The sequence below is a fragment of the Nelumbo nucifera genome, chromosome 8 (assembly GCF_055504915.1).
Source record: "Nelumbo nucifera cultivar China Antique chromosome 8, China Antique-T2T, whole genome shotgun sequence".
Lineage (NCBI taxonomy): Eukaryota > Viridiplantae > Streptophyta > Magnoliopsida > Proteales > Nelumbonaceae > Nelumbo > Nelumbo nucifera.
In genome coordinates, this window is record NC_142656.1 from 2,221,218 (window position 1) to 2,349,002 (window position 127,785).

Genomic DNA, 127,785 nt, shown 5'->3' on the forward strand with positions numbered 1-127,785 from the left:
ATTCGGAGAGAGACACCTGTTAAAATACACGATCACTATTTTCCCCCGTGCGAAAATAGAATCCAGTCTGGCAGTCTCCAATCTCCATAGTTCGAGTGCACTCTACCTCTACTCTACTACGAATCTCCACTGTCATCAGAAATTCAGAATTCCTTTTTCTTCTTAAGGTTGTATCCACCTCGACTCGACGCGAAATCCTTTCCTCCTTGGGTTGTCTCTCTCCACCGCCATTCTCACCTGATGCGGTGATACCCGTTCCGTTTTTCGGTGGTTTTTATTTATTAGACTGTGTTTGGTTAATCAAACCAAATATTCGGTGTTTCTTTTGTTTTCTTGGGTGTGATTTAAGGGCTCCAAATATTCAATAGCTTTGATTTGATTATTTTTACCCAAAAATTTTGAATTTTTTCCCCAGTTTATAGAGTTTTAACTGGTGTATTTGGTTTGGTTATTGAAGAGAAAAAAAAAAAAAAAAAAAGTGCCACTTCAAAAAATTACATTGTTTTCACTAATGTGGCATTTGTTTCTTGTTTTCAAAAACACAACAATACACATGGTAAATGCCCCTTTAAATTCTCATTAATTTATTTGATTTTCACCAATATGCATACTTTTCTTTTTTGTATTGAAGCAACAACCGATTTGTTTTGGGACAATTGCTTGTGTTTTTAAAAAACTAAAACTTGCGCACTGGTGAACACCTCACGATTAAGGTGGTGTTTGGAATCAATGTTATTTTTTTAGAGTTGATTTTTGATAAAAAATAGTGCTACATTGGCGTATTGTTTTCTTATAAAACGTGTTTTTCCTTTTTTTTTAATTTTTTGTGCCATTTGTTGTTGTTGTCAATAGACATTTTTCAATGCCATACCACCATACCATTGCTAGTAATAGTAAAAAACAATAAACACCAAACCCGATTTCTGTATAACAATGAACATACGAGTAAATTTTATAATCCTAACAGTGCTTGACCGTTTTCTATGTAGTTTTTGCGGTATTGATAAATAGACTATATCATTTTAGTGAAGATTACTACTCCTTTGGTTGATGCAAGAAAGCCAACTGGTAATTGTCTTGATTACTACTCCTTTGGTTTATGGTTTTTAAAACTGAACCGGTCAGGGGTCCAGTTACTGGTGACAGCCCGGCCCATTCTGACAAAAAAGAAATTTAAAAAAAAAATGAAAAACAGTTAAAACGGTTCGAATGGTTAATTGGCCGGTTCAGCGGTTTGCTAATCAAAATCAACGGTTTTGGAGAAAAACATAACTGGTTAGGTGACCAGTTCCCGGTTTTTTCGGTCCGATCCGGTTTTGAGAACCATGATATAAATGGGTTGTTGAGCTTATTTGTTTCCGTCTCTTCCATGTGGGTGACTCAGAGATGAACAATACAAATTGTTAGATAATTTCATAAATTAAAGAAAAATAAATTAGTAAAGAATAATTTGGGTATTTAAAAAATTTTAAACAATTAGATGATTTTTTTATCACAAAGTACAAGAGGTTTTTATCACAAAAAAAAGAGAAAATCTATGATGCGGAAAAAATATGGTATGGGAAGAGCTTTGACCAATCAAAACCTATTCATGAATTTTGATAAATAACACCTGATTGACTACCATGTTTATAATTTTACTTGATTGGTCAAAAGTTTTTCAGATATCATATCTTTTTAGTATCATAGTCGAAATAAAGGGAATCTTTGCCACTAACCCCATGGTACGAAAGACGAAAAGATAAGAAGACCCGTGCGGCCCGAGAATCTCCCAAAAGCTCAAATGGGCCAAAATCAGAAAGCTTCTTTTCTTTTCGCTAGAGGGCCTTGATCTTCTGTCATTCGTATGCAAGACGAGATCACAAGATCACAAGAGCCCTAACCGCAAGTGAGAACTCTAGCCACACTCGTGTCACGGTTTGACACAGGCTTAGCCTTTCCTACGCTTGGCAGGCTTACGTTAAGGGACACCATCGTCATTTTTGCTTGTAAGATTTTTGGAAGAAGTGATGTTATCTTCAGGTAGACCTCCAAAAGCTTAACGTACTCTTTGATGAGGGGTGGTCAACCTCCTTGGGTGCCTAACCTTGGCACTCTTAGACCAACATCCCTTGCGGGGCGACCCTAGTTAAGGCTAGCATAGCTACTAGGGTTCCTCATGGGGGCACACATCCTCATGGGGACAGTGCATGGACCGGCACTGTACTGCCAATACTCATTGGCATGTGGGCCTGGCTCAAGCATGACCCTTCACCCCGCCAGCCCCTTGCCCAAGTTGAGTGAGCTACCCCGTTGCCCATAGCGCACGGGTGTGTTCCGGCCCAGCGGTTGCCTTTCATCATGGCACACAGGTGCCCACATCATCGGCACACAGAAGACCCATCACATCGGCGCCCAGTTGCCTCACATCATGGCCTTTCCCCTTTAGCCTGTGTTCGTCATGGCACACAGGTGCCCCGGCCATGCGACTTGAGGTCATGATCCAATGCTACTGACCTTGGTGGAGCCATCTCATCGGGAAACTCCTAGCCTCCAAGCACACATAAGGCTTGTCCTGGCCTACCTTGGCCAGTTGAAGCGGTCATCACGACAAGTAGCACATCGTAGGGTGTGGTCCCTAGGCACTTCCACTCAGGTACAAGCAAGCAAACATACACATCAGGCCCGGTAAGATGCCATTCATCGTATCCCCATTCCAATGACCCCAAAGTAGCGCCCTTGCGGGGGCAGATGCATTGGTCGCTGTGCTCATGCGGGGACAGATGCATGAGCCATTACATGGAAGGCATATTGTGGCATTTTGAGTGGGGGAGTGCCATGCTTCCTCATGGACATCAGTTGCTGTTCATTTTAGTGAGTTGTGGGCGGTGTGCCTACATCTTGGTTTCATGACGGACGAGCCATTGTTCCGTACCTTGTCAGAGGCACTACTGAGGCATGGACAACAATCTGAATTGGTTTGTGTCGACGATTGGTCAAGGAATATCATTGAAGTGGCAGTTTTGCACAGAATGGGTCCTTGGTTGAAGCCACAATATTGAAATGATAGGAATGTGGGTACACTAGCCGTTGGAGCATGGCGACCCTATACCGGAAAAGCATCGGATGACATGCTCAGTTCAACAAATAGGCGGAACATTCGCAACAATCACATCACAAGGCAAGTTCATGTTCGGCAACATCATGGGTAAAAGTTGTCACACTCGCGCACATTGCGGTCAGATCTCCTTGAGGCAGCAGCACATTGGGGCCCCCTCGAAGCGAAGATGTAGCCCGAACCGGCAAGGTGAAGTGTAGTTTTGAGGGCCAACAAAGCATAAGCCATGACTAGGTTTGAGTAACCCACACACAGCGAGGTGAAATCTACAGGCCTGCATGGTGAAAGGGTACACCCAGGACACACGCCAACAACAGGAGTAGACCTATCACATCGTGTTCGGTAGCACCATCGAAAAGCTACCAAGAAGACGGTTGGCCTTTGAGGTAAAGATGATACATGGGGTGGACCTCCGCGAAGCAACACACACAATTTCTTCGAGGCCCTTCTTTCACACTTTCAACAGCATAGCTATCCCGCGGTTTGAGTAACCTCAACACTGGGGGTGAAGTCTAGGTAGATCGGCATGGTGAAATGGTTATGTTCCCATAAATGGACACCAACATAGGTGAGACCCGGGTTGGCCAGGCGAGCCTAGGAACTAGCACGGAAGTGAATGGCACGGGACACAGACACCCATTCACAAGAAGAACCATTATCGATGATGACAATGGATTGAGTGGGGGAGCCTGTCACGGTCTGATACAAGCTTAGTCTTACCTAAGCTAAGCAGGCTTACGTTAAGGGACACAGGCTTCGGACAAGGTTAGTTCTTAGCTTAGTGACTTTACGCATCTGGGTAACATCTATTTACAAATGTTTTGTAACATTTTTAAACAGAACCTGAGATTCCAACTTTTACAGTGGAAAATTTTGTCGACAATTAAGGTCAAACAGATAATGATTTCAACCAGACGGCGGAACAGGTCTGAGATTAAATGAGGTTGGTTCTGGCATTTTGCAGTGTCTAGGATTAATATCCTGACCATAAAATAAGGTTGGTTCTGTTATGCTCAATTTTTAGGAATACAAAAGAAACTGTCAGCTTTTCACTGTAAACTGAGATTTTGAACCTTCTCCTCCTTGTTCGGACCAAAAGACCCACTGCAAGCTGGTGTTTTAATTTGTCTGAGAAGGTTGTTGCCGCATATTTGGGTTTGATTTTTGTGTCCCTGGGGCCATATTGGTGGGCTTTATTTAATGTGCGTTGATCTAAGTACCCTGTTCTCTTTTCTAGGTCATTTTGCAGTCTAGAACATACAAGTAAACTCAAAATTGCTCCTACTAATTCAGTGAACCCAACCCACTTTATTAAATTTCAATTAATCAACCCTACTAATTGAGGTGGTTCGGAAAAAAAATTGAATGAGGTAATCCATGTGTTGCTTTTCTGCATATGTTACAGTTTTCATAGAATTTCTATTTTGTTCATGGCTACCTAAGCCCATTTATGGTTGTGTTATTATTTTATTAATATAGGATACGGCAAAGAAGATTGGAATTAGGCTAAAGTAATTTGTTCAAATCATTTAGGAAAACGTAGGATATGAGAGATGAAGATCACAAATTTGCATTCTTCATTTTGATTAATGACTTTGTTCAAATAGGTTGCTTGGCTAGGGAGATGCTCTTTCATTTCATGTTTAATAACTTTGTTCAAATAAGTTACCTTGCATGGTGACTTTTCCACATTGAAATGATAGACAAACTTCATGTTAAGAAAGCAATCAAGAAGCCATGACTATAGTTGCTAATCTTATAGTACGTACGATGTGCAATTTGTATTTTTTTTTTCTTTTTTATTGATCTGTGCAGTGTGCAATGTATATTGTGGTCGTATGCCAGTCATTGTTGTTTCCTTCTCACCAGTAATGGAAATTCATATGGCTTCTTTTATGAACATATGCCAATTATTAAAAAGTAAATATCACTCCCCACATTCTATACTATTGAAGGGAACACAACACAAAAAATGCCAATGGATGCCTTCCAACATCAACGAGATTGAAACAAGTTTGCAAATTAATTTCTTAGGCCTGGTCACCCCCATTCAAGCTTGGCCTTTGTGACACCTCCCCTGGCTAAGGAATCAGCATCTTCATTTGCTGACCTTGGGATCCATCTGAACAAGCAGTTTAAGTTGGAACCAGACCAGGCACCTCACTTCACAAATGGGATGCCTTTCAATGTTGTTTCTTCGGGGGGATGGTGGTGGAATTCCTTTTGGTGCCTTGCTTCAGGAGGCCTGAGGGCCATATGTAGTAGATAAATGTAGATTTTGTTTTTGCTTTCAATTTCTGATTATCAATTAAAAAAAAAAGTCAATCAACACTTGATACCTTGCACTTCTATTGTACTGAGAAGCTACTTGGGATCTGTAACATGTCCTGTAATCTGAGCAGTTACTTGTGGCTTTCTCTTCTATTGCATTGAGTTCTTTCTGATTCAATAAATTTATTACTTTACCTTTCAAAAAGAAAAAAAAAAATTGATTCCTTGCACCAATAGTAAATTCCAACCTGAGGAGTAGTTTGTTCAGCCCTCAAAGATGTTCCTTCTACTGGGCTACAGTGGCTGAGCCATTTTTGTAGTTCTGTCCAAGGTGTAATAGCCTGCTGTCTTCCTGGGGCAAATCTACCAACTGTTTTCTAACCTATTAACATTGAATCCATTGTGGGTTTGTTGAATTCCTCGTTAGCTAACATCTGATGAGATTAATTATAATCTTAGTCTCTTGGTCCTTATTATCAAATATTCATGAGTTCCTTTCTCACCAGACATTCCATAGAAGATCAGCCTCGTAATGCTACATATTCCTAATTTATGTGAATTTAGGAAGTAGCTTATATTGAAAGATCTAAAACATCCAAAGGAAGAATCTAATAGGCACCAAAAAGATGCAAAGCATCCAAAGTAGTTCTATACCTTAGATATGATGGAGCAGGAGAGAACTGAGTAGTTAACATTATCATCACTCTCCTAGTAGACACACATGGGGAGACAAGCACTGGTGTTTTCTTTTTCATTGGAGAATTTCAGTTCTGGAGCAGGACCATGTCAAAGAGATTTCACCGGGAAAAGTATAGGACTAAAAGTGTAATTCTAGGGCTTTCAAAAATGAAGTACAAGCAAAAGAACCCAAAGGATCTTAGACTGGGGGTAGCCCATCCCCCAATCCAGGTGCAGGCGGGATTTGATCTGAAGTCTCCACTACGACCAGCAGGAGACCTTACCAACCAACTGATTGGCACCTTGCCTATTAGTTATATGCAGTTCAGTAATGCACTAGGCCATATGGATAACCTTTGACTACAAAGCATTCATATTCCATAGACTATGTGTGCCAACAATATGATTTGGATTAAATTTACATTCTGAAAGCTGTTGATTGTTGGAATATCTGTAGAGAACTGCGAACCTATTATTTTGAAAGGTATTTGAGGTGTATCCCTTGAGGCATAGCTGGTAGAGTTAAAGCATTGCCTAGGAGTTTTAGATGCCCATTGCCCAGACAACCAACTAAGTGGCCACTAGGGATGTTAGTGGGTTGGCTTAAGTGGCCTGTGCTGACGTGATCCTATTGGGTTAGGATCGGGTCAGCCTTAATTGGCTTTTGGGTTGGGTTTGTGTTTGTTTAGGTGGGCTTGTGCAAAACCTGACCCATTGACATTGCAGCATTGAAATGTTTGTATTATATAAGCTTGGTTGAGTATAAGTATACTATACATGGGATGTTCAGGTCTGGTTCGGCACCTCTCTTTAGTTAGCCAGGTGAATTTGAATTGGAGTTAGCTTTGGGTCAGGTTGAGGTAAACCCGTACTGAACCCTAAACTTTGACATCTCTAGTGGGCAGCACTCATATAAATGTTTTAATTGGGGGAATAACTAATTATGCCTCTATTATATGTGCTCATTATTTATTAATTTGAGTATGCGTAATGCATTTTCACTTGATAAGAATCTATGTGAGTTAGAGCTCTTAATCATCTTGTGTGTATGTGTTTCTTTAACCCATGTCAGCCATTAAAAAAATAATGTGATTATTTCTGAAAATCTAGTGCAAGTCATCATTTCATCATTTACTGATTTAAATATTGGTTTAGTGGTATATTATTAACACAAGATTCTATATACTTACTATGATCATATACATACATTATAAAGTATGCATACATTTATATTTATAAAAAAACAGTATGTATACATTTGTATTTATCAAAAAAAAAATAGTATGTATACATTTATCACTCATTCTTACCATTTGTGCATTGACTTGCCCTGCCAGGCCAAAATGCATGTATGTCACCTAGTCGTTTTAACTATAGTTAAGGCACCTTATGGTGTAACCAAGGTGTATCCCACACATAATGCAATCTTTTCATGCCTTTAGGTTAAATTTATAAAACTAGAGATGTCTACTGATAATACATGTATTTTTTTTTTTTCCGGGGAGGGGCTGATGGAATTATGTTTATTATTAACAGGAATTCCTTCACCACCCCATTGCCTCACCAAAAGTTAAAGAAAGAAAGAAAGAGAAATGGAGTTCTTAAACTGAATTTTATTTGGTATTTCCTGTGGTGGCTAAGCTGTAAAGGAGTTTGTAGTTTCTTCAGAGTTCATGGGGATACCTGATTGCTCTTGGTGGCTCCTTCATTCAGGGTAGAGAATATAGTGCTATTTCAAGGGATCAAATTATGCATTATTTGGGCAATAAAATGTGAAGAAGGATTCTTAGGTTGCCATTGGCTTATTATGAGATGATTCTGATGTTGCATGGATTTTGAGAAACAGGTAGAGTTGTATTGGGGAATTTCCATCTCTGGGTAGTCTATTTTTTCATTGGCTCCTTTCTGGTTTTGAGTTGTTGCTGATAGGAGAGCAAGAGAGAAGAATCAAATTCAATTCTGTTTTAGGGACAATGAATTCATTATATTCACAATAGCGATTTTAAAAAGCTTGTTCAGTGATTCTATTATGGTAGTGTCAACTAGGTGATTGCCATGTATATGGTCAGGATGGCATCTGATAATGCTTTGCCATTGAAGCTAATCATGGTGGTGGGTTTTTGCTATTTCCGTCCTTTTGGATTTTGCTGTAATATCTGAACATTGTTTGACTCGGTCTAGTTAATTGGTATGATATGTTTTCTTTCAGGTCATCAGGGGAAACAATGTGCTGATGATTCAAGCTCTTGAGCCAATTGACAAAACACAGTAGTTGTTATTGATGATGCACGATCTGGCCAGTCTTAGCTGTCGATGATCTTGCCTCTGAACTGAGTAACAGGGACCTGAAACGGGAGGAGAAGAGAAGCTCCGGGGAGAACCCGGCGTAAGGGCTCCGAAGCTCAAGTTAGAATCCTTCAAAGGCAAGAATAACTAGATAGCGCGAGAGTTAGCATACCTCGTCCCTGGGGGGTAGAAGCCTTTTATAACCACCTCGCGCACTCACTTCCAGGCCTCCGTCAGGTCGGGCATGATTACTTCTGAACTCCTGCCAGTTCGGGTGTCATTTCCTCTGGTCGGACAGAACCGCCACTGTTCCTTTTGTCGGAGCCGCCTCTGCGGCTAGTGACGATGGTCGCAGGTGGCGGTGGCAGGAAGCCGTTTGAAATGCGGCTGTCAGGCGTCAGATCTCAAATCAGTCAGGTACGTCGCCCTTGGATACAGACGCCCTTGGTGTCGGGTATGTTTGGCTGGCCTGGTGCTTTGGAAGTGAAGTGTTGGAGTGGCGAGCGAGGTGCCTTGAGTTCGGTTTGGAGCGTTCCGAGCTGTCACGGGTCAGCCCGGGTCAGCTTTGTGAGGCTTGGGGCCTAGTATAGTTCGTGTTCCTTGCAGGGAGCTCGGGCTCTCAGTAGGGAGCTTGCTCTTAACAGGGAGCTCGGGCTCCTAGTAGGGAGCTCGGATTTAGGGAACTCGGGTTCTTAGGGAGCTCGGGCTCCTAGTATCGAGCTCGGACTTGGGGAGCTCAGGTTTTAGGGAGCTCGGACCTTTGACAGGGAGCTCGCTCTTAATCAGGGAGCTCGGGCTCCTAGTAGGGAGCTCGGATTTAGGGAGCTCGCTCTTAATCAGGGAGCTCGGGCTCCTAGTAGGGAGCTCGGATTTAGGGAGCTCGGGTTCTTAGGGAGCTCGGACCTTTGACAGGGAGCTCGCTCTTAATCAGGGAGCTCGGGCTCCTAGTAGGGAGCTCGGATTTAGGGAGCTCGGGTTCTTAGGGAGCTCGGGCTCCTAGTACCGAGCTCGGACTTGGGGAGCTCGGACCTTTGACAGGGAGCTCGCTCTTAACAAGGAGCTCGGACTAAGTACAGCGGTCTGGAGTTCGGGCTCGGTAGTGAGTTTGGACTTGCTTCCGATGTTCGCTTTGGGTGCTCTACTGTCCTGAGCTGTTTGCCTTTGCCACGTGTCGGGCGATCGCGAGGTCGGGCCAAATTTCCCTTCATCAATTGCCCCCCACTCCTTGCGACGATGGTTCCGTCTTGGCGCGGGGAGTTTGCAAGGTAGCAGGAGGGTTTTTGGTCCGTGCTGAGCGCGCTTGCTCTAATTTGATTTTCAAAAAGGGGCGCGCGTTCGGAAGTCGTGATGTCAGTTATTCGAGAGTTACGCTGCAGACGCTTTTATTGCGAGGGGACGTGCGCCGTTGCTCCGTCAGTTTCGGGAAGACGCGTGCCGACACCTGTCCTCTGACAAGATGTGCGCGACGTTCCGTCAGTCTCTAAAAGACGTGCGCCGATTGGTTTTTGGAAGACGTGCGTCCTAGCGCGGTTGTGGGCCGTTGGATTGGCTTTGATCTGGGCCGTCGCTTTCCGTACACTGTGGATATAAATAGTGCGCAGGGGGGGCCCGTCCTTGCTATTGTCGTATATCTTGAGCTCGAGCCTTAAGTTTCAGCTTGTGCCTTAAGTTTCAGCTCGTGTCCAGGCTTTTCAGCTCGCGTCTCAGGTCTTGCTTGTCTTCTTCCCGGGTGAGTATTTTTTTTGGAGTCCCGTTCCGTTTCACGATGTCTGGTTTGGATGGTTCAGACTTTTCAAGCGGGTCTGATGTGGGTTCCACGAACCAGTTTGCGTCCCATGGTAGTTCGAGCGAGCCCGATGTAGGTCCTGAGGGAGGGGTCGGGCCTACCACCCGAGGTGCTTCGGGTAGGTCGGCATCCACCTCCCGCTGTGGCCGGGTTGTAGATCAGTTCGGCCCTTCGACCATGACGCTTGACGAACTTCAAACCCTCGTAGACTACTATAATTTGCCCAGTGAGTACGGTTATTTTATCCCAACGGGGAGCTTTCCTTGGGAACATGGCCCCGATGAGATGGTGATTTTCCGGGAACAGCTTGCCGCGGGGCTGCGACTGCCCTTCCACCCTCTTGTTGTCGAGGTCCTAAACCACTTCGGTGTGACGGTTGGCCAGCTTCACCCGAACTCTATTAGGAACTTAGTGGGAACGATCTCTTTATTTTGCGACGAGAACTTCCCTCTGGATCTGGAGATTTTTTCTTCCATCTTGATGTTGAAAAAGCAAGTGGGTCCCCTCCCTGGGTGTAGGCGGGCATACTACCTGTCCCCTCGCCCGGGCTTCAAGCTCTTACACGGACTCCCCAATAAGGTCCCGGCGTGGAAGCGGGACTATTTCGGGGTGCGAAGTGCGATGGGGTGGCCGTTTCAGACCGGCTGGGGGGTGGCCGCTCCTGATTCCGGCGTCACACTTGATGAGGAGACAGCGGAGGGCCTTCGGCAATGGGCGCGGCTTGGGCTGGATTGCCAATGGTATCTGACGGAGGCCAAGCTTATTACTGCGGACCTGAGTTCGGGTAGGTTCTTTCCCTAGTGATCTTGTCTTGTTCTTCGCTTACGTCTTGCTGATGCCGAACTCCTTTTCGCAGGTACAATGGATTCACGAGGTTCACGAGGCGCGCACTTATTCGAGGGGATGAAGAGGAGAAAGCGGGTGGCCAAGCGAGCTCGCACTGAGCCATCCCGGGCTGCGGAGCCCGAGGTGCCGGACTGTCCGGCAGAGGAGCCCGAGATGGTTCCTCCCATGCAGGGGCTGGCGGGGGCTCCTTATGCTGAAACCACACACACGGGGGCTCCCGCTTATTCCGAGTCCGCTCATATGCGAGCTGGGCCGTCGGGTTCAGAGGCCCCGGAGGACTTCAGGAGCGTGCTGTCGCCCGTGCATGCTCTTCAACGGAGTAGGGAGGCGACGTTTCCTGAGGAAGTCGCGGCGTGGACCGAGCTCCCTCTGCACCAAGTGGCCTGCTGTGCCGTTACTCATGCCATGGTGGTAAGTGGCCTGCCTCCGAGCTTAGCTTCTATTTTTTCATTCGTCTCGGATCTCCTTTTCCTTTGATAGGTGAACTCTTCCATTCACGCCTTGGCGAACCAGGTGGAGAAATGCTCGCGGCAGGCGCGAGTTGCCGAGGAGGCTGCTCGGGCTGCCGAGGAGAATGCCCGGACTGCCGAGGAAAATGCTCGTGCTGCTGATGCTGCTGCTCGTCGTGCACGGTCTAGGCAGGCGAGGTCTCAGAGGGACGCCGAGGCCATGGGGGTGGTGGTGCAGCGTATGGCGGAAATGAAGCTGGACTTGAAGCACCAGGTCGAATATCTTCAGGAGGATATCAGGGAGAGGACTCAGATCTTCTCTCAGGGCATCGAAGACGCGAAGAAGAAGGCTGTCAGCGATTACATTGCTTCGCCGGATTTCGACGACCTGATGGTAGACTCCTACAGGAGGGGTTTCAAGCTAAGTCGGTGGATGATCCGGAATACGTACCCCGACCTCGATACCAGCGCCATATCCACTTCGCGCATCACTCCGGAGATGGCTAATGCCGCGGATGCCGAACCAGACTTCGAGGGGGAGGCAGGTCCTTCGGGCGTTGTCGGAGAGGCTTCTGATAACGATGAAGTAGCCCCGGGCTTGTAAAATGAAACGAAATGTACACCTGTTTTGAAATGAAACGTCTTTTTGTTCTACTGGTGTCTTCGAGCTTATATTTTTTGCCGAACTGACCATTTTGGTCCGTCAGTTTGTTTAATGAAATGACTTCGGTGTACTTGCTTTGGTGGCCTATAGATAGTACCTTCTCAAGTTGACGACGTTCCATGCTCGGGGTACTTGTTTCCCTTCTAGGGTTCCGAGCTCGTACGCTCCCCCACCGAGTGTTTTCATTACTCTGTAGGGTCATTCCCAGTTCGGTCCCAGTTTCCCTATGCCGGGTTCGGGCACCATGACCTTACGGAGAACCAGGTCGCCAACGCGGAAGTTCCTCTTTTTTACTCGCGCGTTGTAGTACCGAGCTACCTTTTGTTGGTAAGCCGCAGTTTGGATGTGCGCGAGGTCTCTCACTTCGTCCAGTAGGTCGAGGTTGGTGCGCAACTCGCCCTCGTTTGTCCGTTCGTCGTACGCTTCCAGTCATGACATAGGCACATCGATTTCCGCCGGGATCACTGCTTCGGTGCCATAGGTGAGGTTAAAGGGGGTCTCACCCATGGCGGTCTTTTCCGTGGTTCGGTGTGCCCATAAAACACTTGGTAGTTCGTCTGCCCATAAACCTTTGGCTCGGTCCAATCGCGTTTTTAGTCCGCGGAGGATGGCTCTGTTCATTACTTCTGTTTGGCCATTTGCCTGCGGGTGTGTGACCGATGTGAAGTTCTAACTAATTCCCATACTTTGGCACCATTCTTGGAACTTGATGTCTTCGAACTGTTTGCCATTGTCGGAGATCAGTACTCGAGGTAGTCCGAAGCGACATACGATGTTCTTCCAAAATAAGTTTTGTATGTTTCGGGCTGTAACTATTGCCAGGGGTTCGGCTTCTATCCACTTTGTGAAATAATCTACTGCCACCACTAGGAATTTCCTCCCGCCTGTCGCTGGTGGGAATGGCCCCAGGAGGTCGATGCCCCATTGGGCGAAGGGCCATGGACTGGTGAGGTATTTGAGGTCGGCAGCGGGCTGATGGTGGATGCTGGCGTGCTTCTGACACTTGCCGCATTTTCTGATGAGCTTGATTGCCTCTGCCTTCATCGTTGGCCAGTAGTATCCTTGTCGAAGTGCCTTTTGGGCGAGGGCTCTGCCCCCCAGGTGTCCGCCACACAAGCCTTCGTGGATGTCGCGGAGTACCAGCTCGGCTTCGGCTGGACGCAAGCATCGCAGATAGGGGAGCGTGTAGGATCGTCGGTACAACCGTTCGTCTATCATGACGTATTTGGCTGCCTGGCGCTGCACCCTCTTGGCTGTGTTGCGGTCCGCGGGGAGTGTTCCGTCTAACAGGAAGCTCGCGAGTGGGTCGATCCAGCTCGGCTCCGCTTCGGTGACGGGAGCGACCTCTTCTGCCCCACCGAGAATGCTGGGCCGAGGCAAGTCTTCTATGTACACGGTTCTCCTGGCGTTGTGGCTTGTGCTAGCCAGTCGGGACAGGGCGTCGGCCTCAGCGTTCTCTGACCTCGGGATTTGCTTGATGAAGTGTGATTGGAAATTGAGCAGAGCTTCCTTTACTTTTGCCGAGTACGCAATCATAGTGAGTTCACGTGCTTCGTACTCGCCTGTAACTTGGTTGACCACGAGCTGGGAATCACTGTAGATAACCACGTGCTTTGCCCCGACCTCGCGCGCTAGGTTTAGCCCGGCTATCAGTGCCTCGTACTCTGCCTCATTGTTGGATGCCGCGAACTCAAAGCGTTGTGCGTATTCCAGTTTTGTTCCGCCCGGGCCGCGTAGCACTATTCCAGCCCCGCTGCCTTGTTGGTTCGAGGAGCCATCTACGTGAAGGATCCAGGGCTCCTCCTCCCAGTTCGCGCTTGGTCTAACCAGGAGGGATGCCATACTGGCTGCTACTTCGCGGGGTTCGGACTCGTTTGGCTCGGGAGCTCCGAGTTCGCCCGAACTGGGGATCTCGGACTCTACCGGCTCAGGGGCTTCGAGGCTAAACGTGCATTCTGCGATAAAATCTGCCAAGGCTTGGGCCTTGATGGCAGTTCTTGGCTTGTACTGGAGATCGTACTCGCTGAGCTCGATGGACCACTTCGTCAGCCGGCCGGAAACCTCGGGTTTGAGTAAGACTTGCCTCAGAGGTTTGCTGGTCAGGACGATGACGGTGTGGGCCTGGAAGTACGGGCGGAGTTTCCGTGCTGCTATCACCAGAGCATACGCTAGTTTTTCTATCTGCGGGTACCTTGTTTCTGCTCCCTGCAAGATTTTACTAACGTAATATATGGGTCGTTGGACCCGGTCTGCCTCCTTTACTAGTACCGAACTGACCACCTCGTTGCTGGCTGAGAGGTATAGCTCCAAGACTTCGCCTTCCTCAGGCCGAGCTAAGGTTGGTACTTTGGCGAGGTAGCCTTTTAGCTCGTCAAACGCGAGCTGACAGTCTTGGGTCCACTCGAACCCTTGGCCTTTGATCGCTTTGAAGAAGGGTAGGCAGCGGTCTGCCGATTTGGACATGAAGCGGCTCAGGACGGCTATGCGGCCATTCAGCCTTTGGACTTCTTTTATTTTCCGGGGTGGTCTCATATCTAGGATGGCTTGTACTTTGTCTGGGTTGGCCTCGATGCCACGTCGATTGACAACGTAGCCCAGGAACTTGCCCGAGGTGACGCCGAAGACGCATTTGTTGGGGTTTAATTTCATGTTATACCGACGCAGGATTTGGAAGACAGAATCTAAGTCTTGTATTAATTCTTGTGAAAACTGTGTTTTGACGACCATGTCGTCTACATAGCACTCTATCTTTGTGCCAATCAGGGACCGAAACAGCTTATTTACAAGTCTTTGGAAGGTCGCCTCGGCGTTTTTTAACCCGAAGGGCATGACCTTGTAACAGTATATACCGAATTCGGTTATGAAGCTGGTTTTTTCTTCGTCAGACTGGTCCATCCGGATTTGGTTGTAGCCTGAGTAGGCATCCAGGAAACTTAGCAATTCGTGTCCCGAGGTCGCGTCCACTAGACGGTCGATCCTAGGAAGGGGGAAGCAGTCTTTCGTGCAAGCTCGGTTCAGGTCGGTGTAGTCGACGCACATGCGCCACTTGCCGTTCGCCTTTTTCACTAGCACAGGGTTGGCCACCCAGCTCGGGTAGTGGACTTCCCTTATGAAGTCTGCCGCGAGGAGCTTTTCGACTTCCTCGTCGACCGCTCTCCAGCGCTCCGGGGCTAAGTTCTGTTTCTTCTGTTTAACGGGTCTAACTAAAGGGTCAGTGTTCAGTTTGTGAGTTATAAGACTAGGGTCAATACCGGGCATTTTGGCCGCGGACCACGCAAAAATATCTAAATTTTGGAGTAAAAAACTTACCAGTTCGGCCCGTAGGGGTTCCTTGACAGAAGCACCAATCTGGAGTGCGCGAGATGGGTCCGTAGGTAAGGTCAGGATCGCGACTGTCTCTTCTGTCGGCGAGGCTCATTCTTCGCCTTGCTCCGTAGGCCGCTCCAGGTCAAGGTCGCCGGCCGGCTTGGACTTGCCCTTTAGGGCGGCGACGTAGCACTTGCGGGACTTGAGCTGGTCGCCCCGCACTACCCCCACACCGAAGTCCATAGGGAACTTCATTGCCAAGTAATAGGTAGAGACCACCACCCGCAGGATATGCGTGATTGGCCGTCCTATTATGGCGTTGTATGGGGAGGGGGTCGCGACCACCAGAAAATCGTGGCTGAGTCTGACCGCACAAGGCCATGTGCCGACTTCCACGGACACCGTTATCTTCCCAAGGGGCCTGACTTCCTCCCCGTTGAAGCCCACCAGGGGAGTGCTCGCAGGTTTTAGTTCGCTCCTTGGCAGCTGTAGCTGATCAAATGCCGACTTGAATAGGATGTCCGCCGAGCTGCCTGAATCTACGAGTACGTGCCTAACTTCGAAGTCGCTGATCCTGAGTTTAACGACGAGTGCGTCGTCATGAGGGTAGCGAACTCCCCGCGCGTCGTCTTCTGTGAAAAGGATCGGCTCTTCGGTCTTCGGCCTCTTCGGGGGGTTCCGCTCCTCGAGGACCGCTTCGCGAACTGAGGTCCGAGCTGCCGCTGATGTGCACCCCGCCACCACTGAACCTCCCACAATTACGTGGATGGTTCCCCGCACTGGCCTTTCTGCCGGAGGCTGTCGCTGCATCGGTTCGGCAGGCCTGCTGCTAGTCTCCGGGGCGTCTTTTAAGTGCTCGCCCGGCTGATCCGCTTTATTGCTATTATTGTTGTGCTGTACAAAGTTCCTTAAGTATCTGCGACGGATGAGCCCCTCTATCTCGTCTCGGAGGTTACTCCACTGCTCGGTACTGTGACCGTGGTCCCTATGGAAACTACAATACAAGTTCTTGTTTCTTTCGTTCGGATTTCCCTTTAGGCGAGGTGGCCATTTCACGAAGGGGGCGTCCTTGATCGTCATTAGGATCTCGGTCCGCCTTGTGTTCAGTGGCGTGTAATCCGTCTGAGCTGGCGGGGGAGCTCGAAACGACTGGTTCGGTTTCGGGTCCCGGGCCGCGTTTTTCCGGTCGGCCAAGCTAGAGGGCTCGCCGTCCCTCTTTCTTTTCTCGTTTCCGCCCTCGGTTCTTTGGTTGATTTCCTCCTCCGTCCACATTAACTTGTCCGCGAGCTTGAGGAACTCGGCCACGGTCGCGGGCTGATTAGCTACCATGTGCCACTTGAATTCCTTGTGCGTCACCCCTCTTTTCGCTGCGGCGAGCTGTACCGCGGGGTCCAACCGAGGTATCTGTAAGCATGCCTCGTTGAATCGTTTGATGTAGCCCTGTATGGGTTCTCCTTCCCTTTGGACTACTCCGAAGATGCTCTCCTCTGCTCTGGGGCACCGTTTGCTGGTAACAAAGTGTGCAGTGAAGACCTGCACGAATTGAGTCCAACACTTTATCGATCCGGGGGCCAGGTTCCTGTACCAAGTGCGGGCTACCCCCTTGAGAGTGGTGGTAAAGGCCACGCACATGCATGATTCGCTGGCCCTGGCGAGGTGCATTTGGGACTGGAAAGCGTCCATGTGGTCGTTGGGGTCGAAGGATCCGTCGTACTTGTCTAGGGGTGGGAGCTTGAAATCTTTAGGCAAGGGGACTGCCAGGAGTTCTGAGGCGAGGGGGGAAGGAACTGAGAGAATCGGGGCGATTCCTACCTCGTCCGAGCTCGCCTTGCCTTTGCCTCTGAGCTCGGATAGGACGCGGGTGGCAGTTCGTCGACTACGACGGCGTCTTCGCTGCTGAGTGGGTCTTGTGCTGGCGCTGCTGGCCTCCGTGTTGCCGAGCTCGATGGGCTCGGAATTCTAGTAGTCTGCTGCTGCCAGTGCGCCGAATCGGTTTTCCACCAGTGGGGACTCCGGTTTTGAGACCCGAGGTGCTGACCTCACGGGCGAGGTTCCTGATCCGCCTGCGAGCCGCGAGGCGGGGATGACTTTTCTTTCTCTCCGGCCCGGGGACGAGGCCTGGCTGTTCGGGGGATTCTGGGGCCTGGAGGCCTTTCCTTGGTGAAGGCGCCCATCCTGCGGAGAGGCCTTTACTGGCTTCGGGGCAGGGTGGCGAGGTGGAAGCGGTGGTTGGTTTGGTGTTAGTTGGGGAAACTGCTGCTGATAGTGGTACTGGGAGAGGTTGTGCAACACTTGGTGTTGGTGAAGCTGGTGTTGCTGGAACTGCTGCATCTAGGCTTGCATTGCCCGCATGCATTGCATTAAGTCGTCCAACCGATTCTGGCTAGCTGTCAGGGGGACGGCGGTTGGTTCTGTGAAGGTGGTCTCGATGGGAAGAGGGAAGGAGATGTTTGCGGAGGGCAAGCTTACAGGTGCCACTGCTTATGGCGTAGTTAGATTGGGGATTCCATCCACCGTGAGGGGGATGGTGAACTGCCCTACACACACCACGGGAACTTGGAGCTGTTCCCCGGTGGTGTTTGTCTCTGTGCCGCGTCCGGCGTTGCTGGATGAGGCCATAAGTAATGAGTTTTTCAGGGAAGAGGGAAAGGATACGAAAGTTTGGAGGGAGGCTTTTTGAAGCGTTCCCACAGACGGCGCCAATTGATGATGCACGATCTGGCCGGTCTTAGCTGTCGATGATCTTGCCTCTGAACTGAGTAACAGGGACCTGAAACGGGAGGAGAAGAGAAGCTCCGGGGAGAACCCAGCGTAAGGGCTCCGAAGCTCAAGTTAAAATCTTTCAAAGGCAAGAATAACCAGATAGCGCGAGAGTTAGCATACCTCGTCCCTGGGGGGTAGAAGCCTTTTATAACCACCTCGCGCACTCACTTCCAGGCCTCCGTCAGGTCGGGCATGATTACTTCTGAACTCCTGCCAGTTCGGGTGTCATTTCCTCTAGTTGGACAGAACCGCCACTGTTCATTTTGTCGGAGCCGCCTCTGCGGCTAGTGATGACGGTCGCAGGTGGCGGTGGCAGGAAGCCATTTGAAATGCGGCTGTTAGGCGTCAGATCTCAAATCAATCAGGTACGTCGCCCTTGGATACAGACGCCCTTGGTGTCGGGTACGTTTGGCTGGCCTGGTGCTTTGGAAGTGAAGTGTTGGAGTGGCGAGCGAGGTGCCTTGAGTTCGGTTTGGAGCGTTCCGAGTTGTCACGGGTCAGCCCGGGTCAGCTTTGTGAGGCTTGGGGCCCAGTATAGTTCGTGCTCCTTGCAGGGAGCTAGGGCTCTCAGTAGGGAGCTTGCTCTTAACAGGGAGCTCGGGCTCCTAGCAGGGAGCTCGGATTTAGGGAACTCGGGTTCTTAGGGAGCTCGAGCTCCTAGTACCGAGCTCGGACTTGGGGAGCTCGGACCTTTGACAGGGAGCTCGCTCTTAATCAGGGAGCTCGGGCTCCTAGTAGGGAGCTCGGATTTAGGGAGCTCGGGTTCTTAGGGAGCTCGGACCTTTGACAGGGAGCTCGCTCTTAATCAGGGAGCTCGGGCTCCTAGTAGGGAGCTCGGATTTAGGGAGCTCGGGTTCTTAGGGAGCTCGGGCTCCTAGTACCGAGCTTGGACTTGGGGAGCTCGGGTTTTAGGGAGCTCGGACCTTTGACAGGGAGCTCGCTCTTAACAAGGAGCTCGGACTAAGTACAGCGGTCTGGAGTTCGGGCTCGGTAGTGAGTTTGGACTTGCTTCCGATGTTCGCTTTGGGTGCTCTACTGTCCCGAGCTGTTTGCCTTTGCCACGTGTCGGGCGATCGCGAGGTCGGGCCAAATTTCCCTTCATCAGTTATTAATGGTATTGGTGCCTCAGCAAGAGCAGGAGCTACATTAGATTTTGGTGCCTTAGATGGTCTAGGGCATGGTTTAAAGTTTTGATGCTTATCGTCTCTCTTTCGTCGTGTGCTCACTCCCTTGTTTTCTGTTTCTTCAATGGCGGAAGCTCCACAAGGCCTTCGAATTCTTCTACACCAACATCAGAAAGAGCGAGTACCTGTTTACATTTCCAGCCATGCTGAGAGGGACCAAGTTCTTGAAATATTCAGAAGTGCAATACTGCAACCTGGACCACCTGCAAATTTTGCTCTCCAAACAGTGCAAGATGCTATAAAAACTCAGAGGCAAACAGTGTTAGTCCAAGAAGAGAATCAATCATTGGAAAATGCGATTCGAACTCTACTTCAAGAACTGGTGTCTTCTGCAGTTCAGTCAGGGGAACGAATAATGCAGTATGGGCAGTCAATGGATATGGAGGAGACCCAGGGTCACATACCAAGGCTTCTTGACATTGTGTTGTATCTTTGTGAGAGAGGCCATGTTGAAGGTGGTATGATATTCCAGCTGTTAGAAGATTTGACAGAGATGTCAACAATGAGAGATTGCAAAGAAGTATTTGGTTATATAGAGAGTAAACAAGACATCTTGGGGAAGCAAGAGCTATTCGGGCGGGGGAAGCTTGTGATGCTGAGGACATGCAATCAGCTTCTTCGTCGTCTTTCAAAGGCAAATGATGTGGTGTTTTGTGGACGAATTCTTATGTTTTTGGCTCATTTCTTCCCATTGTCAGAACGTTCAGCTGTTAATATAAAGGGAGTTTTTAATACTTCCAATGAAACCAGATATGAAAAGGATGCTCCTGATGGCACTTCCGTTGATTTCAATTTCTACACGATCTTTTGGAGTTTACAGGAGCATTTTTGTAACCCAGCTGCCACAACTCTAGCTCCTACTAAGTGGCAGAAATTTGTGTCCAACTTAATGGTTGTATTGGATACATTTGAGGCTCAGCCTTTGAGTGATGATGATGGAAACACAAACAATCTTGAAGAACAAGAAGCATCAACTTTCAGCATAAAGTATCTTACAAGCAGTAAATTGATGGGTTTAGAGTTGAAAGATCCAAGTTTCCGATGCCACATTCTCCTTCAGTGCCTCATATTATTTGACTACTTAAAGGCCCCTGGGAAAAATGATAAGGGTGTGCCATCTGAAAGCATGAAAGAGGAGATCAAGTCTTATGAGGAGTGTGTTAAGAAGCTTCTTGAATCGATTCCTCCTAAAGGGAAGGAGTTTCTACACTGCATTGAACATATATTAGAACGAGAAAAGAATTGGGTTTGGTGGAAACGTGATGGTTGTCCCCCATTTGAAAAGCAACCAGCAGAAAAGAAAATGGGCCAAGATGGATTGAGAAAACGTAGGCCACGGTGGAGGCTGGGAAATAAAGAACTCCATCACTTGTGGAAGTGGGCAGAAGCGAACCCAGATGCTCTGACTGATTCTCAACGTGTTCGGATCCCATCAGTTATGGAATATTGGAAAGCTTTGGCTGAAGATATGGATATATCTGCTGGTATTGAAGCTGAATATCACCACAAAAACAACCGGGTCTATTGCTGGAAAGGCCTCCGTTTTTCTGCTCGACAAGACCTTGAAGGATTTTCCCGATTTACTGAATATGGCATTGAAGGGGTTGTGCCCCCAGAACTTTTTCCACTGGAAGTTCGCTCTAAGTATCACACAAAACCTAATGAAAGGTCTAAAAAAGCTAAAAAGGAAGAAGAGATGAAGGGTACTGCTCAACAAGTGGAAGATAATCAGATCACAACCCCTGCAACTGATATTGATGGTGGAGTTGGAACTGAATTTGAGGACGCAGCAGCAGTGCCAATGGAAACTGATGCGACTGTTATTAGTATCCCTAACAGCGGAGTGGCGACACCGGATGAGAATCAGAAGCAGAGCCCTGACACAGATGTAGTTCCAGAGGCAGGGCATTTAGAAATAGAAGTGGAAGCAGAGGCTGAGACAGGGATTGTAGATGGAGAGACTGATGCAGAGGCTGATTGACATGTTTTTTCTTATTCTCTGTTCCTTCTATTTGGGCTTTACCTTATTCCGACGATTGACTTGTTTTACTTTCATCATCTAATGGAACACTAGAACAGGTACACGGAAAAGAAGCTTCGTTGTAAGTTTTTGATTTTAAGTCAACCTGTGTTTGTACTCTTATCAACCATTTTGTTGTTCCTTTTCTTTGAAATATGTAAAGTCAAAGATTTTAGATACGTTAGTTGTCCAGGCTGTGTTAAGCTGAAATTTCTTTTCTAGAGCTTTAGGCCATGATTGGTTCACTACCAGTGGCCTCATTCTTTTAATTCTTGTCGATTCTGAAAAAGAATGGGCAAGAATGAATGAGATGCAAGTGTTTGGATATTCACTTCTTGCCGCAGGACGCATTCTTCCCAGAATAAAATTTGGGTCGCAGCAAAAATTTAACATATTTTGTGATATGAAAATTTTTCGTGCCCCATCCTACCAATTCTTTTTTTTTTCCGTTCATGAACCCTTGTCCCCCTCTCTCTCTCTCTGTACCAGGTAAAGCTGAGATCGATTTTGACCTCGACTGAAGTCACTGAACCCTCGTCCCTCCATCTCTCTCTGTACAAGGTAAAGCTGAGGTATCTCGATCTGTTGAAGTCCTAAAGTTAAGATTGACTCTCTCTCTCTCTTTGTACAAGGTAAAATTAATCGTCTCTCTCTCCCTCTCTCCCTCTATATAAGAAAATAATTATTTTATTTATTAATTTTTTGTTTGTTTGATAATTAGGGTTAGAATGCGTTGCTGGAGTTTGCGAGGATTATGAAGGTGAAGGAGCAGGTGGTTGCTGGTACTTTGCACCATCTGACTCTGGAGGTGATTGAGGCTGGTAGGAAGAAAATTTATGAAGCCAAGGTGTGGGTGAAGCCATGGTTGAACTTCAAGAAGCTGTAGGAATTCAAGCCGGTTGGAGATGCCCCACGTTCACTTCGTCGGTGCCAGGCGAGGTAAATGATCTTGGAATCTTTCTTTACCCTTGAATTTTGAAGCAATATTGAGTCTTGATTTTAAGGGGATCATTGACTGTAGAATTGTATATACATATTTTACTATTATGGTCACACCATCCGGCAGCGCACTGCGGCACAGTCATAGGCAGCAGCACGCACAACAGTACGCATCGCCAGTCAGCAGTGTGCACCGCACGGCAGCACGCACCGTGCACACGCCCGGCACCGCACGGCAGTGGCACCATGGCGCGCAGCACGCACTGCGCACACGCCCGGCACCACATGGCACCGACACCATGAGCCGCGCGCACGCACTGCGCGGCAGCAGCACTGCGCGCATGCACCGCGCGGCAGCGGCACCATGAGCCGCGCGCACGCACCCAGCAGCAGCAGCAGAGCGGGGCCCACACGACAGCTCATAGGAGTGGACCCACCCTTATCTGGACACGTCAAGCCAACTCGCCGCCAGCTTATCTTATCCCTTATCCCTTGTCTTATCTTATCTTAAATAAGAGTGTGTTACCAATAGGAGTAGGTAATTAGGAGTTTGAGTTCAAGTTGGAGTTTGAGTTTAATTAGGAATTTCTTTCTGTAATCTCCTATTTAAGGAACTACGAATTGAAATAAAGTATTCAGTTTTTCACAGTCAAGAAAGAGAGTAAGGAGAGTTCGGGTGATCTCTTGGACAAATCACCCACGCGATTGCTGCAATAGGGTCTGCACGCAAGGGAAGGCGCAAGGGAAAGCAGTGCCTTCACACCGTGGGCCGACCCGTAACAGGATCCTACGCGCGGGACCATAACATTTACATATAGCTTGTTAGGGATTATCGGAATTAATTCTAGGTTTGGATGCGATTGAGAATGCATGCCTTCTGCAATGATGGTTTCTTGGATTTTCAATCCATTAAATATATAGGGCAGGGAATAGATTGTGTTGATTGGGAAGAAATGATATCTTTGTTATTGTGCTTGAGTGGGTCTTCTTCAGAGATTTTGTAGGGTTCAAGTATCTGGTGGATCTCCGTTATTGAAGGGTGATTGGTATTTTGCTATTTGTACATAAAAGCTCCACCCATGGGAACTTCTATCATGTGGGATTTGGAAATACAAGATATCCAGATTGTGTTATGTGCCTAAACCTGAAAACATAATTAAGTTTCTTTCTTCTTTTACTTGTTTTGTAATTGCATGTTCAGATTCTTCAGGAGGACAAGAATATGACATATTTCACATTCTTTAAGAATCATGCTTGACCTAGACTAACCTCTTCTCATTAAGCACTTTACCCTTCAACATCCAAAGCCTTCCCAAGCCATAAGAGCCGATAATGTACATGTAACAGGCCATGCTAGGGGGTCGTGTTTAAGTAAATTTGGGCCAAATATTTCCTAGTAGTAATTATTGGCCAGTCATGTAAATCTAGATGGCCATGGACCAGGATGGAGAGCAATGCCAACACATGATCCTATTGTCCAAGATGTAGCAAATCATGCTGTGAAGACTATTCAGCAGAGGTCAAACTTGTTGGCCCCTTACAAACTGCTGGAGGTCCTTCATGCAAAGACAGAGGTCGGCATCTTCTGCTTTCTTTGGTTCTTTTTCCCTATTATTTCTTTAGTAGCAGTTTTACCCTTTTGTTATTAGCTATTTAGCTCTTGGCATGGGAATTGCATGCATATTTTCAACTTACATAGTTCGGGAAGATAGATAAATGATCTTATTGTTTGTGATTCATGCAGGTAATTGAAGAAGTGGCAAAGCTCAATTTGCTTCTCAAAGTCAAGAGGGGGAAATAAGGAAGGAAAATTTAAGGTTGAAGTACATAAGAATGTTGAAGGCATCTTTTATTTGAATCTGATGGAGCAAGATCACTCACGAGTCATGACTTTGGGGACTATCCTAACATGTTAATATGTGTGGATTTATATAGACATCTACTTTAGTGCTTTGTGAAACTTTAATCAATTCTGCCTACAAATGAAAGAACTGTGTACTGCTTGAATAATGTTTACATGTTACATAGATAAGAAATATAGCCTATTATAGATGTTGTCTTGGATGCTTCTTTTCTCTTGTTTTCAAATTTGAATATGTTGGGCATACATTTGGGCCTTATCTCTCTGTAGCACCTTGATGAGAGAGAATTGCAACTGCAACTAACCTATATGATTATGATCCCAATTTTGTCATTCAACAATTGTGGTTCCTCTATGGTGCTTTGGTGCATACATGGGGGAACAACTTGGGCTTGGGGTTTTAGGTCCGCGGGCTGGCACGATCCAGATATATTGTTTATATATATTTTATATATATCTCTATATATAATATTTATACATTTATATATTTATATATATAATATATTTATAAATTATAATTATATAATAATAAAGTATATAATATATTAATAAAATTATAAAATAAATAATTGTTTTCAATTTTATTATACTAATTTATTTAATTATTGCATATGTAAGCAATTGTATACATCAAAATTCATCTAAAATTAAAATTTTAAGTTTTTTTTATTTTTTTTAAATAAATAACTTTGGCCCGGCCTGGCCCACAGCATGGTACGGGCCCACACGGGCTTGGGCCGTGGGACGTGCCGAGCTGAGCCCCCAAGTTATCCCAGGGGAGGGCAGCACAACACAACCTGCACTTTACGTGGACCCAACATGGCACGTTTTACACCTTTAACCCTTATATTATTATTTTGATTAATAAAAAAAATGAATGAGAATGAAATTTGCAACAAAACAGGTTAACAATTTTACTCTCATTCTTGCCATAAAAAAAAATCATTTTTTGGGAAAAAAGCATTTGGTTTATAATAATATTTTCTCATTCTTCCCATTTTTACTCATTTTTTTCTATTTTGAATTTTATCTTGAATAAGAACTAGAAAGAATGAGAATTGAACCAAACATGCCCTTAGTTGCTATCTGGTTTTTTTTTCTATGCTTACTCAATCCTGTCCATCCTTGAATGAACGAGTAAGTTACTGCCAGTCCAGTCATTACTAATTTGAGGGAGAGTGTACCACTCCGGCATTTTGGTTCATAGTTGAGCCGTGTCAGTCCCAATTCTGGGCACAATCCAGACATCATGCATTAAAGTTAAACACCTGAAGTCCAACTACACCACATAAGTTCCGACCGACCATCCAAAAGTCTGCAGAGTCTGATTCCTTGTCTGTATTTTCTGAGGCTTTGCTAGTCTGACGAGTCAATTGATTTTGGCTAAACATGAAGTTATGTCCATCCGGCTATGTATTGTCTAGCTAATATTGGGGACTGCCAGCCATGGAAGAGCAACCTTTTAATTATAATACGCAATGAGAACGTGGCCAAATCAGTCGGTGCTGGGCCGAATTGGTCCACATGTTTTAGCTTATTCTGGACATAATACATTTCTTTTATCACAGGGAATTTTCTCATGTTGCAGTTTTGTTTTGTGACACCAGGAAATTTGCAATCAAAATTCTAAACCACAAGTCCTGAGAAGTCTTGGAGTATAAGCATCTTGTGAAGAAGCCACTGCTACGAAGAGACGTATAAGAGAAACATTTCAGGATGCACGGACTTCGGTAAAAGAAATTGAAGTCTGGAGGAGCTTTGTGATATTCCCAATTGGGTGGAGGTGGAGCCAGATTAAGTCCAATCCAAGCATTATTTTGGGCTTAATATACTGTTAAATAAATTGCAATGACATCGCCGTCTCCGATCAAGAGGAGAAGAGTTACTTTTCCAGTGGGTAGGAGGGGCTCTCTCGAGAATCCCATCAAGGGAGTGTTGACTAGCGTGAGCCACTCTCTATCGATGCCAAGCTTTTTGAGTGCATCTTCGAACAGTATGTCGGTAGAGCTCCCTGTGTCGATTAGGATCTGTCACACCTTAAAGTCAGCCACCTCGGCCGTGATGACCAAGGCGTCATCGTGCGGTGTCTAGACCCCTCGGAGGTCGTCGTCGGCGAAGGTGATAGTTGGGTTGCGCTTCTTCCTGTGACCCCGGTCGTCGATCTCGCACAGTCGAGCATATCTCTTCCAACCCGAGTTGTTTTCCCCTCCGACGGCGGTTCCTATTGATATGACGTGGATAACGCCAGTTGGGGGGCCTCGGGGTGGCGGTTGTCGATCTTCATCCGTTCTCCGCTCTTCTTGAGCTGGCTTCTCACTTTTGTCGATGAAGCCGCTGAGGTTACCACGCCTTATCAGATCTTCAATATGGTTGCGTAGGTCGAAACAGTTCTCCGTGTCATGGACGTGGTCCTTGTGGAACTTGCAGTATTTGTCTCGGTTCCTCTTGTTACTCTGCGTCTTCATCTTCTCGAGCCACCTGACGTAGTTGTGGTCACGGATTTGCATCAAAATTTCAGACCACGGAATCTTGAGCGGCGTGAAATTCCAATATGTTGGTGGAGGGGTCCGAGGTCTATGGTCTGGTCGGCGATCCTATCTCTTGTGATCTCTATTCGACCTCTCGGACTTCTGCTTGCTGGTATCTCTCCTCTTCTTGTCAGGCTTCTCATCTTCGTCTCTGAGCTGCGCCTGAGCCTCTTTAGCATTGATATACTTCTGCGTGTGGCTTATTAGCACGGCTAGCGTTTGAGGAGGATTTTTGGGGATGAAGTTGAACGGGGAAGGGCGGAACCCATGTTGTATGGCCGTAATTGCGATTGATTGGTTTAAGTCCCTGACTTGGAGTGCTTCCTGATTGAACCTCGCCAGGTAATCTCTAAGGGTCTCTGCCTTCCACTGTCGGATTTGCATGAGGCTGGCCGAAGTTTTCCAATGCTTCTGGCTAGCGGTGAACTGCGCCAGAAACTGGGACTCTAGCTAGTCCCATGATGTTATGGAGTGTGGCGATAGAGATGAGTACCATGCCAAAGTTGGACCTTGCAGGGTGGCTACAAGGGCTTTGCACATTAGCCCTTCTGATGCGCTGTGCAACATCATCTGAGCTTTGAGTGCCGCAACATGGTTGAAAGGGTTGGTGTTCCCGTCGTATTTGTTGAACTGGGGGCTCACCATCCAGGGGGACATCTTGTCCATGATTTCCTGGACGAAGGGCGGCTCATTGACAGAATGTGCGGCAGCCCGCGCTGGCTGGTCCATGGCGGGTGTCACGCTCTTATGGGTTTAAGTGCGTTTTAGTTCTTCTAAACGTTGTCGGAGTTCTATGATCTCGGCGTCTCTGTCGTCTGGGGCCGTAGTGTGGGTTCTCTTTCTTAGGTCACGTAGGGCGGTCCTTCACTGAACTTGACTTGACAACGGAGACCACGAAGGGCGGCGTCCTCTTGCCGAGCCTCTCTTTGGCGGGGATCCAAGCTGACTGGCGTGTCTGGCTATAGTGATCCTGCTCGCGGGAGCGGGCGGTAGAGGCGGGCCTTCGGGTCGTGTCCTACTTCTCTTGCTCGGACCGTGCTCCCCTCACATATGACCGATGTACTTTGGATTCCTCGTTCTGAGGGTCGTCCTTCGTGCGCGTCGTGCGTGAGGGGGGACGACCCAATTGGGCGGCACGACAGACTCCACCGCGGCCGAGGGCTACAGGGCTTCCTGATGCGAGGAGCTGTGATGTCGGGGCTCCTGAGATGGGGACCGGCCTGCTGATTCTTTAGACTGGTTTTTAGGCATCTTGATCGATTTTGAGGCTGCGCGGCGAAGGATTTGTTTTTTTAGGAAGGCTTCTTGTGCGCTCCCATAGACGACGCCAATCTATTGCTACTCAATCCGAGGTGGTGCACAAACTGAGGAGAGCAACTAGATAATCGTTGCTGACTGGGCAGTGTCGAGCTTACAAGGACGGTGCCGCACTATGTATCCTACAGTCAAGAGAAGTCAGAGGCCCGAGGAGTTGTCCCCAGGTAGACACTCTAACGCTCAAGTTAGTGAGAGGGCGGTGAATGGTCAGGCTGAGCAATGAGGGTGATGGTCTGAGCAAAGTAACATTATGGGTGCTAGAAGTTGGAATCCCTTACCTTGAGCATGGAGCACCTTTTTATAGCCAGGGTTTCGTCTCCTAGTCGGATTAGGCTTCTGGGGAGATTGGGATGGAGCTCTCCGCTGAGGTTACCGGGGTAGAGTCCTACTCCTCGGCAGAGTTGTCTTCCCACCCCCTTGTCCGAGGTTGAGCTTATCTGTGGGGCGTGTAGCTGACGTGGTTGGAGGGATGAGATGGGGGGATCACGATAATAACATAGCTCGGCCGAGCCAAGCTGACCTGGCTGTGGTATGCCAACGTGACCAAGCTATGCTGATATGGCCGGGCTATGCTGACGTGGCTGGGTGATGATTGGGCGGCCACATGTCTCTTAGGGCCAGCTCAACCATGACCCCAATAGAAGGGAATTGGAAATTAATTAGAAGTTCCTATATGTTAATAGTGTAAATCAAGGTTTTTAAAATCGAACCGAACAATAGACCGATTAGGGGTCCAATTTTCGGGTCGAACCATTCGAATCGAACAAACGACTCGTTTTGACAAAAAAAAATAAAAAAATTTAAAAACCACCAAACCATTGAATGGTTCAAACAATTCGACCATCCGAATCAGCGATTTGCTGACTAAATCAATGTTTTTTAGGGAAGTAACGGTTCTCGGGTAAAACAGAACCAGTCTCCCTGACTGGTTCCTAATTTTTCCGGTCTGACCATCCGATCTGATCCGATTTTGAAAACCATAATGTAAATGGGTATATATAAGAGGAATTTTACTAGTCTCATTTTAGGTTAGGGGCAGATAAAATTACATTCAGAGGTGGGTTTTCATTGGGACCGGATGAACTACACCCTACATGGGCAAAGAGTTCCCCTAAAGGCTCTAATATTAAGAGGAAAAGTAAGAACGTTCCATTGATTTAATCAATAACGAATCCTCATCTATCCATAAATGAAATGAGCTTTTCTGGGGTCGCCAGCCAGCTCATATTTGAATCAAATAGAGAATTGGGTACATTATACTCAGAATCAAACATATCTGATAATATCAGAGCAATTCACCGCAGAGTTTGTCTTAACAGCTTAGGTTATTTATATAATAACAAGAGGCGAAAGGGACATTGCTAATGAAATTTTGATACGATGAATGACCTCACCATTCACCACAGCACTGCATCTGCATGCCAACAAGAGAAAAGACGGACAGATGAGCTGAGACAACGGTTGTACCAAAACTTACAACTTAATTTGATATAAAGATGAGACTTTCAATTCTTTCTTGCTTCAATCATTCTACTTGCCTTGGCATTTCTCTTGTTTTTTTGCTTTCTGTATTCTTTCCAACCATGGGCCATGGCCCAATTTTTCGTTTAATATTGATTATATTATTTATTGATTACTAATAGTAGGATTCAATTCCGGATCTCCTGCACTCCCTAATCCCTATATATTAACAACCTCTACATTTTTTTTACTGCACTCTCTACAAATCAAACACCTTAATTTCTTCAACAATCCATCTTTGTATGAATTTTTTCTCTAGAAACCTAGCAGTGGGAGTCCTCAAAGAGCACTCCAATAAACCAAAATCAATCAAAGGTCTTTGATAGCAACCCAAAGAAAGGAATTTTCCGCCGGTGAGTTGAAGGCCAAAACTTCTGCTCTTGAATCGTTCTTTGGAGTCTGAGAAGGGAGAGAGCAGTGGAGGAGGACAAGGAGGTCTGGTTGCCTTCATTCATGTTCTAACATTTTTTTTCTTTTATTTATTTATTATTTTGGATATAATTTAAATTTTACAAAATTAACACTTATTCGGATTAAGCCATATTCTTTTAATTTCCAAATAAATTAATCATATGGGAGATGAATATCAATTACCCAACCAAAAAATTAACTTTATCACAGGACCCATAATTTATCGAAAAAATACAATAAAATTCTATTTCTTAAAAAAACGAAAGCCTCTGACTGTAAAAACACCACTCATTTCAATACAATATCATTTGGCCACGTGCAATGCACAAGTCTCATGGTCTAGAGTGTGGTGGAGACCCATGTAGAAAAGATGCCATATCCAAAAACATGTTGCTGAAAATGCCATAATAATATTAAAAAAATGAAATGAGGTTAGGATAATTTTGTCAGCATAAAGGTGGATTTGTGGACTTATCTTACATGTGGGATCATGCATCATGGGATAAGTCATGCATACATAAGCAACATCATCCAAAATTTGCCCAACTCTCTCAACCACTTAATTAATATTTGGCAGTTGCTACAATTGCAAGCTTCTATTCTACCCATGTCACAACCATTCCAATATTATTATTATTAATCTATTTTTTATATATAAGGAAAATTTATGATGCAAAAAAGATATGGTGTGGTAAGAGTTTTCATCAATTAAAATTCACCCATGAATTTTGATAAATAACACCTGATTGGCTATTATATTTATAATTCCAGTTGAATTTTAGTTAAAGGCGGTTATCGACCTCAACTCATTCTCTTTTCTCAAATTGTATTTCAATTTCCTTGGAAATTTATGTTTTTTTTTTTACTTTTTCTAAATTTAAGAAACGAAATGTGGGGCTATTTAATTTCTTCTACAATCAATTCGATTTATTTTTTATTAGGAAATTAAATGTGATCATTTCTTATAAAACATGGTCATCTATTTAATACCAGTACAGGTTTATTCTAGATTTATAGTATTATTATACTTACAATACATTGAGCATGTGATGGCCTATTACTAATAGGTTATATATGTTATGTATAAATTGTTTTTTTATTGGATTCTACTATGATACTAGAAAGATATGATATCCAAAAACTTATAACCAGTCGATATCATAAAAGAGGTGATAATATTCACGGGAGTGTGTTTTAATTACTCGCTCTTCGGGTATCATGTCGTTTCTGTATCATAGATTTGAGAGAGAGAATACGCTCCCTAGGATGTGTAAGAATTAAGAAAGGTAGTTATAACGGACTGAGACGCTCGGCGGAGTGCTTGTTTTAAGCAGGTGGTCCCTGGTCCGACCGTCCGGGCCAGGCATTTAGAATATTTTAAGTAGTGAATCAGTGATGTATTATATTTTACCCCACCCCACCCAACTCAATACTACACTTCATCTTAAAAGCATCACCACCGTTCATAACTTTGAATAATTAAAACATGTGTCCCACTTGCTGATCTCAAAGAAAATAGAACTGATGCCCTTTGATTGCATGTTGTCGATCTGACTCTTATCTGCCAGCCTTGGGCCCCACGCCTAGCAAAATATTCTCTCTCTTCCCCTTTATTATTTGGTCAACTTTAACCCCTTTCCATAGCACAGGCCAGAAATCTCTCTCCCTGAATCTCATGGCTTACGACGATGAGATCCACCCTTACAATGTGACCCACAACCACCGGAATACAATCTTCCGGTTGCCGAGACGCCGGAAGATCTTGACGACACGGCGACGGAAAGTGCAAACGATCCATCTGGGAGGGAAGAAACGCCGTGGAGGGTTGTTCCTCGTGAAGGTTTTCCGGAAGATCCGGCTGCGGTGGCTGAAGCTGCAGTACTCATGCATGTTGAAGAAGTTGAAAGACTGGTATTACTCGGTAGTGAAGGACCTCATAGAAGCCGGCGCTACACTGGAGGCCGTGCAGCAAAGGCTCATCATGGAAACTTATTTCACTGTCCCCATCATGGGCGTCCCTGCCACCACCATTCCGTCCTCCTTCGGTCCTAATCGGCCTCGCCCCATCAATTATTTTTAACATAGTACAGACGTAGAGCAACTCAGTCGGTTTTTCTCTCCTTTCTTTCCTTTTTGTTTGCGTTTAGTTATTTTTCTAGTAATCTCCGTTTTTGTTTTGAATTTCATCGTGTTGTTTTATTGGCTGAAAATGTAAAAAAACTCCATGATCATTTAGTAGACTGCTTACATTAATAGGATCTCGAACAGGGAGGAATATAATCTATGAAAGGGGCGGTGATATTAGCGATGAAGCAGAACCAGAGCGAAGGGATCGAAACTTAATTGTTTATATTCATGCCATATTCTCTCTCTCTCTCTCTCTCTCTCTCTCTCTATATATATATATATATTCTGTTGTGCAAACTAACAATTGCCCGAAATGAATCTCTATTCTTTTGGCTAAAAAAGACGGGACTGGTCATTTGTTGAGCTTGATTCAACGTTTCAGCCGCTTCTCTAGATCTGCGTTGTGCTTTTAATTTGTTCTTGTAACAGTCGCAACGCATGTGGCCGCTGGCCGGCGCCATGAATTCCTGGTTCTCTTCCTATTCACGTACACAGTTTAGTTTTTTGTACTTTTTTGTTTATGTATTTCATGGATAACTAAATGCCGGCTTACCGACATTACATGTGATTTTATCAATAATGAGTTTTATTTTAGATAAAATACTGAAACTTGCTGTTAGTTATCCGATATTACTGTCTAAAATCTCCTCTGGGTTCTTCACTTCTGCTCCCTTTCTATGACGAAAGACGATGACGTAGGGCTTTCAATTTTTTGGAAAACCCCATTTTTGCCCATGCCAAACATTGTTGAGTTGAACGTTCATTGAATTACACCGAGAAGCTCATCAGGCAAACATTTAAAATTACTTTAGATGTAATTATAATTTGATGTAAATATAAATTAAGTTTCATTTTTAATATCGTAGATATAATTATTATATCAAATTTGGTCCTTTGCAGTTTAAACCAAATATTAATTTAACAAATGGGCGGAGGAAAGGGGTGGTGGTGGCGATGTTGGAGGCCGGAAAAGGAGGCGGTGGAGGCCGGGGCTCGTAGTTCTAGGGGTACTTCAACAAACAGCATAAGAACGCAAAGTAGCACAGTACTAGTACTTCTCATGAACAAATCCTCTTTTATTTACCTGTTGTTGGTTGAAGTTTCTTGTCTTTGATGGGTATGAAGATTATTATATAAATTGCATTGACATTCGATGGATGATGGATCTTTCCAACTATATTTCTATTTAAAAGTTTTTATATAAAACCTTACCTTAACCGCTGCCCGTTCTTATAGTATTAATTCAATTTTTATATTTCAGTCGACTATGTTGTTTTTGCTCGATCGGAAGCGATTTCTCATGAACACTAATGAAAATCGTTTCAGAAATATCATAATAAATAAATGAAATAAAATTAAAATAAATTAGTTCAAAGTTCAATCCATCCCTGATATGATGCCAGTACATCTTTACTGCAACAGACTGATGGGATACACTCTTCATTCTCGTGTTCTCAATCGTTCTCTCTCGAATGGAATACAATTGTGACCGACAGTGCTTGACCGTCAAGGGATTTCACAACAAGTATTAAGAGAATTAATTAAAATTCATTCAGAACCTGACCTAACATTTCAAGCTTTTAATATGGTATCAGTCTATCAGAGCTTTTAATATGGATCATAGTCGTCCCCATTCTGAACCTGAACTGAAAGTCTTATTGTTTTGTCTTTTAAGTTATCAAAATAATTAAATAGTAAAATTTTCAAGAAAATTATTAATGGTCTACCCAACTTCAGTTTCATTTAATTTCATTAAATAAAGAACCCACAACCACCTTAAAATTTTATTCAGTAAGGAAAGTAGTGCGATTGGCTAAGGGAGAATTATTTATATTTCTAAGGTCAGTATATTTGTAGAATTTGATTTATCAAAATCATTGGCTGATCACACATTAACAAATCTGTCTTGTGTGGCTTCATGCATCATGAATACCAAACCCAGGGGAACCCCCATTTAATTGTGTTTAAATCTCTTTTAACAAAGTGTATAAGAGTGGGTGGGTGATGGGCATAGGGAGGAGTGATGGGTTTGGTATGTTGGCTGATGGAGTTAGAATGCCCACCTCCACCTCGCAAAGCCCAAACCAAAGCTGCCACGACACTCATACATACATTGTCCTGATAGCTGCCTCACTCCTACTTATATGTCGGTTCTAGACCTGTTCATTGGTTGGGCTTCGAGTCTGACTTCACACTCTATCGGATTCAGGTTTTAAATCGAACTCATTAAAATTTAGCAAAATTCAAGTCTAAATCTGGCCCATGAATAAGCCTAATTGGAACGTAGAAAAATCTTCAGACAGACCGCAGACAATTACAAATAAGAGAATTAAGAAGAAAAAAAAAACAGAATTACAATTACAGTTATTATTATTGTTATTTGAGTCACTGATAGCTTCAAATGTGGGGACGTGCTATCCCCTGTCTTGTATAGCCCCTTTTATTTATTATCAAAAAAAAGAAAAAGAAAAGAAAGAAAAATCATTCAACCTGGAGATATTGATAACAAAAGGGTTCACTATTTTGGATCTCATTCTTTTAATTTTTTTTTATTCTAGGCAAGAATGGTCAAGAATGAATGACATTAGAGTATTTGGCTACAAAATTCTTGTCATGGGCCACATTCTTTTTAGAATAAAAAATCAGCTCCATAGCACAAAAACTGAGTAGCCATCAACATGAAAAATAATCATGCCCCATCTTGCTTGTTTTCATTCTTTGAGGAAACTCTTCCTATAGAACTGATGCCATAAATGTTTACTTTTGCAAAAATATTTTTACCAAAGTACTTTTATGAAAGTATTTTTATAAAAGTACTTTTACATGAAAGTACTTTACTAAAGCACATTGCCTACAAAACTGTTGCCATAGGTGTTTACTTTTGCAAAAGCACTTCTACGAAGCACTTTTGCAAAAGTACCTTTTCGAAAGCACTTTTGTAAAAGTATTTTACTAAAGCACATTTACAAAAGTACTTTTATGAAAACACTTTTACGAAAGTACTTTTATAAAAGCACTTTTGTGGAAGTACTTTTGCGAAAGTTCTTTTATAATAGCACTTTTATGAAATTACTTTTATAAAAGCACTTTTACAAAAGTACTTTGACAAAACATCCATGCCAACTGTTAAACATTAACTATTTTAGACCTAGGCTAGCAGTTTATGAATACCGACAATTTTTTTTAAGAATGAAAATGAGCAACATAGGACACTTGTCAATCTGAAAAGAAATCATTTTTAGGAAAAAAATGTTTGGTTCATAGCAATATTTTCTCATTTTGCCTATTTTTACCAATTCTTGTCCATTTTAGAATTTCATCTTGGGTAAGAAAGAGAATTGAACCAAACATGGCCTTAGAGACCCCTGTGAACCCGCATATACGTAACAGAAAACAACATCCCACCCACGGCCCACACTGAATCTTCTGCTCCAGAGTGCTTAAGGCTTTAACTAGAACCTGACAGTCCATCTCAATAACTAATGGGGACAAGCCACCATTGTTTAACACCTTTAGGCTATGTTTGGTTTAAAGGAAAAGGTAGGGAAACCTATACAAGGTTTATAAACGTTTTCCTACCTTTCTCTAATTTTTCCCTCATACCAAACACAGCATTAAGGGCTGCATCCACCTCAATTTGAATTGATGATCTGGCTTGAGATCGACTGAAGCCTGCTGCTACTACTTTCCCATGAAGTATAAAGGTGGAATTCGGATATACTCCTCACAGGGTGTACCTCACATCAACCTTACAGCATGTTGTAGCAGTGCATTAGGAATATCTCCCACGAATGACAATATACAAGTAGGAGAGATATTCCTGATGTGCGGTTGCAAATGCTGTGAGGTTGGTGTGAGGTACACTCTTGTGAGGAGCAAATTTGGTCTCATAATGATAAAGGTGTGGTTCTGACTTCTTACTCAATAAAATAGAATAAATAGACTGATGTCTAGGTTTGTGCTTGTAATTGGGCAGACTACAGGCCTGAGGTCCGGCCCACTATAAATTGGGGCAATGAATGGGCCCTAAAATAGGCCTAAATTAGAGTTTGGTCTAGGTTTGGGTTGACCTGGGCCCGGACCAAGGTACACAATGCAAAATGGGCCTAAGTCTCCCTTGGGCCTTGGCACAATCCATCCAGACTCCCCTTAGTACAAGCAATGAAAAGTTGGGAAGAGAATATAAAGAATTGAATGGAAAGCTGTGGTGCCCATAAAGCTTCTGGAACCGTCATCAGAGTAAAAGCCCAATGACCTCAAGTATTAGGTCATCAATGTATTGCTTGATTGATGGACGGAAATGGATGGAGGGGTGTGGAGAGTTGACCAAGCAACAAATTGAAGTAATGAAACCATCGGGTTGACAGGCTTATGACCGTTCAAATTCAAAAGAATGGGGTGGTCGTGGCCTCGTGGGTTTAGCACTTTAACCCAACCATCAGGGGAGATGGGCAATATTCGTGGACCATGGACCCTCAGTTGGTGCACCGCCCCATGGATTTAGGTTTATCTGCGGGTGGGTTGGAGTATTATGTGTGAAGCTGGCCTGCCGTTTCTTTTCTTCTCATTATTATATTATGGTTTGCCAATCGGTGAGGTGAGACAAAAAAGGCACAAAGGCAATTCAGTCAAACCGTCACGCTTTCACACGATTTCAAAATCCATGGATTGGAAGGTGACTCCTCTGACTCACCCCTTGGTTTTCAGCACACATCGGTTATCGTACACACTACACACGGATGAATGAAATGGTTGATCAGCTGTCCCTTCACTGAAATCTGGACCCAAAATGATCGGTGGGAGCCTAGTATTTAGAATCGTTGATTTGGCCCTAGTTGACCCTCATATGTGTTAATAGATTACAGATGTTACTACATATGCTTAGATATCGATCATATACAACTATCTAATTTTATTTTAACTCATAACCTTTTTTTTTTCTGAAGCAAATCAATTAAAGATGTCGACACCGGATGATAGGACCATTTTCTCTGGCAGTACTGTACTAATGTGCTAGTTGGAAAAAGAAAAGGTTGGGAGTGTGTTGATCTTTTTGACGAGTTGAATCTAAAAATGGAACCACCAAAAGAATAAAAGAATATTATATTTAGAGCACGTTTGGACTACAGGAATAGGGTTTGGAATTGAAATCAGAGTTCTGATTTCAACTGTTTGATTGGACGAGAATCAGAATGACCCGGTCTGATTTCAGCTGTTAGATTGGACAGAATTAGTGGATTGCCCCAATTTGAGGGAATGACTATTCTCCCCCACCCCCTTTTTTGGGAATTCCATCCCAATTGATTCTAAATTCCAATTCCATTTTTTATCTGAAACAAATAAATTATAAGAATAGACCATTCTAATTCTGATTCTCAGAGAAATTTTGATTCTGATTCTAACTAAAATGGACCCGTACTAACTCTTTCTTTTTGACAGTAGTATTGATTAATTAGAGGGCATGACCTAATAAAATAGGTTTCCTAATTTTTATTTTATGGATCTTGTTTGAACTTGCATGGAGTTGGGATTACTGACCACTGTAAGAAAAGATGCTAGTCACATCTTCTCCAGGAGACCCGGACTGGACTTGGGATCCCATCATGGGCATATGATTGCTAATTTACTAAAAGAAGGCCTTTTCCATGCGAGTTCACATCTCCGTCCCACAAGGCACATCCTATAATTGGAATTTAAATAAAATTCCTTATAAATGGAAATTGGAATGATATATTCTCATAGTATATTTGATTCAGGCAAGACTCTGAATAAGCTGCAATTGGGGAATAGACATTTCCTCTCATTTCTTGGAAAATATAAATTGGATTTCATTTCCAAGACCCCTTATTCCCATAAATCAAATGGGCACTTACATTTAGGGCTATTAACGGGATAGTTCTAGGTCAGAATCAGGTAGAACCGGTCCTGTAATCAATCCAAATTCTATAAGGTCTGTAATTCTGAATCCAGAACCGAACCAATCAGTTATTGGGACAATGGGTCTAACCCGACCCATTGACAGCCCTACTTGCATTCTTTTGCTTTGTTTATGAAATCTGGATCACCTGCCGATACAATATATTCCCACACCCTATTAACATCATTTGACACCATACATCTCATGTATAGTAGATTGGTAGGAGCCAGTTTTATAGTGGGTCTCAATTTCATAGTGAGATGTGTAGTGTAAGATCTAGCTGGTAGGGTGTAGAAACCTGTTTTGTGAACTCCAAACGAAAATTAATACCCTTATTACATTCGCTTTTTTTAAGAGAATGACTGTTGAGTCCACTTCAAAATTCAAAATTCTTAGCCCCATGTGGATCGATGCCAAATCCATGGGCAGGATGCAGTTTCTGTAGTGTATTTCTCTGTTTTTTTTTTTTTTTTTTATTTATTTTTTTATTTTGGAAAACGTGAAGACTATTAGCAGAAAGAGCCTCCTCTCTCGCCTCGCTCAAAGTCTTTAAATAATGCCCCGCTCAGCAATCCTAGCGTAAGCCATCTGTGTGTGTTTTTTGTCTTATTTGTTGCTCTTCTCTACAACCAAAGAACCAAGAATTCATAGATCCAAGCAGAGATTAAACACATCAAAGAACTTCAGATTGGTGGGTTTTGAGAATCATGGCAGGGGTAAATGAAACCTTGGGTTTGTCTTTGGTGGAGAGAAGTTGTTTACTTCCTTCTTCCGGATCTCTTCTCAATCATCGTTTAAATTGGCAACCGAACAAGCTCCGCTTTACCCCCGTTTTACTTTCTCCGGAGCAGAGAAGAGTGCATTTGAGGAGGGTTTCAAGGATCCCAATTGCGGCTATTAGTGAGAATTTCGTCATTGTTGCGGTGGAGGAACAGCCTGTGAAATTTAAGGTGAGAGCTGTGGTAACCGTCCGGAAGAAGCACAAGGAAGATTTGAAGGAAACGATCGTAAAGCACTTAGATGCTTTGACAGATAAGATCGGGAGGAATGTTGTTTTACAGCTTGTAAGCACGGAAGTTGACTCAAGTAAGTCCTTTTGTCCTATCGATTTTTGTTGACTATTTGTCTTCTACTTTGAACGAATTCATTTCTGAGAGTCTCTGTTATTTCCTGACAGAGTTGCAAGCCACCTTCATTTTCAGATTCCTACTAATTTATATAATTCTGATCCAAATAGGCCGATTCCCTTTCTTCTTCTGAATTGTAAATTTCGTTCTTGTTCTCCTTGTTCTTTAACTGATGTGTTTTAACCACTTTCCCTAATAATTTTGATTGATCTCGTTCTTTAATTTTCTACTTATATTCTGAAGAAACAAAGGCACCGAAGAAGAGTAGCGAAGCCGTGCTCAACTGGTCGAAGAAATGGAACGTCCGGTCGGAACGGGTGAATTACACAGCAGAATTCACGGTGGACTCAAGCTTTGGGATACCCGGAGCCATCACGGTGAGTAACAAGCACCAGAAAGAGTTCTTCTTGGAGAACATCACCATCGAAGGCTTCGCATGCGGTCCTGTCCACTTTGCTTGTAACTCGTGGGTTCAATCCACGAAAGATCACCCGGGTTCCAGGATTTTCTTTTCCAACAAGGTAAAGTAAATTAAATGCTCTTCCCTTGGATTCTTGGATTCATGAACACCAATTTTGAAGCCAGATTTTTTCTTTACTTAACCACCTCTCAACTCAACTCTCAAGGTTGAACCGTTGAAAAAGATTGGGCTATGGTTAGCTGAGAACGTATGACAAAAGTGGTAAGGGTGGTAGTCCAAACGAGTGTCAATATCTCATTAGCTGAACCTTGAAAAAGATTGGTCGAATGGATAATATTAAATTCGGATATCTCATTAATATTGTTTAATTAATCGAATCAAATTTGGATGTGATCCAAGTTAATTTGATAAATATTTGAAATCGACATTTATTAAATATATATATATATATATATATATAATATTTAAATATTTAAATATTTTTAATAATATATATGTAATAATTAAATTATATAAATAAAATATATATTAATTACTTAAAATAATTAATTGGTCGAATTTAAATTCAGATATTTTCTGATTCGGTTCAAATTGGATATTAAACTTCTAATAGTGTTAATAGTGTTAGTATATATAGTCATTTAGTTTAACTTTTGTGTATACACAAGAAGCCAAAAGGGTGATTTCATTGGCTTAGACATTTTTTGGTTGGCTTGAGCTGAATTTGTTGGAATTCTCAATCGACAGCCATATTTGCCGTGGGAGACACCGGATGGGCTGAAAGAGCTGAGGGAGAAGGAACTGAGAGGGCTGAGAGGTGATGGCAAGGGAGCGAGGAAATTGTCTGATAGAATCTACGACTACGATACTTACAAGGATTTGGGAAACCCTGATAAGGGAGTGGAGTTTTCGAGGGCAACTCTGGGGGGTGAAGACATCCCTTATCCAAGACGATGCCGTACTGGCCGACCTCCAACTGAAACCGGTTAGTTGATTAATTTGCATCTCATCTCTACGTCTATGTACTTTTGCAATTATATATATAAACAATATTTAACTTTTATTACCAAACTACACAGGTACCAGAAGAATAAAGTCAATAAACCACGGATGTCAAATTCTTTCACCAATTAAATTATTAATCTGTGGGCATTTATTCAAAAGTGGATTTTGGTTTACTGTTTTGGGAAGATAATTTTTAAAAGTTTTTTCATTATTATGTAAAATCTAGTGATGACTAATTATCATAAACAGTTGTAATTATTAATTTTTTCGATTTTGCAAACAAATAAAGTATAAGCTTTGAATTAAAAAATATAAGATGAAAACTAGAAAATAATACATATATCATGGTTTTAATATTTTCCTTATCATTCAAGGGGAGATATTCCTAATACATACACAGCAGTATTGATAGTGATGTAGGAACAATTTGTGGGTAGTAAATCTAGAGTGTTTAAAACCATCCTTGACCTAACCTAAGCGACCTAATTCAACCAATCACCTGTCCAATTCTGTTTTTCATTTTCACCTGACCTAACCTGGATTTTTCCAAAAAAAATTGTGGTATTGATTAGTAAACCACTGACTTAGATGGTTGAACCATTGAATTATTTGATGGGGGCAACAATTTCTAGATCATCTTTATTTTCTATTTATTTTATTTTTAAAAAAATCTCATCTTTGTTTTAATTTTAAAAACATCATAGGATGTTCTTTCCAAGAATAATTGAACAGTTCCACCCGAAAACCAGTGGCGGCCAGAGCGTTAATTTTGAAAAACTTAACATAAATTAAATGCAGGTGTTTGTCAAGATTAATGAAGAAAGAAATATTATTAATGTAATTAGTACGTAATAATAGTCTGGTGACTGGTCCATTGAAAGCATTTGAAGGAAGAGGACTGAAATGCCCTTAACTTAATTATGCGTGTTGGTTAATGGTTCCGTTTCAAATTTGCACAGACATGAACGCAGAGAGCCGTGCGGAGAAGCCAGTGCCCATCTACGTGCCACGGGACGAAGCCTTCGAGGAGTCGAAACAGAAGACATTCTCAGTGGGAAGGCTGAAGGCCGTGCTCCACAACTTAATACCTTCCCTGTTCGCCAGCCTCTCTGCCGACGACAACCACGACTTCAAGGACTTCTGCGACGTCGACAGCCTTTACAAAGAAGGTTTACTCCTTAAATTGGGGTTACAGGATGAGCTTATGAAGAAGCTTCCCTTGCCCAATATCGTAAGCAAACTCCAGGAGTCCAGTCAGAGCCTTCTTAGATACGACACTCCCACTATCGTTTCCAGTGAGCACGCCCATCACCCAACCCAACCCATTTCATTCATTTATTATTGTATCAGTCATCAAAATATTAGTTACACAGTGCTAGCTGATGATTTGAATTTTAAATTTATTGGAGCAGTTAAAATCACAAGGCCATCTCCTTGTGCTATCGCTCAAAGCCTAACATCTACATCTCTCTCTCCCTCGTACTTGTAGGGGACAAGTTTGCTTGGTTAAGAGACGACGAATTCGCCCGTCAAACACTTGCAGGCATTAACCCCGTCAGCATCCGGCGGCTTGAGGTTAGTAATTAATTCTTTTTCTTTCTATCCTAGCCTCCTAGGGAGTAGGGATAATTTTGCTGGAGGAGCTATAGGCTGCTTGTATGACTATTGTTAATTCCTTATATATCCAAATCCAATAATAAAGAAAATAAAATCATCAGGTTTTCCCGCCAGTAAGCCAGTTGGATCCTGAGGTTTACGGCCCACAAGAATCGGCACTCAAAGAAGAACACATCGTGGGCTATCTGGGAGGCTTGTCTGTACAACAGGTATCTAATTACATCTCTGTATCGGCCGCCCGGTAATTAGCTGTTTTTACTTTTGGTTTGTTTGATCAATATTTATTAATTATAAACAGGTGTTTTAATTTCAGGCTATGGAGGAGAATAAGCTGTTTACACTGGACTACCATGACATTTACCTCCCGTTTCTAGAGCGGATAAACGCTCTCGAAGGCCGGAAAGCTTATGCCACTCGTACCATCTTCTTCTTGACCCCGCTTGGCACACTTAAGCCTATAGCCATTGAGCTCAGTCTCCCGTATACAGGTTCCCATTCTCAATCCACCCGGGTTCTCACTCCTCCTGTGGATGCCACCACCTCCTGGCTCTGGCAGCTAGCCAGAGCCCATGTTTGCTCAAACGACGCTGGCGTTCATCAACTCGTCAACCATTGGTAAGCACTAAACAGCAGCGGCACGGCAGAGCCACACTTTTTCACTCGCAAAATATTAATGGCTTTGACTGTGAGCAGGTTGCGGACTCACGCCAGCATAGAACCTTTCGTAATAGCGGCGCACAGGCAATTGAGTGCAATGCACCCGATCTTCAAGCTTCTGGATCCACATATGCGATACACCTTAGATATAAACGCCCTGGCACGCCAGACCCTCATCAGCGCCGAGGGTGTCATTGAGTCCTGCTTCACTCCTGGTCCATACTGCATGGAGATCAGCGCTGCTGCCTACCGTAGCCTCTGGCGCTTCGACCTTGAGGGTCTCCCCGCAGACCTCATTCGCAGGTACTTCTCTCGTCTCATCTTCAAGTTTTTTTCTTCTTAATCCTTGTACAGTGGCTTAATTATTAATTTCGCGCGCAACCGATGCAGGGGTATGGCGGTTCTTGACCTAACACAACCTCATGGCCTAAAGCTCCTCATTGAAGACTACCCTTACGCCAACGATGGTCTCCTCATCTGGGACGCTATCGAATCGTGGGTCCGAACCTACGTAAACCACTATTATGGTGATTCGAGTTCTTCGATTCGTACCGACACCGAACTCCAGGCCTGGTACTCCGAGTCCATAAACCAAGGCCACGCTGATCTTCGGCACCAAAGCTGGTGGCCCAGTCTCTCCACTGTGGATGATCTCGTCTCTATCCTCACCACCCTCATTTGGCTTGCGTCTGCTCAGCATGCTGCCCTCAATTTCGGGCAGTACCCTTACGGTGGCTACGTTCCAAACCGTCCGCCGCTCATGAGGCGGTTGCTACCGCAGGAAGACGACCCCGAGTATGCAAATTTCCGGGCCGATCCGCACCGGTTCTTCCTCTCTTCGCTGCCGACGTTGCTCCAGGCCACACAATTCATGGCAGTTGTGGACACTCTGTCAACGCACTCACCCGACGAAGAGTATCTTGGAGAGAGACAGCAGCCCTCTACCTGGTCCGGAGATGCTGAGATTATTGAGGCACTTTATGGGTTCTCAGCGGAGATCAGAGGGATAGAGAAGGAAATCCAGAAGAGGAACCATGATCCAAACCTCAGGAACCGATGCGGGGCCGGGGTTTTACCGTATGAACTACTCGTTCCAAGCTCTGAACCTGGTGTCACCTGTAGAGGGGTGCCCAACAGCGTTTCCATTTAGTTCCAATGGCACCTAGCTAGACTAGCCGAATAATTAAGGAAGCATTCCTTGAGGAGTTGTTATTAGTGAAATTGCAATGGAGATCATCATCTGTGTTTGGAAATTCTTAGTGAAATTGTCATTCCTCGAGGAGTTGTTCAAAGTGAAATTGCAATGTATATAGAATACCATCCACGGAATGATGGAAGAGTAGTTGCTCATCTACATGAAAATAATATTAATTAGGTTGCATGTGGAAACTAAATGGGAATGAAATAAATCTTTTCATTTGGTTTCCAAGCATTTTTTTTTTAAACCACTGTATTACCACTTAGAAGGGAACTGGAGCATCTCATGTCTTCCATTTTTTTATTAATGTAGCAGACGAGAAATCCGATCTATATTCACTGTACCTTGGATATTTGTTAACTTCCCATTTTCTTAATTGCCAAGACATCTGATTTTCGAGGTGGGTTAAGAATGACCCGATTTCCTCTTCGCTGTTTGGACCATTCATCTGTGAGAAAGATCACATATACTTTTAATTGGTTCCATCTCAGTGATACATTTCTTCCAGACATACTACTTGATCCATGCCTTTCTTGGCAAATGGTTCATAAAAAATTTGGGTACTCCTTGTACCGGGGGAGAAGATACAAAAATATTCAGATTCATGCCATCATTTGGGTACTCCTTGTACAGTTGAGGAACAATGTATTCCCAGTCAGCAGTGTTTAAAAGATACTGGTCTGGCACTTTGTCCATAATCTAGTGTACAAAATCTGCCTGATGAAAAAAAAAAGGAATTATTAACATAATGCTTCCAGTTCCAGTGCTGGTTTAATAAATTACAGATACATCTTATCTGATTGGCAAGGTTATTTCCTATAGGTTGGCCTAGACCTTGAATGGTGCACCCAAACAATTCATTGGGATTAGAGTTCACCACCTGAGACTGATTCCACAGGGAACTTGAAGCCTCAAAGACTGCAGTCTCCAAAGACAACTGTCTTGATCCCATTCAACTTGAGCTTTCACCTTCAGAGTTTCTCAATTAAATCATGGAGGTTGCTTTAGAAGGCAGTCAGGCATAACAAAGTCAGTTACAATAACTAGCTTTAAATACATGGCAAATACCAGCCATAACACTATAATGGCCTTCCCCTCAGACCCAGAGATAGATACTAAAGAGTTATGTTGACCACAATCAAATATAAAAGATAAATTCATACTAATAAATGGAAAAACTTAAAAAATCAAAGTTCTCTCAATATGTATGCTTTCCAGAAAGAGAGAAACATAAAATACCCATTGTGAGATGAAGATCCAGACTGCCTAAACTCAACCATTGTTCTGTGATAGATGGTTTGGGTAGGCAAGGTAAGGTTGATGATGCTTACAAATTGTTTGAGAGAATGGTTACCGGCTTCTGGAGGAATTGAAGACAAAGGATTACCAACCCATAGTGGTTACATATGGATCAGTCATTCATGGGCTTTCCAAGATTGATAGGCTTGATGAAGCATACATGCTCTTTGAAGAAGCAAAATAAAGAGTAGGCATAAATGTAGTAAGGTATAGCAGTCTTATTGATGGCTTTGGAAAGGTTGGTAGAATAGATGAGGCATATCTTATCATGGAAGAGTTGATCCACAAGGGATTGACACCTAATGTGTACACATGGAACTGCATTCTTGATGCGCTAGTGAAGACAGAGGAAATTAATGAAGCCCTTGTCTACTTTCAGTCCATGAAAGACCTTAAATGCACCCAAAATGCCATCACTTACAACATTATCATAAATGTCCGCACAGAAAGCCAAACCTCAATTGCTTTTTAACTGATATGTCGTCTGTGTCAAATACAATTACAGACATTATGAATAATTTTATTTTAGGTGTGTCAAATACAATCCAAGAACAAGCTTTTGCTTTTTAGGTACTTATGGATGTAAAGAGAAAAGTGATGCAAGAAGAAAAAGGTAGCTACTGTAGTACGTTTTTTTGCAAGTTACAAGTTGCCTTTTAAAAGAACTTTAGGTGTTTAGGAATGAATAGGGAGTTCTATTTTTATCTGTTTTAGTTTATTAAAAGTTCTATAGGTTGTCAAGTGGGTGTTGATTTGTTTCTGTTTTTCTAATTTATCTAAATACCTTAGGTATATTATGAATAATTTTCATTTGCTTGCAGTCTATTATTGGGCTGACTGCTAGATATATCTTAGAGTTGGGCTTGTCTTGAATCAATCAATATATCTAAATACCTTAAAATTAAAAATTGTTTGCAGCTCAATATGTAAGATTATTGAGCTAGCTTGTCTTGAATTTCAAGAAATAGAAGGGTGAGATAATGACAAATTCTGTTGGTCAGCAAGACAGCAAGACATTGGACTGAAACTCATCCCACGAAAAGAAAAAAGAAAAGAGAAATGTGTGGACTCATTTGAGCCACATCTCAGCTGCTACTGTTAAATATGAATAAACATAACACAGAACCTATTAACCAATCTAGATAGAAATCGGGATAAAGTGGTTGCTTGCTTGTAACTCTAAAATCCCTTAATTAATTGTCACTATTCATGTTTAATCAGACTGCTATCTAATTTGAAATTAGATTAGAATGTTATTGTACTCTTATGAACTTGATAGAGATCTTTCAGACTTATTAGCTACAAAGATAGAGCTGAATCAGGTAAACAATAAAATAAACATGGAAAAATTCAACCACCATACAGAACTAATGACCAAATAACTCTACTCACATAAGGATGCATTGCAAACTGAAATTGGGGAAAAAATTAAAACACGTTTAATATTTGAAAGAAGAGCTGCTAAATTTAACATTCATTTCGAGGTCAAGTATAAACAACTAAATTTAGCATGCATTTCAGACCTTATACTAAAGATCTATATAACAAATACTTTGCTAGAAAGGAAAATCGAAGATAACATACCTTCCTGTGGTTTGGTCCGGTCTACAGCGGAAAAACTGGGGAGGACTGAAAAAAATAGTGAGAGAGAGGAGAGGAAGAAGAATAGGAAAGAGGAGAGAAAAAAAATTGATGGTGATTTACCTCATCGTCACCGTTGTCGGAGTTTAAGTTCAGATGAATACTTGGAACATCAACTGCCGAAGGAGGGAGTGACGAAAGAGAAAGGGGAATGAGGGTTAGAAAGTTGGAATCGGGTAGGGAGAGGTTTGAGGAGTTTCTTTTGTCATTTTGGTTTTTTTCTATATTAAATAGCGGGAATGGGATTCCGATTCCGGGGGGGTCAGGAATGGCCATTCCCTCAAATGGGGGATTGCCAATTTGCCATTCCGCCCGGAATGGAAATCGGATTCCGTTTCCACCCAACCAAACGGGCAAACGTCAGGAGATTCCGATTCTGGACTTACATTGAAGTATACGTGTGATGTAGAATTAAATACTGCTTCATCCAATGAAATCTCAAGCATCTTAGGGGGATATTTGCAGGAAGCTGAAGTTTTTGAATTCTTATTATGGTAATAGCTGGGATTTACAACCTCGACTGCTGCCATGAACACTCCATCAATCTCAAATTCAATGGATGAATTACTCAACAAAGGATCATTAGCAAATGTGACATTCAAAGCAGCGATCTCATCCACTTGTATTTCTTTGGGAAGAGTATTCAATAAAGCTTCAAAATCCCTTCTTTAATTTTTTTGGTAATAGTGTTCTGCACTGCAGAACTTATTTGTTCTTCAAAGGCATCTACAGTTCTGGAAAATAAGAGGATTATATAAGACAGTCTCACAATGCATTATGCTTCAACAAGGAAAAGGATTTAAAGACCATAGGCAGAAAAAAAAAAAAAAAAAACATAATGCGGAAAAAATGCCTCCCATTCCATCCAAATAATCACAGAGAAGAAAGTACAAGATCATATAATTGGATGGAAATAACACATGCTGATCTAATGCTTTCTCAGCTCATGTATATAGATCATATAACTGGAGAGGTTAATCAAGAAATCATGTTTACCTCTATATTCATGACTGACTTCAACTCCATCAAATATGCAAACTTTAGAATCTGCTGATATTATATCATAACTCTTTGAGAACCATCCCTAGAAATCTGTGAAGATAGGAAAATAATAAGATTCAGAAAAATACTGGAAAATAATACTAACATGACGCAAATTACAAATTATTAAGAAAGAAAATACTAAGGAAGTATAACATAGATTCCAGTAATCCTGTTGCAAGAGGACTTCTTCCTACCTTGTATGCAAATGTGCATCTAGCTTTTACTGATTATCTATATAACAAAAATAAAGGATGTTAGCCTTGAAATGTAACAACTAATAATTCAGGTTTGATGCTTAAAACTTGTGAAGTTATCAACTAAAAATATAAACAATGAATCTGATATAGGAGCATATGGCAGCTTACTGGGTGGCGCCACATGGCATCGGCCGAATGAGATCCTGGCCATCCACCTCTAACCGCCTCCACTCACTCCATCGCAGGGTCAGGTATAAAGGGGGTGCTTAGTTTCAAGGTAAATCTATCTTCTTCATTCTTGTTCTTTAGCTTTTCTACTCTTGAGTGACCTCGCTTGATTCCTTGTCTCAATCTTAATCTGACCCTTCTCAAGGTGCTTTGCCTAACTTGACCATCAAAATTACCACCCTTGAATTACACCCGGGACCTCTAACATATGTTCTCTTCTTGCTCTTTAGCAAAATTACCTTTTCACCCTTGGCCTTATCCTACGCAGCAACAGAATCCCTGTATAATGGAAGTAATAAATCAGTTACAATAATATAGCAAAAGAAACAATTTCGTGGTTAAACCTTAGTGGCAAGTTCCAATTCAATTCTGTTGAGTTGTTGTTGGTCCTGATGTTTCATCAAGTCCTCGGCGGTAGCCTTAACCGTTTGAACGTTCTGGCCTTGAATTTCATTTTTAGCGGGGGGTAAAAATGGTAAAAAAAATTTAAGAACTCCGATGACGGTAATCAGTAATCGAATGGAATAGATTTTCTTTCGTTGTGATTTGCTATTTTCCCTCCTTCAATCTTCGGTTAGGAACGGCTCCTCTCCTCAACTTCTCTAGTCCTCCATTGAAGACTTGTTGAAGATTGAGGTTTGAGTCTCTTGACAGGCGACCAAGGTGAGTTTTTTCCTCTTTCCTGTGCAAAGATACTTAGCCGTCCAGTCCATGTGACCTACCAGTGCCATTACGCCTCCCAAGTCCCAAAGACCTTACTGCTAGCCTGCTAAGATTATGTTTGTCTTGTATTTTTTTCAGCATACGTCTCTCTTTATTAAGTGTTCAACGCCATTTTTGGTATTGCATCCATCATTACTTATTGATTTCTTATCTTTCTATTGTTGGGTTGTATGCATCCATATGCATGGTTCATGTTACTAATTAATTTCTTCTGTTCTTCATTCTATTTTTTTTTTTCTTTTCAGGTGAGAAGTGAGATCTCAAAACAGAGTACCCACCGTAACATAAAGTGAAGAAGAAAAAAGAAGCGGACACTATTGATTCAAGCCATTTTCAGGTAAACATAAAATAAGAAACAAAGGAGAAAGGGTTAGGGTGTGTTGGGGCGTTGGGTTAAGGCCTTGAGGGTAGCAAACCGGAGGCTTGAGAGTCGGGCCAGAGGATCGTGACCTGTGACTCGTGAGGGTTAGGTTCGAAATTGAAGCTCGAAAGAGTAGTAGGGAGTAGACGACGACTGGAGTTCGATTGTTCCATCTATTGATTGTACAGGTTTCTCTCTGCTCCCTTCTTCTTTGCAAATGTTAAATCTCTGTCTCTCTTCCACATTTCCTATACATGTCCGATTTTGTTCTTTTCTTAGCCTCCTGTCCCACCGAAGACGTCTGTGGAGTTGATCGAGTTCTTTCTCGACTAAAGCTTAGGAATTTGAGTTCGAGGTTGCAAAGTTGAGGTAGATTTTTGTATTTATTCCACCTTAATTTTCCTGAATATAGCTCAAGAAGGAAAAAGGACATGCTAAGAGAATCACAGTCTCAAATTGCCGAACTGATTAGAGTAAGTTTGCCTTGATTTCTCCTTTTCTTTTCCTTAATGTTTTCTGAAATCTGGGGATATTTGGTCTTTTACATTAGAAAACTATGTATGCAATTTCTGATCTATATACAACAAATAGACTCGAGAATTCTCATCCCAGGTTCAATTGGGCATTTCAACTTGAATTAAATTGGACCAGATGCACTCATTAAATGCCAGATGTTAGTAACTTGGCATCAACTTGACCCAAATTTCACCGCAATACTGCATGCACTCAGTAGAAATCACTAATTGCAGATTTAGTCGAGTTTCTTGTGAAAGGAAAGAGGGGGAAGATGAAGATTTCAGCAGTAGAGAAGAAAGGAGAAGAAGAAAAGAGTAGGAAGTCAACCAGGATTGTAAAATTAACCCTAGCCGCCTACCTCTCATTATATTTTTACTTAACTTAAATGATGAGATATTACAAGGATGCCCTTAGTAGGGCGGCTACTAATATAGCTGAACAGTCACAAATTAAAAAAGCATAAACTAATGGGCCTAAAGCCCAACAACTTCCTAACTAAATAAAAAACAACTCGGACCAACTCAACACACTCATTCAATGTCTGATGCCAGTTTTATGTTCATTTCTTAGAGATGTAGTTCATTTGGGAATTCCATGGTCCATGAAAAATACGAAGGATTTTGTATGATGACTTAGACAGATTTGAGCTTCAGGTAGGTTGAATAGAAACAGATGTTACAACATTTTAATGGAAACATATGTTACAACATTTTAATTTACCAAGAAAATGCATTCCAAGAGGTAAATTTGTAATATAGATTATTTTCAGAGGTATTAACATTAAGATATACAATCTATCAAAAAAATTCAGATATTCAAAGCCCAATTGCATTCACAGGTCTTTTTTTGCTTTTCAGAGATCGGGCTTTAGACTTACCAAACTCCATGCAAATCAGTTGCAAGTTGGTGATCAACCGTTTCCAGCATCTACAAAATATCTTCCTGTGCCCCACAGTTCAATGCCGAGTTCTTCTTTCATTCCGTTGCTGTGTTGCCGTTACATGCCATTGGTTTCAACTTCTGTTATTTTTCCTCTTCGTTGGCCATTCTCACCTTCTTCCAATTTTAGATGCTTCTCGGGTAATGCCACTGAGTCAACCAGGAAGCAAACATTCATCCAAGGCTGTGATTATGAGCATTGGCTTGTTGTTATGGAGCCTCCCAAGGGGAACCCACTTCGAGATGACATCATTGACATATACATCAAAACTCTATCCATGGCCTTGGGAAGGTAAGGAGGAGGAAGTAGAATTGTTATTGTTATTTATTATTGAACTACTGTATTAGACCAACCTGACTCACTAGGTCCAACATATCGAGTCTTCTCTTGTGTAGGTAGTTTCTCCTCTTCTTGATGCTTAAATTTTCTGTTTGGAGTTTTATCCCGTGTTTTTGTAAATAGTCTTAATTTTTCTTCTTTTTGTTCTTCATCTTTGCACTATGCTGATCTTTTTTTGATTTCTATTGCAGTACAGAGGAAGCAAAGAAGTCTATTTATTCAGTTTCGACCAAGTATTACTATGCCTTTGGGTGCAAACTTTCCCAGAAATTTATTAACAAGCTCAACTGTAAGATGCCATCCATTTATCATCGTTTTCCTGCTCTTTTCATTCGCATTTTGTACTTACACCTTGATTTTCACAGCCTTGCCAAATGTGAGGTGGGTTCTACCTGATTCTTATTTATATGCCAGTGAGAATGATTATGGAGGTGCTTTTTCAACTCTCACTTTCATTCAGTGTCCTTGGTAATTGTTTTGTTTTTATTTACTTGTATATATTATATTCTTTTTGTTCTTCACCAATTACATTGATAATTTGTGATGTATATGGAGATTTAGGCTGCACTATATGGGTATGGATTGTTTTCCTTATAGGATTAGTTAACATTATAGGCATATTTTTTTGAAAGGTAAAATATCATTGTATTAACTGGATGGAGAGGGCCCCTCTAATATCAGTGCTTTATGAAAAAAAATGGGATATTTACTATACCCGAAGATCATATCAGAGTCATCGTCAAATATGAATCTGTTGCCATTGATTACAGAAGCAAGAGTATCTAAAGTTTTGGAACTGCTTGAGGGCTTTTGTAAGCGTAATTTCAACCAAATTTCTGAGATACTGTGTGTGTGGTTTTGGGGGGGTAGAATCTGGTTTACTCATCTGCATACTCAACTGAAAAGAGAGAGAAATCAAATTGTTACAAGGTTTCTGGTTTACTCATCTAATGAGTATGGATACAAGACTTCTGGGTTCAGTTCCTGTTGGAATTTATGTTTTTATCTAAATATGCCAGCTTGTTCTATCAGTGAAGTCTGTTAGAATGAGAGAAAGAGAGAGAGAGAGAGGTGGGAACAAATGACAATATTAGAACAATATCATATGTGTAAGTGGGCAGGTAGTTTGATCGTTAGTATATATTTTTTTAATGGATTCATTAGGAGATATTTTGGGGGCAGGAAAATATTGAAGTTCAAAATGCAGCATTCTGGTAATAAAGCTGGTCAGTGCTGGTGCAGTGATTATGGATGATTCTTTAAGTTCATGTTATTTCCATAGGTTTAAGAATGCAGTGAAGCAGAACCAATGATGATGGTAGGCTCTGAGGGTCTTTTGCACAAATTTCCCAGGCTTGTTATTTTTGAAACATGAATCTTCTAATATTATTTCCTATATTTTCATGATGACTAAATATCCCTAGAGGCTCATACAATTTGGGAATAAATAGCTAATTTTTTATTTGAGCATTATACATTATTTTGCTGGAACTTAGAATGACTTATCCAATTCATTCCTTGGTATTGAATTACCTCCTAGTACTTCTGTTCTTCACAGGGAATTAGAAAGGGGCATTTTTAATTCTGCGCTAAACATTAAAAGCAATGTTTCTTGGCATAATGTGGTTTGCAGTCTTCCTCCATGTCCAGTCCCTGAATTCTGCCTTTATCTTCTAATTTTGGAATTAGCATCAAAGTTCTATCTATTGGAAAAAATATCAGAAAATTACAATGTATTTTGCTTGTGAGAAATGATGAATAAGCTGAAAATATCAGACATACTTTGTGTTTTTCCTTTGCAGTTAAGGTTTTCCCCGTATGCTTCCAGACTCTGGATTCTTCCTTTGTTTTCTTATTTTGGCATTAGTGACAAAAGTTCTACCTATTCAAAGAAAAATCAGAAAATGATAATGTATTTTTAAAAGGGCCATTACTAAATGGTGATTCTGGCACTCTAGGGTCTTGGGAGAGGTAAGCTGGATATGGACCTAATCTTTGGATTTTTTTTTTCTTCTGCATAAAGTGCTTACTCTCAGATTTCAACCCATGTTCTAATGTCTCACATTATCATTTTATATTTATGCAACAAATCAGCTTGATTCACATTTCTCTATGGTAATGTGCTTAGATATGAGTTCCCATAAAAAAATGTGCTTAGATATGAGCATTTCTTTGCTGATAGAACTAGTCTTCTGAAGTAGGTATTTCATTCACAGTAATGGTTAGAGTAGGCTGAGTTGCTATGCGGCTGTGGCCATCTTCACCATATCATGGCACACAGCCATGAGCCTGTTTTGACACATGGGTAGAAATACAACTTTTCATGGTTTCTTATGAAATCCCTAGCTTCCTTCATTACTTGTCCTATTGCCACTACCTCTCTTCTTTTACCACTTAATTTATTATTTCCACAGGAGAACCATTCATTGATGGAAAGGTTGTTCCATATGAAGACAAGTACCATGTAGATTGGCTGGAAGACCGAAATGATTCCAGATCTGGAAACCCAAGGCCTTTCAAGGAAACACTAAAGAGAAGATAAAAAGATACAATTTCTGGTCATATATCTAGATCCAGAGCTTACAAAGACCAGGCTTGCAGGTATGTGCCTTAAACACTTGTCTTGTAATACTGCACCTAGGAAGAAGAAGAAGAATACCCAAATCATGGATAGAGGATAAACAGAAGTCATCCTGTCCGAATTGACATATCCAGCATTGATGAAACCTGGTATTGATTAACCCTAGTAAGGTAATAGTCTTTCTAGTAACCCAAAATGAGTTGTTATTTTGGTAAACTAATGAGGATAACTGATTTACTATGTACTTGCTCTGTTTTCTTCACAGAAATGTATGAGAATATCATTGAACAAACGATGCTTATACCATTGAAGTTTTGCCTTTGATATTTCTGAGCTGGTATCAGGATAAAACAGCAATTGTAAGATGCATATTAACGGACTCCCAACTTGATAAAAATAATTTGTTGGGTGCTGGACATTTGTCCCATGATTGGAATGATTTCATGGAAGTTGAAGGCCTCAATTCTTCTTTTCTCTTAGCGTACTATACCTGAAGGTTTTGCAAGAAGATTTACAATAATATTCTGGCATCTTGTCTTTGATCCAGATCATCCTTCTTGGCTAGCTACCTTTATTGATTATCCATCTAGACCATTGACATCCAATTGAATAATTCATCACAAGGACGCCCGTCTGTCAACATTGATGGGATGGAGTAAATATTGGCCATTTCATGAGCCAGGAAATTTTTCTCAAGTCTTAACCTGATCTTTTAGTTAATATTGCTATTTGAATTATGAGAATATTGTCTTTTGAGGAATAAAAGCTAACATCTTCATATTAGATAAGAGTCTATCATCCATGAGTGGTACCAAACTATCAGTACGTTGCTCTAGAAGCTTTGTACCACCAACTTCCACTGCAATTTTACATGACAAATTCTCAGTTATTGACACAGCATTCGAATATGAAGTAACCCATTGAGGTTAATCCCTTCAAGGCCTCAAAACGGTTTCTATATTTGGAACCCAACCGATCTCTCTGTCAGATCTATATGAGAGGGACGTATGCATTGTTTATTATAGTTTATCTCCAAGTTACCCTATCATGCTTGTTCAAGATAAAAACTGCATGGAAATTGATTGTGCAAAACCCCCCAAAAAAATAATAATGACCACCAAGACTGAACCTTCATTGGAATATGCGTGGTAGGGGAACAATGTAAAATGGAATCCAAAAATCCATGGACTTATAAAAAAAAACCAGGGCCCTTGGTAAAGCTGGCAAGCTGCAAGTCTGCAACTTCAAATTTTTTTGTATTTACGCGGTTTTTATCTACAACGGCTTCACTGTCTAGTAACAAAAAAAAAAACTGAACAACTTCAGTGTCAATTCTTACACACGGAGGTGAGAAATGCAAAGTTCAAAGATCCAGGCTGGGGATCGGTCTAGAGAAGTACACTCCCTTATTGTTCCGAACAATAAGATAATCTCTTAATCATGATTATGTTTCTGAACTGCATGCCCTAATCAGAGAGGTAGTCCCCCAACTTCTCAACAATCAAGGTGGTTCACTGTTTTGGAGGCGTGGATTCCCCAAGAATTATGGTTAGGTTGTCTCCTATTTGGTGAATCCAATAAGGAATAAAAAATAAAAAAATGTGGTTGTTCACTTTGTTCTGTGATGCCATGACCCTTTGGTTGGCTGTCCTTGAATTATGAAGTGTCATGGCCCCCAAGAAGTAACCAACAAGGAGCAACTGAACAATAATGCTGTCTGTTGGTTCCATGAATTCTGATTCTGTCATAATACAATGGGGGTCTAATGCTTAAATTGAAGAATGAATCACTCAAGGCCCCCACATGCTCCCGTCGTGCAACATTGCATATTAATCGATAAATCGTCAACTCAAGAGTGAAGGCCCAATAGAATAGTCCAGTATTATCTTTCTATTCTACCTTCCTCGTTTCTTCAGCTCAGCCAAATACAAAACATTGATCAGGGTGGCAACCCATCTGGAGACTGGAGACTTGAAACCAGAGAGATATCCACCACACGTTGCCTAACCCTGTTTTCTATATATCATTATTCCCATTTTGATGATATTCCAATCTATGCCTTGTCTTGCAAAATTGAGACACTCTTAGTTTAGGTCCCATTTGGTTCAAAGGAACAGGGGTTTGGAATTGGAAATGGGATGCCATTCCTGGTCGAATGGCCATTCCCTCCTCCTTTCTTGGAAAATTTCCATTCCAGCTTACTCCAATTCCCATTTTGATTCCAATCTGAATCAAACAGATAATGGGAATAGGCCATTCTGATTCTAATTTTGAAGGATTTCGGTTTCAATTTCAATTCTGATTCTGGCTGCGAACCAAACGTACCTTTATATTCTTAGTTTAATTCCAGATTTATGGCATACACACCACAATACCACGTCATTCTCAAAACCTTGATCCGGCCAATTGATTCTTCTATTCGTATATTTTTGCATAAACGTCAATGGAATGGGATAAGTAATTTTTAAAAAAGGAAAGATCTCATCATACTTATCTACCTAATCAAAACTCATCCATGGGCTCAGTAACTGTATCAGGTTTTATCCAATCTTGGGAAGTCTTCGAGATGTCAAATATCATTTTGCAATCACATGGAACTGCATATCTAATAAAATATTTAGTTGAATCGCGTGAGAACTGAGAGATGCATTCCTCATTGTTTGTGTTGATGATTTGATTATATTCTCCTCTAAGTTACTACCTCCATATATAAATTATTAAAGATATTGCCATATAGTTTAAAATTCCTACAGCTGAATATAAAGCTTGACAACCTTCTGGATAAATTCTTATGGCGCCCACTGTATAGAAGAAAGAAAACAAGAAGAAACAAAGACCAAGAGAAGGGGGATTTGCTCACTACACAGATTATTGGGCAGACAATTTATCTAAATGCGAGGGTTGGTGAGGGGTTGGTGTTCCTTTCTTCATCTTGTTCAAGTTGCCAAGTTTCTGTATGATGATAATGCTTGAATTCTGACTTTGATCAAGTTACTTAATTAGGTGGTTGTTTCTTTGTCAAACCTCAAGCTTTAATCATTAAATAGGATTAGAATTCAATTTTTTCAAACAAGTTTATTGTTATGTGACATAATCCAACTTCTATATATCTCTCTTGCAGTGCCTATTCTTGTTAATTAGATTAACAATTGAGATGATGACACCCTGTGTCTGCAATCTAAGGTTTTGAGCTTCCAATTTTGGAGTTCACATCTGCGCCCCACAGGGGGGGGGGTCATTGGGAGATGTTCCCAATACACAGTGGGGATGTGCTGTGAGACATTGTGTGGCGCAGATCTGAACTCGCAATTTTATGCTTTTAACACATCCAATGGTTATAGTTATTTTTCAGTTGATATCTTTTGTGGTGTTACAGAAATTTGTGGCCTATGTAAACCAGTACCTTCCGTAAATGTACAGTTTACTGGAATTGAATGAATGAATGAATAAATGGGAACCGTGTACATGATTATTGGCTGAACTGCTCCTTTCAAGTTGTTGCTGAAAATAATAATGTTGGAGACTAGGATATATACATATTGTTGGATCGTTTCTGGATGGAGTATACATCTCAGCCCCACAAGGGACCGCTCCACAATGTCTTATAGAGCATTCCCGCTGTATATTGGAAATATCTCCCTGAAGAGATCATTATCAGGAGATGTTCCCAATACACAGCCCGAATGTACTGTGGGACGTTGTAGGGCGGAGATGTGAACTCTTCTGTATGATGGGGGTTTGATTTATTAACAATAAGACTATCAACCTCAATTAGCTCTTAAACTATCGCTGTCTGTGCTATTCTTTGCTAATCTCATCTTATTATTTTACTAAGATCAGGTAAAAAATAAACACCTATTGGTTGGTGTTAGACATGATTCAAAGAAAGAAAGAAAAGAGGTTTCTTCTCTGGTAACACAGGACCGACCTTTCCACTTTCCAGGCAGTGGCTTCTTCAATTGTATAATTAATTATAATCTTGCCTCGAGCCCTTTTTTGGGCTTTCCATGAATTTTATATTTTGAATGCTTAACCCTTTCTATTTGATAATTGAGACTGAGAGAGGATTGAATTTTCCAAGTATTGAAAGAATTTCTAAAATGACCAAGAGGTCCGTCCTCACAACAATATAGACCTTTATGGACCTCTTTATAAGTTATAACCTTACTTGACATTCACTGATGATGATTAAAGATAAAAAAGAAACCCCAGATGGCTCGCTCCGTTTACACAAGCTCCATCACTTCCTTGAAACTCGGAAGTAAAATCTCTGTACAGTCAACAGTGTGATTTATGATTTACAAATCTACAAAGCTACTTCCCCTTGCTTCTGTACTGCTTTTGGGGAATTCAAGCCACTACCAAAATTCTTATATAATGTAATATCAGAATAGACAGCCGGAGATCTTGGTGTCCTTATGCGATGTCGGTGGCCACGGTGGTGGCGACGTCCATTGCCTTTCTTGTTTTCGTCTTTTTCCTCCTTGTTTGCTTCACCTTCCTTTCTATCCTCCTTTGCACGCTGGTGGTGGTGGTGGTCATTCTCTTTCTTCTTGTCTGCTTCCTTTTCCTCCTCCTTCTTACCCACTTTGACATCACCTTCCTTGGGGTTTTCACTTGGAGCTATATACACGAACGGTCCAATGGGGATGTCGTTGTTATAGGTTTGTATAAGCTCCAAGGTCTTAACCACGATGCCCATTGTGGGTCTGGACTTTGGGTTGTGACTCAAGCATTGGTAAGCCAATGCGGCTGCCTTCTGAGCTCCCTTGTTCGAGTACTGCCCTTCCAGCTTTGGGTCCATTATCCGCTCTAGTTTGCGACTATCATTCAATAGTGGCCTTGCCCACTCTACAAGGTTCTGTTCTCTAGGGCCACGGTTCTTGTCCATGGATCGTCTTCCCGTCAGCATCTCTAGGAACACCACTCCGAAGCTGTATACGTCACTCATTTTTGTCAAATGACCTGAAAATTTAGCCACAAAAATATCAAACTGTTAGTGGGTTTTGCTCAATTTCATTAAACATTGCAACTTGTTTCCTGATATATAGAGAAGTAAAAGGGTAAGGCTATAATTACCAGTCATGACGTACTCGGGAGCTGCGTAGCCTTGGGTGCCCATAACACGGGTTGAGACATGAGTTTCATCCCCTTCAGGACCGTCCTTGGCTAGCCCGAAATCTGAGAGCTTAGCTGTGTAATCCTGTAAGAAAAATGGACCAGAGGAAAGTTAGCTATATATAGAGAGACTCAGAGAGATCAATATATAGGCCATTAGTTCAAGCCTGTAGACTAACTGACAGTGAATGAGAAGAACATACCGAGTCTAACAATATATTGGAAGCTTTGAAATCCCGGTATATTACAGGTTTCTCCGCTTCATGCAGAAATTGGAGACCCTTGGCAGCTCCCAGCGCAATTTTAATTCTGGTTGACCATGGCAACGAAGCAGAATATCCTGCATTTCCCAGAGAAGAGATTCATTAGACATAATCCTTCATTGTCTAAAGATAGCTAGAAAACAATAATTGATAATGGTTACTAAGTCAAAAATATTTTGCTTATATACACAAATCCAACGATGTTACAGAAAGGGAGAACAGACGTACTTCTGAAGAGTTGATTCTCTAGGCTTCCTCGCACCATGTATTCGTATACAAGAAGTCGGTGCTCGTCCTCACAGCAGTATCCGATCAACTTCACGAGATTGGGGTGCCTCAATTGCCCAAGAAATATAACTTCAGCCTGCAAATCAATACATAAAAGTCCATTTAGCAATTAACGCAAAGATGCAGCAGCACCAGAGAATCGACCAATCAATCTATTCGGAGAAGGCTTAACCCAACCAGTTGGGTTCATCTAGCTAATCAGTCTTAATTGCCATATATCAGATTGAATATTGATGAAGAGAAATCAAGCGCAGTTGGTGTAAATTCTCACCAGCCACTCCCGGTGTCCTTGCAAGCCCTCCAAGTCCAAGAGCTTAACGGCCACAGCCTGCGCCTTCAACCCAGGTCTGAGCTTGTCATCGATGAACCCCTTGTGAACTGGGCCGAACCCGCCCTCGCCCAGGATATTGCTTGACGAGAAGCTCTGCGTGATCACCCTCAGCTCTGCCAGCATAAACGCATGGAGGTTGGAGCCGATGACAGAATTCGAGATATCATCGGCCGACAGTGGTGAACCCGGGTTGTTTATGTCTGTCAACGATATCCACGAAGAAGAAGTTTGCTTCTTAATTCTCTTCTTGGGTTCTTCCGGCGGGATCTCCGCCCTGTAGCAACCGGGAACGAAGGATTTCCACGTTATCTTCTTGGTCATTTTATTTGTCGGCAAAACTTCAAACCCAGAATCGATGAAGAAGCAATCGATTGCAGACCAATCAAAATAGAAGAACTAGAAGAGATGAAGCCGAGATTGAGTACGAATAATCCAATGACCGACCAACCACTCTCTGTTCTCTCTGTCCCTTACACAGAGAAAGAGAGAAAAGCTTTGTGTATGATCTCCACTTCTGTTCGGTCCCTGTGTCTCTCTCTCTCTCTCTCGCTCGCTCTGTGGGTATATATAATTTGTTTTTTCTGTTCAAAGTTCTTTCCTCCGCGACATGGAAATGGGAAGGAAATCTCGTTGGAGACTTATTATTTGGTCATTTGGCATGTATATATAAATCTTCCTGAAGGCGAGTCGTAACTCGTAAGCCTTTTCCATGGTTCGGTAGGTTTATATGACCAAATTACGTTGCTGCCCTTTGACCTTGTAGAACCTCTCCGCTCCCCCTCAAACCACTGCTTGTAATTTCCAAGCAGCGTTCCATCTTGATGATTCGTCCAAGTTTTAATAGGAAAAACAACTTCATAGACTTTCTTTTCCAAGAAAATGAGAAAACAATTTGAAAACGGCTTGTTTGTTTGAGCTATCCCATAAATATCCCGGTTATATGGGGGACGGAGTGAACACGTCTGAATAGAGAGAGTTGCTTCTCTTCTTCTTTCTATGTAATCTTACATCTTATTCATGCATCATCCAAGCCTTATCCTTTTGCTTTACATGAATTTTATTTATCTCTATTCACATCTCTTTTGCTTTACAGTCTACCCATAAGTCTTTCTAGATTTTGATTTTCTATGAAAATGATCAGATCATCTTTAGTCTATTTTTTCTTATTTCATAATCTATTGGAATCATTCCTAATTTCTTATAAATATTTCTATTTATGATCCTAACATTTTTAGTTGTTTCACACAGGGTTTTCAAAAATCAGATGGGCCCGGAAAAATCAGGAACCGATCACCCGTTTTACCCCATAATCATTATTTCCCCAAAAACTATTGATTTGATCAGTAAATCGTTGATTCAACTGTTTGAACTATTCAACGGTTTGATCAATTTTTACTTTCTTTTTAATTTTTTATTTTTTTTGTCAAAACGGGTCATCTGTTCGATTCGAACGGTTGAACTGATCGTCCCAGGAACCAGACCCCTTACTGATTCGTTGTCAGGTTCGATTTTAAAATCCTTGGTTTCACATATTCATCTTAGCATACATATGTTTATTACGTTCAATTTTTTAGATATATAGTTTCTTTACTACTCAGTACTCTTGCTCTAATACAACATAGCATAGTCTTACAATGTAATTATTTTATAGAAATTTCTTTTTAAACTAACACATATATAAAATTTCAAATGTATTTTTTCATTTTGCCCGTCCTACTTTAATTCTTCAATGTTTCCCTCCGAATCCTGTATTTTAGAAAACGAATTCATAAATTATCTTTTACCATATAATGTTAATACTTGGCTTCACGTCCACACCATAAAAAGTTAAAAGTGTAAGACGAAGAATTTTATATGTAGTTTGTATTTTGGTCTGAAACTGCTGCATAAGCAACAAAGAAGAAATTATTACTTTGGAGGATCGGAATTGGATGAGGGATGAGACTTTTGGCTAAGGCCGAAGAGCTTCTAGAACTTATTGACCCCCTCAGTTGGCTTGGCCTATTTTGTGGAAACCATGTATGAATAAATAAATAAAGAACCCCTCATCCCTCAACTATTTATATTATTAAATAACGTTTTATAGAAAAAAAAAATATATCATCAAATGGGTCCTCTCGAGTTTTAGCAATTGAAGGTGATTGCTAACCGACCCCTCAAACAGTCAAGACTAAAACCCATCACAACCATCAAAACCAAAAGGGGCTGTGGTCATCGACCTAATTGACTTTTTTTTTTTTTTTTTGAGTTTATTAAAAATATCTCAGGTGGTATGGATTACAGAATAATGGGGATATAATAGTGAATAGATTAAAGGTGCGCGTGTCGCGTGTGCGTATACGTGTGCGTGGGTAGTGTGTAGTGTGTAGGTGAGTAGGTGAGTCCGAGTCCGAGTCCGCCCGTCTATAAACGCAGAAGCTTCCACACCGTTGTTTCAGCCGCAATACCCTGCTGAAACTGTTGGATGTCAAAGCCATGGTAGGTATGCTATGACCCGACCCCATCACCCATCATCTCTCGTCAGCTCCAACTTTTACACCACTCAGGTCAGGGGTGAATTTGTCATTTTGATATTCATTCGTCACGTCACACGAATTTAAAAGAGAAGATGATGATGATGCCAACGCCTTTTGTTTTTTAGTCGGAGTCGGAGAGGTAGAGGCGTAGAGCCGAGCCTTCTTCTTCTTTCTATATTTTTGGTGAGTTTCGAGTGCTTTTGACGCGTTTGGGGTTTGTCTGATTTCTTCCGCGGCCGGAAAGAAGTCTTTCATCCTGAATCCTGATGAGTTACGCCTTACGCGCGGCTGCTGACCAGAGCCAGCCGGCCAGCTCCCCCTAGCCACGTGGCAAGCCTCAACAGGGTGTCACCATATATAGTATATGAATCTTGGATTTCTTCTTCATATTAATGAATCCCGCTTTACCATTTCACACAAATTAGAAGAGAGCAAGAAATAGAAAGAAGTGACTGTTTATATTTGACCCTGTCCTGTACGAATTAAGGCCCCGATGATATCTCACAGGAGGGAAGAAGAGAAGTTGAAAGTTGAAACTGCCAAAATAATAATAATAAGAAGAAGAAGAAGAAGTAGAAGAAAGAAGAAAATGGTAGCAGGCTAATTAGACTCGCAGTCAGTAATTGAGGCCCAACTACCTCATCAGAGTTTAAACTCTTTACAGTATTCATTCATTCAATTGCAGAAATTAAGTTTTGGAGACAAACTGACAAAAGACTTTTTGAGATTAATTGATTTACTGTGTTCTAGATGTGCTTCCAACAAATATAGTAATTAAAAAGAAAATATGGTTAATGAAGTGCACTACTTGTTCTTGATATATAAAGGAGGCTTCTAGAACATATATTTCCAAAAGGGCAATTCTTTCATTTCATTTTAAAGAGCTCTTTAATTCAGGACATGTGCAAAATGAAAATTCTCTTGCACTATATCACACAATAAATGCAATTTATACACAAGTTCTTATTTTCTTATTTTTATTGGGTGATTTATATAATATATATGTATTAAATTATTAGTTAAAGTAGAGCAGGTGAAACTCATGGTCTGCTAATTAATAGATTTCTTTGCTATACATCTTGAGACCCAGAAGCATTCATTCTGGTTTTACAAGTTATTGTGACACATACTCACACAACTCTTCAATTTTCATTTGGTTTGAGAAGGTCAAAGATAAAAGGGTGGTGAACAAATTAATCAAACCACAACAACCTTGCCTTAAATACCTACTCTATGGAATTTTACCAAACAATCCCAATTTTTTTAAATTTTAATTCAGCAACAAAAGTAAATATACTAGAAAGGAATCCTATGTTGGTTGTATTGACTGATCCAGATGCATATGCTGATATCATAGACTTGAATACGGGGAATAGAATTGCTTTTTTACTTTTACTTTTCAAAATGAAGAGACTGCAACTTTACAAGGAATGTATTATTATGAACCAATGGATTAATTGTCCAATAATAACCCAAGATATTATAAATACTAGTGATGTTGGCTGCTTAAGGAAGAAAAACAATAAATATTAATTGAAATGGACTTGTTAGCTACTATCATTTTCTTGGTCTTACTGAAATGAAAAAGAAACTCAGAAAGAATTGATGCATGAACCAATCTTTAATTCTTAAGGGGGAAAGAATGAAAAAATCTTGCGTTCATCGCAAGGCATCGAGGAAAACACCACCGTAGGAATAAGCTGGTTGGGTATGAGTGGATGGACCATATTTATCCCATTTTCAATATTCATAGATGGATGGTTCAGTTTCGGTAAATTAACAAAACAAAAACATAGACAGACAAAATCATTCATGGCCATTGGAATTCTTCAAGGTTATTAATTAAAATTTAATTCTTTTCTTAGCGCAGGGAACATTCTATAATATTCTATATAAATTTATCTGATGATGTGCGATCTGGTGTTTATTACTAGTAGATAATTCGGACGCCGGATTGAGTAGGTTGTTTGCCCTGACGTTTCTTTCCTTAGAAAAGCGCATTCGAGATCTTTGGCATGTCTAGTTTGGAGGTGATTTTATGTCTAGAGGTGGATTTCATGTAAGCGGATAGTGTTTATCTAATTGTGCCCAAAGCAAGCGAGGTGATAACCGGTTCTTTCAATGTGGCATCGTGATCCCGAGGAAATCAGAGACAATTGCCCACTTAAGGAGGTCGCTTAAAATATTAGGCAGGTTGCTAGCTGAACTCAGGTTAAATCAACAGAAGCAGATTGCCTCTCATGCTGACTTGATGTGCCTATTCGCAATTGGTTTCCCAAGGTGGTGTTGAGGATGTCAGGCCAAGTACAAAATGTCTGTAGCGCTTTGGCACTTCCTAACTTATTTATATGGTGCTAAGATATCATGTATCTAACTGTTTTGAATTACCATATTTCATGATGTCACTGGGGGGCCAAATCACTCTCCTAAGTCCCCACTAAACGAATACTTCTGACCGCTAACACCACAAATTCCATGCCTTTGTAATTTTTTGCATTCAAAACTTTAAATTTTAACTTTGAATTAAAATATGAACATTGAATTCAGCAAAAGAAGCAGAAACAATATGTTTGTACGAAGAAATTGGGGCTTGGTAGGTAAGTACGCATGTTGTAATCCAAACTAGTGTAGAGATCCTATCTCTAGAGTGTAGGGTGTAGAGACTACACTAATCCTGTTAATTAATCAATTAAACTTGGACATATTTAACTTAGACATGAAGCAACCTAAAGCGTTATATGGCTGCCACGTCTGTATCAAATTCATAAAAATTAATAATAAAAAGGACCCAATTGTCCCATGCGGAAAATGCTTTGTATGAACTATGAAGAAAGTTTAGTGGATGATCTTGGCCGTCCAATTTTATTAATATTTTAACAAAGGCATGAGTTGCAATTGAAATTGAAAAACAAGGGCAATGGAGTGGTAAAACGTCTCCATCTTAGATGAAACGATAGATTAATTGAATGGGTGGGATCAATTGGTTGAGCTACTCGTTGCTGTCTAAGGTCAGGATCAGGACTCAGAATTCAGGAAGTATCACTACTAATATTAATAATTAAGAAGAGAGAAAAAGAAGCAAGGGCCACCAAATCCTTCTAGAACCAGCAGAACAAATTAAAATTAGAACAAGGAATACAAACTTGAATATCACAGAGACGTGATCGATGGATAAGTCCATATACATCGATCAAAAGATTCATTTCTGCTCTGTGATTGTGTCTTTAATTCAGTTTCTGACTGGATAACAAACCGTCACCCATCGAGGTTCCATCTCCATGCAATGCGTGTCAATTTGCGCCCCACAACACATCTCAACCGTATAATAGTAGTATGTTAGATTTTCGAACAAAACAAATAGATCCAATAATCAATAATCTCTTTGCTTCGTATGACAGCTGGTTTCTCGACTTGCATTGACCAGATTAAAATCAAAATAGCCCTATGCATTGACCAGATATTAAATAGTAAGCTTTCTTTCTTTGTCTTTTTGGGCATTATTAAATTTTAATAATAATTATTAGGTTGGGTTTGTACAAATTTATCAAGGATGGTGAATTGGTGACGGAGCGTGACCTGGTGCTCGCTGGTAGAATTGACGAATTGACGAGATCAGCTAGTTAAGTCGTAAGAAGATAATAATCAGAGTACCTGGAGTGTTTTATTTGGGGTGAGCACTCCTGATGCTCAAGTTAGCGGTGAGTGTGCTATAAGAGTTAGAAAGCGAGAAAGCAAAAGAGCTCTGAATGTTAAATCGTGCGCATCTTTCTTGGTTGAAGGGGGTGCATTTATATAGGTGTAGATAGTCGTGAGTTTCACATAGTGCATTTATCTAGTTACTTCCGAAGCAGGTGGCGTAGAAGCCAGTTCTATCGATGAGGCAACGTGATCCTAGAGGATTTGGGGACAGTAAGTTGCACATAGCAGAGATTGATCTCCACATCATGTAGGTTGCCAACTGGGCCTCAGTCAAGTCAGTGGAACCACAATGGGAGGTCACCCCGTGCCAAGGTCTCTAGCTCAGTGTTGAGGTTGCCAGCCTGATCCTACCAAGGTGCCTACAGGTCAGCCTTGCCGAGATGGCAAAGAAGCAATTTCAAGGTGTCTAAAGTACATCTGGGGTGAATCCGAGATGCATCCGTGGTGGATCGATGGTGCACCCATGGTACATCAGAGGTGGATTTGAGGTGCATCCGTGGTGAATCCGAGATGAATAGGAAGTAATTCCAAGTGACTTGATAAGGACAAGGGCATATTACCGCCGACGTGACATCAAGGTAATTTATTCAACAGTTCGGAGACCGCTCATCAGATCAGCCCCCAAACTAAAGCTTAAAGATACATCTCCGATCAACCTAAATTTAAGGAAGATTCATTCAAAAGAACCCGGAATCAAATCTTTGTTACTAATGCTCTTTCCGATGTCAAATCAGATGCGAACATATATCTATTGTCAAACCGAACCCGGCATTCCATATTATCAGATTCGTAATTTTGTTAGTATTCACCCCTTAAATTGCTATGCCTTATGCTATAATAAAAGCTTTTAACTGTAGACATATTTTTCGTTTTGGCATTCCTACGCTTACGGGAAAGGTATAAAGGTATTTGTAACCTGAAAACTTTACATCAGAAACCCATGTGAAATGGAATGAGTGCCAGATTTCCAGTTGCCATTTGGATGACACCGAAAAGAAGTATGCTAGATTCTTATTTTATGAAGGCACGAGTATTGCACGAGGTATTTATTAGTAATAGCTGGCAGAAAAGAAAAAGATTGGTCCACTTTATATATTTTTGTTTACATACTACCAGCCACTGGACCTTTTGTGAAGGCAATTAGTGGGAGTATCCGCATCACCATTCGGAGGCCCCAGTGCCCCACCCCAGGAAATGAGGATTCCCACTATGCCACAGATGGCTGTGAACCTGTGTGACTGCGAATGTGAAAGCTTAGTACTCTGTACTCTTGCTATGCTCGTTGGAAATCTAGGACCATAGTAACGAGCAGCTGCCAGGTGAGAAACTTACGTGTCCAGGTAAGTAAAACCAATTTTTGACTTCTTGTATCAACAGAAACAACAGTTTTGAGAGATTTAAACGACTTTGTTAGCATGAAGAGCTTTTGGTAACATCGCCTCTTCTCTGAAATGGCTTCGTGCAAAAGACCATTGCTGACACTGCCCCTTCAACTTTCTTCGCTGCCACAGCAAACCAAAGCGTTTGCCTCAAAGCACCGAATTACTGGGCACTAGGCTAGAATCTACAACGGGGCAAAGTTACAAAGAAAAATCATAGGAGTCCAAGTAAACTTGATTTTGGCGGGTATAACATAAAGGAATGGTAACACCAATCAGTGAGGATGACCAAAATGAAGCACATCTCGATGAGCTATTTCAAATTCAGTCCATATACCCTTGCAGCTTGACCAAGATGCTGAAAAGAAACTTCATACAGGCTTTTAAAATATTGAACTCGTTTCAAGTGGGGAGCGAACATAGGCCTATTGCTTAGGTGGGGCCGTCCGCAAAAGCCCAAATTTAGATTAAAGCTCCTGTACAATGACGTCCGTAAAAAAAGAGTTAACTTCGACAAAATTCAATTCCACTGCGGCAGAACACGGTTAGCCATGGCCAATGAATCAGAGAATCACGAATCCCATCATTATGTAAAGGACAGAAACATAAGCGATGTTGTGGCAAAAACGTGTGTTAATTTAGGGTGGTAAAACTGTTGTGATCATGCCTCAAGCTAATGTTTGACCTATCCACACTTGTGCTCAATAATTCGCTCTCGTCGTTCAAGTGTAACCAGGTAATCAGACATCAGAGTAATGGAAAGCTAGGATGTCACGATTCTTACAGCCCAAGGTTATCACCCATACCGTATGTAATGGACCACAATACAGGCCCATTTGGTTAATTGGAATAGGAATCTGGAATCAGAATCAGAATGGCCCATTGTGAAACCCCACCTCAAACCCTATTTCTCTTTATCTAATGACTAAGGGTGTCAATGGACCGGTTTTGGATTGGACCCCATCCCATCCAAAATCAATTTGAACGAATTGGATTGGACCAATCTGGTCCAAAATATTTATTATATTGGATTGGACCTGATCCATCAGTAACAAATTTATATTGGATTGGGTTGGATTAAGTCAATGGACCGGGTTTGGGTTGAAACCAATCTAAATCAAAATGAATTTGAACATATTGGACAGTCCAGACATTGAATTGGACCAGTCCAAATTGGTCCAAAACAATCATTGGATTGGATTGGACCTCATCCATTTATAATGGACTCACAATGGACTGGATTGGATTGGACCAAATCCCGTCCAATTGACACCCCTACTAATGACAACCATCCTTGGAAGTCATGCATATCTTATGAAATTCGATTCAAAAGAATTTCAATTCCAATTCTTATTCAAACCAAACAGACCCTAAGGTTGGCCTCAGCTGGATGGCCGGTTTAGCTCTTGCAAATTATAATTCCATCGGCCTTCATGACGCTTGCATTCGATATTCCGGGTATCGAGGGAAAACTACATTAAATAACACATCAACTGCAGACGTTTCTGTGGAAACTTGGAATCCTTTTCTATTTTCCTCCTATGACAAGACATGGAAGTTGCAATTATCACCAACTCCGGGGATTTAAAAACCGTTAGAACCCTTGAATTAATTATTGGATAAAGGAAAAGCGATTTAACTATGGAAACATGAATATAAACGACCTTTTGTTACTGAAAACTCAAATTTGTACACTCACTTAACACTTCCCGGACAGGCAGGAAACCCGCATTTCTTCGTATTTAAATGAAGTGCTCCGGAAATTTACACCTGCTAATAAAAAATAACAGCCACCAGCCACCAAATCACCAATCAATAAGTGGTGGACAATCGAAATTTCTAGCCTAGTCAAAAGCACAGTTTGACAGACTTAAGTTGAAGATAATGAGAATTCTAGCATACCTCGCCGTCTTAGATGGCCACACAAATATCATATATACAAAAGAAACACCCTGCAATATACACTTGACATGAGTACATCATGGAAGGGAAACTCCAGATAGGAAATATAATAAGAGTTTCCCAACATACTCAACTCAACAAAGCCTTGTCCCAAAACTGTTATAACCAACCTCTAAATGCAAAAATGGAGTGCCACCTAATGCAGAAATCCAGGAAGTCAGATAATATCCAGTAAATACTAGTAATCTGATTAACGTAGCAAGACGATGCTATCTGAATACAAGGCTTCCATTCTGCTGTTGTCTCAAATTTTCAATATGCGAGCGATAGAATGATTTTAGTGCCTTGATATCACTGCCCTGTAAGAACATGGTTAAGAATGACAGCAACATTAGTGAAATGGAAGTTTATTATATCTTTAATTCTATAAACTTCTAATTGCTCAACCAATTTCTTTTCAAATGGTCAAAAGTTCCAATATTTTAATTTAGTAATGCCCACAATGACTAGGCCTTTTGGGCTCACAGTTGACCATATAGAAGAAGAATATGCAAACATGCCAAAAATTTTTTGCCACTTGGAAAATTCCTGGGCCGTTTAGAAGTCCCCCCAAACAACCTGACCAAAAAACTCTTGTCCTCTTAATTATTAACTATAAACAGCAGTAGTAATAAATGATTTGAGGGCTCATAATATAACATTAGATGTGGCACTTAACATAGTCGAATGGTAGAACAGGATTCATGTAGCTAAACCCATATAGTTGGGACAAAGAGTTGAATTGTTACATCTTATACCTGTAACTTTTGACAGTATTGCTCAGCCAAACCTTGGGGGCAGTGAACTCTTGGGAAACCTTTTGATACAAAGTGAATGAGAAAATCATCACCAAACTTCTCATACATAACTTTTTGTGCCACAACAATTTCTCCAAACAGAACAAGCTGTCATTCAGAATCAGAGAAAGCAACAATGTCAAAATTATCATGGAGGCACACTGCTAATAGTAAATGATAGCATACACAACATTTTCAAAATCAAAACAAGGTGTGCATTTGGAATAAAACCCATAATTAATTCAACTAATGGAAACTTTTAGGGGAAAGGGCTTTCTGATAAGTAAATCCAAGGGCCTATTACCAAATGAAGGTCCTGGCTATCTGTTGTCTTGAAAGGGGTAGATTGGATAATTATCAAAAAAAAAAGAAGGGGTGGATTGGATATGGACTTTACCTTTGGCATTTTTTACAAAAAGTGACACTGTCAGATGTCAGATTCAAATCCACGTTCTACACCTGTCAGACTCAATCCCGTCTTCTCAATTCAAGATCAGCCCCCCCAGATATTTGTTGTCCTTATAGCTTCTCATATTTCAGCCACATGCAGAGATGATTTGGCAATTTAAAACAATCCATCAGAAAGAGGACTTTCAAGATCAGCCCCCCAGCCCACCACAAAGTCCAGTCAGCTGTACTGAACTCACTGCATATTGGTCCTCTTCCCAAGTTCTACTCATGTAAAACAGACTATAAACCTTGCTCTGTTTGGATAAACTTTCATTCATTTCAGAGCTTTGGGCTGTGAGAAACAATCAAGGGCCGGTTCTTCTACTGGTATTTTTTTTTTGGGTGGGGGGGGGGTCAACCAACTTCTGTGTGTTCTTTTGCAAGGAAGTGTAGGTCCCACAGAAAGTGAACTTTCCCTTGGTAAATTTTTAGGCCACTTCCCAGGTAAGCTTTGCCCCTTCTCAAAGAAACATTCAACCTAAAAGCTTAAGCTGTTAAGTGAGGTCCTTGAATAGGTTTTATTCTCTAACATGCCCCCTCACACTTCAAGCATTGGGCTTGAAGCGTGGACAGCACAGGCCCACCCATACCTTGTGCTGAAACTTAATTTATTATAATGGGGGTGACGAGAATCGAACACTAGACCACTTGGTCAAAGTGGCTCTGATACCATCTCAAAGAACCATTCAACCTAAAAGCTTAAGCTGTTAAGTGAGGTCCTTGAATAGGTTTTATTCTCTAACACCCCTCTCCCAAATTGGTAAATTACTTACCCATTAAGGAGGAAAATTGGCCAAACTATTGTGGGACTAAAATGCCCTTGCCAGCAGCCCAGCACACAATAGGTAGTGCTCTTTTGGGAAATCGCCTCATTTAACCAGCTAACATTTCCTGACAAAAGAACACAGGTAAAAGGATTTACCTGGGTAAACAACTTCCTGGCAAATAACGAGGCCCTGAAGCCAAAACACAGCCTAAAAAGCCATGTGCCTTTTTAGGCTTTAAAAGCACAAATCCTAAAGTTTATCGGAACACAACCTAAATGTTTTATATCAATCTTTTTGCATATTTGCAATCTGTATTACCTTGTATTTGACATGGCATAATCTCAAGAATGCATCAAGTCAGTACCCAGACATGGACTATGGCATTGACTAAGGAGACCAAAATGATTACTCGTCACCTTACTACTTCAACAAAACTGACCATTACCATCCTCTCAGTTCAGTTAAATTTGCTCGGCAAGCTCAACGCTTCAAATGTCTTATCTTCAATGCTAGATGTATGATAGTGGAATGAATATGATAATGGAGACTTTTCAGAAAAAAATCTTTTTATGATTCTCTGATTAGATATCCAGTGAATCATTATGAGATTAGGGTGGGTTTGGGGTAATCATCTCCAGATGGCCAGCTATTTCAGGTAATAATAAGGCTTGGATTTCTTTGAGTTTTGTACCATTTGTAGCCTGTTTAGATTTACCAGGAAAAAATTGAACAGAAGGGTAGTAAACGAAGAAACGTCAAAAGACTTCTAGCTGTTGTTCCATTCACTATGGATTTTCCTACTGTTTCACCAATAGTCTGAACTCTGAAGATGTATCTCAGTCTTCATTTGATGCTGACCCATGGTCATTGTATATGTCTTGGCTTGCAAGAACAGATTATTCATCATTTAGTTCTCAACTTTTGTTTGTATTCTACTTTTTAATGATATCTTCTTTCGTTATTATCAAATATGTTACATCCATTGAGACTTGAGCTGGATTTTTTTGGAAGAAAGAGAATGCAGGTAGTAATTCCATAAAACTGGATACAGCCTCTTTTTGAAGCCCTACTCAACCTAAAAGCCAGGCCTCTTTAGAGACATTGATCATCTTACCAAATGATCTCTTTTGGAGAGAAATGCCTAGCAATTTCCCTAAAATGAAACTAACATCAATATTCAATGACAGAAAAGCTGCAAAGAGCTCCCTCAAAGTAGATCAGTTTTGCTGTCTGGCTTATCATGATGACATTTATGCTTAAAGAAATCAAGAAAATGTATGCCTCAAATTATCTAATTACCTTATGGAAAATAGTAGCATAAGGTAACTAGTTGTATCATGATTTCTCAAGAACAATATTGCCCATCCAAGACAAGATAGAAGAGAAGGTATCCATGGAACTTCTTTTGATTGGTACACGTAAACGGAACTTTAACAGCAATATATAGATCCAGATAAGCAAGCAGACAGTGGACACCAGTACAAGAAAGCATGGTAGAGGATCTTACAGTGTTGGCATCACGGAACTCAAATGACTTGTCAAGCACACTGTACAAGCAACAGTTCATTGCAAAGGTCTCAATTATAAATCTTCGGAAACCAGGCACCTGAGAAATTTTTTTCAGCTCAGTATGAAGAAAGGAACAGAAAAAGGCATAACCAGCAAACATTTGAAAAGTGGCTTACCTTTTCTTCCACATTAGGTTTGGCACACCAGTCTTTGATCAGTCTAATAAAAATCTGTACACATGTCTGAATAGCAGATACAGCAAAAACTATTAGGTTTTAGTCTAAGAAAAACCTGTCAGCATTCATCATGCAATGAAGTCTAAGTCGAATGGTAAGTTAAAAACAATAAGCACCTTCCTAGTAAGAATATCCTTGTGATTGCAAGAAGTGTATAAGAGTAACTGCATTATTAGATCCAAGTAGACTCTGCTTTTTGGGGCAAGAAAAACTGAAGATAGGTCATGCATAGTTATCACATGAAGAAACGTGTACAATGTCCTCTGAAGTTCTTCAAGCTCGCGAATTTCCTACAAAATGAAGCAGGCGCTCTTAGCATGCATGTAAAAAGTGTTAAATAACCTCTATGAAATCATTGCAAACAAATGAGCCACCAGAGAGCAGTTAAAATAAATCCAAGGTTCAAAATATCAATACAGTCCGATACGCCGGTTGGGGTGTATCGGACTGTAAGACTCACTTCCTTTTTTTTAGTTTTTTTTTTTAACCTGGTTCAGAGGAGTCGGTTTAAAGGCACGTCTACCCCCTGAACCAGGTCAGGCCCCGAAACACCCACTGTAGGGGTGTATAGGGAGGCAACCGATACGGCCCGATACGTACTGAAATTTTGATCCTTGAATAAATCCTTTATGCATGGCACTTATACACGCTATTTCTTCCATTCAAGTAGCATTCCATTTTTTTGGTGGAATCCATTGAAGTAGCACCCAGGGTTATTAGGATAGCCCAGTGCACAAGTCTCCCACCAATGCAGGGTCTGGGGAAGGACAAAGGAATGCAGGCTTAACCCTGCAGATACACAGACAGAAAGGCTGTTTCCATGATTTGAACCCTGGTCACCCGGGTTGCAATGGAGCAACCCAATCATTGAGCAAGGCCCACCCTCTTCCCCAAAGGAAAGGATAAATGAGTAAAATAAATGTTAAGGGAGCAAAGTCCGGGATAACCATAAATCAAGTGAAAATTCTAACCATCAAATTATAGATGATATCCACTCTATGATACAAAAGACATGTAAAGCAAACATTCTTCAAACTCAACTGCTAAAAGTAAAAGATTAAATTCAATGACCTAACTTCATATGTTTAACATTTTCAAACACATTTGACAATGTAGGTTTGTCAGTAATGTGGGTGAAGACCTAAATGAATAACCAGATACCTTACCTCAGTGTTACTTCCAGGTCCAGAAGGAAATGCATCCCTTGGTAGAATATGAAAAACTCTACTTGCAATAACAGGGAAAATCTCCTCTAATATATCACCCACCTTGGTACTGAATTTGCATATAAGCTGATTGATTAATATGAGAAAACCCACCATCGCTTTTGACTGCAACTGTCATAACTTCCAAAAATCATAACCAAATAATTGAAGTCATGTAAAGAAAATATTGTCAACTAGCATCTCATCAAACCTATGATTCAAATCAGTAATCAATTACTTATCTGGACATTAAAAGTGATTGGCATAACCACATCATATACAATTTTAAGCATTAAAAGATATGGCATGAAAACACTTTCATCCTAGCATGTAATGAGAAACATTAGACTGAAAGGTTATCGAGGCAAAGCTTGTAAAATGAAATACAAGGATCACCATAAACCCCACCTAAAGAGTGTGGTGCATCTAGTGACATTAAAGTCAACAATAATATTTAATGTACATGATAAGCAATAATTTTTTTTGATCAATAATGATAAGCAATAATTTAAAAAACAAAAAGGAGGAAAAAAGGTAGAATAAATAGGAAAGAAACACTGAATATGGGTAATGCCCTATAAACTACAAACGTTAACAAGAATGGCAAATGGCAATACCAATAAAGATTCATACAGAAGGAAAAAATGGCCAAAGCAGAGGATGCTGGTGAACTAACAATAATGAAAGATAAAAGTTAAGATCAAAATTCTATTATACCTCACTTTCAGCAAGCAACTGTTCCAATGCCTTGGGAAGGTAAGGAAATACAGATACTCCCAAAGTGTCCACCATGCGGTGCACAAATGATGTAACCTGCATATTGGAACAGTTAGCATTAGATAATAGTGTTGTTAATGCAATATCTGAAGAAAGTAATACCACATACACTACTTACCTTACTCCGCAAAGGCTCGATTTTTGGAAAGACCACAAGAATCTGAAGAAGGACATCAAGTGTCTGGAACAAGAAGAGCCAAATACAACTTTAGGGATGCTGTAAGAATCCATAATTATGATAGCTAAATACTTGCCCTGTATGAGTTCTTTTATTTTTCTTGCATGTGCGTGTGGGGGGGAGTCCATGTTCTTCTCCTTATTTACTTTCTGATTTTCATATAGGGTGTGGATTTTTTCCTTTTTTTCTTTTTTGGGAGTGGGTGCACTAAGATGGGCTCTATCAATCATTTCAGAAGGATATATATACACATAGTAGCAAGAGCTTTCATGTTTACAACCTAACCCACCCCCACCCAGTGACAGGGTCTTCTCTACAAAACAGAAACAGTTTAGTTAAATGGTCGAGACAATCTGATTAGACTGCTTTAATAGAAAGCAAAAAGGTAACGCCTTGATAGGCTAGTTCAACCTTGCAGATAAGCAATCCAGCTGGCTGAGGCCTAGAAAAATAATCATAATGTCACATGTAACATTGCGCTAACTACCAAAGTCTTGGATACTGACCTGCTTGAACATGACACCAATTGCAGGACGGCTACAGGTGACAAGACGCTCACTGAAACCCTAGAGAACAAACAGTTTCATAGTAAGCACAAACTCTTTTGCATATATGATGTATGAAAAGAAGGTTCCAGTCAAAACTCCAACATGTGATAAATCTTGTCTATTGATTACTAATTTGATTGTTTTTTATTGATTACCAAGTTTAATCTGGCTACAACAGACAATACCAGTGAAAAGTCTTATAACTAGGAAATGAAGGGTCAAACTAGCTGAACAGGAGTGCAGGTCAAATTTGTGACTCGTGAAAGCACTAAATTACTAGCAACAAGACAATAATGAATAATGAAGCAGTCAGTGAACAATACATTATCATTGCAGCCCAAACAAAGAAGGCTACCTTAGAGGTACAACAATTACAATAGAATATCCTTCAATACATAACAAGAACACTAAAGAAATATAATATCAATCCAGACAAACACAAATGAGTTAGAACTGAAAAAATAACAACCAAACAAAAAAGGATTAATCACCCTATAATTAATAAACACAAAATATTCAATTCCTTAAATATGCATAATACATATAAAAAATTAACAAATGTAGACAAGCAGCAATGACTGAAGTTATAGCTTACAAGCATCTCCTAATACTATGTTAAATGACTTAACAATGGAATGGAAACCTTGCTTAGTGCATTGATTGCCATGATTATTTGCTGGATAATAACCACTTTTGCGGAACATTCTTCAGCATTTTGTACTTTGGCTTCTAAAAGCAGCACCTCGACCTGTTTGACATATTACATTTTGTACCATACAAGTCAATATCAATTTGATAACCAGGAGAATCAAGACTATAAAAATACACCAAAAAATGACAAAAAGAAAAAAAGCTCTTCCTGGTCACTAGACATAAATATAGATCCTTTAACAATGGTAATTCCATCTTAACCTGTTGACAAAGAGGAGTAAGTAACAAAGAGAGGTACTCAGACTGCTTTTCTAGTGGAACATCCTCCATCCCAATTAATAAACCAATTGCCTGCAAAAATGTAGATACTAATTAAATCAAACTAGCTGAAGAAGAAAGCACCTCCCTCACAGTTCATATGGTAAAACAAACCGTAAACTAGATAAAACTGAGTTATACCTCAAATATGTGAGTTCCATCTTCTGATCCAGAATAAATCAACTCTTTTGATGTCCAATCTATATGTGTAAGATTGCTCACGGTATCTTGCAGACTCTGTTAAGCAATCATTACATTAAAAAATGTATTAAGGAATTTAAAGGAAGTTATAAAGAGAATAGTAAGGATCAGAATCATCATCTATAATGTATTATAAAGAAAGGAAAATGTTTGAGCAGAAGAGACTGTGAGAGGACCTGAATACCTGCAAAATTGTCTCTACAAAAGGCACAAGCTTTGCTTTCAGCAGTTTTACAACTCTCATAAAGAAATAACTTGCCCTTCGACTCACATTAAGATTTGGATGGTATATGCCCCTTTTATCAAGAAATGCAGCCAACACCAGTGGTATGTACTGAGTATTCTCCTGAACAAACTTTATATATCTGGTTATTGTCTCTAAGTATACAAGTGCCACAAGCCGATTAGAATGGCAAGAAATCCGTGCAGATAGGATCATAGGCACTAATTCTTTCAAAAGCCCACTTCCAGCTCTCATTTCCTCATCACTTATTGATTCTCCAATGGCATAGAAAAGAGAAAGCGCAGACTCTACCTCTTCAACATTCTCATCTGAACTAGATACCAAGGCAGTAGCTAATGAATTCCTGATAAATACCTGGGTCACATCAGGAGCAACACGGCCCACACTACGAAGCAACACAAATAAATCCTTTCGATGCTCCACCATCCTATCTTCCTCTTCTCTCCCAATCTTATCCGGCATATCAAGGTTATCTCTATAGACACGATCATAGCAAATTTGTGCACGTATCACCTCTAATATCTGACTCACATGAAGCACTTGTTTCTCCCTCAGTGGTGAAAAACTCTTCATTGTTGCAACATAGCCTGACAAAAATTGGACGATGCTGAATGTGGTGTCTACCTCACAGTTCTGCATTACATAAAAGACTGTGGGAAGGACTTCATCCAGAAGCTCCATTGAGATCCTCCTGTTCTCTTCTGAATCTAGACGTTTGAAACAATCCAAAACCTCAGCTGCATAGCCTGTAAGCATAGCTGCCAACTTGGAAACTAATTCAGAATCCACATCTTTGTACACTAAACTGAAAACCCGACTAATTTGAAGGCTCTGCAAGAGTGAGATCTTGGACTGTGGATCCATCCGTTTAGAAACCATTGCTAGAACACAACCAGCGGCAGCACCCCGGAGCTGCTCTGGAAGCGCCTCAACCAAGATGAGCTCAAACAACAAGGGGATGAAGGCATCATTAGCAATTAATCCAATGTCAATCCAAAATATGTATCTCCGCATAGAATTCAAGACACTAGTGCATAACTCCGGGTCAGAATTCCGGTACAGGGAAACAATGTCATACCAGGTCCGGACAATCTGAGGCACGCATTGTTGCCTCATTGCATCCTTAACCCGTCCAGCCACAGCCACTTCCTCAGCACCACGGGGATAATCTAAGCTGATCAGCTCATCATCCAGAGTGTTCAAAACCCGGCAGAACATATCAATCACTGGCGCACCCTTGCTCAGGTGAGGAAGGAAATCAATGAAGACGGATGACCAAATCAAAGGATACTCAAAGTATATGAGAGTGACTAACACCTGAGAAAACTTGTTCTTTATAAATGCCGGACCATCCAAAACCCTAACCAAGTTCTTATCATCTGAACCTTCAAAGCATGCAATCGATAGTAAAGATTTCCTTATATACAACTTCTCATCAGGAGTCAAAGATGAGTACCGGAGACAGAGAACTTCGTGGAGAGTCTGCAAGCACCAGAACCGGACTTGGACAAAATTAGTGCAAATGAGGCGTTCTATACAAAGGCGGCAGATCGACGGAGTTTCTCTGACCTGTTGACAATAAGCAACTGCCTGGGATTTCAGGACGGGATCTATAGTACCGGATTCATCGAAACTAATGAGTATAGCTTTCTCAAAGTCGTCCATGGGGGTTCTAAGAACCTAAAACCCTAGAATAAATCCTTAACCCCTAGAAGAACGCGATTTTTTTTTTAGTTTTTCAGTCCTTTCTGCTCATCTAAACTGGCAAAAACTATGGAAGCTCAATTGATTTAAAAGATTTTTTTCTGTTTACCGTTCGCCAAGTTAATTTCTTCTGCCGCAACTTACGATAACTGATGGAATAAATTGCCCAAAAAGAAGAATAATATTAGCAGCAGTAACGCAGTGGAAGCTCGATTTCAGGGGAGAAACAATGAGAGTGAATGCTGTAGAACATCGATCGAAACTTACCTCGATCGAACATGAGACAATACAGATAATAACTATCTTTAATTTATCAAAGATTAGGGTTTCCTTTCCGCTCAGATAAAGAAAGTTTTTCTCTTATTTTGATTTTTGGAGGGGACGGAGACGGAGACTCTGGTCGTAAGCCTTAACGAGCGAACAAGAAGCTACGTGCGATTTAAGGGTTGTTTTTTACTTTTTTTAGTCTTTTAGGCATCAAAATTAATTAAATCTCCCTAGTTTTCAAGAAAATTACCGAAAAAAACTGGTTTTTTGGCACCGAAAAATCCGATTCAGTTAAACATAGAGCCGCCCCCGTTTCAACTATCTTGATTCACGGAGCGGTTTTTTCTGTGAAATAATCCAACACATTATAACCGCATATCGTAGTCTTATTACTTTCCTCTTAAAAATTATATCGTAATCTCTCTTACGGGAAGCAACAGTGTGTTTTGACTGCATAGCGGAGAGCGCCGTGTAGTTGGCGAGCGGCTAATAGAAAGGAAGTGGCCCTCGCAAACGTGCCAACTGGCTGAGATCACTGTTCACTGACTGGTTGTTATAGTGGACACCAGATTTAGTCTTCCTCACACCATTCTCACACAATACCTACACTCGTGGATTTGGAACATCTCCATATATTTTTTTTAATTCATTAGAGATGTTATCAATGCACAGCTGCAAGTCTTCCAATACTGTGTGTGGTCAAATTTTGTGAGTACTAAATCGGGAAACAAATGGGTTAAACAATTCCGGAGTTGAGATCTCCTACCCACAACAATTTTATCCACGCTACCTACATAACATTACCTATATCTCACTGTACATAATAACATGTAAGAGAATGAGATATTCTCTATGTGTGGCTGCAATGATATGTGAGTAGGTGTGAGCAGAGTTGTCATGTGTAAGAAATCCATATTCTAGTTAAACTCATAGTGCAAGGTAAGATTTTTTATTACTGCTGAGCATCACTACGTTCCTAATGGCACACGTATGAAAAAATGCCACACAACACTGAAGCAAAGTTGTTTCTCAAAGATGTTCTCACAGCTTTTTGTAGTCATGCATTGGAAATACCTCTAAACTTATTTTTTCTTTCATGGAGAGATATTTCCAATGTATGGCTGTAAGGAACTGTGAAGACGACCTTGTGAGGACCAAATCTGATTTCCTCATTTTTACTTGTTTTTTCAAGTGTTTTTAAGCCATTTTCAAGTAATATTGAATGCTTCAAAATATGTGAGGGTAATTTATGAAGAAAACCTCATTTTTAATGTTTCTTGCAATGGAAACAAACAACATTTTAGCCAACTAAAAAAATGGAGGAGATAGGAGTGCAAGTCATGTGGGTTTAAGTTCAACCCAAGCCCAACCCTAAGAAGTGAGTCTAAGGCCCAAACATGAAAACCCAAGGTTAGGCCCAATCCATCCAACTTGGATCTACCCTGGACTGAAATCTGATGCTCTTGGACTTGGTTTCGGCCACCTAAGGCTGTATTTGGTTTGAAAGAAAAGGTAAAGAAAGGAAGGCTTATTGATGAGGGCAGATTTAGCCCTCCAGTGAAATTGTGACACGTGGCACCTCGTGACAACTAGGCGACACCCAAGCAACAACTTACCAAATCGGTGTCCCGTCGGGGCACCGACCTGGCGCGCGGGCCGCGTGCCTGCGCACTGTCTAGCGTGTCCTGCACGAGGCCTACGCGTTGCCTGCACACTGTCTGGCGTGGCCTACGCGCTGCCTGGCGCGGCCTGCGTGACCTGGCCGACCGGGATCAGTCGAGCACATGATCCGACCTGGCCGACCTGGCAACCCATAAGACGCCACCGATGAACCATAACGGCATACCCCGCGAGCTCGGTAGCTCACCAAGGAGCTCGGTAGCTCAGCAAAGAGCTCGCCAAGGAGCTAGGCAGCTCTCCAAGGAGCTCGCCACCAAGGAGCCAGGCAGCTCGGGAAAGCTCGCCACAAGCAGCTCGGCATAGCTCCCCTGGGCAGCTCGCCACTTGTAGGGTAGCTCGGTACAGAAGAGTAGTTTGGCGTATCGCAGGAAGATCTCCTGCCTAACAACCTGGCCCAGACACCGACCCGCCGACTGACACAGGCGCCGACCTGACAACCTGGCTCAGGCGCCGACCTGGCCACCTGACACAAGCGCCAGCCTGACTACCTCGAGGAGTTCACCTCCATACCCCGGTTCTGGCGGGATGTGACGAATCTTACCGTTTGAAGGCTTTTCACCCACCTAACCCGCGAGGACACCACTATATAAGGACTCCGACCCCCAAAGCCAAGGGGGAGGAAAAAAAAGGATGGGAACCCCTGCTCTCTAGCTCTCTCATTTCTCTTCAAGCTCTCTGTAATCAGAATGCTAACTTAGGCATCGGAGAGTCCCCGCCGGGAAAATACCCCCGGGTCCTTTGATTCAGTTCTCGTAGGTCCCTCAACTCCCGCTGCCTACAAAGGAGAGGAAATCACCTCATGCAGAGGGCAGTCGGGTTGCGCTGCACCAGGGAGCTCCACCATCCTCTGAGTTGCAGGCTGCCTAGGAGCAGGTCAAATGACGAGTCCACCAGGCAGTTTTCCCCCAGGGAGTTCGCCACCAAGTAGCTCTCCACCAGGGAGCTCGCCACCAAGTAGCTCTCCACTAGGGAGCTCGCCACCAGGTAGTTCTCCACTAGGGAGTTCGCCACCAAGTAGCTCATCACCAAGGCACGTCACCACCGGGTCAAATAATGAGGTACTTAGCCAAAAAAATTTATACATCACAAAAAATTGGTACGTGACCAGAAACAGTTACATCACTTATGTTTCCATATCTTTTCTTTCGAACCAAATACAACCTAAGAGTTAGGCTCGAGCTCTGTTTGAAAAATAAAAAAGGCCCAAACTTTTAAGCTTAAGCCCAAATTGAGGACTGAAAATCAAAGCCCAGACATGTAAAATTGTAGGCTGAATGGTTTGACATCAATTTGGGCCCACCCAATTGCAACTTTAGAAGAAACATTTCAAACAATATATCTAATATATTTACCAAAGAGTCATAGGCCAAGCTTCAAAGACCAATTCACTTCTATGGAGCTGGATCACAAGGGGAGGAGGCGTGGGTTTGTGGGAAGGAAAGTTTTCCACTTTGTGCTAATGGGTTGTGTGTACTCTATCACTGATCCCACTATTAAGATTTATTAATGGATCAAATTTATATGTAGGTAAAATGATTCGAATACATTCCATTTGTAGCAAAGGCGGGATTCTCTCCAACTGTTTTGTTGGGCCCAAACATTGAATCCCTATAAAAGGGTAAATTGCTGAAACTTCTCCTAAACTTTCTGCTCGTGCCACTTTTGGTAATAGTCTCAATTTTACAGTTGCAATTAAATCCTATTAGAATTCTCTAACAAGAGATATGAAAATATTCAAAATACCTATGCAAATGTTAATTGATTAAAATATTTATTTTTCACATTTTCCCTTCATATTAATAACTACCTCAAACCTTTTCCAAATTTCCATTTATATCCAAGATATGATTCTATCCAACAATTTCATTGGGACCGGACCGGGGGATGATCAGACTGTTTGATCTAGGAGCTGGTCATGGCTTCAGGTCGGTTTTGAACCCATGCACCGTTTTAATCAGGATTGAGAATGGATAATCAAACCTCTTGACCTAGGAACTGGTGGTCAAAATGGTTCTATTTCCATGTTGACTTTTAAAACCATGGTATCATATGTCAATGCTTGCAAAGAATAGTTGTGGAAATATTCAACCCTTTTCATTGTGTTAAGACATTTAAACAACTACGATAAAAAGGTTTTCAAAATCTAATTGTTCTTTCGCCTTTTATCCTTTTTGTTGTTCGAGTGGTGTTCAGGGATCTGTGATAGTGTGTCAATTGGTATTTTCTTATTTGCAATGTTTTTTGAATTGTCGTTGACCCGAATAACCTAGAAACTGTCTAAGCAATCAATTCTGTTTCACCCTTAATCTGTTTCTAGGTCAAAATTTGTTGACTTGGTCAAAGAACCGCTGACTCGGGTGGTTGAATCATTGACTCGTTCCACCCGGACAGCAGTTCACGGTTTAAGAAAGTTGTGGAGGACATAGAGGGGAGAAAGTGAGAGACGAACTCAGATTTGAGATCCAACAGATAGATAGATAGATATTATATATATATCTATATAAAGAGAGAGAGAGAGAGGAAGAAGAAGAAGAAGAAGAAGAAGAAGAGATTGCAAAGGTTGGAGAGAAATCGATCTCAATTCTAAGATTTCAGATTTGAGATTTGTGTTTGTTGCCATCACCACACTGTTGCTATTGCCATTATTGTCGCCGGTGAGCGTTGAATCCTCCTCCTCCTCTTCCTTCCCTCCTTCTTCCCTCCTTCCCTCCTTCCTTCCTTTCCTTTCTCTCCTTCATTTATTTCCTTCTTTCTTTCTGAAATGACAACTCCATAATCTCTTCTCCATTCTCATGTAAAACTTTTATATGATAATATTTACCCTAATAATGCAAACCGTCCAAACTATTTGATTCAGACAGTTGAACCATTGACCCAAAAACCGGTAGCTAGAACGGTTTTGTTTTCAGGTTGGTTTTTAAAACCTTGCTTATTTGTTTGATAATGATAGCCAAGACATTCTACTAGCAAGAAGTAAATAGTTTTGGGGGGACTGATGCTCTAGAAGGCTTGTTTGGTGATTGGATTGGGTTTATTTGGTTCATGGTTGGAATCGGAATCAAAATGTTAGAATTGGAATTGAAATAGTCTATTTCATAGTCTGTTTGGACCAAATAGGAATCGAAATGGAAGATGTAATAAGCTGGAATGAGATTTCATTCCCAAGGGAAGGGGGAGGGAATGCCATTCAAGGATGGCAATTTTCCCCTTCCTTGACGGGACCCAACTTCCTTGAACCATCAGGTCGGGGATGGGGATTGAGGTCCCCGCCCCGACCCCAGTTATATATATTTAAATGTTATTGATATTAAATGTTTATTATATATATCAAAATATATTTAAAATATTATTTATAATTTAAATTTTTTATTTGTTTTATGTAAATTTATTTTTCAAAAAATACTATTATCTAAAAAAATTTAGTGATTTGGATTCCTATGGGAAACCAATCCCCATTGGGGATCAGGGATGGAGGACAAATTTTATCCCCAGTGAAAATAGGGGACGGGAATGGGAGTTAATTTTAGAATTGGGGGAAGGGACGGGAAATATGATCCCGCTTTACTGCCATTCCACTAGGAGTGGGAATTGATGAGGGGTAAAATGACTCCAATTACAAATTGCCATGTGGAAACCAATGCCTTCCTACGACACTTTGGTATCACATGTGGCACGACCTTGCTTCAATACACCTCGACATATTGGCTTATGTCATTCAAGCTAACTTTGACCCCACTTAATAGCAACACAACAGATTGGATTACGGGATCCCTAAGACGCGCCCACTTATCGTTCTAAACACCAACCTACTTCCGACCTGGGCAGCCAATGACATGGGTCATCACTCCAACCTTAGGAGGACTTCGACCTCAACCTACATGGCATGTCTCCCTTTATCCGTTTGCATCACTTAACGCCCCTAACACGACGCCCACCTGGCAACGATAAGCCTGATTCTTCTGCTTCACGGGGAACTAGACAAGTGCCTATGCGACGCCGTGCAGATGTGCTCCATAAGCAACAAACGGAAAGCCCTATCACCTCCGAATATGTCAAACATGTCACACTGAATCTTGAAGCCTATCTTAGGGTGACCCCACATCCTCATAAGCTATGCTCACTATTTCGCACACTTACTCTGCTCTAACTATCTGCCTATTAGCTCTCATTCACTTTGTCAGCTTGGACTGTTGGAATCCCCACACGGGCTCTTTCACATGTTTTCATCTTGCAAATACGACATGCCAACCTCACTCCTGTCGTCCAAGCTGTAATTACCAGCAGTGACTCAATGTGGATTCACCTTCAATAATAGAATTCTAATTCCATTCAATCAAACAGTTGGAATAGAAATGACCCCTGTTTCATATCTTATTCTACACTTATATTCCCGCGAACCAAACGTATCTTTAATATTGCGTTCCGGTTTGCAAATGTCAAAATTTAAAGGGTTGGGTCATGGGTGATGTGTTCGTCTAGCAATTTTTGTGGGCAACGCTTGCTTGTATCTTTGAGATGGGTGGACAGGAGATTTGCCCCAAGGTGGGAACCTGTCACATTCATCAATCGTCATTGGGAATGTGGTACCTCTGAGGAGTCACGGCCTTTAATATCACGCACAAAGAAAAAAATTATATAAATTCTGGTGCAAGTCCTTATATTACTTTTATAATTCCAATTGGTAGATATTGTTTTCTACTTGAGGAGTCAACCGATCCAAAATCAAGTCAAGGTAGGTCCCAACTGCAAGGCTTGAACCCAACACGAAAACCAAAAATCGAAGGCCCCTATGTAACAAAATGTCAAGTTGGATAGGACCATTCCAATTTCCAATTTAGAACTGTTAATCTTTCTCCACTTCATTTTTTTTCGAATGTCGATAAAACAACCACTAGCCCAGATAGTTTATTGAAAATTTTACGAGCTTTTATGATCATTCAAGTTTCAACAATTAACTACTTAATTTCTGTTTACATAGTGCAATTCGAAAATCCATATGTGCTTCTTTACCCTTTTAAATTTTAAAAAAGCTACGCCACAAACCATCTAATCACAACTTTACCCTAAAAAAAATGAAAAACTAGTCATAAGCCTATTTTTCATACATTTATGTTATACAATAATTATATAATAATATTGATGATGCACGATCTGGTGCTCCCTACTGGTAGATAGGTCATTTCGTTGAGTTGTAAGAAAGTGATTATTAAAGTGTCTGGGTTATTTTATTCATGGTGGGCACTTCGATGCTTAAGTTAAAGAACTGGTATTTGATTGCAAGAGAGCTAGAGAATTTCAAGAGCTAAATCGCACGTACCTTGTGAGGTTGGAGGTGAGGCCTTTATATGGGCGAGCTACCATGAGCCACAAAAAACGCATCTGGGATCTCCGGTCCGTCTGATTCGAAGGTGATTTCACGCATAGAGGTGGACTCTGTGTAAATAGGTAACATTTATCCAATCCCGCTCGAAGCAAGCAAGGATATAACTGGCTCTTCCGATGTGGCGTTATGATCCTGGGGAATTCAAAGGCGATGACTCGCTAAAGGGGGAGGTCACTAGGCATGTCAGGCAAGTCGCTAATTGGAGTCAAGTCATATCAATGGAAGAAGGTCACCTCTTATGCCAACCTGAGATCTTGCCTAGTTGTTTGTAGTTCGGCCTTTCGGAGTGATGCCGAGGTTGTCGAGGTAGTTGTAAAGTCTTCGAAGTGTTCCTAGGGTTTGCTTATGTGGTGTTGAGATGTCACTCTACTATTCTGCAATGCCACGTCTCATGATATCATTGGAGGACCAAATTACCCCTCATCAATTGCCCCCACTCCTGAGTTCAGTGAGGGAGTAGTATTATCCCGAGGTGATTCAGTCCGAGCTCCGTCCTCGATCGTGGTCCAACCAATGGCTCATGATCGGATTGGCTCGATCAGTCCGACCTAGGCACGAGGTAACGTTAAGGGATGTGCAGAAGTCACATAGCCATTAGGTCGCGCAAACGTCAAAAATGCGCTAAACTAATTTCGACTCAGAATACAAACTATCGCATCATTGCAAACCATTGGATCCAACTGATCTCAACCATCCATAGTTTGGTTCAACTATCTATAAATACGACCCTCAGGGGACCATTCCACTCACTGGCGAGTCCGTTGTTATTGGCACTCTTATTCGGCCTATAGGCCGCACTACTTCTCCACTGAATATGACTAGGGGGATGTTAGCCAGTAGCAGGTCCTTCCTCTCCAGCTCCATTTGCTTGAATGCCTCTAAGAAGATGATATCCGCTGACCTGTTGAAGTTGACCAGAATCCGCTTTACCTCGAAGTCGTTTATTACTAACTTGACCACGAGGTTGTCATCATGTGGATATTAGATCCTGCGATCGTCATCCTTGGTGAAATAAATTACTTCCTCCACCGAGGGCGCTTAGGCGGGTTCTCATCCTCATGCACAAGCTTCCGGACTGAGTTTTTTCTAGCTGAGGTGCTACATCCTACCACAATGGACCCGTATCATGTTGATTGCACCACGAATGGGCCGCTTTTCTAGTGGTGGGTCTTGGGGAGGCTGGTCTCTGCTCGACTACGGTGCTTCTCTGGACTGGTCAATAGGTTGGCGACGGCCTTCCTACTTGATGAACTGCTTCATGTAACCTCGGCGGATCAGTTCCTCGATCTCGTCTTTGAGATTACAACAGTTTTTTGTATCATGGTCGATATCCCGATGGAAGTGGCAGTACTTGTTCGGGTTCCTATTGGCGAGGTCTCCCCTCATCCAAGGTGGCCATTTGATGTTCGACCTTCTCTATCTGCATCAGGATTTTTGCCCTCATAGCGTTAGAGCAGTGTATTGCAGTTCTGGACGGGAGGAGTGTGAGAACGCCAACCTGAGGACCTACTACCTCTGTAAGGGGACTTGCTTCTTTGTGGTGACCTACTATGCCGGCTATGAGGGGACTTGTTGCACCTCAACAACTTACTCTTCCGCTTTTGCTTGTTGCTCCCAGACTTGTCCTTAAATATCGGTTGTTTCGTTGTATAATTCTAGGCTAGGGGCCTTAAAGTTCTTGGGCCATGGGGCCATGAGGATTTCCGCGGCCAGTGGCAAAGTGCGAGTCACCGGTTGCGCTGACAAGGTGGCGATCTTGCTCGCCTCTTTTTCCTTTTCTTTCTTTTCAACCTCCTCATTGTCATTCGGGGCGAGGCGGCTCCTCACCACATTGCGATGTGCACATCTGCGATGCCTTCTTTGGGACCCCTCAGTGGAGTTGGTGGCCTTAGACGTCACAGCTCGTGTTGATTCCACGACGAAACCTGGTTCTGGTTGTCGTGACAGCGAGGTGAGTCCGATACTTGATTTTGGTTATAGTTGTCGTGACGACAAGGTGGGTCCAATACTTGATTCTAGTTCAGGTCATTGGGCTGTTGATTTTGATTGACGTTCTGTCTGGTGGCCTACTGTTGTTGGTGGTGCTACTACCGCATCCATGATAATGCAACAAAGTGGCCTTCCCACGTTCTTATTCGTAGGTCAATCTTGCGGACGAACTGCACTAGCTCATTGAATTGGCGACTATCAATTCCTATAAGAACCATGGAGGGCTCGACCAGTGGAAGAGGCACGTCCACGGTGGGTAGAGGGCAATTAGGGTTTTGTGTAATAGGGATGCCTAGTAAGGTCAAGGGAACGGTGAAAAACCCAATAGTAATAGAGGGGATCTCAGTGCGCATGGCGTGCTGGTCCTACTCCCTTGTGATTGCTCCATCAGCGCGTACGTTGTTGACGGGAGTGTTGCTGGAAGATGCTATCGAAGATGTAGTTAGATAGAGAGAGAATGTGGTAATACAACTTTTGTGTAGCGTTCCCACAGACGATGCCAATTGATGATGTGCGATTTGATGCTCCCTGCTGACAGATAGCTCGAATGTTGGACTGAGTAGGTCGCCTGATCGAGCTATAAGAAAGTGACTATCAAAGTTTCTGGGTTGCTTTACTAGGGGTGGACACTCTAATGCTTAAGTCAACGAACTTGTCATTGATTGCAAGAAAGCAAGAGAACTAGAGAATTTCGAGAGCTAAATCATGCGTACCTTGTGAAGTTGGAGGTGAGGCCTTTATATAGGCAAACTGCCGTGAGCCTCACGAAACGCATCTGGGATCTCCGACCCGTTTGGTTTAGAGGTGGTTTCACACATGGAGGTGGGCTCCATTTAAGCAGGTAATGTTGATCCTATCTCATCAAAAGCGGGTGGGGTAATAACCGACTCTTCTGATGTGACGTTGTGATCCCAGGGAATTCGGAGGTGATAGCCCGCTAAAGGGGGAGGTCGTTCGGCACGTCAAATAGGTCGCTAACTGAAATTGGGCCAAATCAGTGGAAGTAGGTCACCTCTTACGCCAACTTGAGATCTTGCCTGCCTGTTCATAGTTCGGCCTTTTGTAGTGGTGCCGAGGTCATCGAGGTGGTTGTGAAACATCGGAAGTACATTTGTTTGGTTTCCTAGATAAGTAATGGTGTTCGATAGATATCAATGAATGAGCACTAGGAATGCAAAGAAGTACATTTGTTTTGTCATCTGTAAAATAGCATTGACAAATAAACTTAAGGCCCCGTTCTTTTGTCATGAAAGTAAATGCATTTATTTGTGTTCTTTTATCATCAGGTAGGTAAATGAGATAATTTTCCAAAGGAGTCTTAATAAGAACATTTTAGTCTTTATAATAATTTGGGCAACCTTTTCCCTCCATAGGAAAATGATGTACTCACTTAGGAGATAAATAATACTTACTTTAGAGGGGGATTGATTTGTTTCCTCTTGCTATGGATTTCTATGCCTCTTTATCACATGTGATGAATCATGAACCAACTTCTGCGGATTACATCTCGGTTGGATTGTTTAATCTGTAATAGCTATGGGCCTAAGGCAATTTCTGATCCGGCCCGTCCAAAACCATCCAGTTGGTTACCGGGCTGTAGAATATAGGTTAACAACCCACTGGATCGAGTTGAAATTGGTTGGGTAATGGGCGCCCATTGGGTATTGTCATAAGAGATTAGATAGAGAAGCGGAAGATGAGAATGATCAGATGATTTGAGACCACCGGATCTTTAGGTTTTTTGTATGATTTCAGACTATATGATCCTTTAAGCTCCTTTTCCCTTCTTTAGATGTTGTTTTTTCTCTATCTTACAATAGTCACTGATTAATAGTTAAACAGAGATGGACCTTCCCTTCAAATTAGAGAAAGAAAACACAGAAATAGACTTATTCTCTTTATTTATTTATTTATTTATTTATTTATTTATTTATTTATGTGGGTGGGGGAGACAAAGCCATAGTTTGAACCTTGTGAACTACCAAACTGCTCTTGTTTACCCAAAGAGAAGAACTAGAAACAAAGGAAAAACAATAATTGGATGGACCACAATCAAACTTAAGAACTGAAATTGAACAAATATATTGATTTGTTCGATATATAGCCAGTTAAAATAATTGAATCACCAGACTATGGTATGAACATGTTACTATTTCAGCTCTTTGCAAACATCAAAAGAAATGACCATTTTTTGGTAAGTTATTTATCCAGGTAAATGCAGTTATTTGGGTAAGTTATTCTTGGGAAACACTTACCCGAGTAAGTGCATTTACCCATGTTCTTTTATTTCTCATATAAATAAGACAATGACCATTTGAGCCATAAAAATCTATTATTAAAATGGCATTTTTGACTCATTCAAGTGTTGGCAACTTTCCTCCTAGGTGAGAAAGTTATTTATCCACCTAAGAGATGGGTATCACTTTCCTGGGATATCCAGGAAAATAAACTTTCCATGGTCCCCTCATAAACCTGAAAAAAGAACATGTGATTAATGGTCAATGGGAACCAAAATCCCATCGCCCCCCCCCCCCCCTCCCCCCAAAAAAAAAAAGCCAAGATTGTTACTGGAGGCTTGCAGCTTTAGAGAATCAAGAAAATACAGAACTCCCATGCATGAGGGGATGAGGGACCATTTGGGGAGGGCTGAAGTTTTGGTTGAACCTCTCTCTCTCACCGAACGCTGCTTTGGAGAAGCTAGCTAGCAAAAGAAAAACTGTTTTTTGGGCTGAAGGACAACAAATTTAGATTCCAATTCCTGGTATTCACCAAACATTGCTTAACAGTTGTCCTTTCACCCGGGAAAAGCCCTCCCAAATGACACTAACTAATTAGGAGGCCCAAATACCTTGTATGAGAAGGTTATGAAAACAACGAGGATGATCTGCACTCTGCAGTAGTATTTGATCAGTTCAATTAGTCCTCGATTGCTTGTTGCTTCACCTCTATCTATTTCATCTTTGGGAAACCTTTTCGAAAGATCAGTTCATGGTGGCCTGAATCTCTCCATTTGGCATTTGACATCTACCATACCGCGACGAATATGGGTTCTATCACGAATAATTAGACCTGGCAAAAAATTGACCCAATCTGTGAATCTGACCCAACTCATCCCGAAAAAATAGGGTTAGGTTCTCATATTTTGCTACCTGAATGTGAAAATGACCTGACCCGACCCAACCCGAAAAATTGGGTTGGGTTGGGTTGGGTTGGGTTGGGTTGGGTCATGGGTCAACTTGCTGACCCGATTGTCAAGTCTAATTAGGATTATTTATGCATTGTTAGAAGTTTCCACTCTTTAATTTTTTCTATTTAGTCTCTACTTTTTATTGTTTACTCTTTAAATTGTTAAATGTTCAAGTTTTTTATTTTATATTTGGAATTTTAAGGTTAATTCTTTTAATTTTGACATTTTTATGTATTTTTTCTTTAATTTTTTTTAAATTTCAAATATTTTTTGGAATGACCCGAATTGACACATGAGTCAACCCTAACCCGAATATTTAGGATTAGGGTCTAGCATTTAACAACCCAACCCAAAATAAACCTAAAGTACCTTGACCCAACCCGAACCCGACCCACCCAACCCAATTGCAAGGTCTACCAATAACCAACGATTCCTCCTTTGAAAAGCATCTTGACATTTGACATCTACGCCATCTACTACAGTACCACACTCATCTTTGAAAAGTACGTATGCGCATTTATTCATATACTTACAAAGTTTACTTGGCATTAACGTGGAAAAATCAAGATGAACTTAGCTAATCTTATCTTGGCAATTGAGACCAGATATTTTTGAATTCTAAAAGGAAGACCTCATTTTGATTGTATGAGTGGGGCACGGCACGATAGACAGCGACATGAAAAAATAAATAAAATAAACAAAGAAGGTAACTTGGCTTTTCTGCAAACCCAGTTGTTGATAACTTGATACCACTACATGTATATATAAGTATATTATGTTTGTTGTGCCCCCGAGTCTAAGAAACGCTTAAAAGACCAAAATATCCACTACTATCATATCTAAATTTGTTATAATGATGAGGTTCGCTAAGGGTGCTTTTGGTCATCTGATGTCTAAAAGTAATGATGCTATATAACTTATAAAATACAAGTTGATAAATAGGAACTTGACCAACCTTAGTTTTTCCTTTTTTTTTTTTTTAATTGTGAGATGATATTCTCTATATCATATTTTTATTTGGTTTTTCTATTTAATACATACATCACTTCAAGGATTTAAATATGATACCATAAATTCGATATTGAATTAGGGTGATACAAGATACGTTACTAATAGAAACACATCTTGTATGTGCGAATTGGACCGATACAAGTGCATACCACATTGTATTGACTGACACACACCAATACCAACCGATATGCACCATCTTCGATTAAAAAAAATGTAAACACTACTAATAGCGTGATTTGAACCTAGAACACCGCATACATGGCATTGAAAGCCTTAAATTCTCCATCAAACCACTTGGCCATGCCATGTGTTGTGATATTTAATGAAATAACATATTTTTTTTATTAATGTCTATCCAAATAAATAATCAATATTTATGTTTAACAATCTCAATTAAAAATTAAAATAAATAATATTTAAAATTAGCATTTTATAAACAAATAGAATAAATAATTTATCAATTCTATATTTACATCAAAAGGAGTACAAAAAAATATATTTACATCAAAAAATGATTTTAATCTTAAGAAATTTATACAAATAAAATATTAATAGTTGAATAATCACCTTACTACTTAAAATTTATAAATTTGCACATGATATATATCTTGCAAATTTTATATATTTTTATAAATATTAATTAATATTTTAATTTACATTAAATGACAATATATTTATTATTTACGAAAAATAAAAATTTGTTTGCAAAATATTCAAGAATATAATATTAAATTGAATTTATTGAATCCACTAATTTACATTTATATGAAAATTTGATTTTTAATTTCAAAAAAATTGTACAAATAAAAATATTAATAATGAAATAATGATTTTAATAATTAAAAATTATGAATTTGCATATGATATATATTTTATAAATTTTAACCAATTTTATATATTTTAAGTTAAAATTATATATTTTATAAATTATTAAATGATGATTTAATTTATATTTGAGAATTTAATATTTGGTTAACTTTTTCTTGTTAATGTTAAAATGTAAAAATAATAAAATATAAAATAATTGATATAATAATTAGAATAAATATAATAAGTCCATCTTTGACTATTAATTAATGCATTGTATGATATCTATGCATTATACTATTAATTATAATATATTTTTATGTACACTATTAAATATATATTTTTTATATATTTATACATTATTTATGGCTATTTGACCATAAATTTAACGTTATTAATATATTTATAAAGTTTTTATGTATTTCTTTAATATATCTTATTTTTAATCTGTATTCATACGTTTTCAAAACATATATTTATCTGAATTATCTAATATAATACTCAATACCAATACTTTAATTCTTACATTAACTGTTCTCCCATTATTTCAATGATTTGAAAGAAAAAGGAGGATCATAAGAAAATTAGTCCAGCGTTTAGAAAAGGACACAAATAATGTAACGTTACGTTTTCTGGATAGTCGTCATACGCCACCATAAAAAATCTCTTTTTTTTTAAAAAAAAAAACAAATCAACTAATTTTTTTTCACCATAAACAAATCAACAAACAAATAAGTATTTCATGGAATAATATTGAAGTGGGGGCTTATACGTTATACACTTTACACTTATATCCGACGTGAAATCCGGTGTAGCCTTTGGGCTAAAACCTAGTCATGACCTTTCGATGTATTCTGGGCCCAAATTAATTTCATCATCAATTCATCATGGGGACATGGGCATGGGCCATCGCTAGGGATGATGGTCTTGTTTGAATTGTCCGTTAAAGAACGGAACGATCAGGATCGTTTGTCAATAGGCACCTCCCATCTTTAGAACCGTAGATGTTGGGCTATAATTACCTTGAAGAAACTATTTTTTGTTATTTTAATTTTCGAGAGAAGCTCGGCTGTTTTGAATTAAAAATAATATTAATTGCAATTACTCTTTTACCCAACATCTATGCTAGCGTGTCATGTATATGAAACTTAAAACACTAAGACAGCCTACGCTGTTTTTTCCCACGCAGGCCGCAGCCAATCTTTTTCCAATGTTCACCGTTTCACGTTGCTTTCTACTTTTCCACGCTTTTTTCGTCCATAGGAATCTTTTCCAAGCCACGTCATCATCTACGTCATCCGTATAATTATACGTACAGTAATACAACCTCCATCGCCACTGAGTAGTCAAGAGCATCAATCATCGAATCCGCATCCCGTTTGTCTCAATAAATTCCCACGTTAGCCGCTCTTCTCCCTTATCTTCTGATCCCGCTCGCTCCGGCCAAAGATCTGGGAGGAGAGAGAGTGAGAGAGAGATCAGATACAGATGGCTCGCTTCACTTTTGTCTCGTTCGCCCTCTTTTTCTTGGCCTGCAGTGCCATCAGCACACACGCCGGCTCCAGCTTCGACGATAACAACCCCATCCGATTGGTATCTGACGGCCTTCATGATCTCGAATCCTCCATCCTCCATATTCTCGGCGACACGCGTCACGCCCTCTCCTTCGCACGTTTTGCTCGAAGGTTTGCTCCTCATCTTTAGAAAAAAAAACTCTCCTGTATCATGTATCCTGATTTGGGTCGTCGCTTCCATCCCTAATCTGTTGGCGAAGTGTTCGCCCGTTATATACATAAAATAATTTCAGACTTGATCGCTGAAAAATCGGGGTTGTGGATTCCAGGTACGGGAGACGGTACGAGACTATGGAAGAGATGAAACTCCGATTTGAGATTTTTGTGGAGAACTTGAAGCTGATCAGATCCTCCAACAGAAAGGGCCTTCCTTACACTCTAGCTATCAACGGTAAGTGCTCTTTCTTCCTTTTTTTCCCTCGTTAATTCTTTCTAGTTTTCCGTGGTCAATACTCAATACATTTGTCGAACTGCATCCAAGGAGAGAAGAGGGAACATCACAGGTTTCAGATCGTAGCCTGTGATGCTCTGGAGTTTCACGGTAGCTAGGAATCATCGGGATCAGAGACTGCCCTTACTGTCTTTGGCTCTCCGCTGCTGTCTTGTACCTTGCGCTGTCAACCGAAAGTATTCTTCTCCTGTTCGATATAACTTTATGACGTGGTTTTAATATCCACTGCTAAAAGTAGCAAGTGCTACTTACTACTTTTTAAAAGGAGCAAAAGTGTCAACCGTAGATTTTCATTCTCATGAGTCCAACATTTTTAGATGGATGGCTTGATACTTTGATGTAACAGAATACAGATGAATTCGTGTATTCACTGAATTGGACAATTCTTGGTGGGTGTTGTATTGCTGGCCATTCAGGTTGAGGCTGGTCAAATCATATGCAAATATTGGGATCTGCTTCTTACACACCTCACAGTGCTCTGAGGTTATTGTGAGGCGCGCTCTGTAAGAAGCAGACCCCAGTAAGACACTGACAAGTCAGTTTTGAAATAAAAATTTAGAATATTTAAATATTTTTTATTTTGACAAAGACACGTGGTTTGTCTTATTGGGTCACAAGAGCAGATATTTTGGGATTCCGGAATATTGACTCCGAACCGTCCAATCTGGTCTTTCGTGGACCATTATCATTCACTTGCATTCATTTCATCCGGAGGATCGATCTCCCCATTTGATGATGTGTTAACATCTCGAATGTCGAAGGGGATGATCAGACACCCGGAATAACAATCGGCACCATCAATGGTGTCATATCTTATACTAAGTGGGGCTCGCCGTCCATCCGACGTCGTTCGTTCTGGAATCTATTTGATCTTCTCTTCTGTTTTCATTGGTAGATTCCTTTTCTTCTATTGAGTCCATTTTAATTCCCCACTTGAATCTCTGTGTCCACATGATATCTTTAGATATTATGCTAAAAAAATAATTGATTTGGTAACTTTCTTTCTTTTTAAATTAAGCTAGTAAATCCAAATATTATGTTAAATTTGACAGAGTTTGCTGATTGGAGCTGGGAGGAATTCCGCGCTCAGAGATTGGGAGCTGCTCAAAACTGTTCTGCCACTACAAAGGGCAGCCACAAGCTGACTGATGATCTGCTCCCTGAAACAGTACAGCATTTTTTTGGTTATGCATTTCCATTTCTTGTCTCTGAAACTTGTGCTCGTTTCTTGTCTTTCTCTTGTGATTACTGATTAGTTCTCTGGAATCATTGGTTGCGCTGGTAAATGCAATATTGCTTTAGATTATATCTCAATCATAGATATAATTACGTTTTCTATTGTTGAATATCTGGTGCCCTGTACAGAAAGATTGGAGGGAAGATGGCATAGTCAGCCCAGTAAAAAATCAAGGTCATTGTGGATCTTGCTGGACATTCAGGTGAAATAGTGCTTTACATCACAACATGAGGAAGATCTTATTTATTTGTTTATTTATTTAAATATAATTATGGAGAATTATTTCATGATAAGTCGAAATATCAAATATCTAATTGCAGTACCACCGGAGCTCTGGAAGCGGCATACACCCAGGCGTTTGGGAAGAGCATCTCTCTGTCAGAACAGCAGCTTGTGGACTGTGCCAGAGCATTCAATAACTTCGGGTGCAACGGCGGGTTGCCTTCGCAAGCCTTTGAGTACATCAAATACAATGGCGGTCTGGACACCGAGGAAGCCTACCCTTACACCGGAAAAGATGGTGTCTGCAAATTTTCATCGGAGAACGTTGGTGTCCAAGTTCTCGAGTCCGTCAATATCACACTGGTATGTAAGCTCTCTTACCATGAAATGATCTTATTCATGTTCATCAATTGTACTTGCACCGTTGCGCTCTTTGGGACACGGAAAGGAGAATTGTGTTTTGGAGAGACACGATTCCTACTTGCTGATTTCGAATTTTCGATCACGTGTATGTATGTAGGGTGCTGAAGATGAACTGAAGCATGCTGTTGCAATTGTTCGGCCGGTGAGTGTCGCGTTCGAGGTGGTGAGAGGGTTCCGCTTCTACAAGAAAGGAGTTTACACCAGCGAAACTTGTGGCAGCACTCCCATGGTGAGTGGTTCTCCTTTAAGAAAAAGAAAAGAGACTTGAAGCAAGTGAATGATTGATTTATCTGATAAAGCATTGCTTCTATTGAATTTAAGTATAGAATGCATAGATAACTATATATCCTTACAAGATTTGGAGTGTCGTTGGCAGGATGTTAACCATGCCGTCTTGGCCGTGGGATACGGAACAGAAAATGGTGTTCCCTATTGGCTTATCAAGAACTCATGGGGAGAAAGCTGGGGCGACAATGGCTACTTCAAGATGGAGCTGGGGAAGAACATGTGTGGTAAGCCAGCTTCTTTGGTAAACCCTTTCTATGTCTTTCCCTTGTCATAGCTCACTCAAGCCTATCGCACTTAAAGCTCAGTTTGGAAGGAGTACAGAGTGCAAAACCTTGTATTTATACTGTACACCTTCCGAACTGAGCCTAAAGGTTAAGCTACATCCCCACAAAAATTTGGGTGGTTGGCTGTTGGTTTACTTCAAATCTCCTATTTCCTATTCCTATATAGGCCATGGTGATGCTAAAGGTTGATAATTTATGACATGATTGCAGGTATTGCCACGTGTGCATCCTACCCAATCGTTGCATAGAGTGCTATCCATGAAATGAAGTTGCTTATCTCCGTTGATGTAAGATGAAATAGCATGTGTATTGATGGGATGATGATGTTGGAATGCAACAAATATCTTGTGTAGTATTCTGATGAAGATATCTTGTATTAATTATGGTCGAGTTGGCTGAGCCTTCGACATTGTTAGACCGGTCCGGTCATGATGGCTTCAACATTGTTCATATATGTATCTAATTAGTTACAAATATAGTTGCGTAATGTGTATGGATATTATTATGAGAAACAACGTTTATTGCACAATGAGAAACAAAATCAGACACATTGGGGATCACCCCCCCCCCCCTCCCACCCACTAAATGATGCGACTGATATTTCGTATATGACTGTAATCGGTCTTGCTTGAAATTGATACAAGGCCCATGGTGTGTACAACTACGACTGTTGTAGTAACAGGCTAGTGCTACAAGAGCCCAGATTTCCTACTCACTCTCTACTCGCCTTGAATTGGAATTACATATCTCTATTATGTGTAGCAAAAGTGAGTAGGAAATTCCAAATGGTGCTACAAACTTCGATTCCAGTCTATTGTGCCTAATATTAAGGCCCATTTTAATGGGCTTGGCACAAACCAGGCCTTTGTTTACCCATGTGCAATAATCAAGACCACCTTAAAAGCACATTGACCTGCCACAACGTCCAAACCCAGCCCATTATCAATTGGAGCTTCTTTGGTACTTAGGTTGATGACTTTGGGCTGGCACTACCTATGCCCTTAGCCCATTCTTGTGTCTCGAAGGGCAAGGCCAAGCCCCTGGACATATCTGCCAAGGGGGCATTTTTTTTTTTTTTTTGGATTTTGAGGGGGGAAAGTTGGTCAATGAAATATTAGTTCCTGTTGACCAAGAATACCATGTTCATTTTTCAGATTAATGTGGGGATCAGGGAAAGTTTATTTTCCTGGGTATCACTTACCCACGTTGGTAAATAACTTACCCAAATAAGTAATACCTATCTCCTAGGTGGGTAAATAACTTTCCCCACCTAAGAGGAAAGTTGCTAACACTTGAATGGGACAACAATGCCCCTTTTAATAATGGATTTTTATGACTAAAATGACCATTACCTTATTTACTTGAGAAATAAAAGAAATTGGGTAAATGCACTTACCTGGGTAAGTGTTTCCCACGAAAAACTTACCCAGGTAATTACATTTACCCGGGTAAGTAACTTACCGAAAAACGAATGGGGCCCAAATTCCAATAGTGTAGATCAAGAATCAAGATAAGCTAACCCTGGGTTAGGCTGTATCTTTAGCCGCATTAAACTTGTGAGCTCTTAGGCTGTGTATGGTTTGAAAGAAAAGGTAGGAGAACCTATACAAATGTTCAATAACTCATTTACCAAAAAAAAATGTTCAATAACTCCAAGTCAAATTAACAAGAATAATATTCAAAATTATTATTTTTAAAAATCAATAAAATAAATAATTTATCAAACTCACATATATAAATGATTTTTAATTTTAATATATTTATACAAATAAAAATATTATTAATAGAATAATTATTTTATAAATTATTAATTAATATTTCAATTTGCATTAAATAAAAATGTATTTATTATTACAAAGATAAAATATTGTTTACAAAATATTTGAGAATATAATATAAACTGAATCTATCAAATCCACTAAAATACATTTAAATAATTTTTTTTTTATTTTAAAAAATTCATAAAAATAAAAATATTAATGATGAATAATTATTTTTGTAATTAAAATTTATGAATTTTCATATGATATGAATCTTCAAATTTTCATTTACATTTTATATAAACATATTTATTGTTAACAAAAGTGAAAATATTATTTATTGAACATTTGCAAATTTATTTTTTGTTGCTTTTTTTTGTTAATGTTAAAATTTGAAATAGTAAAATAAATAATTGATATAATAATCCAAATATATTGTTTGCATAATTTTTGCGCCTTGGATTTTAATAAAAATAAAAATCAATGCATTATCAATAAATTTATATAATATCTATGCTTCTCGTTATATCAATAATAATATATTTCTTCAGATATACCATTAAAATATACAATTCCTATGTATTTATATGCTATTTATAGTTATTTTGACATTAAAATTGAAGTTATTAATATAATTATTGAATTTATATGCATTTCCTTCGCGTATCCAAACATTTTCATATTTTTCGTTAGTATCCAAGTGTTTTCCAAGCATATCCATATCCGTATCCAAGTTGTCCAATACGATACCCAACACCGATACTTTAATCCTTGATTGATGTAAAACTCTATTCCCAGTTCAAATTTGTTGCATTTGAATAGAGTGGAATTTTACATCGAGAATCATGTTTTTCAAAATTCAAGGGATCAGAAATTTTAAACTGTCTGTGAAGCTCCATTGATGCAAAAGTCCATCAGTTTTACACTGCAAACAAATACAGCCTTTAATAATAATAATAATAATAATAATAATAATAATAATCATCATCTTTGCTTTCTATTGCCAACCAATGGGGCAGATCTCTTAAACTTAAAGGTTTTGTGATAAACTGTTCACTAACCAATGAGAATTCGTCATAATTCATGGGGATGGTTTTGATAGTCAGCTCTAAAAAGTGAGAGTGGATTGTTATGCAGCAGCTCTCACTTTTTGAGCCTGACCAATCAAAACCACTCCATCAATTTTTAATGAATTCCCATTGGTTAGTGTTGAACTTAGCACAAAACTTTGATTTTAAGAAGATCAAAATTCACCAACCCAACTTTTTTTTTTTTTTCTAGTTTTGAACCCTAAATTTTATTCCAGGTGGAGGAGAGACCACCTTAAAATTTACTAATTCAAACTCATAAACAAGTGAATTAAGAATAGTGGAGGACATAAACGGCCTTGCTTACAAAAAATCTCCCTCCCTGGACATTCAAGCTTGCCAAACATAATTTAAGAAAATGAATTAGTTATTCAATCCTCTTTCACTTGTTACATTCTATTGGAGGCAAGTATGAAGGGCCTTAGGCATCCAAGTTTTTAATATTTGAGCATCGGGCAAAGAGAACTCTAACCCTCTATCTTAGCTTTCGTTTCAGTTGGCTTGTTCAGTTGTTCGCGCTTCGCAGTTGCTTTTGTGCTTCTATTACAAGCAGATAATCAAAGTCGTCAACAATGGCTCTGTTTTTCTTGTGTTACTGATTGTAACAATTATTCGAAATTTTGCTTGATGCAAATGTTGCACTTTTTGCCTCATTTATACTCATATTGGCAGTGGACATTTTCATCCCAAAATTTAATGTGAAATTTGCACTATTTTTCTCCTAAATTAATTTGTTTTATGAACAATACGGAGTAATTTCATGCTCTTATTCTGAAAAATAAGCTGGTTTCTTGCACTCCAAGTGAAGTATTATTCAAAAGCTCACCACACAAGAGGAGTCAAAACGTACAGCTGAGAAACAAAGCTACTAAAACTTTATTTGGCATTCCTTATTTTCTCTTTTACAGTTAAAAGTTCAGTGTTTATAAGAATATTTTAACAGGAGATTAGTCCTTGAAATAAGGAATGCCAAATGCAGCCTAAGACCGTAAACAATTTCACAATTTCAATAGTTACGAAAATATTAATTCAATTCGTCAAACTATGTATGTAAGTGGTGGAGAATTTAAGGATGATATACACCATCAGAGTGGTCCATCCATTCTATTATTCAAATGTTTTTGATATTCTTGTCTTTTTCCATGTCGCTTTCCTGCACATGGAAATTAACAAGATGAACATGCACGGAAGATGGTAAACCCCTTCAATTTAATATTTAAAAGTTTTCAGAAAATAAGAGGGTGTTCTTTTTTTTTTTTTTGGATTTTGAGAGAGGGGAAAGTTGGTTAATGGGATTTTGATTCTCATTGACCAAAAATCCATGTTCTTTTTTTTAGATTTATGTGATGAGTAGGAAAATTTTATTTTCCTTCCTAGGTGGGTAAATATACAACTTTTCCACCTAGTGAGAAAGTTGTCAACACTTGAATGGGACAAAAATACCCCTTTTAATAATTGATTTTTATGGCTAAAATGGTCATTACCTTATTTATATGGAAAATGAAAGAACATGAATAAATGCACTTACCCAGATAAGTTTTTCCTACAAAACACTTACCCAGATAAATACATTTACCATGAAGTAAGTAACTTACCAAAAAACGAGCGGGGCCTAAGAAACATTTACAATAAAAAGTAAAATTTTGTACTTTATAATTTTTTTTTTCAATCAAATGGACATCAAATTCAAAGCTTCAATTATGTTACATACATAGAAGTAGTCTGAGATCTATTCGGGCCAACTTCATTCTGATTTCTGAAGGTGATATCCTCCTAACAATAAATGGTTGCACTTGATTAAAATGTGTTTCAACTACAAGAACAATAACAAATCAAAAACTAACACGAGAAAACAAACTTCAACATAGAAAACTACAAAATTAGGGTCTGTTTGGTTTGAAGGAATAGGGGTCTGGAATTGGAATCAGAATGGGCTATTCCGATTCCAACTGTTTGGTTGGGTGGAATCGGAATCCCATTCCCGTTTCTGTTGGAATGACATTCCCTGTCCCTCCCTTGGGAATGAAATCCCATTCCTACTGATTTTAATTCATATTCCCATTCTTGTCTAAACCAAATAGACTATGGGAATGGACCATTTTGATTCCAATTCAAAGGATTTTGATTCCGATTCCGATTACGAACCAAACGGACCCTTAGACAAACTAGCCAAGAGAAGACACCTAACCAGACTCCACAAAAGACTTATCGATCAATATAGACTAGGGTTAAATAGGTGGCCAACCACTCAGGGAAGATGACAAACAAAAACCAGAGTCGATCACCAACCCTTTCTTAATTAGGTGTTGGATGTACTTGATTATTAAATTAAGGCCATATTTGGGAGTATTTATGTTAAAAATAAGTGTTTATTGAATAAGTGCTTAAAAACAAGTGCTTATTTGAATAAACACTTATTTTCAATTGGCACCCAACTTTTTTAACTGTTTACTTTAAAAAATAAGCTCTTATCTTATATCGGGCATTTGGTGGTCTTTTTTTCCAATAAGCACTTAAATAAGAAATTGTGACTCTTTTGTCCTTTATTTTCCTTCAGATTTTCAAAATATCGAATGCAAAGTGAATGAATAAAAGTACTTTGATAGAAGTACTTTTATAAAGGTACTTTTAAAAAAAAGTGTTTTGATAAAAGTACTTCCATAATAAAAATACTTTCATAAGTGCTTTCGTAAAAGTGATTTTATAAAAGTGCTTTCATAAAAGTACTTTTCTAGAAGTGCTTTCATAAAAGTGCTTTCATAAAAATACTTATATAGAAGGGGTTTCATAAAAGTGCTTTCATAAAAGTATTTTCATAAAGTGCTTTTGTAAAATTACTTTTGTAAAATGGTATAATTGGTATTCTAAAAATTTACTGGGGACAATTATGGGAGAAAAGAATTGAATAAGTGCTTATCGAATGAGCACTTAAAAAAAGTGGGAAATTTGGGCTTAAAAAATAAGCCCTTATTTCTAAAATAAGCATTTATTTCAGGCTTATTTCCCAAACACCAATAAGTATTCAATGGTGTGGTCTCCGCCCAAATAAGCACTTATTTTTAAGCACTCCTAAACATGGCCTAAAATTGAAATATACTTGATTATAAGCCATTTGCATTGATAAAGATATCATATACTACTCATTTAAAATTTAAAATATTTATAAATCAGTCTATTTTAAAATGAATTAGACTACATATAAATTAAAATAAACAAATGACTGTAAGTCTTTTGAAACCTAAGACAGAATACAAAATAAAATTTTCTAACCCATAAGATATCCTTAGGTTGAGCCTGGTTGATGAATTCAGGCTTGACCTGGGTTGGGCCCCAAAAAATTTGTGACTGGTCAACAGGTATCATAAATGTGATAGCCAGATCAGGTGGTATTTATCAAAATTCAAAGGTGGGTTTTGATTGGTTAAAGCTCTTCTGTACCTTATCTTTTCATTTTCCTTTTTTTTTTCAAATCAAACACAACCTTGTCATTAAATTGCACCCATAATAACACACACCAAATCCACGTCTACCAAACAATGAGCCATAGAATCTCTCCCTTCGAGTCTGAATCACCTACCAACAAAACACATTCTAACATTCTACCAACATAATCTAACACCACACATCTCATACATGACGAGTCTAACTTTTATGATAGGTCTCAATATTATGGTAAGACACGTGGTGTTAGATTAAGTTGGTAGAGGGTTGGAACGTGTTTTGTTGGCAGAAGATCTCAACTCACTCCCTCCACTTCTCCAAGTCCCACCCTATTGCCATGTTCACCTTTGATTTTTTGGGTAAAATACAAAAACTTCCCTTGAAGTTTCTAATAATCATAAAAACCTCCCTTATAGTTTTATTTTAGCAAATACCTCCCCTGAACTTTTGAGAAACTCAATAAAAATTATTTTATATAGAAATACCCATTCTATCCTTTTATAAATTATTTTATATAGAAAATTACTGAAATAACCCATTTTAATTCAAACAAAACCTCTTTTAATGATCATCATAGTGATTTTACATACAAAATTACTGAAATATGTATTTTTGTTGAGTTAAAATGGGATTATTTCAGTAATTTTGTATGTAAAATAATTTATAAAAGAGTAGAATGTGTATTTGGAAAAAAAATTGGTGCATCAGAAGGGACAGAAGGGACAGAAGGGAGGTTTTTGTCGATTTTCTGAAAAATTCAGGAGGTATTTGTTAAAATGAAATTATAGGAGAAGTATTTACGATTGTCATAAACTTTAGGGGAGGTTTTTATATTTTACCCTTTTTTTGGTGAGAGGTTTTAATTGATTTATTTCTTCTTTCTTACCTGACATGATACCTGTTAGGCTGTTACACTATCAAATCCCACCTCTGAAGATTCTATTTTAAAGAACACCGTTTAAATATGTAGAAACGAATTGCTCACCCATCATAATATACGTTGATTTGTCGGACCCCCACATATGTATCGAGTTATTTTAATTAGAGCTGTTCACAAATAAATTCAAATCGACTAAATCAATCAAATTGACCAACCTGGCCCGACTTAACCTTATTTAAAGCTGAAATATTTATTTCAAAAATGTATATATTTAAATCAAAACCGACCCAAACCGATCATCAACCTAAACCGATCAAATCGATTTTATTTAATAGAGGGTCGATTTAATTTTAAGATAATCAGAGCAGGTAGGATCTGTTGAAAAAAAAAACTAGTAAACCGATCCAATCCAACCAGTTAACAGCCCTAACTTTTGCCGCTCGCTAAAATATCCCTAATCGCTATCGAGTTCAAGCATTCCTTCATCTTTAAAATTTTCCAACGAAAATAACGGCTATTGGTCGTAAGCTCATAACCAAGAAATCCGGAGTGCTTGAAGACAAGTTCAAAGTATTTAGGGCCCTTCCCTTAGACCACGGAATCATGGACCATACCTCTCTTCCTCTCTGCGCTTCCTCCCGCCACCGCCACCGCCACCGCCACCGCCTCCTCCTCTCCTCATCGTCGGGCTATATCCTTCGTCCAGGGACGAAAGGAGAGGAGGGGGAGAAGATGGGTTCCCAAAATCAAACAGACCACTTTAAATTGGATTTTACGCCTTTACAAGGCATGGTGTGTGAACCAGGAGATCCAAGAATCCACTCCAAAGGGATTTGGGGCGGACAAAATCCTCTGAATTACACGTTACCCACCTTGATTGTTCAGGTCTTCCTGCTTGTCGTGGTCAGCCGTGTAGTCCACTTTCTCCTCAGCCCTCTCAGACAACCCAAATTCATCGCCAGCATGATCGTAAGTAAGCTTTTCCGACATCCTCATCCATCGATTACACGATTTCCACCCTCCTTTTCTAAATTAAAATAAATAAATTCATTGTAATATAATATGAAATCTCATGAAACAAACAATAATAGCTTTTTTTTTTTTGTTGGCATTTATGTGATGATCATGATCCTGCTCCAAAAGGGTGGTATAATGTTGGGACCCACCTTCTTAGGGCGCAACCAGAGGCTTAGGAATGTGGTGTTTCCTGAGAGGGAAGGAGTTGTTTTGAATACAATATCAGAGGTAAGTATGATGTACATGTTCTTCTTGATTGGTGTGAAAATGGACTCGAATTTAATATTGAAACCTAGTAGAAGGGCATTGAAGATTGGTTTGTCATGCTTGTTACTTCCTTTCATGTTGGTTTCTACCGCCGCCGTCTTCCTAGAGGAATTTCTCCCAATACCCAACGATGCATCGTTTCTGGTGTTTTTTTCTCTAACTCTGTCCATCAGTGCCTTCCCTGCTACTGCTCACGCAATGGACGAACTCAATCTCCTCACCTCCGAATTGGGCAAGCTTGCAATGTCCTGTGCAATGGTGAACGACATGATCGGATGGGTCTTCATAACAATTGTTACAGTTATTGGCCAGAGAAACTTGACAGACTCATTTGGAGTAATCCTGTCTTTGTCTGCATTTATCATCTGTGCAACCCACGTTCTACGGCCGTGCATAATGTGGATTATCAAGAGAATTCGTATCGGAGGAGAAGTGGAGCAATCTTACATTGTGATTATACTAGTCGGAGCGGTGGCTACGGGATTCGTCTCCGACCTTATAGGTTTGTCTCCTGTCACTGGGGCTCTTGTCCTAGGGATAGTTATACCGGAGGGCTCATCACTGGGGATAACCCTCGTCCAAAAGGCTGAAACCATAATCACAGAGATTCTTCTTCCCTTCTTCTTCCTTCGTTGTGGCTTGTACACAGACCTGTTCAAGATACGAAACCACACCACTTTTGCCTGCCTGCAATTCATCATGTTGCTTGCACATGTAGGGAAGGTGGTGGGTACGATGATTTCTTGCAAACTCAACACTCAGCATTCCTTCTCCCTCGCTCTTATCATGAATATCAAGGGCCTCATCAACATAACTGTGTTCATACAGTGGAGAACAAGAAAGGTGATACTCAAATTTCTTTAATACAATTTGGTTATTCTCAATTTAACTATAATTAGCTACTGATTCATCATTCATGGATTAATTTAATTTCATGCACTGTGTACGCAGCTCATTGATGACGAATGTCTGACCATATTGGTACTGTCCTCCCTCTTGGTCACAGCCCTAATAATGCCCGTGCTGACAACCCTCTACAAGCCTCCTAGGTATTTTGGGATAGACACAGCGGGAGCAATCCAAACTGCACGAACCAACCATGAGCTTCGAATCGTTGCCTGCATCACCGACGAGAAAAGCGTCAATGCCATCATCTCCGTCATTGAAGCTTTCCATCCAACCCAAAACAGCCCAATATATGCCTATGTGCTCCACCTGGTCGAGCTGGTTGGCCGATCTCTTCCTGTGGTAGCCGACCCCAGCACCATTGACAACTGGGACACCTGTAAACCCACCACCTCTGATCAAATCGTGCGTGCCTTTAACAAGTACTCCGTCTGCTCAAATGGGACTGTCAACGTTCAGCCTCTCACCGTGATCACACCCTGTAAAACCGTGCACGAGGATATTTGTTGGCTAGCTCATGCCAATAGAGCAACTCTAATTCTCTTGCCTTTCTACAAGAACGACCTCAGAATGAGTGGTGCTGCCATATCTAGCCTTACCCACAACGTACTGGCCGGAGCACACTGCTCGGTGGGGCTCCTTGTCGATCACAGTAGTTACAGAAGTTACTCCCGTCCCGCTGGGCGTGGACACTACTCTTACAACGTGCTTCTCATATTCTTGGGCGGAGCGGATGACCGTGAGACACTAGCGTTGTGCAGTCGAATGTCCACACACCCGGGGTTGAGTGTCACCATTTTAAGGTTTCTACTTTCGAACGACAAGGAGAATGAGAGGGATAGACACCTCGACGACCCACTTCTGTACGAATTTAAACTTAAGAACATCAACAATGAAGTTTCCCAGATCCGTGAGGAGGTTGTGGATGATATGGAGCAAGCTTTTAGTTTAATTCGATCTCTAAAGAGTGACTACCAACTTATGATGGTGGGGAGACGACATGGGACGTGCAAGGCGCACAATGGAGCTATGGCAGATTGGACTGAGAATACAGAGCTTGGGGTGCTCGGCGACACACTTGCGACAACAGAGTTTTCAGATAGTGAGTTCTCTGTATTGGTTGTCCAAGCAGCGCTGTGATTCAGTTAGATGGGAATCTGGTCGAAAGAAAATCAAATCAGGTAGGTCTTAATGAGTTCTCTGTATTTAACTTTCTGCCCATAGATTGATCAAAGTGTGTGTTCTAGATTTGGATAGATGGTATTTAGATGAATTCATAAATAGAGAGAGAACAGGTATCCTGACGAAAAGGGGAGGAACAATATTTCAGCAAGAAAAACGGAAATTAAAATGGAAATTGATGTAACCGTTTCTGGTCACGTACCAATTTTTTGTGATGTATAAATTTTTTTTGGCTAAGTACCTTGTTATTTGACATGGTGGTGACGTGCCTTGGTGATGAGCTACTTGGTGGCGAACTCCTTGGTGGAGAACTGCCTGGTGGCGAACTCCCTGGTGGAGAGCTACTTGGTGACGAGCTACTTGGTGGTGAACTGCCTGGTGGCGAGCTCCCTGGTGGAGAGCTACTTGGTGGCGAACTCCCTGGTGGAGAACTGCCTGGTGGCGAGCTCCTTGATGGAGAGCTACTTGGTGGCGAACTCCCTGGTGGAGAACTGCTTGGTGGCGATCTCCCTGGTGGCGAACTCCCTGGTGGCGAACTACCTGGTGGTGAGCTCCCTGGTGGCGAACTGCCTGGTGGCGAGCTCCCTGGTGGAGAGCTACTTGGTGGCGAACTCCCTGGGGGAGAACTGCCTGGTGGACTCGTCGTTTGACCTACTCCTAGGTGGCCTACAACTTAGAGGATGGTGGAGCTCCCTGGTGCAGCGCAACCCGACTGCCCTCTGGATGAGGTGATTTCCTCTCCTTTGTAGGCGGCGGGAGCTGAGGGACCTGCGAGAACTGAATCAGAGGACCCGGAGGTATTTTCCCGGCGGAGACTCTCCAATGCCTAAGTTAGCATTCTGATTACAGAGAGCTTGGAGAGAAATGAGAGAGCTAGAGAGTAGGGGTTACCATCCTTTTTTCCTCTCTTTTGTCTTTGGGGGTCGGAGTCCTTATATAGTGGTGTCCTCGCGGGTTAGGTGGGTGAAAAGCCTTCAAACGGTAAGACTCGTCACATCTCGTCAGAACCGGGGTACGGTGGTGATCTCCTCGAGGTTGTTAGGCTGGCGCTTGTGTCAGGCGGCCAGGTCGGCGCCTGGGCCAGGTTGTCAAGTCGGCGCCTATGTAAGTCGGCGGGTCAGTGTCTGGGCCAGGTTGTCAGGCAGGAGATCTTCCTGCGATACTTCAAACTACTCTTCTGTACCGAGCTACCCTACAAGTGGCGAATTGCCAAGGGGAGCTATGCCGAGCTCCTTGGGCTATGCCGAGCTGCTTGTGGCGAGCTTTGCCGAGCTGCCTAGCTCCTTGGTGGCAAGCTCCTTGGAGAGCTGCCTAGCTCCTTGGCGAGCTCTTTGGTGAGCTACCGAGCTCCTTGGTGAGCTACCGAGCTCGCGGGGTATGCCGTTATGGTTCATCGGTGGGCGTCTTATGGGTTGCTAGGTCGGCCAGGTCGGATCATGTGTTGGGCTGATCCAGGTCGGCTAGGTCGCGCAGGCCGCGCCAGACAGTGCGCAGGTAGCGTGCAGGCAGCACACAGGCCGCGTGCAGGCCGCGCGCCAGGCCGGCCAGGTCGGTGCCCCGACGGGCACCGACTTGGTAAGTTGTTGCCTGGGTGTCACCTAGTTGTCACAAGGTGCCACGTGTCGCAATTTCACTGGAGGGCCAAATCTGCCCTCATCAAAAATGAAGTTAGAAATTTGTGTAAATCCTTAGGCTCAATTGGAAGGGGTACAATTACAAATACAAATACGTACAGTTCGGTAGTTTCATTGATCATTTATATTTTATAGCAAGGTTTTTAAAACCGGACTGGACAGGGAACCGTTCTAGGTCTGGTTCTCTGGTGTAACGGTTTGACCGGACAGCCCGTTCTGACAAAAAATAAAAAATTAAAAACCCCAAAAAAGGGGCCAAGAATCATTCTCGGGTCAAATGGTTTGACGGTTCGATCGTTCGGGTCAACAATTCGTGACCAAATCAATGGTTTTTGGTCAAAAAATGGTTTTGGGGTTAAATGGAACCAGTCATCCCTATTTTCGATCCGACCATCCAGTCCAGTCCGATTTTGAAAAACATTGTTTTATAGGCGAACAACTCCTTATCTCTGTATGCAATTAATAAAACCTTTGTTTTGCCCTTTATATGTGACAAATGCTTTCTTGAATTTGGACGCTTAATTAGCTATTAACATATTAGGGTGTGTTTGGTTACGTGTCAGAATCGGAATCGAAATTCTTTGGGATTGGAATCGGAATGATCAATTCCTATAATCTGTTTGGTTCACACAGGAGAATAGAAATGGAAGTCAGTAGGAATGGAATTTCATTTCCAATAAAGGGATAGGGAATGGCTATTTCCTTAAATGGAGGAGTGCTATTCTAATAAGAATGAGAATAATCGGAAATTCAGAATAACCCATTCCGATTCCGTTTCCAGACCCCTGTTCCCATGAACCAAACGGGGCCTTAATTCTTTAGGCTTTTTGCAAGTAAGAGAGCAGGTTGTTTGAATTGTGCGGGTCTAGGTTTTTGTTGTAATTAATTTTTGACATTTGAATCGGAAGTGCTCAGATATGTTAATGCTTAAAAACCGGATCAGACACGGAACTGTTTTAAAGATCGGTTCTGCGGTTGAATGGTCCGACCATCTTGTTAGAATGGATGGTCCGTTTTGACTTAAAAAGTAAAAAATAAAAATAAAAAACAATCAAAAACCATTGTTCAAATTCTTTAAAATAGGAATCGGAATGATCCATTCCTATAATCTCTTTGGTTCACACAGGAATAATGAGAATGGAAATGGAAGTCATGGAAAAAATAATTTTAAGTAAATATTTAAGTAATTATAATTTTAGTTATTATTATTACTATATAACAAAAATTTTAACTTAAATACTAAAATAAATTAATAAGAATAAGAATAAGAATGCTTAAATTAATGTAATAAACGGTTCGAGTTGAATTTAATAACCCGTATAATTTTATGGGTTTGACATATAAGGGTCAATTCATGTGGACCCATAGACTGTATGAATATCTTAAAAATGACAATTTATAAATAGTAATAAAAGTTGGTAATAAAAATCATTAATGTTTATTCATATATATATAATTAATTAATTCCCCCGGGTCATTCACTAATAGTGAAAAAAGTGAAATAGAAGATAATTGTTTTTGTAGATTTACTGAAGTGTCATTTTAGGTCATAAAAGTGAGACTATCCCCAAATTTTAGGGATTCATGTCTTTCTAGAAAGATATGATACTGAAAAAAAAAAGACTTATAACCAATCAACTGGCTCCATAAAAATGGCAACTAATCATGTGGCTATTGATATAATTCATTGGGGTTTTGAATGATCAAAGCCCTTTCTATATCATGTCTTTCTAGCATTATAGATTTTTTCATAACTTACAAATAATATATAAATATACATATATGTTACATTGTATATTTGATATATAAATATTATAATATGACACTTATAATTCATATTATATATAAAATTTTATGTTATATATACAAGGATAAATTACTTAAAGTATGCTTATGATTTAGTTAATTGTGCCCTTACTGTTTAAAAGTTGACTGTCACTACTTTACTGTTTCTGACAATATTGTCTAGTTCTACCCTAGCCATTAACTCTCCGTCCAAGATCTTTTACACGTTTGACATAATACTTCTCGTTCGGACCAAACCGACGCTTGGATAGGCAATCTGAAAGGATCAGATTTCTAAAGTAGAGAGAAGGAGGGGAGGGCAGCAAAGATCTCCATTGGCCTACGCATGCTCCGCCGTTCGGTAGTTGCAGCTGCCTTCCTTTACGGCAGAGATCTCCGTCACAGGTGCAACTGCCTTTTCTGTTCCTCTCAGGTCTTTCCCATTCCGTAGAGATTGGACACAAGGAGAGAACCGGAGACCGTCAGACATCTCGAGAATAAAAAATGGTGAGATTTCAGACAAAGGTTCAAAGGGTCTGGGTTTTACCGGGAGACCGAGATTCCTTTGAAACCCACCCCACAAACATTTAAGACCCTCTGCATTCTCGTCCATCAACCCAAATTGACCTCTACCCAGTTCCTTTCCGAGCATGTAATGAGCTCTAATATCTTCGAAAGGCTTTTCCAAGATCTTATCTTGCTTATGAACAAGGGAATGAGGAGAAGGCTTTACAGGCGTGGCGACCGGCGGCTGAGGCTGGTGCCTTTCGGGTAATGGGTGGGTCTACTGGGTAGGAATTTTGGGCTGCGCATGAACGACAGGTTCTTGTCTTTTCCGTTGATGCCTAACAACATTCGCTCCTGATCTATGCCCGTTAACATCTGGCTCCGGCATCTAATAACGTTCGCTCATGAATGATAGGCCCTCTGCATTCTCGTCCATCAAACCAAATGGCGCTCGGACAAGCAATCTGAAAGGATCAGATTGAGAAGGAGGGGGAGGGCGGCAAAGATCTCCGCCCGCCTGCGCACGCTTCGCCTTCGGTAGTTGCAGCGACGTCGTCGTTGGCGATGGTGATGGTGATGGCCGCGTCGATGGATGGCGCTCCCTCCCTCTTTTGATGTGGCCATCTATTAGTCGAAATGGTCACTGGCCATTTCCAATATTCCCCTTTCCCCTTCATCTCGTCGACGACTATTTCCAAGCTGCTCTTATCCCCTATACCTTGGTTACGAAGGCAATCCTATTATCACCCCATCTTCTCATATCTGAAGTAATGAGCTTATTTTTATTTGATCTTTGTTTCATTTAATGGCTGCCGTTAAATGAGCTTTTTACTAAGTGCCGCTAAATGAGCTTCTCGATTGATAATTCAGCATAAATAAGAGAAGAAACAAAAAAATCAACAAAGAGAATTATAGACCTTTAAGGGATTGAATTTGGGTTGCTGAACGTGTTTAGAAGTAATGGAGAGTAAAGGTTTTATTTTGAAAATATGAAAAGAATAAAGGATAAAATAATATTTTTTATATTTCTATTAACGGATGCTGGTAAGGAAAGTATTAGTCAATTGTTGTTAGAAATAATAGGGATAGCATTAGTCAATTTTCAAAGAGTAAGGGTATACTTAGTTAATTAGCTAAACCATAAGGTAGTTTAAAAAATTTACCCCATATACACTATAAAATAAAATTTATATGCATATTACATCACATAATAAATAAAACATCATATTATATCCATAGCCCAGGCCAGATTGAACCCAGGTCCAGGCGATAGCCGTTATTACAGGTTTTAAACTTGGCCTAGCCCATGATCATCCCTCGAAATTACTTTTTTGTACTTTCTTTTTTCAAAAAGAAACTAATGCCAATCCCGTCTTCAGTCTTTGCTCATTCTATCAATACCTTAGGATTGACAAGAGAGTTTTACTAGGAGAAACCACAGGAGAACATGATATTAGTCACCAAGGCTGCATTTGGATGTGATGTAAATCAAGAACCGATGTAAATTTTATATTGGTTCAGTTTTGTAGGCATTTGGAAAGAGAGTGTAATTCTTATCGATGTGAAACTATACTCCGGTTCAGTTTTGCGTGTGTTTGAATGAAATGTAATTTTACTTCATCACCTCTAAAGTCTTACATTGATAATCAATGTAAAAATTATAAAGGTTTTATCAATGTAAACTTTACACTCTTCTATCCATTACTATTTTTAAAAAAGCAACCGTCACTTTCTGATTCAGTGTAAAACGTTACAGTGTATTTTTTACACCGATGTATAACCCAAAAGGCATCAATGCCTTATTTTCTCTCTTCACTGCCTAAATGTATAACCCAAAAATTGGCATGTCCTCTTTCCATGGCAGGAGGTCCAAACTCAATACACGTCACACAAGGCAAAATGACTTTTGTGAGGAAACACAAGCAAAGAATGGCATTCTGGATAATTGTGCTGATCCTTTGATCGAATTTATTCTTTTTGAACCTTTTAGGTCAAAAACGCACTAAGAGGCTGATCACCATTTGAATTAATGTGCCTCATTTTGTTTTCGTTATAGGTGGTTCCTCCTCAAGTGTAGGGCATGCATCATGGTTTTCAAAACCCGACCGTACCAGAAAACTGGGAATCAGTTAGGCCATTTTACCCTAGAATTGTTATTTTGCCAAAAAATATTGATTTGGTCAGTAAAATATTGACCTGGGTGGTCAAATTGTTTGAACCATCTAACAGTTTGACCATTTTTTATTTTTTATTGTCAGAACGGGCCGTTCGATTGATTCAAACGGTTGGACTGTTCAACCCAGGAATCGGACTCCTAACTGATTCGTTGTCCAGTTTAATTTTAAAAACCTTGGCTTGTATTTCCTTTTTAGGCCATGAAGTGTTTTGGGAAACCAAGCAAAATGTATAATTTTTGTTTTGGTTCTATGTTTGTAGATGGTGAAACCTATACTTTACTCTCTCTTGTCTTTCTCTACAAGCCTCTTACAACTTGGAGATGTGATAGACTTTTGGCATTCCATATGTTTGGTTTTTAGAAAAATAAAGACAAGAAAAAGGAAGAAAGAAAGCAAGAAGCTATTCCTCTTTACAAAAGAAGAAGGTTTTATCTCTTTCTTGAAAATAGAAAAAGGGCATCTATCGATCATCGGTTTGGTTGCATCTTCGGGCTTATTCCATCAAATGTATGGTGGGTTTTCTTGGCTCCTCATTGGCTAATTTGAAGGAGATTTTATAGGCTTGTTTGATGAAATCTTTCTTATTTGTTGATTGAAATATATTACATTGATAATTATTTTGTGTATCTAAGAGTGGTTGTAATCACATTATTTTATTATTAGTGGAAGATTTTTAACTTCAGTCCCATAATTTTTAACCTTTACATTGAGGGATTTTCATGTTAAAAATTATTGGCCTGTTGATTTGTTTCATTGGGCATGCTTTATAATTTCTCTTCTGCAACTTCTGCAACCATGGTTGCAGCCCCTCGGATAAAAACATGGACATATGCTAAATTGATTAAACTAACTAAAATAACTACCCTACAATGACTTAGCATCGTCTACACCTAGCAACCCACTTCCATGGTTGTACTCAGTTTTGGCACAATATGGACCCACTTTAATCACAGCTCGAACTAGCAAAGTCTGCATATAATTTCTGACACCATAACAATTCAAACACAATTTAGTATGTCTCTGGTTTAGTGGGCTTTTATCGAGGGTGTGATTATCAGATAAATGCTTCTTTAAATGTCGTTTGCTTTTTTCTATTTAGTTGAGCTTTTTATTGGAGTTTCAAGTAACACCCCATAAAGTTATTTTCTACTTCAGCTTAAAGTATGCTACATCATCATTTTATTTCAAGAAATACCCAAGTGTTGGGGTAAACGAAAATTTAATATTTCCCCAAATGTTCTATGCATATAAATCAAAGCATTTCAATTTTTTAGTATTTACTTGATAAACGGTAAAATAAAACAATGGTTTTATATGCAATAAATGCCAATGCCTATGTGGCAGTGTTTTTTCAATAAACACTCATGTAACCAAATATAACCTTTAACTGTCAGAGAACTCAATTAAATGAACATTATTTGGTTTGCTACAAATAAGTAACATGTTTGGAACTGATTCTGTTTTCCCAAAAAACCCCATCAGATTGGTGCCACATAGGAGATCTGGTGCTGGAGAAAACGGTGCATGTTTGATTTGGCATTTTTGTGAAAAAGGTTCTCAGACCACACCATGAAAATGGGAAAAAATATAATCTTTGAAAATCTCCTTTTTAGTGTTTTCTCATTTTTGTACCAATAGCAATAGTTGTGGGTGATTTTAAATGGCCCCATTTAAAAGGAAACTGAATTTAGTTGTGGGTGATTTTAAAAAGCTCCATTTTTAATGTTTTTCTTTTATTTTTCAATCAAAAGCAAAAAAAGTAAATTGGTCAGCAAAGAAGTAAAAAAAAAAAAAGTAATTTCCCATCTATAAATTATCAAGCAAGTTACTATTTTGTTTCATGAGCTACACAACCTGGGGGATCCCAGGTATCTACTCAACGAGTTAGAGAACCTATCAATTGAGCCACCGTCGGTTGGTATAAAACATCTATATAAGTTGAAAGATACGTACTTTTTACTTTGGGAAAATTCTCGATCATTGATCGACGACCAATACCCTGTACTTTGGCTTGAGTAACAATTTGGTCTCCAAACTTTAAAATGCAACAATCCAGTGCTTGAACTTTCAATATGTGACAATCCAGTACCTACCATTAACCAGTCTGTTAATCTGCCGTTAAGTGTCATTTGAAAAGTCAAAAATGTCATTCGAATGCCATCTAAATTCTCTTTATCAACTATTCAAATGTTGGCAAAAAACTGAACATTACCAAATTCTAGTCTCTTCAGATATTAAATTATCGCATTTTAAAGTTCAAGAACCAAATTGTCACTTAAGTCGTACTGATCGAGAATTTTCCCTTTTACTTTCTACTACTGAATGTGCATTCTACTCACAATCACAAGTTGTGAGTTCCCAATCCTCACATATGATGCTTCTACATCCAAATCATGTTTTTAAAAGGATTTGAGTTGAGGAATATGCTTTGAGGAGAGGTGGAACCAAAGTGGTAATCTCAAGCACTTTGCTAATGGTCTGAAAAGGCTATTCCCTCATGCCTTAGATTGGTAAGGGATGAATATGCTTCATATAAAAAGTTTCAAAATAACTTAAATTCAAAAATATCTCATATCTCATATTTAACACCAAAATATCTCTTAAATATTTTTCTTTTTAAATATATATATATATATATATATATATATAAATAGCATCTCTACTCTTCCGATGACCCATGATCAAAAGATGGACCACATGGCACCTCTCCATATACGTAGGATCAAATCAATCCATGGAACCGCAGGCTCTTTATGGGATAGCAAGCGGGCCTCATGTGCACCTTTCTCATGTTCAGCCCTTACAGGCTTACACACGATAAAGGGATCCATTTTACCTATGGTTGTGCGATGACCATGATGATGACATGAGGCCACATAGTGACTTGTACATTCCTTCACCAATGCCGATATCACGCATTTCCACACTACATCCGAAAAACAGTTTCAATCTACATAATTTATTCACAATTCAGAAGAATTGCAATTATCGCTATACGGTGTAAATTGGTCCTTGCTACACCCGTGTGATCAAGGTTTCTAAAGTCAGATCGGATAGATAACCGTTTTGGGTCTGGTTCTCAGGTTGAACCTTGCTTTTTAAAACTGGGTCAGATCAGAAAAACTGAGAATTGGTCACCTGATCGATTTCGTTTTTCCCAAGAATCGGATTTCCCTCCAAGGACCGGTTTTCAAATTGGTCATTGCTATACCCGTTTTCCACTGAACTAGCCGGTTAATCGTTCAAACGGTTTGACCATTTTTTATTTTTTTGTCAAAACAGGCCAAGCATTTGGTTCGAACGATCGAACCGTTTGACTCGATAACCGGACCCCTGGCCGGTTCGACCACTGGGTCGATTTTAAAAACCATGGGTTTGAATAGTCCGATTATTTGGTTTGAATAAATGGGCCACTCTAACAGAAAAATAAAAAACTTAAAAAACAAAAAATGGTCAAAAACTATTGTTCAGATCAATGATTCGTTAAACAAATCAATAGTTTTTAGTCAAAAAACAATTTTAGGGTAAAACGAAACCAGTCTCTTGATTTTTCTTATCCAGTCTATGAATTAGTCCACACACATACCAATTTTTCATTATAGAACACTCCCATTAGATGACACAAAGATGTTATGGATACTGAAAGTCAATCTTTTTTGTTACCACAAAGGCCACCGACCGTGTTTAGGTGGCCTATAGTTGTGGGACGATTATGACGATGACATGAGGCCGCGCGGTGACTTGCACAATGCCTATATTACACATTGAGCCAATTGATGCATATATGCTAACAGGCTCAACAATAAGAAATGCATTGTCCGAATGCGGGGAATGCCTCATTTTATTAAGGCCGCATTTACTGATTAAAATGATATTTCATGAGAAAATGAATCACATTTTTTTTTTATTTTTGATGCCTTAATTGAGAAATAAATCTAAATAGTTGAAAAAGTAAATTTAAAGAATCGAAAAACAACATAAAGACAAATACAGCTTAGACCTATGGCACACAAAAGTGAGAAGACAAACCATGCCTCCAAGGATGTAAGAGGAGGAGAGCAATGGAATGAGCTGAGCCACTCGTTAAATGGCCGCCGCCCAAATACCGGAATATACATCATCTAAGCCTCGTCAATCAGTGAATGAATTTTATTTCAATTCTATTCAATTAAATTATAGTTATTTAAATATTTTCTTATTATTTCTACACAAAACTTTGTTAGTAGCAATTTAAAGCATTTCAAGTAAAAAAAATACCTCCTAAATTATAAGCACTTTTGATGATGTGCAATCCGGCTGGTCTTAGCTGTCAATGACCTTGCCTCTGAATCGAGTAGCGGGGGATCTGAAACGGAGGAGATGAAGAAGCTCCGGGGAGTACCCGGTGTAAAGGCTCCGAAGCTTAAGTTAGAATCCTTCAAAGGCAAGATAAACCAGATAGCGCAAAGTTTGCATACCTCCTCTTTGGGGGTGGAGAGCCTTTTATAACCACCTCGCGCACTCACTTCTAGACTCCTGTCAGGTCGAGAATGAGTGTTTCCGTGCTTCTGCCAGTTCGGGCGTCATCGCCTCTGCTGGGACAGAACCGTCACTGCTCCTTTTGTCGGAGCCGTCTCTGTAACTGGAGGCAGTGGTGACAGGTGACGGTGGCAGGTGGCCGTTGGAAATGCGGCCGTCAAGCGTCAGATCCCAAGTCAGTCAGGTGCGTCGCCCCTGGATACGGACTCCTTCGGTGTCAGGTACGGCGCGGTTCGTCCAGTTCAATGCTCCGGAAGCGAAGTGCCTGGAGAGGTGCGTGAGGCAAAGTCTCGAGTTCGGATAAGGGGAGGCCCCGAACTGTCATAAGACGGGCCAGTTCGGGTCTCTGTTTTGTGTGACTCGGAGTCAAAAGGGAGAGTTCGGGCTCCTCGCAGGGAGTTTGACCACTAAGTAGAGAGTTCGGACATCCTGCAGGGAGTTCGATCACTAAGTAGGGAGTCCGGGCACCTTGCAGAGAGTTCAACCACTAAGTAGGGAGCTCGGGCCTCTTGCTAGGGAGTTCGAGCTCTAAGTAGAGAGTTCGGGCCTGCTGGTCCCTTCCCTTTGGCGTTTGTACCCTCGGTATGCTGTCTTGAGTGCCGAGCTACTTGCCTTTTTTGCCACGTGCCGTAATCTGTGAGGTCGGGCCAAATCTTCCTTCATCAACTTTCTTTCAAATATATCTTGTATCTATTGTATATTGTACATGTAAAAAATAATGTTTTAAAAATCGACTCGGAATCAAAACTACTTTTTAGGTTAGTGATTCGATTGTTTGATTTAAATGGACTGCCTGTTTCAAATTAAAATGAAAACAATTAAAGTTGTCGTTTCCAGGCCGAATGGTTTAGTTAAATCAACGAATCACTGATCAAGTCAACAATTTTTTCTAAAAATACAGATTTCTGAATGATTTCCAGGTCGAATGGTTCAAGCATCTAAATCAACGAGGGTTCGAAAACACTACAGAAAAGTTGTCGTTTTTTTGGTTTAAGAACTGCTTCATCCTGCACTTCATGCACTTCCTTGATGAAGGCGGGGTCAGATCCCCGGTAACGAGAAAGTTTAAGCTCACATTTTGGCCTAATTTGAAGAAGGAAAAAATATGGGGGCCCATATCACTCCCAAGACAGGCCGACAGCCCGACGGAAGGAACCCCCTCGTTGTTCATAAGTTACAGTCAATTGAATCAAGTTGAACTTTGACCCAGTAATCTCTACATGTTTTTTTGACCTGTAGAGTTGAGAGTTGTGACTTGAGACTTGAGAGATACCCCTTTGGCCTTCTAGTGAAGACTGAAGAGGAGAGGAATCTCTCTCTCTCTCTAGCCAAGGATGAAGGATCCACCTAAAAAAGTCTACTGTGGCCGCCTGCAGCTTTTACTTACTTATATAGACACTAATAATGTTCTATAAATCCGAAAATTATTCTGATTTCCCATCATCGAAGCGCCTTGACTCGCGGATGTTCAGGTCAGTGAACTACCACCACCTAACGATAGATGGTGTCCACAAAGACATAGCGGCACTCAAAAAACACGTGCCAAGACGGCTCCGACTCGGACTGTCCTGAACCAAACAACCGACGCTGTTAAGCTCGCCGTTTTCAGTACACGTGCCGTGTCGGTTCTCGAAACGTGTTTCAGTTGCTGCTTTCATCAAGCCACGTGCCCCGGAAATTACTTGAGTTTCGAGAAGTGGAGGTTGTCTCCATCATCTCATTGAGAGATATTCATTCCCCTTCCCCCGTCTAATTCCTCAACGACCACATGATTTCGAAAATATTTCCACAATGCCCCTCCTCTGTTGATTGCCGTTTCCTAACAGAAAAACGATGGATTGATTATATTGCAACTTACTTACAAGGGATTATCTTAACCATTCGATTGGTATCCATGCCAAGGATATGGGACTTAAATAGATTCCAATAACGCGCCCACTTGCCACTTCAAATCATCGTACGTGGCACGTGGGTCCCTTCGTTTGTCATTTGGGCAGATTCCGTTCCATTCCACCTCCTTGAAGCAAATCCATTTCGAATCGAATCCAGCCAAGGCCACTTGACACCTCTAGGCTCCAGCGGTTCATCCCTTCTTGACAGGATTTGACTGCTTCAACATTTTACACCGCACCGATTGTCCGGTTCCATGTACCCTCGCCTCCTTGGCTAATTGGCTTTTGCTACAACGAATCTGCTCACAGCTCAAACGAAACGGAATCAACTCATCCCGATTAACCGTTTTCATAAGACTCATTTTAACATAGGGTTATATCCTACGTGAAGAAACACGGAATACTGGATCTTATCTAAAATTCCAAATAAATAAAGCATGATTTTTTATTTTTCCTAGTTTAGTTAATATCTAAATGACTTGAAAGAAGATTTTTTAACAAATAAAACCGAAAAAAGAAAGGGTAATCACGAAGGACAATAATCGGTTCCATGTTGGGAAGCATCCAGGTGTATTGCCCGTTATTTCGGTTGACGGTCGGGGACATTTCTGTAATTGTACTGTTGCTTTGCCAGGCCGGTAAGCAATGAGGGAGCCAAGAAGAGACGAGAAAAGGGCGGAGAGAGGGATATAGAAGAAGCAAGCGTTCCAATCATCAGAGAAGAAACAATAGAAGAAGAAGAAAGAAGAAGCAACGAAACCCTCACTCTTTGTCTTCTAAGCGTCTTTGACTATCTTTCTCTGAAAATTAGGGTTTGGGTTTCGATCCTTTCTTCAACACATTTCGCTTTCGAGGCTTTTAGGGTTTCCTATTTTTCTCATTGGACCGTTGTTATCTAGGTCTAACTAGTTAAAGAGTTCCATTTCGATTCTCTATAAATCTGTACATACTGTTACTCGATTTCTTCTCCTCAAACATCTCTGTAATTTTCTCTACGCCGTTTCTTATTTCGTTTTTTGTTTTTTATTTTCATTTTCTATTCTTTTGATCTGTTCTTTGCTTGGATCCTCGGAAATTAAATTAGGGTTCCGGCTGATTTATATGAATTCTGGAAACCTTTTAACATTCTGATCTGAAATTTGACCTTTGATAAACGGGAAAGGCGGGGGCAAAGGGGAACTTTATTTTTTGTGTTGTCGATCATGGCGGTACCCACGATCGCGCTCTATGCGAGCCCGCCGAGTAGCGTCTGCTCGACCCCGCACCCTTGTTCGATCAATTCCTACGGTTCTTCTGATTATGAATTGAACCCTCGGCCTCCGTCTTCAACGTCTTCGTCGACCTCTTCGGCGCAGAAGCCAATTGTTGGTGGGCTTTCCTGCCTATTTTCTTCACCGTCCGTGCGGCATGCCTCATCGTCAAGCTTCTCTGGTGGTGGAGATGATCTTGGGGGAGCTCTATGGCACGACAGAGGGGAGGAATTGAGTAGCTCTTTCTGTTACTCGCCTTACTCGTCTCTCAGCTCTTCGCTCAAATGTAGAGATCAGAGCCCTGTATCCGTATTTCAAGGCCCGGTTTCCTGTAGCAGTGGTGGTGTCGGTTCTTCTAGAAGCCCACCTATGAGGATTGCCCGTGACCGGAGCCTGGATTTGCATCGAGCCGGAAGGGATGGCCTCTTCAATGGCTTCGTCCGGAACGCCTTGGGTTCTTGCCTCGACTATGACTCTCCTAGCTTTCCCATGCCCGGTGGCCTTGACGAAGATTCTTCTGTCACAGTTGTAGACGAATTTACCTTCAACATGGAAGATAATTTCACGGAGGTGAGTTGCGAACCATATGCCAAAGAGTTGCTTTTGGGTGCGCAATTGAGGCATAAGATATTCTACGATGACCTTGTTGTTAAGGCATTTTATGAAGCGGAGAAAGCTCACAGGGGGCAGGTAACTAGACTATGAATTTCGTTTCCAAATTTTTAGTATGAATTTTTGTCCATTGGGTTGAGAAGCTTTGGGTTTTTCTTCTAGATGCGGGCCAGTGGGGATCCATATTTGCAGCATTGCGTTGAAACCGCAGTTCTGCTTGCAACAATTGGTGCTAATTCCACAGTCGTAGCAGCAGGCCTTCTGCACGACACGCTTGACGATTCTTTTATGAGTTACGATTATATTCTACGGACATTCGGCGTTGGAGTTGCTGATTTGGTTGAAGGGGTATGTAGGCTTCTTTTTCTCTCACCATAGTCTGTAATCGAGCGATTATTTTCGCTATTATTTCATGATTTTAAATTCAACTAGTTAAGTGTGTTGATTGTCTGTGGAAACCAATCGTAGTTTTAACTGTTGTTTACTTAGTAATTTGAGTGTTAATGATTTCAAACAATGAGTGCTATAACTGAAGCAGTGGTTCTATTTTTTCCTTCTTTCCTTTGTTTATCTCCCTCCCTTCTACTTCCAGTATTTTATCCAACACGTAATGAAATGCTATCAGATCGAGCATATGCTCTTGGGAATTGCGAGTACTTTCTTAAGTTCTCGCTCCAAGATGGTGGTAAGAATTTGGAAGAAGAAAACTTCTATATGTAGTGCATGGCACTGACGTGGAGTCATTTTACAGTTTAAAATATTACAAATTATATTATATATGCTTAATAAGCTTCTATATTCTTACGATCACAGCGTATAAGTTTGTTAGTTTGGATGGTTTGTACCGGTAGGGTAAATCTCCAGTACAAGGTATGGTATGTATAGGTAACGCGAAGAGGAGAGGTTTGTCTTTTGCTTGGGACTTGATTTGGCTGGGTGATTTACCATTACCAGGGAAGTGCTTCCATTGTTTCTTTATTGTCCACACTGCCCATGGCAGGACTAGTGAGTGAATTGCACCGATCTTTTCTTTCTTTCTTTTAGGACTGTCTATACCACGACCACCATGTATTTTGCTTTCGCTTTGCAGAAAATGAGCATATTCTGAAAATGTTCATGAAATGCGTTTTCGCAATTATATCGGATCTATGAGTCAATATGCTTGTTTATGAATCCCCAAATAAAAAAAAAATCTAGTGGCTTTTTCTATTTTGGTTTTGGGCCTGTATGGACCCAAACTTTGTCAAACCTTATTTCCATGGTTATGGGTCAGGGAAGTTCTATTGAGCATTCGATAAGTTGAGTCAGAGTTGATTTGTTCATGGTGTATGGCTTGAAAGTTGAAAAATGTAACTGATGGGTTGAATTCATATTTGCTTGCTACTTATTCACACGGAAGTAAAAAAAAAAAAGATAATGCAAGCAGTAAGTGTTTTTTTCCCAAACAAGTCAACTGTATTGTTTTTTTTATTGGCTCATCCTTCCCCCTTTAAATAGATCTGAAGTATTTATGCTTGGATTAATTTATGTAGGTATCAAAGCTAAGCCAGTTGAGCAAGCTTGCACGTGAAAACAATACTGCAAGTAAGACTATTGAGGCAGATCGTTTGCATACCATGTTTCTTGCAATGGCAGATGCTAGAGCTGTTCTCATAAAATTGGCCGACCGGCTGCATAACATGATTACCTTGGGAGCACTTCCTTTCTCCAAGCAACAAAGGTTTGCAAAGGAAACACTGGAGATATTTGCTCCTTTAGCCAACCGTCTTGGGATCTCAAGTTGGAAAGAGCAGCTGGAGAACTTGTGTTTTAAGCACCTCAACCCAGATCAGCATAAAGAACTCTCGTCAAAACTTGTGAAGTCCCTAGATGATGCAATGATCACTTCAGCTAGAGAGAAATTGGAGCAAGCTCTGAAGGATGGAGCAGTTCCTTATCATGTTCTGTCTGGGAGACACAAGAGCTTGTACAGCATTTACTGCAAGATGCTAAAGTACTCTCTCTCTCTCTCTCTCTCTCTCTCCAATTGTTACATGCTTTTAACATTATAGAAGCTATGACTTGATGTATAATTGGGAAGTTGATGGTTGAGATACATTGCAGAAAGAAGCTAACAATGGATGAAATCCATGACATTCATGGGCTGCGTTTGATCCTCGAGAATGAGGAAGACTGTTACACGGCATTAAGAATTGTACATGATTTATGGCCTCAAGTACCTGGAAAACTCAAGGACTACATAGCCAATCCCAAATTCAATGGGTATGTATGTTAGGGATAATCATGGAAAGTGCAGCATTGTGCCAGCTAAACCTTTGTCAATATGTTAATTCCCCTTCTGTTCTGCAGGTACCAATCTCTTCACACGGTGGTGATGGGTGAAGATATGGTTCCATTGGAAGTCCAGATCCGAACTAAGGAGATGCATTTGCAGGCAGAATTTGGATTTGCTTCTCATTGGCGGTACAAGGAAGGGGACTGTAAGCACTCCGCCTTTGTACTTCAGATGGTGGAGTGGGCCCGGTGGGTAATAACATGGCAATGCGAGACTTTGGGGAAGGATCAGACATCATCCATTGGGAATGCCAATTCCATCAGGCCCCCTTGTCCCTTTCCTTGTCATTCCAACGATTGCCCATATTCCTATACACCTCACTGTGGAGAAGATGGCCCAATTTTTGTCATCATGATGGAGAACGAGAAGGTGGGTGGTGGCTTTTTTTCAATTTGATCTTCTTATTGGGTTTACGAAAATTTTGGTTTGGGACTTCTTTGCACATCATTTAATGCGGAGGATGGAGATAGGCTTCCAACTTACCGCTCCTTGCATCTATATGGTTTAGCAAGGACCGTGCATTAGAGGTGGTGGTACATCGCCCACTATCATACATTCATACTTATTGAACAGTTCGGAAAATTAGCTTTCAATTTTCTACCAATCGGGTTCATTCTGCTTCTGGTATTGTATATTTTTTTTCTCAAAATCTTTTATTGAAGGCTCAGTCTAAGAATGTAAACCTTTGGGTGTTTCAGATGTCTGTGCAGGAGTTTCCAGCAAACTCAACAGTGATGGATCTGCTGGAGAGAGGCGGGCGTGCAAGCTCGCAATGGAACCCGTATGGGTTCTCCGTTAAGGAAGAGCTGAGACCTAGATTGAACAATGAACCTGTGAATGACGCAACTCGCAAGCTGAAGATGGGGGATGTAGTGGAGCTGACCCCAGCCATACCAGATAAATACTTGACTGAGTACAGGGAAGAGATCCAACGCATGTATGACCGTGGCTCAACCATGTCAAGCAGAGGGGCTTTTCGGTAGGGCTTGGTGGTGGATTTGACCCTAATACACCTACCTATTTATATTTTATGATATATAAGCTCCCTCAATTGTTTCCTTGTAAATATAAATGGAATATTTTTGTACAGAACAGCATTGTGGTTCTTTACTGCCCTGAGGATCAAGCAATGACTAACTGGATTCATCAAGGTAGGGTTTAGTTGATTCACGTAATGTCACACCGTTTCTAACCCTACCGAATAATTTATACCGCCAATCGCCCAATTTTTTTTAGAGGCAGGATCTGTTGAACTAAAAATTGAGTTTCAAGTGGATCGATCATGTTGGGCCTTGAATTCATCCACGTAAATAAATATAGATGAAGTCTCATGGAGTGATTGCCAGTTTTTTATCGGAGACACGAGATATCTAGCAACATAATAACCCGCTTAGGCCTTTGTTTGTCATACTGGCTCAAAAATTAGCCATTAGGTGATTGGACAACGAGAGGATCGATCCATTGAGATTTGAGGTTCATGGACTAAAATGATGGAGAATTTTGTTTACTTCATGCTCCAACAAAACCAAGTCATTAATGAGACTGCCATTGAGTTAAAACATAAAACTAAGGCTTAAAGTTTGAAAAGCTAAAACCATGCTCCCAACTGACCTACACAAGCTATGGCACAGTGAATGGATCGAAGGAATCGCCGTCAGCAATTCAGCATTGGGCAATGGGTTTTTGTTTTCTGGAGGTTTGAATGTTATTACCTGCCAACAAATTATTAATTAGCATTTAGCAACACAACCTTTATTTGACCCAACGGATCCGTCCTCTTAGAGCTTAAACCGCGGGATTGGAATTTGGTATTTGGAAGCCTCGACTGCCCTCCCCCTAAACCAAGATGAAAAGATCCCGAGGCTTTTGTATACAGGCTCCATTTCCAGCTCTACAATTCTCAATAGAATTTCTGTTGCTGTCTCGTGTTTAAAAATATAGTCCACTAATAATGCTTATTGAAATGCAGCTCTGTGAAGGTGCCAACTGGCTCAGCTAGTTCGTTTTGGCCCCCCAAAAAAATAAGCGCTGATTCAGCTACCATTTGAATGCACAAGTTGTTAATGTAAGAAGTCTCTTTTTTCTCTAAACTTCACTGAAGTCTGGTGATGATACCGATTATTTATTGATTAAAATGACACCAAAGACAGTATCGGACAAGGCAGGATAAGAGGCTTAGATGGTGAGCTCATGCAGAAAGAAAACTTTTTGCTTCAAACCAACCCCACGAACATGATCATGAAACATACTGGAATCCAATGCCCTCTGGGATTGGGGGAGTTTTCAGGAATGAGGAAGGGATTGTTATTGCTCTGTTCTCAGGCCCTATTGGAGAAGGAGACTCTATTAGGGCTGAGATCCTTGCAGCTTTGGAAGGGGTTCAAAGGGCAAGGGAACTAAATATCAGTCAGCTGATTTTGGAAGGTGATTCAAAGGTGGTGATTAGCTGGTTGAAGAAAGAGAGCAGTGGCTTGTAGAGTTACAATAATAAAAAGAAAAAATTCTTATGGCTATGTAAAGGCATTGAGATACAGTTGAGCTGGGTGAAAAGGACTACTAATTCTTTTGCAGATGGGTTTGGCCAAGCAAGGGGTGAATAGGGAGGCTATTTTTTGGGTTAATTTTTAATCTTTCATTTTAATTTTCTGATGGGGAGATGAGACTCTATCTCCCCCTTTTTGTACTAAAGCTTCATAATTCTTAATACAGTTTCTGTTATTGATCAAAACAAAAACAAAAAATGAAA

At 40.7% G+C, this 127,785-nt stretch overlaps 8 protein-coding genes, 2 long non-coding RNA genes and 1 pseudogene across 34 annotated transcripts; 8 read left to right on the forward strand and 3 right to left on the reverse strand.

Annotated features, from left to right (window-relative positions):
• The first annotated feature begins 19,276 nt into the window (after positions 1-19,276).
• Positions 19,277-21,402, forward strand: LOC104607737 (THO complex subunit 1 pseudogene; annotated as a pseudogene).
• A 316-nt stretch (positions 21,403-21,718) lies between these two features.
• On the forward strand, positions 21,719-22,961 carry LOC148789556 (uncharacterized). Its single transcript, XR_016079117.1, has 3 exons — positions 21,719-21,982; positions 22,072-22,289; positions 22,417-22,961. It is a non-coding gene; the product is annotated as an uncharacterized LOC148789556 (long non-coding RNA).
• Positions 22,962-31,555: 8,594 nt separating this feature from the next.
• On the forward strand, positions 31,556-33,271 carry LOC104600541 (uncharacterized). Of its 2 annotated transcripts, none has more exons than XM_088893710.1 (2): positions 31,556-32,032; positions 32,955-33,271. In XM_088893710.1, exon 1 carries the CDS (start codon positions 31,603-31,605, stop codon positions 32,005-32,007), a length of 405 nt encoding a protein of 134 aa, XP_088749836.1. In that variant the 5' UTR covers positions 31,556-31,602; the 3' UTR covers positions 32,008-32,032; positions 32,955-33,271. The 2 variants fall into 2 exon arrangements, with proteins under 2 accessions (XP_088749836.1, XP_088749837.1); XM_088893711.1 differs by lacking the exon at positions 32,955-33,271 and adding an exon at positions 32,196-32,368.
• A 5,262-nt stretch (positions 33,272-38,533) lies between these two features.
• LOC104600542 (linoleate 13S-lipoxygenase 3-1, chloroplastic-like) lies at positions 38,534-44,344 on the forward strand. Its single transcript, XM_010263538.3, has 9 exons — positions 38,534-39,057; positions 39,342-39,619; positions 40,267-40,504; positions 41,484-41,819; positions 42,014-42,099; positions 42,243-42,350; positions 42,455-42,756; positions 42,835-43,101; positions 43,189-44,344. Exons 1-9 carry the CDS (start codon positions 38,679-38,681, stop codon positions 43,946-43,948), a joined length of 2,754 nt encoding a protein of 917 aa, XP_010261840.1. The 5' UTR covers positions 38,534-38,678; the 3' UTR covers positions 43,949-44,344.
• Positions 44,345-44,581: 237 nt separating this feature from the next.
• On the reverse strand, positions 44,582-48,597 carry LOC104600543 (uncharacterized). Of its 6 annotated transcripts, none has more exons than XR_735685.3 (5): positions 48,175-48,312; positions 47,933-48,028; positions 47,000-47,670; positions 46,880-46,924; positions 44,582-44,965 (listed from the first exon to the last, which is right to left on the reverse strand). It is a non-coding gene; the product is annotated as an uncharacterized LOC104600543 (long non-coding RNA). The 6 variants fall into 6 exon arrangements; XR_735686.3 differs by having other exon boundaries at positions 44,582-44,998; XR_016079419.1 differs by adding an exon at positions 48,346-48,597 and having other exon boundaries at positions 44,582-47,670; positions 48,175-48,211.
• A 203-nt stretch (positions 48,598-48,800) lies between these two features.
• LOC104600544 (plastid developmental protein DAG) lies at positions 48,801-54,339 on the forward strand. 9 transcript variants are annotated; one of them, XR_016079411.1, is made up of 9 exons: positions 48,927-49,068; positions 49,207-49,245; positions 49,374-49,677; positions 49,769-49,962; positions 50,863-51,236; positions 51,476-51,573; positions 51,650-51,715; positions 53,699-54,035; positions 54,131-54,339. XR_016079411.1 is itself a non-coding variant. In XM_088892929.1 (7 exons), the coding sequence occupies exons 3-7, from the start codon at positions 49,921-49,923 to the stop codon at positions 53,824-53,826; spliced, it is 708 nt and encodes a 235-aa protein (XP_088749055.1). In that variant the 5' UTR covers positions 48,801-49,068; positions 49,374-49,677; positions 49,769-49,920; the 3' UTR covers positions 53,827-54,339. The 9 variants fall into 9 exon arrangements, 2 of the variants coding, with proteins under 2 accessions (XP_088749055.1, XP_010261846.1); XR_016079416.1 differs by lacking the exon at positions 49,207-49,245 and having other exon boundaries at positions 48,801-49,068; positions 51,650-51,752; positions 53,087-54,035; XR_016079413.1 differs by lacking the exon at positions 49,207-49,245 and having other exon boundaries at positions 48,801-49,068; positions 53,087-54,035.
• Positions 54,340-57,929: 3,590 nt separating this feature from the next.
• On the reverse strand, positions 57,930-60,506 carry LOC104600546 (serine/threonine-protein kinase RIPK). Its single transcript, XM_010263546.2, has 5 exons — positions 59,806-60,506; positions 59,475-59,610; positions 59,187-59,323; positions 58,945-59,068; positions 57,930-58,830 (listed from the first exon to the last, which is right to left on the reverse strand). Exons 1-5 carry the CDS (start codon positions 60,184-60,186, stop codon positions 58,172-58,174), a joined length of 1,437 nt encoding a protein of 478 aa, XP_010261848.1. The 5' UTR covers positions 60,187-60,506; the 3' UTR covers positions 57,930-58,171.
• Positions 60,507-68,961: 8,455 nt separating this feature from the next.
• PSD (ARM repeat superfamily protein) lies at positions 68,962-79,426 on the reverse strand. 9 transcript variants are annotated; one of them, XR_016079738.1, is made up of 16 exons: positions 79,253-79,396; positions 77,222-79,134; positions 76,978-77,073; positions 76,780-76,869; positions 76,511-76,615; positions 75,826-75,885; positions 75,260-75,322; positions 75,082-75,177; positions 74,326-74,490; positions 73,276-73,449; positions 73,100-73,165; positions 72,922-73,020; positions 70,159-70,305; positions 69,532-69,720; positions 69,362-69,411; positions 68,962-69,229 (listed from the first exon to the last, which is right to left on the reverse strand). XR_016079738.1 is itself a non-coding variant. In XM_088893860.1 (13 exons), the coding sequence occupies exons 1-13, from the start codon at positions 78,944-78,946 to the stop codon at positions 69,631-69,633; spliced, it is 2,982 nt and encodes a 993-aa protein (XP_088749986.1). In that variant the 5' UTR covers positions 78,947-79,426; the 3' UTR covers positions 69,395-69,630. The 9 variants fall into 9 exon arrangements, 1 of the variants encoding a protein (XP_088749986.1); XR_016079736.1 differs by having other exon boundaries at positions 74,326-74,496; XR_016079733.1 differs by having other exon boundaries at positions 74,326-74,496; positions 77,222-79,426.
• A 15,260-nt stretch (positions 79,427-94,686) lies between these two features.
• On the forward strand, positions 94,687-98,262 carry LOC104600548 (thiol protease aleurain-like). Its single transcript, XM_010263556.3, has 8 exons — positions 94,687-94,994; positions 95,153-95,274; positions 96,387-96,502; positions 96,700-96,773; positions 96,892-97,156; positions 97,314-97,445; positions 97,593-97,728; positions 97,999-98,262. Exons 1-8 carry the CDS (start codon positions 94,798-94,800, stop codon positions 98,034-98,036), a joined length of 1,080 nt encoding a protein of 359 aa, XP_010261858.1. The 5' UTR covers positions 94,687-94,797; the 3' UTR covers positions 98,037-98,262.
• Positions 98,263-105,545: 7,283 nt separating this feature from the next.
• Positions 105,546-108,566, forward strand: LOC104600791 (cation/H(+) antiporter 15-like). 3 transcript variants are annotated; one of them, XM_088892681.1, is made up of 4 exons: positions 105,907-105,926; positions 106,101-106,202; positions 106,348-107,084; positions 107,193-108,566. In XM_088892681.1, the coding sequence occupies exons 3-4, from the start codon at positions 106,440-106,442 to the stop codon at positions 108,285-108,287; spliced, it is 1,740 nt and encodes a 579-aa protein (XP_088748807.1). In that variant the 5' UTR covers positions 105,907-105,926; positions 106,101-106,202; positions 106,348-106,439; the 3' UTR covers positions 108,288-108,566. The 3 variants fall into 3 exon arrangements, with proteins under 3 accessions (XP_010262230.2, XP_088748806.1, XP_088748807.1); XM_010263928.2 differs by having other exon boundaries at positions 105,546-105,926; positions 106,101-107,084; XM_088892680.1 differs by having other exon boundaries at positions 105,680-105,930; positions 106,101-107,084.
• Positions 108,567-121,513: 12,947 nt separating this feature from the next.
• On the forward strand, positions 121,514-126,189 carry LOC104600549 (putative GTP diphosphokinase RSH2, chloroplastic). Its single transcript, XM_010263558.3, has 6 exons — positions 121,514-122,782; positions 122,867-123,052; positions 124,237-124,697; positions 124,808-124,966; positions 125,054-125,408; positions 125,738-126,189. The coding sequence occupies exons 1-6, from the start codon at positions 122,045-122,047 to the stop codon at positions 126,020-126,022; spliced, it is 2,184 nt and encodes a 727-aa protein (XP_010261860.1). The 5' UTR covers positions 121,514-122,044; the 3' UTR covers positions 126,023-126,189.
• The last annotated feature ends 1,596 nt before the right edge of the window (positions 126,190-127,785 follow it).

What these genes read in the sequence shown, in the direction of transcription:
- LOC104600541 (XM_088893710.1), top strand. Translation starts at nt 31,603, where the DNA reads ATGGCTTACGACGATGAGATCCACCCTTACAATGTGACCCACAACCAC.
- LOC104600542 (XM_010263538.3), top strand. Translation starts at nt 38,679, where the DNA reads ATGGCAGGGGTAAATGAAACCTTGGGTTTGTCTTTGGTGGAGAGAAGT. An exon ending in CACTCCCACTATCGTTTCCA is followed by an intron (nt 41,820 to 42,013) that starts GTGAGCACGCCC and finishes TCGTACTTGTAG; the next exon opens with GGGACAAGTTTGCTTGGTTA. An exon ending in CATCAACTCGTCAACCATTG is followed by an intron (nt 42,757 to 42,834) that starts GTAAGCACTAAA and finishes GACTGTGAGCAG; the next exon opens with GTTGCGGACTCACGCCAGCA.
- LOC104600544 (XM_088892929.1), top strand. Translation starts at nt 49,921, where the DNA reads ATGCTAAGAGAATCACAGTCTCAAATTGCCGAACTGATTAGA. An exon ending in CTATCCATGGCCTTGGGAAG is followed by an intron (nt 51,237 to 51,475) that starts GTAAGGAGGAGG and finishes TTTCTATTGCAG; the next exon opens with TACAGAGGAAGCAAAGAAGT. An exon ending in CAGTGAGAATGATTATGGAG is followed by an intron (nt 51,716 to 53,698) that starts GTGCTTTTTCAA and finishes TTATTTCCACAG; the next exon opens with GAGAACCATTCATTGATGGA.
- LOC104600546 (XM_010263546.2), bottom strand. Translation starts at nt 60,186, where the DNA reads ATGACCAAGAAGATAACGTGGAAATCCTTCGTTCCCGGTTGCTACAGG. An exon ending in AAGGACACCGGGAGTGGCTG is followed by an intron (nt 59,611 to 59,805) that starts GTGAGAATTTAC and finishes ATTGATTTGCAG; the next exon opens with GCTGAAGTTATATTTCTTGG. An exon ending in TCCCGAGTACGTCATGACTG is followed by an intron (nt 58,831 to 58,944) that starts GTAATTATAGCC and finishes CTAAATTTTCAG; the next exon opens with GTCATTTGACAAAAATGAGT.
- PSD (XM_088893860.1), bottom strand. Translation starts at nt 78,946, where the DNA reads ATGGACGACTTTGAGAAAGCTATACTCATTAGTTTCGATGAATCCGGT. An exon ending in ATGGAACTCACATATTTGAG is followed by an intron (nt 76,870 to 76,977) that starts GTATAACTCAGT and finishes ACATTTTTGCAG; the next exon opens with GCAATTGGTTTATTAATTGG. An exon ending in TCGAGCCTTTGCGGAGTAAG is followed by an intron (nt 75,178 to 75,259) that starts GTAAGTAGTGTA and finishes TCCAATATGCAG; the next exon opens with GTTACATCATTTGTGCACCG.
- LOC104600548 (XM_010263556.3), top strand. Translation starts at nt 94,798, where the DNA reads ATGGCTCGCTTCACTTTTGTCTCGTTCGCCCTCTTTTTCTTGGCCTGC. An exon ending in GGATCTTGCTGGACATTCAG is followed by an intron (nt 96,774 to 96,891) that starts GTGAAATAGTGC and finishes ATCTAATTGCAG; the next exon opens with TACCACCGGAGCTCTGGAAG. An exon ending in GCTGGGGAAGAACATGTGTG is followed by an intron (nt 97,729 to 97,998) that starts GTAAGCCAGCTT and finishes ACATGATTGCAG; the next exon opens with GTATTGCCACGTGTGCATCC.
- LOC104600791 (XM_010263928.2), top strand. Translation starts at nt 105,561, where the DNA reads ATGGACCATACCTCTCTTCCTCTCTGCGCTTCCTCCCGCCACCGCCAC. An exon ending in AATTCATCGCCAGCATGATC is followed by an intron (nt 105,927 to 106,100) that starts GTAAGTAAGCTT and finishes CTGCTCCAAAAG; the next exon opens with GGTGGTATAATGTTGGGACC. An exon ending in TACAGTGGAGAACAAGAAAG is followed by an intron (nt 107,085 to 107,192) that starts GTGATACTCAAA and finishes CTGTGTACGCAG; the next exon opens with CTCATTGATGACGAATGTCT.
- LOC104600549 (XM_010263558.3), top strand. Translation starts at nt 122,045, where the DNA reads ATGGCGGTACCCACGATCGCGCTCTATGCGAGCCCGCCGAGTAGCGTC. An exon ending in AGAAAGCTCACAGGGGGCAG is followed by an intron (nt 122,783 to 122,866) that starts GTAACTAGACTA and finishes TTTTTCTTCTAG; the next exon opens with ATGCGGGCCAGTGGGGATCC. An exon ending in TTGCTGATTTGGTTGAAGGG is followed by an intron (nt 123,053 to 124,236) that starts GTATGTAGGCTT and finishes TAATTTATGTAG; the next exon opens with GTATCAAAGCTAAGCCAGTT.